Source organism: Crinia signifera, chromosome 5 (genome assembly GCF_055691185.1).
Source record: "Crinia signifera chromosome 5, ASM5569118v1, whole genome shotgun sequence".
Classification (NCBI taxonomy): Eukaryota; Metazoa; Chordata; class Amphibia; order Anura; family Myobatrachidae; genus Crinia; species Crinia signifera.
This window is the reverse complement of record NC_139221.1, coordinates 235,066,285-235,210,463: the sequence shown is the minus strand read 5'-3', so window position 1 is coordinate 235,210,463 and position 144,179 is coordinate 235,066,285. Positions and strand designations below refer to the sequence as shown.

Below are 144,179 nucleotides of genomic sequence, written 5' to 3'. Positions count from 1 at the left end.
ACCTGCTGAACATGCGGGTCATAGGCTATATGGCCAAAGATGACCTGTATGTTCAGGTGAAGGGGCAGGAGGGTGGTCGTTAAGGATGCGCGGGAGCACACATCATTAACTATATTGAGTATAATTACTACAGATTTGTTTTAAAGAAAAGAGATCGCTCAAAAATGCCATTCTGAGCGATAACTTTTCTTTTTGAGTAGCGTTTATGGGGCTTTAGAAAAATGAGAGGGATCCCTCACCTCTTTATCCATGCCTCTACTTTATGAACTATTCTAGCTATGATTTGTCTATTTAATTAATAATTTACCATCTATCTACCTATCCACCCAATTTATCTGTCTATCCAATGATTTACTATCCATGTGCCTACACATCCATCTATCTATCTATCTATCTACGGTTAGTGCGCTCAGTTAAAAAATATGTGGGTCCCAAAGGATAACTCCCTGCTGGCCGAGCTGCACTATTACACAAGGAGTGAGGGATCACCCAAATATATTTTTACAGCTATTGCACTTCTACCAACCACCTATCTATCAAATGATTTAACATATATCTACCCACCCATTTATCTGTCTATCTAATGATTCACTATCTATCCACCTACCCAACCACCCTCCCATTTATCTACCTACCTATCTATCTGTCTATCCACATTTAGTTTGCTCAGTGAAAAAATATGTGGGTGCCAAAGGATAACAACTCCCTGCTGGCCGAGCTGCACTATTACACAAGGAGTGAGGTATCACCCACATATTCTTTTACAGTTATTGAAATCCACCCACCAAACTATCAATCAATGTAATGATTTAACATTTATCCACCCAACCGCCCAGTTATCTGTCTATCTAATGATTCACTATCTATACACCTACCCACCCATTTGTCTACCTACCCATCTATCTATCTACAGATAATGTGCTCAGTGAAAAAATATGTGGCGCCCAAAGGATAACAACTCCCTGCTGGCTAAGCTGCACTATAACACAAGGAGTGAGGGATCACCCACATATTTTTTTACAGGTATTGCGCTTCACCCACTCACCTATCCATCTAATAGTTTACCATTTATCTACTCACCCACCCATTTATCTGTCTATCTAATGATTCACTATCTATCCGACATACCCACCCAACATCCCACCCATTTATTTACCTAAACATCTATCTATCTACAGATAATGTGCTCAGTGAAAAAATATGTGGGGCCCAAAGGATAACAACTCCCTGCTGGCTGAGCTGCACTATAACACAAGGAGTGAGGGATCCCCCACATATTTTTTTACAGGTATTGCGCTTCACCCACTCACCTATCTATCTAATGATTTACCATTTATCTACTCACCCACCAATTTATCTGTCTATCTAATGATTCACCATCTATCCGACCTACCCAACCACCCTCCCATTTATCTACCTACCTATCTATCTATCTACCGTTAGTGCGCTCAGTGAAAAAAATATGTGGGGCCCAAAGGATAACAACTCCCTGCTGGCTGAGCTGCACTATAACACAAGGAGTGAGGGATCACCCACATATTTTTTTACAGGTATTGAGATTCCCCCACCCAACTATCTATCTAATGATTTACCATTTATCCACCCACCCGCCCATTTATCTGTCTATCTAATGATTCACTATCTATACACCTACCCACCCAACATCCCACCCATTTATTTACCTAAACATCTATCTATCTATCCATATATCTATCTATCAATCTACAGTTAATGCGCTCAGTGAAAAAATATGTGGGGCCTAAAGGATATCAACTCCCTGCTGGCTATGCTGCACTATAACACAAGGAGTGAGGGATCACCCGCATATTTTTTTACAGGTATTGAGCTTCAGCCACCCAACTATCTATCTATCTAATGATTTACCATTTATCCACCCACCCGCCCATTTATCTGTCTATCTAATGATTCACTATCTATACACCTACCCACCCAACATCCCACCGTTTTATTTACCTAAACATCTATCTATCTATCCATATATCTATCTATCTATCAATCTACAGTTAATGCGCTCAGTGAAAAAATATGTGGGGCCCAAAGGATAACAACTCCCTGCTGGCTATGCTGCACTATAACACAAGGAGTGAGGGATCACCCACATATTTTTTTACAGGTATTGAGCTTCACCCACCCAACTATCTATCTATCTAATGATTTACCATTTATCCACCCACCCGCCCATTTATCTGTCTATCTAATGATTCACTATCTATACACCTACCCACTTAACAACCCACCCATTTGTCTACCTACCCATCTATCTATCTACAGATAATGTGCTCAGTGAAAAAATATGTGGGGCCCAAAGGATAACAACTCCCTGCTGGCTGAGCTGCACTATAACACAAGGAGTGAGGGATCCCCCACATATTTTTTTACAGGTATTGCGCTTCACCCACTCACCTATCTATCTAATGATTTACCATTTATCTACTCACCCACCCATTTATCTTTCTGTCTATCTAATGATTCACTATCTATCCAAACTACCCAACCACCCTCCCATTTATCTACCTACCTATCTATCTATCTACAGTTAGTGCGCTCAGTGAAAAAATATGTGGGGCCCAAAGGATAACAACTCCTTGCTGGCTGAGCTGCACTATAACACAAGGAGTGAGGGATCCCCCACATATTTTTTTACAGGTATTGCGCTTCACCCACTCACCTATCTATCTAATGATTTACCATTTATTTACTCGCCCACCAATTTATCTGTCTATCTAATGATTCACTAGCTATACACCTACCCACCCAACATCCCACCCATTTATCTACCTAACCATCTATCTATCCATATATCTATTTATCTATCTACAGTTAATGTGCTCAGTGAAAAAATATGAGGGGCCCAAAGGATAACAACTCCCTGCTGGCTGAGCTGCACTATAACACAAGAAGTGAGGGATCACCCACATATTTTTTTACAGGTATTGCGCTTCACCCACTCACCTATCTATCTATCTAATGATTTACCATTTATCTACTCACCCACACATTTATCTGTCTGTCTATCTAATGATTCACTATCTATCCAACCTACCCAACCACCCTCCCATTTATCTACCTATCTATCTATCTACAGTTAGTGCGCTCAGTGAAAAAATATGTGGGGCCCAAAGGATAACAACTCCCTGCTGGCTGAGCTGCACTATAACACAAGGAGTGAGGGATCACCCACATATTTTTTTACAGGTATTGAGATTCACCCACCCAACTATCTATCTAATGATTTACCATTTATCCACCCACCTGCCCATTTATCTGTCTATCTAATGATTCACTAGCTATACACCTACCCACCCAACATCCCACCCATTTATCTAAATAACCATCTATTTATCCATATATCTATTTATCTATCTACAGTTAATGCGCTCAGTGAAAAAATACGAGGGGCCCAAAGGATAATAACTCCCTGCTGGCTGATCTGCACTATAACACAAGAAGTGAGGGATCACCCACATATTTTTTTACAGGTATTGCACTTCACCCACTCACCTATCTATCTAATGATTTACCATTTATCTACTCACCCACCCATTTATCTGTCTGTCTATCTAATGATTCACTATCTATCCAACCTACCCAACCACCCTCCCATTTATCTACCTACCTTTCTATCTATCTACAGTTAGTGCGCTCAGTGAAAAAATATGTGGGGCCCAAAGGATAACAACTCCTTGCTGGCTGAGCTGCACTATAACACAAGGACTGAGGGATCCCCCACATATTTTTTTACAGGTATTGCGCTTCACCCACTCACCTATCTATCTAATGATTTACCATTTATCTACTCGCCCACCAATTTATCTGTCTGTCTATCTAATGATTCACTATCTATCCAACCTACCCAACCACCCTCCCATTTATCTACCTACCTATCTATCTACAGTTAGTGTGCTCAGTGAAAAAATATGTGGGGCCCAAAGGATAACAACTCCCTGCTGGCTGAGCTGCACTATAACACAAGGAGTGAGGGATCACCTAAATATTTTTTTACAGGTATTGAGATTCACCCACCCAACTATCTATGTAATGATTTACCATTTATCCACCCACCCGCCCATTTATCTGTCTATCTAATGATTCACTAGCTATACACCTACCCACCCAACATCCCACCCATTTATCTACCTAACCATCTATCTATCTATCCATATATCTATTTATCTATCTACAGTTAATGCGCTCAGTGAAAAAATATGTGGGGCCCAAAGGATAACAACTCCCTGCTGGCTGAGCTGCACTATAACACAAGGAGTGAGGGATCCCCCACATATTTTTTTACAGGTATTGCGCTTCACCCACTCACCTATCTATCTAATGATTTACCATTTATCTACTCACCCACCAATTTATCTGTCTTTCTAATGATTCACTATCTATACACCTACCCACCCAACATCCCACCCATTTATTTACCTAAACAGCTATCTATCTATCTATCTATCTATCTATGCTGGCCGAGCTGTACTTTTACACAAGGAGTGAGGGATCACCCACATATCTTTTACAGATATTGCACTTCAACCACCTAGCCATTTTCTATTTCATGATTTACTATCTACCTACCTACCCAGTTAAGGATCCCACCCTCCCTGCTGGTCAAGCTGCAAAATTACAAAGGGAAGAAAGTTGCTGACTGAAAAAAAGTGGGTTACTGACTTCCCTCCCACCCCCATGTCCGTTAAGCTGCCTTAGCGGACAGTGGAGGAAGGTATCAGTTTATCTTTTACTCTTTCTATTTATCTCTACCTATCTCTATCTATTTAACTGTACACTAAGTAATCACAAAGTACAATAATAGAAGAGTTCATAGCTAGAAGTCCTATTTGTGAAGACCAAATGTATACCAAAAACATATTATCAGTAATTAATTTTCATTAATTACCTGACTTCGGTCTCCTGTTGCTGTGCTTAATCTTTGTTTTTTGACTTGAGGAGGATTCTGCAGTCCAGGTCACTTCGCAGTAGTCAGCTGTTATGACCTCATCATATGTTTTATGGAGAATTCTCACCTAAAAAAATGGAAATAGGCATGATAATATGTTCTCAGTATACATTGACCCTAAAGCCCTGTACACACTGGGAGTCTAGGGGCACCATCTATATAGTCAACTATATCTGTGGTTCCACTATTCACACTGAAAGAAATCTGTTACCGATATCATTCAATGATGTCCCAGTGACCTGCTGAACATGCGGGTCATAGGCTATATGGCCAAAGATGACCTGTATGTTCAGGTGAAGAGGTTGGAGGGTGGTCGTTAAGGATGTGCGGGAGCACACATCATTAACTATATTGAGTATACATATTACAGATTTGTTTTAAAGAAAAAGGATCGCTCAAAAATGCCCTTCTGAGCGATAACTTTTCTTTTTGAGTAGCGTTTATGGGGCTTTAAAAATTAGAGGGATCCCTCACCTCTTTATCCAAGCCTCTAGTTTATGAACTATTCTAGCTATGATTTGTCTATTTAATTAATAATTTACCATCTATCTACCTATCCACCCATCTATCTGTCTATTTAATGATTTACTATCCATATACCTACACATCTATCTATCTATCTATCTATCTATCTACGGTTACTGCGCTCAGATAAAAAAATATGTGGGTCTCAAAGGATAGCAACTCCCTGCTGGCCGTGCTGCACTATTACACAAGGAGTGAGGGATTGGTATTGAGATTCACCCACCCAACTATCTATCTATCTATCTAATGATTTACCATTTATCAACCCACCCGCCCATTTATCTGTCTATCTAATGATTCACTATCTATACACCTACCCACCCAACATCCCACCCATTTATCTACCTAACCATCTATCTATCTATCTATCCATATATCTATCTATCTATCTACAGTTAATGCGCTCAGTAAAAAAATGTGGGGCCCAAAGGATAACAACTCCTTGCTGGCCGAGCTGCACTATTACACAAGGAGTGAGGGATCACCCACATATTTTTTTTACAATTATTGAAATCCACCCACCCATCTATCAATCTAATGATTTAACATTTATCCACCCAACCGCCCATTTATCTGTCTATCTAATGATTCACTATCTATACACCTACCCATCCAACAACCCACCTATTTGTCTACCTACCCATCTAACTTTCTATAGATAATGTGCTCAGTGAAAAAATATGTGGGGCCCAAAGGATAACAACTCCCTGCTGGCTGAGCTGCACTATAACACAAGGAGTGATGGACCACCACATATTTATTTACAGGTATTGCGCTTCACCCACTCACCTATCTATCTAATGATTTACCATTTATCTACTCACCCAACCATTTATCTGTTTATCTAATGATTCACTATCTATCCACCTACCCAACCACTCTCCCATTTATCTACCTACCTATCTATCTGTCTATCCACATTTAGTTCGCTCAGTGAAAAAATATGTGGGGCCCAAAGGATAACAACTCCCTGCTGGCTGAGCTGCACTATAACACAAGGAGTCACAAGGAGTAGTGTCACACTACCTGGTGCTTCCAGTCTTTGGATGTCTTATGTCTTGACAAAGGTCCCTGTCGTGGACCGAAGCGTCGACTGACTACAGTTATGATCTGAATAAATCTTTTCAACTTGGATATTTGCCTGTGGTGAGTGCCTGCTTCAACTATCTCTTCTACATTTGGGACTTTGATTCCTCTAAAGTTGAGCACCACTCCACCTAGCTCCACTATTATACAAGGAGTCAGGAAACACCCACATATATTTTTACAGGTATTGCGCTTCACCCACCCACCTATCTATCTAATAATTTACCATTTATCTACTTACCCACCCATTTATCTGTCTATCTAATGATTCACTATCTATCTGACCTATCCAACCACCCACCCATTTATCTACCTACCTACCTATCTATCTGTCTTTCCACATTTAGGGCCTGATTCAGATCCGTTCGGTACTGCGTGCATTCGCACGCTGTACCGATGTCGTGCGTCTGCGCATGCGCAGGCGGGTATCTGCGCACGTGCAGGCGTATGGTGCGTGCACCCACAGCGACCTTTCGGGTCGCCGGGTGCACGCACCCATGCCGCGTGGGGGGGGGGCGGAGATGGGCGGGGGGCCCCGGGCTGCCCCATTACCATATGGGAACGCTGGGCGTTCTCATGGAAATGAGACAGTGAGGCGGGTGTGGGGGGCGGGTGGCTGACATCACCGGATGTCAGCTGCCCGGCCGTATCCACGCCAGCGTGCACGCATATATACGCAACTGAAAAGGCACATTACACAGAGCAGATCAGATTGACAGATTACAGTGGCCTCCAGTTCAAATTAGGCCACATTACACTTAGGGATGGCCATCGACCATCGATGATTCGAAATCATTGATGGTTCATGGCCGATGTCGAATACTTTTGCCATCGATGTGGGAGAACCAGATGGTTTCCCTCCATCGATGGAACAGCAAAATTATGTTGTTTTTTTTTAAAGTGCCGTGACACGGAGCATAGCCCCGCCCCCGTCTTTTGATTGGCCCAAACGCCAATCAATCAAACACAATGGATGACCATCGATATTCCATAGTTAAGCACTATCGATGGCCAGTTGCCAATTTGCCATCGATGACAAACATCGATGGCAATGGCAACGATGGCCATCCCTAATTACACTTCCCCCTTACCATTTCATACCCTCCAACATTTGAAGGGCAAAAATTAGTACACATACGGAAAGGGGCGTGGCCATTGGCAAGGGGGCGTGGTCACACCCCCTTTCCGAATGTGTACTGGGCATTTTTTTAATGCGTGATGTGAAGTTAAATTCCTATAATATACTAATATACATATATTCAGAGCCAGATTAAGGTCTAAATGGGCCTGGAGCTGAAAATGATCAAGGGCCTATTATGCGCAATAATAGGGGTTGTGGCAAGCACCTAATAATGTGGGGGGCGTGACCAGTGTTCTGGTTGGGTGGTCTGCTTATGGGTGTGTCTCTATTTGTGTAAATACTTTCAACTAATTATATATGCCTGGAAAAGGCAGGGGGCTGAAATAGGAAAAATGCAGGGAGATATCCAAAGGTGCACCCGCAGGATGCCGATGTCCTAAGATACTTGCGGGGTGAGGCGGCACTCCAGTCAGAATAAAATAGTGTGCCGAGCGTAGCAAGGCACCGTGCCCTCTGCTTGGCGAGTGCAGTGAACCCAAAAGGGGGAGCGATCCACAGCCCCTCTTTTCGGCATTGCGGCGGTCGGGAGTCTGGCGTCGGTATTTAGACCGCCAGCATATCATACCGGACCCTATATATCCCTTAGACAAATCATGCAACACAATAGTAACCCCTTTATACTGTACACACCCCTTTATACTCTTACACAATATGCCACATGGAATGAGAAAAAAATTCACACTGACTGAGCCAAAATTCACATTCTGCCACATGGATTGAGGCAAAATACACACTATACCAAACAGATTGAGCAATAATGCACAATATGATTCATAAACGGGCATTGCGCGCCAAAGGTGTGCATTAAAAATTACACCATAATATCCATTACATGTTAAGCCACACACCATAATGTCTATTACGTATTAAGCCAAACACCATAATGCCTATTAAAAATTATGCTACATAAGTGCTGCTTACCTATATGCTCATTGCCAGGGGTTCCCTGCTCATTGCCAGAGTTTCCATGCTCATTGCCATGTGGGATTACATGCTCATTGCCAAGGGGGGAATACATGCTTGTGGTAACTGAGGGACAGCCGCCGCCAGGTAGAAATGACAGCCATTGACAGCCGGACAGAGAGCAGGGGGCTGCCCGGCTGTATTTAGAGCAATGTAGGTCCCAGCTATTTGATATAATACCCCTTTCACACCAGAAAATGCAGGGATTTACCCAGTAATATTGACCCAGGATCATGCAGGGACATTCCCGGATTGGCCCCTTTTACACCAGCCTAGTTCCTGCATTTTCTGGTGTGAGGAGGAGAGAAAACTACCCTCCCCCCTTTAAACAACCAGCTATATCTTCGGAACCAACCAACCCATTTACACGAGGGATTCAAAAAATTTTCAAATGAATTTGGTCCTGTGAAACTGGGCCATTTGGTTTCAGAGAAATCTGTCCTGTCCTCAAACAACATGAACAACCATGAAATTACATTTCAAAAATGAAAAAATAAATAAATAAAAAAATCGGTTTATATGAAATATCTCTAGAACCAATGAACCCATATGGACCAACCTGGTATCAGATTGAAGGCCTAGCAATTTGGGTTAGACTGAGATCAACCTTGAGCTTCTGTGATGCCGTTGGAACCAGGTGGGAGTCAGAATTTGTGGGTCTCATGTTATCCTATGGAGAAAATGTTCCAGCTTTGCCTGGCAGTATCTCCGGTTCCCGGGGGGCTAGAGACGCGGGGCTGGGATCGTTGGAAAGCCCCGACCCTCAGCTACGAAATGGGCCTATTTAGAGAGTGGGCCTGGAGCTGTAGCTCCATCAGGCCCATTGTTAATCCGGCTCTGCATATATTATATACCTGTGTGTGTGTGTGTGTGTGTGTAAATATATCTATATATCTATATATATATATATATATATATATATATATGCGTAGAAAGAATATATATACTATGTGTATGCCCACTCACTGTGTGCCGCTGAACCATGCTCTCCTCTCACTGTGTCCCACCAGCCGCCACAGGTACTCCATAGTAGGGATGGCCATCGACCATCAATGATTTGAAATCATCGATGGTTCATGGCCGATGTCGAATACTTTTGCCATAGCTCCACCCTTGACACCCACGAAGCTCCACCCCCTGTTTTGATTGGCCCACAGGCCAATCACTCAAATACAAAGGATGACCATCGATATGTAAAAATATCGATGGTCATCCATTGCATAGTTAAGCACTATTGATGGCCAGTTGCAGAATTGCAATCGATGGCAACCATTGATGGCAATGGCAACGATGTCCATCCCTACTCCAGAGTCCTCCTGCTCCATGGCGCCTTGTAAGAGCATGCGCCGATGGAGGAGTGCTGGAGGGTACGTGCCGGAGCCTCGTGACGTCAGCGTGATGCATGCTGGCTGGGGCCCGCAAAGCACCACTGGGAACGGGTGCTAGTGTTTACTACCCGCGGCATGGGCCGATCGAGGGAAGAAGGAAGACCTTCTGAAACCAGGCTTAAATCGGTACATCGGTACACTTTGTTTTTTGCCGGTACAGACTCAATTGCATACCTCCCAACTTTTCGTCATGCTGAGGAGAGACAAATGCAAGCGCTGAAAGTGCATGGCTGGAATTAGGGGAGGGGTCCGGTCTATAATCGCGTCGCCCCGCGAGGCCACGCCCCCCACTTTTGACGATGTGGGGGCATGGCCATGCACTCCAGCCCCTCTGGCTGCCGGGGATAGACGCTATGCGCATTTACCGCTGGACAGCAACTAACAGGGAGGACTTCAACCAACAGGGGGAACTCCCAACTGCCCCCCCCCTCCTCCGACACGGGACACTGCCGGACGTGGGAGGAAAGCGGGAACGTCAACCAAAAACCGGGACGATCCCACGGTAATAGGGACGGTTGGGAGGTATGCAATTGTTTACCATAAAAATCTTGGAAATTGGTATGCAACTTTATCATAACCGGGATCCTCTAGGCCCCTTACCAATGGCACCCTTGCACCCCAGCAACAGTGAATGGTGGTATTATAAAATATACATTCAGCTCTGGGTTACAACCCTAGATTCTATTTTCAGAATAATTAAACTGTAACGTTGGAATTTTTTTTATAACCTTCTCTGGCTGTGATAATCTCTTACCTACACAACATACTAACTGACACTCACATAGATGCTGTGTACAGCTTGGCAGTCCATGAGATGCTGCCTCTATTGTCTGACGGTTGGCTTGTGTTGTACAGTATATTAAAGACTGTGTATACTTGTACAGTATACCGCATATTTAGTTCCGCTCATGCACGCCTAGTAGTACATACGGCTGTATGTCCACAATTAAGCAGTGAACACAATTTATTCGTAGGTGAAGCCACCACGGTCACCGTCGACGACGACGACGCCGCGTGAATAGTTACCATAGCGACGTGCCAACTGCCAACAACACAGAATGAGTTTGAAGAAACTCAGGGAGCCCGAGGTGTGCTCCCACCACCACCAGTGCTGTGCCTAAACACGTGCAAAGGGGGCAGCCGTACGAACGTGTGGCCCTCTCCCAAAGGAGAAAGGCCCCATGGTTCCCCTAACCCCCCTCAACCATAAGGCCAAGGAAGGGAAAAAAGGGATCGGTGGGTCCTCTTCGCCGAAGCTTAGAGAGACCCGCTTTTCCTCCACCCCCGGAAGGGTTTCGGACGGTGGGTCCTCCGCAGCCCGTGCTTTGGAGAGACCCGACTTAGGCTTCCCTCCGCCTTGCGGCTCGGGGTTGCCCTCGAGGGGACCGGGACTCTCCCCAAAAGGTGAAGAGTCCCAGCCACGTTTGGGGAACGGAAGGCCCGTTAGGGACAGCCGCACTACCCAAATCAAAAAAACGTGACAAACTAACGAAAAACGTGAAGTGCTCAAAAGTGCAAATCAAAGAAATAAATAAAAGAGGCCCTAGCCAGAAGGCCGGGGTGGGGGTGTAAAAAAATTGTCCTACCCCATCCAAAAGGACGAGGTAAGGACGTGTAGCCTAACCTAGAGGGAAGTGCGCAGTGTGTGTGCCATAAAGTGCATGGTGCTGGACACCAGTGCAGATCAGGCACCCCCGAGTTTCCCCGGGGGCACAGTGCAGCCTCGGGCTCCAGGCAGCCGACCCTTCAGCGTCCGACCAAGCTTTTCTCCGTCTCACCAGCAGGCATTTTCCAGCCCCTGGCATGGGAATGGGTACTCCACTGGGCCTTTCGAAAGACTCCCTTAGGGGCTGCACCCCCTCCGGAAGAGCAATCTACTCAGTCCCAGTGTTTCTCCGCTCCCAGGGTTAAGGTACTAAGCTGGGCCTTTCGCGGTCTCCCCATCAGAGGCTACGAACCTCTGGAACAGGAGCCATCTACTCAGTCCCAACCTTTCTCCGCTCCCTGGGATTGGATACTAGACTGAGCCTTTCGCTGACTCATCCTTCGGGGGCTACAAACCCCGTCAAGAGAGTCAAACTACTAGGCCCAGTGTTTCTCCCCCCCTCTTACCAGTGGATTTACGGAAACAACACCTCCTACCAAAGGCAGAGGTGAAGATACTCAGTGAGACTTTTCACTACTCCCGGGAAAAAACAGAGGGGTCCCACACCCTCCGCCCATCAGAGCAGCTACTCAGTCTCACCTTTCTCTATTCTCTGCCAGAGGCCAGTCCATACCCAACTGATAAGAACAGATACTACACTTGATCTTAGCCAAAAGGCCGAGAATGTGTTACGTAACAGTACTGCCCTAGTCGCGCCCCTCAGTTGACGCGAGACTCACGTGCTCAAATGGGCAGCCAATGGTCGGGTCCCGCGAGGAGACGTGGGAAGGTGGAGCGTGCGCAATATGGGTGGGTGAATGAATGATATATTAGCAGCGGTGGATGATGAATGATAGCAGCGGAAGCCAGCTGAAGGGGACAGAGTCAGACATGTGGCCGTGCGTGCGGGTAGCAGAGTGGTGGAGACCGGGGGTAGCCGCTGCATTGCTTTAGGGGGCTGGGGAGAGACTTTCGACAGTATGTGGTGATGCATGACATGACAAGTCAGGTTGCAGCTGCGATGACAGATGGACGGAGGCGGTGGCGTCTGTCCGTGTGTCTGTGGCTGTGCTGCTCTCTTTCCTCACTGGTGGTAACACAGGGGGAGAGGTGCTTACTGACACAGGGTCCGTAGTGTCACCAGTACAGCTTACTAACCATTTCTTATAGTGTCATCTCCACGTTAACAGTGCGCCTCACATAGGTAGTCATATCATCTGTAGTGTCACTGCAACATTGCCAACATCACGAAATCCCAGCACAAATCACAGCCACGCACCTCTCTCCCTCCATCTGCCACCCCAGCAGTCTGCACAGCAGCATTAGGATGTGGGATTGGGCTTTTAGAGCATATTGGAAGCCCCATAGACAATGTAGCACAGAAGGGGACTTGTTAGTTACTGTCTGTGTTGGTCTACCTTTCTATGGTATTCAAAGATGACAAAAATGCACCTCTGTGACTCCTTCCCGGGTGACCACTACACAACTCTCCCTCTCCACAAACTAATTGTCAGAGGAGCAGACTCTCAGTCCCTGGCATGGCAAGGGTTAATTCATCTACTTGAGAAGTGCATTCAACTGTATATACACAGACTGGCTGAGCTGGCACTGACTGTATGTGCACAGTGTAGACTATCTGCCTGCTGGTCAGTGGGAAGGATGGATTCCACCATTGAAGGGTTAATTTAGTGTAATTTGACACCGTTAAATAAACAGATAGTAAACATTGTTTTTCTGCAGACATAGTACTGGCCCTGATAATTAAACTGAACCCTATACATTAATGTTAGAATTTTGTTATATACAAAATTCCAGGCCAATTAATGTGTAAAGACAGCCAGTAACAGCATTTTATTTGTGCCCTATTCACTTACCAAGTCCCAGCGCCTCTTCAAAAAAAACACAATAATGTAGAACGACGAAGGCTACATATATGGTACGATGTATTGTCAATTTAATAGACCGGGGGTTGTTTAATCTGTATCTTTTAATAATTTTATTACATGAAAAAGGAGGAATAATAGATTTTCCCTATAAATTGGCCAGGCAATGCAGCAGACACCCCATCTCACCATCACCCTTGTCACTGGTTTGTTTACTAGTTTATTTAAATTAAAATAAACCGGCTTCTGCTGAATGCACATCATTATCTCTGAGACCATAATTAGGCAGCAAATCCCATATCTGAATCAGCCCTGCCTTTCCTTGTGCATGTCATTAAAAATGCTTGCTCGTTGCCAAGGGGGGTGAAATTGCTCGTTGCCAAAGGGCAGGGCCATCTTAAGATCATTAGGGCCCCCGGGCAAAGCAGTGCAGTGGGGCATATAATATATATATTAATATACTCCAAGTCTGCCGGCACTCAGTGAAAACATCCAAGCAACGGGCCTCGGTGCCCAAATGATAGTCGATACACACACTCCAAAAGAAGGCCCCGCCGGAGGCAGAAAAAGTTGAGGACACAAAAACTTGTATTGAAACAAGCTTTCGGGGTTTGATCCCCTTCGTCAGTGTATCCTGACGAAGGGGATCAAACCCCGAAAGCTTGTTTCAATACACGTTTTTATGTGCTGAACTTTTTCTGCCTCTGGAGTGCCATTCTTTTGGAGTGTGTATATATATATATATATATTCCACTTCTGTTCTATAAAAATACTGAGGGGGAAGAGGGGGGTCCTTGCAGCTGCTAAGGGGTGTGGGGGGAGTACCTGTCAGCCTGAGGGGGGAGTCGGAGGGGATGATGTCCACCGCTGCCACTGCTGTACCTCCCCCCTGCAGCTGCGAGGTACCTGTGGCGAATGGGCAGTCAGCGGCGGGGGTCTCTCCGGCACATGGAAACTAGTACTAGTTCCCATGTGCCGGAGGGACCGCCGATGCTGACTGTCCATTCGCTGCAGTGACCGGCTGCCAGGGGGAGGTACAGCAGAGGCGGCAGACAGCATCCCCTCCGACTACCCCCTCAGGCTGACATGTACTCCCCCCCCCTCAGCAGCCGCAGGGACGACCCTCCTCCCGCAGCAATTTTGTATTGGTGTAATGTGTATTCTAGTTATTCTGCCAGCTATAAGTCCATTCATGTGTTTCCATGTCGAAATGTTATTTATTTATTTAAACCAACAAATTGATAAACCAGATGTGTTAACCCTTACAAAGCATAACATAAAGGGTTAAAGTGCTCCGACATCCCGAGTCTGTAACTGCACCCAGAGTTAACAGATGTGTGTTGGTGCTGATGATTCAATGTAAATGTATCTATCTCTCATTTCTTTTTTCCCCAAAAAGGTAACAGTGTAATGTGGGCTAGGTGACATGAGGGAGATTGCTAGACTAATGAGGGAGATTACTGCTATGTCAGGGAGTCTCCTGCAGAATGCAGGAGGGGAGGTAAGTATAATGTAACAGTGTAATGTGGGCTAGGTGACATGAGGGAGATTGGTGGACTTATGAGGGAGAGAGGGAGATTGCTGCTATTTCAGGGAGTCTCCTGCAGAATGGGAGGGAAGGCAATGATGGTTAAATGGCATGTGATTCATCACATGCAATACTTGGCACACCAAGTTCCAAATCGTGCGAGAGCCCTCCCGCATAGTTGAAAAGTCCTTCGATGGTTACTTTCTTATTCACACAGCTAAAAGGGAGGCCAGGACTTAATTTTCGGCTGCACAGTTTTCTCCAAATTGGAGAGGGGGGTGCGCCTCCGGGACCCCTGCAACGCTGTAACACCCCCCGCCCCCATGTCTTCTGTTTATATGTGGGGCTCTGCCCCCTGACCGGGACTTAGGCCCGCCCACCAACCAATCATGGTCTGGCATCGGGAAATCCCAGACCATGATTGACTGGTGGGCGGGCCTAACTACCGGTCGGGGGATGGAGCCCCAGAAGTAAACGGAAGACCAGAACTTGGTTACAGCAGTGCAGGGGTCCCGGAGAAGCGCTGAAGACTGCTGGTGAGTATGTTTTCTATCCACAGGTACCCACATGGATACAACTGGACAAGGGGACCGATGCTCCATGCAATATAAGTGAGTATTGGATGAATGGGCTCCGTGTGTAATAAAGTTTTACTGTCAGTGTGTGTGTGTGTGTGTGTATTTATTTAACTATTTGTACTACTGTGGGACTACAGGTCCCAGCGGTGCAGGCTTGCTGGGACTCCTAGTTCCACAGCAATATGCAACAGGATTCTTGCTATTTTTTACACCATTTTATCACCTCGATGACCAACGACTTTGGCCGGGGGGACTTGTATAAAAAGTCTCTCCGCGGCTGTGGCATTAACCTGCTGGCTGGTTGGGCCCGGTGCTGGTTCTTGAAATACGGGGGACCCCTAGTCATTTTGTCCCACCGTATTTTGGGAACAAGGACTGGCCCTTGAGCCTGGTGCTGGTTTTGTAAAATCAAGGGAACCCCAACTTGTTTGTCCCTGTGATTTTATGAAACCAGGACCGGCTCATTACATATGCAAATTTGTGGCAAAAAAGGTGCGACTTGGTGCGATTTTTAAACATGACCAAAAATCGCCACCTATTACATTTCGCCCTTATTTAGTAATTAAGTGAAGGAGTGATACTCAGTTTTAGACATATCTTATGCTTTTATGTAATAGACTAGTTGAAACCAGTTGAATGTATTTAATGTTATTTATGATTGCACTTTCTTTGACATCAAGAATAGTAAACTGAATTTTGATACCATTCCTCATAACTAGCATGCGTGTGACTCCCTGATTGTCAGGAAGATCCTGTGGCATTGTAGCAATCTCCCTGATGAGTCTACACATATCACTGATTGCACCTTAATCCCATTATCTTGCTGCTATAGTCTTGGGGGGGGGAATAATTGATTTAAATAAAGATTATACCGATGTTATAACAACAACAGGCTTGCCGTGGTATTTCATTTTCTCAGATTGGCAGTCACTGGCATTTACAAATTTTTCTTTAAAACACTTTTAATAGTGTAACATGCAGGGGCTAGTTGTGGGGAAGTTTGTGTGTGTGTGGGGGGGGGGGGGGTTTAGCAGAGGATATGCCCAAATGTCTCTCACTACCCTCTCCCTCTATACAGTATGTCTTACATCACCCTCTCCCTCCATATGTCTCTCACTACCCTCTCCGCCATGTATCTCACTACCCTCTTCCTTCATATGTCTCTCACTACCCTCTCCTCCATGTATCCCACTACCCTCTTCCTCCATATATCTCTCACTACCCTCTCCTTCCATGTATCTCACTACCCTCTCCTCCATGTCTCTCACTACCCTCTTCCTTCATATATCTCTCACTACCCTCTTCTTCCATGTATCACACTACCCTCTTCCTTCATATATCTCTCCCTACCCTCTCCGCCATGTATCTCACTACCCTCTTCCTTCATATGTCTCTCACTACCCTCTTCTTCCATGTATCTCACTACCCTCTTCCTTCACATGTCTCTCACTACCCTCTCCTCCATGTATCTCACTACCCTCTTCCTCCATATATCTCTCACTACCCTCTCCTCCATGTATCCCACTACCCTCTTCCTCCATATGTCTCTCACTACCCTCTCCTTCCATGTATCTCACTACCCTGGTCTACAGCATGATGGTCGACAAGCATTGGGTCGACACCATTAGGTCAACATGAAGATAAGTCGACATGGGTCAATGTCAACATAATTTTAGGTTGACAGGTTGTGAGGGTACGAGTTCCTCAATCACTCAGACACCGAGCAGATGAAACCAGAAGAATGGTTTATTTTCCACAGCACGCACAAATAGACAATAAACAGTGGCAAAGGTAAATTGCAGAGTAGAAAGATATTCAGGTAGCAGGCCCAAACAGACAGTCCTTGTATAGTCACAGTCCCAGATCAGTTCCACAGGGCAAACTATCACTTAATCCCCACAGCAGTGATAGCATATAAGTCCACACGATACCTAGACAGAGCATAACCTCTTAGTCCAGGACAGTCCATCAATTCCCCCCTCCTGGCTTGTGTGCGAGTCATTTTAAAAACTTCCAATTCCCACGCTTCTCCATACCATCAGTGGGCTCGCACTCAATCCCTATTGGTGGATTCAAGTCAGGTTTATCCCCCCTCCCAGGTACTGCTGCTGCCCATCTGCTTCTGCCCCCTGCTGGGGTCGGTTCCAGAAAGTCTGGAAGTGGCCAAGATATGCATAGCAGAGTCAACCCAAGATATAAAACACAGTCTGATTACATTATGTGGTGGTCACCCCCTGTGGACAACCCTCCTGTTGATAGTAGGGGAATTTGATCACCCCCTGTGGTGATTGTCCTTCAGCTATCCCCCTCATGTAAACAGCAGGAACAATAATCGGCTGATTACATTATGGGCTGATCACCCCCTGTGGTGGCCGGTTCCACAAAGTCTGCTAGAGCCCAGAGGTTTGCAAAGAATTGTAAACCCCCCTGTGGAGATTGCCCCTCAGCTTCCACCCTCCTGTGATAGCAGGAACAAAAGTATGGTAATGGGACATAACCTTTTGGTGACTTATTTCCTGGGTATTTCCTGGCAGACCATATTAGGGCGAGAGCGATCTGATCTGGAACTACACACACATATAGGGAGTATATAGACATATATGGAGAACAAGAGGGTACCGACGGACTAAAATAGTACATTAATTACTACACCTAATAAAATATAGTAATTACAGATTTACAGTGAATCTGATAACCTCACATTCCTTCCCCTACTATTGTAGTCCCGGTACCCAGCTGTTCAGGAACCAATAACAACCTGGAATAGCGGGATGCAGAGCCGAGAATCTGGGGTTTGGATATACCACCTGAGTCCCACAGGGTGACATCATACCAAACCCATCTTGTAAAAGGCGGCTGGTTTGCAGAACCAGCAAGGGCATGATTACAGTCTAAGTCATACATTGGAACTAACAAGGGCTGTAGCAATTCCTCTTCTTCGGATTCTGGGTACCCCCCCTCTGCAACATTGTAACCTACTAATACTTTTGCCTCGGGCACAATGGGGCAGGGACCACTTTCCACCTCCCCCTCTTGCCCAAGGAACAGGGGCCAAACAGCAGGCCAATATAGGGGCTCTGGCCCTGGCACTTCCACCACCCCGTCATGTCCTTCCTCCCCCAAACCCAAACTAGGGGCATGGCACATTTCAGTCCAGCATTTGGTCTCAATGTCCAGGGCTGAGGAGGGACCCTCCATCACAAACAATTCCGCTGGTGGCTGCAGGACAGGCTGTGTCAGCTCTGTCCCCTTAAAAGCCAGATGCTCACCTGCAGCTACTTCTGCGCACACCTCCTTCTCCGCGATAGCCTCCTTCCCCAGCTGAGTATGCTGGGCAGCCCCAAACACGACGTCATCTGTGACTGGTGGGCTGGTGGCCTGGATGTTGTCGGATACTCCTCTAACCACGGCGATCTCTTCTTGGACGCAGTCCTCATAGATCCCCTGGCAGCAGGATAATAGCTCTGCATCTCCCACCTCAGCAAAAGGGAAGCAGTAGTGCAGCTCCTCCCTAGGATGGGGGAGAAGCAATTGCAAACGGTGCCTTTCATCACACCCCCTGCGACACTGATCTTGCCATGCTGGGGTATCCAGGAGCCCCCGATCAATCGCCTCTTCCTCTGCCACCACGAAGCACTCCTCCAGACACTGCAATTGTTCCCACACACTCAGCTGGGCACCGAAATGGAGGATCCAGGCTCGATAATCAGCAAATGCATTTGTAGGATCTCCCTGATCGTGAAGGATCTGCTGAAGGATTTCCCCGCGAGTGCAGGATTGGATGGGTATACCTCGCAGCTGACCTTCTGCTATCAGCTCCTCCATACTCATTTCTTCAAGGGCAGTTAGGGGCCCCCCTGACAACGACCCTTCTCTTGCGGTAACAATTAATTCTGTGGCAGACCCCTCGGTTGTCTGCCCAGATTGCAGTAGCCCCCTTCTAGACCTTTCCTCTGGTTCTATCTGGGGCATCAATTTATTCTGGACTTGTCCTTCAGCCTCAGAATATTGTCCTCTTTGTAGCATCTGGGTAACTGTAGCAATCACTTCCTCTGTAAATTCTACAAACTCTGGCTCTCCTAGCAGATTCCAAGAAGTGGCCTCACCTTTACAGTGCAGGAATGCATCCCCCAGGTAACACACTTTATCCTGTATGCTGGATACTCTCCACCCGCTGACCATCTGCTGAGCGTCTTCCCAGTACTTCCAGATATACTGCATTTTCCTGACAATAAATAACAGATCCGGCTTCCCAGCCTGCCGATACACTGAAGAACCTCCATCCCTGAGCTCCTCTGCTACAGGGGTCTTGAGGCATCGATTTTCTTTCCTTGGAAACATTTTCCCTTTCACAGGACTGACACCTGCTCACTTGCTGAACATCACCTTATTGCATTTTCCGTTTCCTTACATATGGTCTGATCCTCTGTTCTCTGTGCTTTCTGTGCTCGATGGTTGGTGTCTGAATGATCCCACTGTCGCTGCCGCCAAATGTGAGGGTACGAGTTCCTCAATCACTCAGACACCGAGCAGATGAAACCAGAAGAATGGTTTATTTTCCACAGCACGCACAAATAGACAATAAACAGTGGCAAAGGTAAATTGCAGAGTAGAAAGATATTCAGGTAGCAGGCCCAAACAGACAGTCCTTGTATAGTCACAGTCCCAGATCAGTTCCACAGGGCAAACTATCACTTAATCCCCACAGCAGTGATAGCATATAAGTCCACACGATACCTAGACAGAGCATAACCTCTTAGTCCAGGACAGTCCATCAATTCCCCCCTCCTGGCTTGTGTGCGAGTCATTTTAAAAACTTCCAATTCCCACGCTTCTCCATACCATCAGTGGGCTCGCACTCAATCCCTATTGGTGGATTCAAGTCAGGTTTATCCCCCCTCCCAGGTACTGCTGCTGCCCATCTGCTTCTGCCCCCTGCTGGGGTCGGTTCCAGAAAGTCTGGAAGTGGCCAAGATATGCATAGCAGAGTCAACCCAAGATATAAAACACAGTCTGATTACATTATGTGGTGGTCACCCCCTGTGGACAACCCTCCTGTTGATAGTAGGGGAATTTGATCACCCCCTGTGGTGATTGTCCTTCAGCTATCCCCCTCATGTAAACAGCAGGAACAATAATCGGCTGATTACATTATGGGCTGATCACCCCCTGTGGTGGCCGGTTCCACAAAGTCTGCTAGAGCCCAGAGGTTTGCAAAGAATTGTAAACCCCCCTGTGGAGATTGCCCCTCAGCTTCCACCCTCCTGTGATAGCAGGAACAAAAGTATGGTAATGGGACATAACCTTTTGGTGACTTATTTCCTGGGTATTTCCTGGCAGACCATATTAGGGCGAGAGCGATCTGATCTGGAACTACACACACATATAGGGAGTATATAGACATATATGGAGAACAAGAGGGTACCGACGGACTAAAATAGTACATTAATTACTACACCTAATAAAATATAGTAATTACAGATTTACAGTGAATCTGATAACCTCACACAGGTCATTAGGTCAACACAAGCATTAGGTCGACATGGTCTGGGTCGACAGTCAAATGGTCAACATGGGGTTTTTCACTGTTTTTTGAACCAACATGTGCAGACAGGTGGTATTTCATGCCCTACCATCCACTAGGACGTGGTGGGAGAATAAAATAGTGTGCCGAGTGCAGCGAGACACCGTGCCTGAAGCATAGCGAGCGATGCGAGGGGATGCGGTGCACTTCCAACTCTGTCGACATTCGGGTACAAAAAAAAAAGTGAAAAACCCCATGTCGACCTTTTGACTATCGACCTAGACCATCTTGACCTAATGCTTGTGTCGACCTAATGACCTGTTGACCTAAAGCCATGTCGACCTTTCCCCATGTCATCCTAATGGTGTTGACCTAATGCTTTTTGATCAACAAGCTGTAGACCAAATGATCCTAACCCCCTCAATATGTCTCTAAATACCTTCTCCCTTCATGTCTCCAACTACCCTATCCCTCCATATGTCTCTTACTACCCTCTTCATCTATACAGTATGTCTCTCATTGCCCTCTCCCTCCATATGTCTCTCACTATCCTCTCCCTCTATACAGTAAGTCTCTCATTGCCCTCTCCCTCCATATATCTTGCACTACCCTCTCCTTCATATGTCTCTCACTACCCTTTCCCACCATATGTGTCTCATTACCCTCTCCCTCCATATGTCTCTTACTACCCTGGCCTCTCCCAACATATATCTCTCACTACCTTCTTCCTCCATATGTCTCTCACTACCCTATTCCTCTATACCAGGGGTGGCCAACCGGTCCGAGGTAAAGAGCCGAAAAATACTTATACATCTACCCCCTTGGAACCAATGGGGTGCTTTTTCATAAAAAGTGCACTCGGCAATCAAGCCAAAGAGCCGACATCATGCGCACGGCAAAAAGGGGTGTGGTCAAGTGAGTGGTCATATGACACAAGGGGGAGTGGCTACATGACAAAACTTTATGCCCCTCACAGTGCTAGGTATGCCCCCAGTGCCAGATATGCCCCCCACAGTGCTAGGTATGCCCCCAGTTCCACACATATATGCCCCCACAGTGCCACACATATATGCCCCCACAGTGCTAGTTATGCCCTATGCCACACATATGCCCCCACAGTGCTAGTTATGTGCCCAGTGCCAGATATGCCCTCACAGTGCCACACATATGCCCCCACAGTGCTAATTATGTGCCCAGTGCCAGATATGTCCCCACAATGCCACATATATGCCCCCACAGTGCTAGTTATGCGCCCAGTGCCATATATACCCCCACAATGCCACACATATGCCCCCACAGTGGGTATGGGGGGTGCGCTCTGGTGCTGCGTGTGAGTGTGTGGGGGGGGATGGATGCACTGGTGCTGGGTGTGTGTGTGGGGGGGTGCTCTGCCGCCACGTGGGTGGGTGTGTGTGGGGCGGGGGATATACGGCAGCTGGGTATGGGGGAGGGTGCGCTCTGGTGCTGGGTGTGAGTGTGTGAGGGGGATGGAGTGCACTGCTGCTGGGTGTGTGTGTGTTGGGATATACTGCCGCTAGGTGTGGGGTGGTGCAGTCAGGTGCTTCATGGGGGTGGTGTGCACTGGTGCTGGGTTTGTGTGTGTGTGAGGAGCGCAAGAGCACTCTCTTCCTCCACCAGACCACTCTCCCCCAACCCCCCCAAGAGAGCACTATTCCCCGCACAACTCCCTCTTCTAAACCCAGTGGCAGTACCCCCGGGGCCAGAGCACCCCTCCCCAATACCCAGCAGTGACATGAAAACCGGGGCCGGTGCACTCTCTCCCCCTCCACCCATCTAACGCATCAGTGACATAGATGGAGGGAAGAGTGTAAGTGTGTGGTGCTCCAAGTATGAGTACCTGATGCCGCCGTACACTTTCTTGCGCCAGGAAAATTGTGCTGTGCGCTCAGGCAGCAGGCTGCGTGCTGACACCTCCCCCTGATGACGACCGCAGTCACATGGAAGTGACGTCATCGAAGATCCTTTCCATGAAGTGTAACTAGCCGCTACCATTCGGGAACCAGCAGCGGTTGAAGGGGGACGGACGGTGGGCGACGCCGCGTCGGGCAGCAGTGCGAGCAGGAGCCGCACTTTAGAAGTGGGAGAGCCGCATGCTGCTCGAGAGCCGCGGGTTGGCCACCTCTGCTCTATACAGTATGTCTTTCATTCAGTATGTCTTTCATGGTCTCCCTCCATATGTCTCTCACTTCCCTCTCCCTACATGTCTCTCACTACCTTATCCTGTCATATGTCTCGCACTACCCTCTCCCGCCATATGTCTCCCACTTCCCTCTCCCTCCATATGTCTCTCACTACCCTCTCCCTCCATATGTCTCTCACTACCCTCTCCCCCCATACGTCTCTAACTACCTTCTCCCTTCATATGTCTCGCACTGCCCTCTTCCTCCACTTGCTCCTGAGGAAGCCGGAGGTCATAAATTATCAGGGAAACACTTTGAGATTTTTAATATATTGCTATACTGGTACTCTACCTTCTGCCATTGAACTATACTGCATTTATCTTCATTGGACACCTGAAAAACTAGAGCACCATCTGTCACACTGGTCTGACAGACATTTGGGATACCTAGCCCGATCCCTAAGGACCCATTCCAGAGGACAAGTGGCTGCCATCAGGATATTTCTACATACAGAGATATTGAGTAAGATCAACTCCCTGCTGGCCGAGCTGCACTATTACACAAGGAGTGAGGGATTACCCACATATTTATTTACAGGTATTACGCTTCACCCATCCACAAATCTAATGATTTACCATTCATCTATCCACCAAACCATTTATCGGTCTATCTAATGAGTCACTTTGTATACACCTATCCACACTCTCTCCCATACTTCTACCTACCCACCTATTTATCTATCTATCTATCTACAGTTAGTGTGCTCAGTGAAAAAATATGTGGGGCCCAAAGAATAACAACGCCCTGCTGGCCGAGCTGCACAATTACACAAGCAGTGAGGGATCACCCAAATATTTTTTTTTACAGCTATTGCACTTCTACCACCCACCTATCTAATGATTTACCATTTATCTACCCACCCACCGATTTATATGTCTATCTAGTGATTCACTATCTATCCACCTACCCAACAACCCTCCCATTTATCTACCTACCTATCTATCCATATATATATCTATCTATCTAGAGTTAATTCGCTCATTGAAAAAAATATGTGGGTGCCAAAGGATAGCAACTCCCTGCTGGCCGAGCTGCACTATTACACAAGGAGTGAGGGATCACCCACATATTTTTTTTTACAGGTATTGAGATTCACCCAACTATCTATCTATCTAATGATTTACCATTTATCCACCCACCCGCCCATTTATCTATCTAATGATTCACTATCTATACACCTACCCACCCAACAGCCCACCCATTTATCTACCTAACCATCTATCCATCTATCTATCTATCTACAGTTAATGCGATCAGTGAAAAAATATGTGGGGCCCAAAGGATAACAACTCCCTGCTGGCTGAGCTGCACTATAACACAAGGAGTGAGGGATCACCCACATATTTTTTTACAGGTATTGAGATTCACCCACTCACCAAACTATCTAATGATTTATCATTTATCTACCCACCCACCCATATATCTATCTAATTATTCACTATATATCCACCCACCCATTTTTTTAACTAACCATCTATCTATCTATCCATCTACAGTTAATGTGCTCAGTAAAAAAAAAAAAAAAAAATGGGTCCCAAAGGATAAAAATTCCCTGCTGGCCGAGCTGTACTTTTACACAAGGAATGAGGGATCATCCACATATCTTTTACAGATATTGCGCTTCAACCACCTAGCCATTTTCTATTTCATGATTCACCATCTACTTATCTACCCAATTAAGGATCCCACCCTCCCTGCTGGTCAAGCTGCACTATTACAAAGGGAAGAAAGTTGCTGACTGGAAAAAAAAAGTGGGTTACTGACTTCCCTCCCACCCCCATGTCCGTTAAGCTACCTTAGCGGACAGTGGAGGAAGGTATCAGTTTATCTTTTACTTTTTCTATTTATCTCTACCTATCTCTATCTATTTAACTGTACACTAAGTTATCACAATGTACAATAATAGAAGAGTCCATAGCTAGAAGTCCTATTTGTGAAGACCAAATGTATACCAAAAACATATTATCAGTAATTAATTTTCATTAATTACCTGACTTCGGTCTCCTGTTGCTGTGCTTAATCTTTGTTTGAATTGAGGAGGATTCTGCAGTCCAGGTCACTTCGCAGTAGTCAGCTGTTATGACCTCATCATGTGTTTTATGGAGAATTCTCACCTAAAAAATAAAAATAGGCATGATAATATGTTCTCAGTATACATTGACCCTAAAGCCCAGTACACACTAGGAGTCTAGGGGCACCATCCATATAGTCAACTATATCAGTGGTTCCACTATTCACACTGAAAGAAATCAGTTACCGATATCATTCAGTGATGTCCCAGTGACCTGCTGAACATGCGGGTCATAGGCTATATGGCCAAAGATTACCTGTATGTTCAGGTGAAGGGGCAGGAGGGTGGTCGTTAAGGATGCGCGGGAGCACACATCATTAACAATATTGAGAATACATACTACAGATTTGTTTTAAAGAAAAGAGATCGCTCAAAAATGCCCTTCTGAGCGATAACTTTCTTTTTGAGTAGCGTTTATGGGGCTTTAGAAAAATGAGAGGGATCACTCACCTCTTTATCCATGTCTCTACTTTATAAACTATTCTAGCTATGATTTGGCTATTTAATTAATAATTTACAATCTATCTGTCTATCCAATTATTTACTATCCATGTACCTACACATCTATCTATCTATCTACGGTTAGTGCGCTCAGTTAAAAAATATGTGGGTCCCAAAGGATAACAACTCCCTGCTGGCCGAGCTGCACTATTATACAAGGAGTGAGGGATCACCCAAATATAGTTTTACAGCTATTGCACTTCTACCACCCACCTATCTATCTAATGATTTAACATATATCTACCCACCCACCTATTTACAGTATCTGTCTATCTAATGATTCGCTATCTATTCGCCTACCCAACCACCCTCCCATTTATCTACTTACCTATCTATCATCTATCTATCTACAGTTAGTGCGCTCAGTGAAAAAATATGTGGGGCCCAAATGATAACAACTCCCTGCTGTCCGAGCTGCACTATTACACAAGGAGTGAGGGATCACCCACATTTTTTTTTTTACAGGTATTGAGATTCACCCACCCAACTATCTATCTATCTATCTATCTAATGATTTACCATTTATCCACCCTCCCGCCCAATTATCTGTCTATCTAATGATTCACTATACACCTACCCACCCAACAGCCCACCCATTTATCTACCAAACCATCTATCCATCCATCCATCTATCTATCTATATTTCTATCTATATATATATATATATATATATATATATATATATATATAAAAGAATTTTTAGGAACCGCACTCAATTTACTCTCGAGGCAGCTTAGCGGTGCTCCACTTTAGAGGAATTAAAGTCCCAAATGTAGAAGAGATGGTTGAAGCAGGCACTCACTACAGGCAAATATCCAAGTTGAAAAGATTTATTCAGATCATAACTGTAGTCAGTCGAAGTTTCGGTCCACGACAGGGACCTTTGTCAAGACATAAGACATCCAAAGACTGGAAGCACCAGGTAGTGCTCCCTTTCACTTTTCTCTCCTGTTACCCACTTTCACTCCCTTTGAACGTCTACGCCGCAAGCTACCTCCCCATGTCATCACCCACTTCCTCCCCCCCTATCATCCAATCCCCTTACATTATCCATTGCCTCCCTGTCACCCATTCCCTGGTGAGGATGCGGTCATTTGGTCTACAGCATGATGGTAGACAGTTATTAGGTCGACACCGTTAGTACGACATGGGAGAAGGTCGACATGGGTCTAGGTCGACATAGGAAAAGGTCGACATGGTTCTAGGTCGACAGGTCATTAGATCGACAGGCCATTAGTTCAACAGTGTCTAGGTTGACAGTCAAAAGGTCGACATAAGGTTTTTCACTTTTTTTTGAGCCGGCATGCGGTATTTCATGCCATTCACTAGGGCGTGTAATGGGAGAATAAAATAGTGTGCTGAGCGTACCGAGGCACCATGCCTGACGCATTGAGAGTGCAGCGAATGATGCGAGGGGATGCGGTGCACTTTAAACTCTGTCCATGTAGACTGTGCTTACATTCAGGTTAAAAAAAACAGTGAAAAACCCCATGTCGACCTTTTCACTGTCGACCTAGACATTGTCGAACTAACGACCTGTCAAACTAATGACCCTTCGACCTAGAACCATTTCGACCTAGAACCTTGTTGACCTAGACCCATGCCGACCTTTTCCCATGTCAACCTAATGGTGTCAACCTAATGACTGTCGACCATCATGCTGTAGACCAAATGATCCCAACCCCCCTGGTGTTACCCAATGCTATCACTTTCACTCTTTGCCTCTCTGTCTTCCACTAATTCTCCCTATCACCTACTGCGTCACTATCAACCACTCTCCTTTCTATAAACCTCTGTCTCTCCTTCTCCCCACCACCTTTTTCCGGTCACCTACTACCTATCCCAGGGGCGGGCAACAGATGGCCCGCGAGCCACATGCGGCCCGCGAATAGCTCCTGATTGGCCCGCCACTTGGCGCTGCTATATGTGTGCTCGATGTATGTGCACTTGGTGAAGTCCTGTGTAGCCGACACTCAGCCTGTGCCTAGCATGTGCCAGGCGCAGCCCGGCACTTTCGCAAAAGGCCGCAGGACTACACCGTGCATGCACACAGCTGCCATTGGACACACATAAAGCAGCGCCGTGCCACCCTCCCCCCACATGTCACTACAGCCGCAGCGCCGCCACTGAGGATGGGTGAGTCGCCGTGACTGCATGGGACTGCAATCAGCGCAATTTTACAAGGCTGGCACGCAGGTGTTTGGCATTTCTAAAGAGGGGCAGGTGTGTGGAATAACTAAGGGGGAGCTGGTGTGTGGAATTATTAATGGGGGCAGGTGTGTGGCATTACTAATGGGGGAAGGTGTGTGGAATAACTAAGGGGGAGCTGGTGTGTGGAAATATGAGGAACGTGGAATAATGTGAATTTTTAGTATTTCAGTGTGTAATTTTACTCATTCCGTATGGCATAACGTGACTTTTGGCTCAATCTGTGCGGCATAATATGTAAGGGGCAAGTATAAGGGGCCTACTATTGTGTTGCATGATGTGTAAAAGCAGGGGAGTAACTAACTATTTTGTGACCCCCCCCCCCCCCCCCCCCCGCCGCACGTTTTTTCGGCCCCCCCCCCCCCACCCCCACACACACCTAACCTGCCCCCCCCCCCCCCCTCCTTCTTACTCGTACCTGCACCAGCAGTCTGCGTCTCGCCCGGCTCTCTGCCTGACCGCGGTCCCGGCCTGCTGCTACAATGAAAACTGACTCTTAGAAAATGGCTGCCCCCATACTGCAGACAGAAAACTGTCTGCAGTATGGGGGCAGCCATTTTCTAATTGTCAGTTTTCATTGCAGCAGGAGCCGGCCGGGACCGCGACGGTCAGGCAGGTCCCGGCAGAGAGCCGGGCGAGACGCAGACCGGGGGTAACTTTAGCCCCGCAGCCCCCCCCAATTTCTCTGCGCCCCCCCCCCCCCCCCCCCCCGCCACTGCGGGTGCTGCGGAGCTTACGCCACTGTGTAAAAGTGTATATGGTATTCTATAATACATTCAAAGACACACCCCCTCTTGAGTAACCACACCCCCTATTTCTGGAGTGCGGCCCTCCAATATCTGCTGGAAATATTAAGTGGCCCCCCCAGCTGAAATAACTGTCCACCCCTGGCCTATCCCCGTCATGTTCTCCCTCTCACCCACAGCCTTTTTCCATCATCCTTTCCTGTCACCTACTGTGTCTCCATCTCACTCCCTCTAATGCTCCTTATCACCTTTCTCTCCTATCACAATCTAAATGTCGCACGCTACCTCTGCCCATCATCCTCTACGTCGCTCACTGCCTACCCCTAGCATAACCCACTTCCTTCCCATCATTCATCATTTGAGATCACACCCATTGTTATGAGGCCACATCTATTACCCCAAGTAAACACTTCCTCTCCTTCCCCTGACATTCAGTTCAGGGTCCACCCTGTCTGTAAATACCATTCTAGTGCCTTAGTTAATATTATGCCCCATAGTAGTGCCCTAGTATATTTTATGAACCATCGTAGAGCCCTAGTTTATATTAGGACACACTGCAGTTCTGCCAATACACATTATACTACACAGCATCCCCAATTCCTATTGTCATAGTATCTCCAGTTCATCTTATGCCATATTATACTGTGCCTCACTGCAGTGTCTTCCAGTACAAATTATGCTATGTCATAGTGCATCTATTTCATATTGTACCATATTACAGTGCCTTAGTTCTTATTAGTTCTTATTATGTGATATTATAGTGTCATGCACATTACACAGAGCAGATCAGATTGACAGATTACAGTGGCCTCCAGTTCAAATTAGGCCACATTACACTTAGGGATGGCCATCGACCATCGATGATTCGAAATCATCAATGGTTCATGGCCCATGTCGAATACTTTTGCCATCGATGTGGGAGAACCAGATGGTTTCCCTCCATCGATGGAACAGCAAAATTATGTTGTTTTTTTTTTAAAGTGCCGTGACACGGAGCATAGCCCCGCCCCCGACACCCATGAAGCCCAGCCCCCATGTTTTGATTGGCCCAAACGTCAATCAATCAAACACAATGGATGACCATCGATATGTAAAAATATCGATGGTCATCCATTGCATAGTTAAGCACTATTGATGGCCAGTTGCCGATTTGCCATCGATGACAAACATCGATGGCAATGGCAACGATGGCCATCCCTAATTACACTTCCCCCTTACCATTTCATACCCTCCAACATTTGAAGGGCAAAAATTGGTACACATACTGAAAGCGGGCGTGGCCATTGGCAACGGGGGCGTGGTCACACCCCCTTTCCGAATGTGTACTGGCCACTTTTTTTAATGCATGATGTGAAGTTAAATTCCTATAATATACTAATATACATATATTATATACCTGTGTGTGTATGTGTGTGTGTGTGTGTATATATGTGTGTATATATATATATATATCTATATCTATATATTATATAGATATATATATCTATCTATATATATATATAGATAGATATATATATAATCTCACAATGATGGGTGTCACTCCGGGACTTGGTGAAAAACAGGTGAAGTTTAGTCCTTCTTTACGGTCTACGCCGTTTCGGGATGAACCCTTCGTCAGGACCAGAAGTTTTTAACAGTGCAACAACAGTGTAATAAAGAAAAATGAACTTACATATAGGGGACCCGCCGTGTAGCGTCCTCCTCCGTCTGGGACTCCTGATGGCGACTTCCGGGTACTCCCGGAAGTGACCCATCCGTCCTGGCAGCGGAGGAGGCCACATTGTGGGAAAAGTGAACAGTGCCAATAGTTTAGTATTTGTTGTAAAGTGCTTTGTGCTCACATATAATAGTATACAGTGCTAATATGCTTATATAAAAATCACGAAACACCATATACAGTATTACAATTCATACATTTAAAAAAAGATGCACTTTTCCCGGACCTGTTCAAGGCCGGCCACTAGATGGCTCTGTGGCGCAACAAATTCCATGCTTTATATCTACGGGTATAATCTCTTATCATTTATCCATATTTTTCAGCTATACCTTCCGCATATTCTTAATGCTATATTAAAGGGAACTAATGCATCCTTAATGCCTGCATGAACTCCCTATGTGTAACTGCAGAGAGCTCTCCTGCTCCTCACTGGATCCTATCTTTCTAGTAAAATTCTCTAATTCTACACAAAAACCTATAGGACTCATAAGAAACTGCCCAAATTCATAGTCTCATTGAGACCCCCTGGCTTCAGGGTCCCCAAGGTGTGGATCCACCTACTCTCGATTTGTAAGAGGTGTTTACCTCTATCTCCCCCTCTTAAGGACTCTGGTGCCTGGTCAATCAGTTGGAATCTAAGATTGGCCACCCCATGCCTGGCCTCCAAAAAATGTCTGGCCACAGTCTGTTCGCTGTGGCCCTTCTCAATTGCCGCACGGATGGCAGTCCTGTGATTTGCCATCCACTCTTTGATGGTACCAATTGTCTTCCCGACATAATTTAACCCACACGGGCACGTCAACAAATAGACAACATATTTGGACATACAGGTCAAGACTGGTTTGATGTTAAAACTTTTGCCCATGTGGGGGTGACGGAAAGATGTCCCCGAGCTCATGTAGCTACAGGTGACACAACTGGTGCACCTGTAGCTGCCCCCTTTGCGGGAAAGGAAAGGTTTGGCCTGAGTTTGTATTTTTAGAGATATCTGTTTTTACAACTCTATCCCCTATGCTCTTGCCTCTTATAAAGCCTGTTTGTAGTCTGGTGTTCTTCAGGCTTGGTATATGGGGATCAGGCCTGAAGAACACCAGATGCATTAGTCCCCTTTAATATAGCATTAAGAATATGTGGAAGGTATAGCTGAAAAATATGGATAAAATATGGATAAATGATAAGAGATTATAGCCATAGATATAAAGCATGGAATTTGTTGCGCCACAGAGCCATCTAGTGGCCGGCCGGGAACAGGTCCAGGAAAAGTGCATCTTTTTTTAAATGTATGAATTGTAATATATGTTGTTTCGTGATTTTTATATATGCATATTAGCACTGTATACTATTATATGTGAGCACAAAGCACTTTACAACAAATACTAAACTATTGGCACTGTTCACTTTTCCCACAGTGTGGCCTCCTCCGCTGCCAGGACGGACGGGTCACTTCCGGGAGTACCCGGAAGTCGCCATCAGGAGTCCCAGACGGAGGAGGACGCTACACGGCGGGTCCCCTATATGTAAGTTCATTTTTCTTTATTACACTGTTGTTGCACTGTTAAAAACTTCTGGTCCTGACGAAGGGTTCATCCCTAAACGGCGTAGACCGTAAAGAAGGAATAAACTTCACCTGTTTTTCACCAAGTCCCGGAGTGACGCCCATCATTGTGAGATTGTATTGGTGGTGAGCATGCCCCAAAGGAAGGCACCCGGGCACATTATATGATCAGCAAGCGGGGAGTGCCGGACATTCCAAGGCTATATATATATAGATATATCTATATATATATATATTTATATATTTATATATATATATATATGCGTAGAAAGAATATATATTTACTATGTGTATGCCCACTCACTGTGTGCCACTGAACCATGCTCTCCTCTCAATGTGTCCCACCAGCCGCCGCAGGTACTCCAGAGTAGGGATGGCCATCGACCATCGATGATTTGAAATCATCGATGGTTCATGGCCGATGTCAAATAATTTTGCCATAGCTCCACCCCTGACACCCACGAAGCCCCACCCCCTGTTTTGATTGGCCCACAGGCCAATCAATCAAATACAATGGATGACCATCGATATCTAAAAATATAGATGGTCATCCATTGCATAGTTAAGCACTATTGAAGGCCAGTTGCAGAATTGCCATCGATGGCAACCATTGATGGCAATGATGGCCATCCCTACTCCAGAGTCCTCCTGCTCCATGGCGCCTTGTAAGAGCATGCGCCGATGGAGGAGGTTGGGAGGGTACGTGCCGGAGCCTCGTGACGTCAGCGCGATACACGCTGGCCGGGGCCCGCAAAGCACCACTGGGAACGGGTGCTAGTGTTTACTACCCGCGGCTGGGGCCGATCGAGGGAAGACCTCCTGAAACCAGGCTGAAAATCTGTACATCGGTACACTTTGTTTTTTGCCGGTACAGACTCAATTGCATACCTCCCAACTTTTCGTCATACTGAGGAGGGACAAACGCAAGCGCTGAAAGTGCATGGCTGGAATTAGGGGAGGGGCCCGGCCTATAATCCCACTTTTGAGGATGTGGGGGCATGGCCATGCACTCCAGCCCCTATGGCTGCGGGGATAGACGCTATGCGCAGCAACTAACAGGGAGGACTTCAACCAACAGGGGGAACTCCCAACTGCCCCCCCCCCTCCTCCGCCACGGGACACTGCCGGACGTGGGAGGAAAGCGGGAACGTCAACCAAAAAACGGGACGGTCCCATGGTAATCGGGACGGTTGGGAGGTATGCAATTGTTTACCATGAAAATCTTGGAAATTGGTATGCAACTTTATCATAACCGGGATCCTCTAGGCCCCTTACCAGGGACGTGCAGTCAGGGGAGGCAGGGGAGGCAGAGCCTCCCCTGTCATTTATGTTTAATATAATAATACAATACAAAGAAAATACTTATGACACATATTTTGTGTCATAAGTATATGCTTTGTATTATTAGAATCATTTTTACTTTTTTTATCAGCTAAGGAGGCACCAAGAGCGGTGCCTCCCGCTGTCCATATTAAAGTAAAAGACACAGGGGCGGGCGGTGGGCAGGGCTGACAACTGAGCTGTAAAAGCTCATTCAAAAAGTGTGTATAGGCGGCACCTATAGCGGTGCCTCGGTGACAGGGATGTGCTTTTCTGCCTATATGAAAGCACGCCCCTGTCACTGAGGCAGAAGTGATTGGGCACAGTGTCGCTGTCTCAGTGACAGGGGCGTGCTTTCATAAAGGCAGAAAGCGCGTCCCTGAACGATGGCACTTCTATAGGTAAGGTGCCGCTTATAGCCATAGGACAGTTTAGTTTTTAATGTTGGACGAGCCGTGCACCCGCTGCACAGCTCGTCTGCTGTCAGCTCGTCTGCTGACTTGAATTGCTGGGTGTGGGGGGGCGGAGCTGTGCCGCGCCGTTCAGCCGTCTGCTCCCCTTACTGTCCGGGTCTGTATTATGCTTCCTGCCCGGCGCTATTGCTCCATGTCGACGGGGACGCTGCGGTCACTGCTGCCAGGCTGCCTGCTGTTAACTGGCCAACAGGCACCGGCACCGGCTGCTCCCCTTACTGTCTGGGGTCTGTATTATGCTTCCTGCCCGGCGCTATTGCTCCATGTCGACGGGGACGCTGCGGTCACTGCTGCCAGGCTGCCTGCTGCCTCGACATCCATGTTAGCGGTGCCTGGGCTAAAAGGTAATTTGTGGAGGGTGGGGGCATATTGTAGGTGTTTATTTATGTTAAGGGACAGACGGGCATGTATGTTTGTATTGTTGTGACAGACAGGCATGTGTGTTTGTGTTAAGGGACAGACAGACATGTGTGTTTGTGTTGTTGTGACAGAGGTGTGTATCTGTATTTGTGTAAAGTGACAGGTGTGTGTTTGTGTAATGTGACAGGTCTGTGTGTTTTTTTTAAATTAAGTATATTGGCCCAATGTACTGGCCTCTGAGTTCACTGGCTGTGTGTGGTGCTGGCTGAACTCAGAGGTTCTTTTAAAGAGGCAGACATTTACAAGGCAAAACCATGCATTTTAAATGATTGCCCTTTTAAAAAAAAACCTCAGAGTTTGTCCGTCACCCCACACAGCCACTGAACTCAGAGGTTAGTACATTGGGCCAATACTGTATACTTCATTTAAAAATATACTTATTTTACACAAACACACAGAAACCGTACACACCTCTGTCACTTTACACAAATACACACCTCTGTCACAACACAAATACACAATTCTGTCCCTAAGAGGCTAGTTAGTACATTTGGCTGCATGTGGTTTTTTTTTTTTAAGTGAAGAGGTATGTGGACAGACCCCATGGTGGCTTAGTGGAGCCAGCAACGATGGGTCTGTGGCAAGCGCTGGGTCCAGGTTGCTTCTGCGCCGACAGGCAGAATCTGCTCTGGCAGGTCTCCGCTGCTTATGCAGGGGGCAGTTACCGCACCGGCCTGTCAGCGCAGAAACATCCCGAACCCAATGCTTCCCACAGAGCCTGGCGGCACTGGCTCCACCAAGCCTGTGCCTCACCAACCACATATCTCACCGCACGTCACTGCCCCTTACCAATGGCACCCTTGCACCCCAGCAACAGTGAATGGTAGTATTATAAAATATACATTCAGCTCTGGGTTACAACCCTAGATTCTATTTTCAGAATAATTAAACTGTAACGTTGGAATTTTTTTTATAACCTTCTCTGGCTGTGATAATCTCTTACCTACACAACATACTAACTGACACTCACATAGATGCTGTGTACAGCTTGGCAGTCCCTGAGATGCTGCCTCTATTGTCTGACGGTTGGCTTGTGTTGTGCAGTATATTAAAGACCGTGTATACTTGTACAGTATACCGCATATTTAGTTCCGCTCATGCACACCTAGTAGTACATATGGCTGTATGTCCACAATTAAGCAGTGAACACAATTTATTCGTAGGTGAAGCCACCACGGTCACCGTCGTCGACGACGCCGCCGCGTGAATAGTTACCATAGCGACGTGCCAACTGCCAACACAGAATATGTGTTACGTAACAGTACTGCCCTAGTCGCGCCCCTCAGATGACGTGCTCAAATGGGCAGCCAATGGTCGGGTCCCGCGAGGAGACGTGGGAAGGTGGAGCGTGCGCAATATGGGTGAATGAATGAAGAAGGGGACAGTCAGACGTGTGGCCGTGCGTGCGGGCAGCAGAGTGGTGGAGACCGGGGGTAGCCGCTGCATTGCTTTAGGGGGCAGGGGAGAGACTTTCGCCAGTATGTGGTGATGCATGACATGACAAGTCAGGTTGCAGCAGCGATGACAGATGGACGGAGGCGGTGGCGTCTGTCCGTGTGTCTGTGATCGTGTGTCTGTGGCTGTGCTGCTCTCTTTCCTCACTGGGGGTAACACAGGGGGAGAGGTGCTTACTGTCCGTTAGGTACAACATTGTGCCCCCCGTGTGGGAAAATACAGATTAGGAGTTAGTGATTTTCAGGTTATCAATAAAATTCACAAACATTCACTAATATCAACTATTGCAAACAAATATAGAAGGGGGATCAGGGGATACTCCTGACAAACTCCCATATCTCAAAATGTGACTATTAGTTCAAGAGAGAACAAAAAAAGAAAAAAGAAAACTCTGTTTGGGGGCACCCTTGCGTCCCAAATTATTCTATGTACTGTGACTATTCTTTAATATTTAACTTTTATTCATAGTTGCCGACCCTCCCGCATTTAGCGGGAGTATCCCGCCTTTTGATCCTTTCTCCCGGTCTCCCGGGAATATATCGGATCCTCCCGCTTTAGCCTGCCTGTCAAAGAAAAAAAAAAAAAAACAGTGACTGCGCATGCGCAAGTCACAAAGTTCAGGGTCTGACAGACGGTGACCTCGCGGCATCTTATTAGATGCCGGCCGGGGTTCTGTAGGACCGGACTTGGTCACCGTCATAGCCCTGGCAGCAGAGCACACTAGCACAGCAAGGGCCAGCCGCAGAAGTAGCAGAGTGATCGGCACAAGCAACAGAGAGCAGTGCCGCAGACATGGTAAGCTAGCGGCTGGCTGCTTCCCTCCTGCTTTTCTCCCTCTGCTCCCCGCTGTTCTCTTTAATAGGGCTCAGGCTGTCTTCCCCTCCCAGGCTGTCTCTCTCCCCCGACTCACTGCAGACCCCCACGCTCGTGCTGCCGCTTCAGCAGCAGCGCAGCTTCATAAAAATCGTTCCCCTCCCCACTGCCTTTTTTTTGAATGGAAGATGTAATGCATTATAACGGTCTGTAGTCAGTTCTGATATTGCTCATTGTAAATACTGTGTCAAATACTTTGAAATCCTCTCTCAATCCTTAAAAATGTTCATATCCAATGGACCGCCGATTCCTGCGGCCAATGAAATAAGCCACAATCACTAGTATTACAAGGACTCCCAACGCAGCACCCATGACTATTGGTACAGTGAAATTCTGATCAGCAAAGCAATCTTCCGCTGTATTATACGTTCCATTCTTTACACTGAATGGCTGAACTCTTACGTCAAATGTATTCATGTACAGGTCTCCCCACTGCCTTTTAACATTTTATGAGGGTGCAGGTCAAAGGAGGAGAGGAACAGCTCATTTTATAAAGCTGCAGCAGCGTGGAGGGAGCGTGGGAAGAAGGAAGGTTTGCAAATTTGATAAATGTAGCTCTAAAGTACACGCTGAAATGTACTTTGGATAGCTCCGCCCATGTCCCCGCCCCATTTACATGTCGTAAATGGGGCGGGGCCATGGGCGGAGCTATCCAAATTATGCTTGTGAGCTCCCCACGCCCCCTATTTCCTATAACAAACTGCTCTCTCCCGCAAAGCCCCGCTGAGAAGTCGGCAAGTATGCTTTTATTTCATTTGTTAAAATTATGGACCACCTCTCATCAGTTATCACACACCGTGAAAATTATGAATATTTTTAAAACTATCCATGTTTAAATTGCAAATCAGTACCTTCATCAATATGAAAATTTGAAAAATATCTCAAAAAATGTAAAAAATGACCATCATATATCCAGCCACTTTTTACCCATTAACTTGGGTTGGTTGCGTGGTTAAATCATTGGTCATCAATCTTATACCATCTTGTTTACGCAAGAACCCTATTCCACTGCGTATTATTTTCTCAGAAATTATGACCAAAAGGAGAAAAAATATGTAATCCGCCCTCTCAGACTTATATCACTTCTGCTGTTCACCCTTCATGCCACCGGCGGCAGAGGAAAGGGAATGAGAGAGTTTATTGTCTCGGGGTTTAGGATTGAAATAGATAAGATAGCCAACCATTATACCGATATGGTTATCCTTGGCAACCCTGTTGCCATGTGAGGCATTGCAAGGTACTACCTATGGATCCCAGTCGGCTTTTGGTTCGCTATGAAAAAAAGGGGGGAGAGTATTTTGCAGGTAATAGTGGTCACCCCTGCCAGCAAGACTCCACCTCTGCTTTTCTCCCTCTTGTGGCCCACAGAGGAGGGAAAATGAGAGAGTGGTGTCCACCCGGGTTTTGACCTAAATAGTCAGATGACCAATTACAGTGCCGGCAGATCCTGCAAGCTGCTCCTGATACTATATGAGCATTGCAGGATGCTATTCTTGCTGGAGGTCGGCTCTCATATTGGTCATGAAACAAAGAGAAAGGTGCAGTATAATTTTAGAACATACAAATAATTATAGGTCTCATCTCCTTACTGCCTCTTTTGTATATTGTACTCTCTTATATATTCAGTAATTAATTACCTCTCTGTACCACCTTAATTATTTTATTCTTATCTAGTAGTTTAATAACCTCTTAATCTCCCATTATTGTCTACATTTCTATTAAAGATGAAAGTGGAATTAAATAAGGTATGCGTTAATTTTTATCAATATTTAAAACATGTGCTGTCACATAATAATCATATAATAATTTATGAGGAATTGTAACCAGTATTTTTTGCCTCTGGATAGTATCAATCAATTTCTGAATACTAAATTGCCAATATTCATTCAGTACCAGACAACATCAATTAATTCCTAAAGGGGCAGTCACCAGCGTTGATCCTGTCTCCACAGGATACAAATACATTGGACTCCCAAATGGATCAATTGTTCTTACCCTAGACAGCCAGCCACGTATCTATATATAGTTTAGGCGCAGTTCCTGAGACAATAAACAGTGAAATACTTCATCTCTAATGTCAGAGAATTACATAGCACTATTGCAGCCCATCAAATACGATATATTCTAAGATATGCTGATAATTGCAATTGTGCTGTTTCTCACATCAAATATACAGCACGGTTGCAATGTCTGTTTGTCAATTCTCCTGTAACAATCAACTTGGTGCAAACAATTCAAAGGATATAGTTCCTAACACCATATATCAGTGCTATCTCCTTAGGTAGTAACTATGTATCCCACCTATTGTCTGGCAGCCTGTCTCTGTATGAGCGTATTAACGTTGGTAGATCCCCAGCGTCCGCACACTCCAATAGTGCATGACAGCTGGGTGTCCCAATGCCACCCGTTAGTTATACCGCTCCCCCCTAAGGGTAAACTCTATATCACTCCGGCTTCTATTGGCGGGTCGCCAGTATGTACTCGCACTGACGCGAGATACTCCTGGCGTCCCCCCGTTACCTCTCCCGCCGGCAGGAACAATTGACCCGGCTGCGTCTCTCTGCTGCATCTCGATGCTGCGTCTGGCTCTGTGGGAGGCTTCCCTGGACTGATTAGGATTTCGATTCCTGCGGTCACATGTGTGCACCACGTGACCTCTCAACCTTCTGACGTACGTTTCGCCTAAGCTTTGTCAAAGTAGATTGTGTGTGTCCTGTCCATTTCCCCTCACTGCGCTTTTATCAGCGCTTCTATCCAATGGGGAAGTGACTACACCTAATTAGCGCAAAATCGGCTTTTCACACTGCTTTCTTTATTATAGTGATTTAGATTTCTAATTCCTTCAAAGTGTTAGCGTTATCTGCCTTTGAAAAAATGTATCTATTCCCTTGCGACAGGGAAATAGAATAAGAGTTTTTTATTATTAGAAGAATCTTTTAATCGATGGAGTTTAATCATTGAAAGGAATATTTGGCTTCTCGGCCCCTGAAAATTACTGTTACTTTTGTTCACAGGGGTCGCTATAGAAAACTCTGCCACTGGCTGCATGTATATCATTTAATTTTTGTTTTAGTTTAATTTTTACACCTACCTCCATTGCCTTTATTATTCATCTATATTGAAGATTTTTTCTTGTATATTGGGATTATCCTGAAATTTCATTTTTATTGTACAGTAATTAATAATATCTAATTTATTTTTTATATATATTTTTTATATTTTAAATTTTAAATAATTGGCTTTCTATTATTTTCCCATATATTAATATAGTTTGTTATTATTGTGCTAAGTGATAATGTGCTGATATAAGTGATCAGATTATTTTATTCCCTCCCAGAAGTGATAGATGTGAAACCTCTAGTGAATATGATTTTATATTTTATTACCTCCACAGTTATATCGGATAATATAAAAATAATAAAACTAATAAGTGTAAATTTAATAGATCGTGTCTGCTCCCATACAAATACACATATGTATGCATAGGACCTCTAAATCGTGCAAACGTGTACGTATACATGTATCCATCTGTGCACATGTGTTTATGTACTTTTATAGTATAAGAAACTTTAGTGAAAAGCAAAACAAAACAAAACAAAAATAAATATAAAAATAAGTGACAACAGTTATTTTAAAATGTGATATTGTGAAGTATTAAACTATATAGGGGCTATTTATTATCTTGTATGTTAGTTTTAATAACTTATTATGTATTGTAATATCTATTACCAAAGGCACTTGGACATCCGGAAGAGGGTTTCATGTATCGCAATTATAGTATTTAGTTGAGGAAGGCACCATAGTTTATATATTCGTTTAGTCCATGCGGATTCATGGCATTAAGGCAGAAGGTCCATTCACTTTCCTTCTTTAGGAGGGCGTTCGTCAAATCACCTCCCCTAATTCCTAAAGTGATCTTCTCAAGACCACACACCTTCAATTCCTGCCACTTACTATTATGGTACTTATGGAAGTGACGTGCCACGGACGTCAGTTTTTTCATTTTTCCCAAGTCAGATGCAGCATTGCGTATAGTTCCTACATGCTCCAAGACCCGTTGTTTTAATTGTCTAGTGGTCATGCCCACATATCTTTTTTGACATTTGCATGTGAGGCAGTATACTACCCCCTTAGTATTGCAGTTGAAAAAACCTTGGATTCTGCGTGTCTTACCAAATCGATCTTCTATTGTCTTGGTTGTTGTCATGTACTCACATGCTTTACAGCTTCCACAGGGATACGTTCCCACTGTCCCTGCTTCCTTTTTGGTTGTCCTAATGTAGTGGCTGGAGACTAGACGGTCCTTAAGGTTTCTCGCCCTCCTCCAGCTCATGGACACTTTATCATCCAGGTTTCCTGCTAATACTGGGTCTGACCAATGTTTCTGCACTGCTTGTTGAACCTCCTTCCATTCCTGGCAATAATTGCCAACAAATCTGATCTTATTTTCTTGTTTCTTTTTCTTAGTACCAAAAATAAGATGTTCCCTATCCTTGGACTCAGCTGTCCTGATTGCCTTCTTAATAGCTGTATTGCTGTATCCTCTTTCCTTCAGTCTACATGATAGATCTTTGCTCATATTTTTAAATTCCAGATCGTCCGAGCAATTTCGCCTTAGGCGAAGAAATTCGCCCTTCGGAATATTTTCCACAGTTGGAGGAAAATGTGAGCTTGTTTGGTGGAGGAGTGTGTTAGTCGCAGTCTTCTTTCGGTAGAGTTTCGTCGCCACTCTCCCTTCCTCAGTCCGATGTATCAGGAGATCCAAAAATGGAATCTCTTTCTGACTGATTGTATACGTCAGGCGCAAATTAAGGTCATTGGAATTAAGAATCCCTATGAAAGAGAGTAGTTCCTCCTTGTCACCCTCCCATATCATAAAAATATCGTCGATATAACGATTCCACATAATTACATTCTTGGTCAGATGTGCATTCTGTTCGTTAAAAACTAATTCACGCTCCCACCAGCCTAAGTAGATGTTAGCATAGGTGGGGGCACAGGCCGCCCCCATAGCTGTGCCCCTCACCTGTAAATAGAACCGGTCATTGAACGTGAAAAAGTTATGATAAAGCACAAATTTCAGTAATTCCATGAGAAAATCATGAAATTCATCATAGCCACTAGTTCGAAGAAAATACTGTACTGCTTGTAGTCCTCTCTCATGCCCTATTGAGGTGTACAGCGCCTCGACATCTAAGGACACCATATACTGGTTATCCTCCAGGGTGATATCATGTAATTTTCTGAGGATATCTGCTGTGTCCTGGGTAAAGGAGGGTAACTCCAGGACATATTTTCTCAAATGTAAATCAAGAAAATTACTTGCCCTTTCGGTCAGGCTTCCTATCCCCGAGACTATCGGGCGTCCCGGGGGGTTGGTCAAATTCTTATGCACTTTCGGTAGTGCATAAAAAGTGGCTATTTTTGGATTGTCAGTTTTCAAATATCCATATTCATTTTTTGTAATTATGCCATTCTTGAACGTTGTGTCGATGATTCGATCATATAACCTTTTATAGTTCTCCAAGGGATTGAACAATATATGTTGATAGCATCTGGAGTCATTTAACTGGCGGTTAACCTCTTTGAGATATTTTTCCTCTGACCAGAGGACAACATTGCCCCCCTTGTCAGAGGATTTAATGATGACCCCCTTCCAAACTCCCATATCTACAGACCCTCCAACATCTGGAGGACCAAATTCGGTACACACGGAGAAAGGGGCGTGGCCATACGTAAAGGGGGCGTGACCATGCGTATAGGGGGCGTGGTCACCCACTTTCCGGGCATTTCAAATTAAAAGAAAGTGCTTATAATATAAATATTTAAATATTACATCTCCACACTTCTCTTGACTCTTATCCATCGTGATGCACCGGCTGCAGCTCATGTCACTTGGTGGCTGCTGGCATATTAAAATAATTATATTTAATATACTTATTTAACATACCAGCAGCCACCAAGTGACATGAGCTGCAGGCGGTGCGTCACGATGGATAAGAGTCAAGAGAAGTGTGAATATGTAATATTTAAAGTCCTAGTACAGCCAGGCCTGAGTTGCTGCCGTGCACTTACAGTGTGCTGTGGCAGGCTCCTCCGATGTGCTATCCCAGCCCAGTCAGTGTCACACGTGCCGGGGCTCCAAGTCCTGGCTGGCCACCGCAAGCAGTGGTGAACACTGGGCGATAATTGGCGCCAAGAGGGAGACTGAAAAGGACGAGTCCTACTCCTCCCATGATTGGTGCTCGGTGCCGGCGCGTGACGTAATCACGCACGGCACCGGCCGCAGCAGTGCAAACTGCAAAGTACTCTTGGGAACGCCGGGGGGGGAAGCCGGCGGCGCAGCACAGGGGCCCGGGAGCCAGGAGGAGGATGTGGCGCACATAGGAGTGAGGCTGACGCCAGCTGAAATAAGAAAAATAAAGAAATCGGTACATTCGGTACAATCATAATTTGCCGGTACAGACTGTTAAAAAACGGTACAGTACCGGCAAATTCGGTACAGTTGGAGGGTATGTATCTACTGAGAAGGCAGACCCTACCCAAGCATTCGGACTTTATGGGGTGTATTCAAGGCCGATTGGGTGAGCTATGACGGCGAGTAGTGCCTATTGCCAGGGGCGAATTTAGGGGTCAGGCCGCCCCTAGGCACAACATTTTTGGGCGCCCCCCCTCCCATATGTATGTATACGTGCACCTGCGTATAATATATACATGCCATAATAAATAAAAAACACCAGTACTCAATACTGGTGTTGGAAACACAATAATTAGCTCTGGTAAGAGAGGCACACACTTTTAACAGGCCAATTTAGTAGCACTTACTGTTAATAGAAGGGATGCAAACAGTTAAAGCAGGGGTGTCAAACTCAAATTCATCGGGGGCCGCATCAGCAGTTTGGTCACCCTTAAAGTGCCGGTTGTATCTGTAGGTCCCCCTGTATAATTATAATGCCATGACACCACAGGCTGCTCCCCCTGTAAAATATAAAATGAATGCCATGACACCACAGGCTGCTCCCCCTGTATAATAATAATGCCATGACACCACAGACTGCTCCCCTGTATAATAATAATACCATGACACCACAGACTGCTCCCCCTGTATAATATAATAAAAGTAATGCCATGACACATAAATGATTATACAGGAGGAGCAGCCTGTGGTGTCATGGCATTATTATTATTATTATTATACACCGGGACACCTCAGGAAACAGCAGATATATATATATTTTTTTATTGTGAGTGTGATCCTCATCCTCACTTACTGTTTCTCCGTCTGTCCTGCAGCTGCTGCGGCTTCCAGCTTTTCTTCACTGCTTGCTGCGGCCACACTGTCCCCGACTCCCAGTCCAGCTTCCCTGCCTGCTCCTACTTCTCTACCATACCTCCCAACTTTGGCCGGTTAGCAGGCGGGACGTGGCCTATACTCGCGGCTCCCCCCCGCGAGGCCACGCCCCATTTTGCCGCTATGGGGGCATGACCCAGAGGCTCTGTGAGCCTCTAGCCATGCCCCCAGCCCCCTGGCTGCGGGAATAGACGCTGTGTGCATGCGCACAGCGTTTATTCCCCGCTGCTTAGCAGCTGACAGGGGGGACTCCCAACAGCCCCCCCACACCGCGGGACACTGCCGCCCGCGGGTGGGACAGTGGGACAGGCCCTGACAATCGGGACTGTCCCGATAAAATCGGGACTGTTGGGAGGTATGCTCTACAGACGCATGGGCGGGCGGCGTCATCGTCATGACATCCCCACCCAGTGTCTGTCACTGCCGGGCATCAGAGGGAACAGGCGGCAGGGCCCTCCTCCACGTAGCCGCGGAGGCCGGTGGCCATGTTTCTGTAGCCGCATACATTTGTGCCTACAGGAACATGGCCGCCGACAGTGGAGGAACAGGTAAGGCGGCCGCGGCCCGCAGCACTCCTGTTTTAGACACACTGCCCCTGCGTGCTATCTCCTCGCGCGGGCCACATGATGAGGTCCGGTGGGCCGGATTTGGCCCGCGGGCCTTGTGTTTGACACCCGTGAGTTAAAGCGTCTGCTCCCGACAGAGAGGAGGGAGGGCTCCGTAACCTGCACTGCAGGGAGAATACACACAGAAGATCACAGTTTTTCACAGCCTGGGTGGACAGACTCCTCCGGAGTTTCAGGCTGTCAGCACATGGTCATGCACTGCTTAGAACGAGGGAGGGACGGGACTGTAGTTGCAGCCGGCAGCCGACAGCAGCAGCAGCACTGCCACTGAGCACACAGGCAGTGCAGGAACCACTGTGGGAATACAGAGAGCACCTCCCTGCAAGTGTCAGTGTCAGACTGACAAACTGTATGACAGCAGGTGCCTGGCGGCTGCCGCCCATGGCAGGTGCCGCCCCTAGGCCCGTGCCTCACGGGCCTAGTGACAAATCCGGCCCTGCCTATTGCTCACCGTCATAGCCAACCCTTAGTATTCAACTGAACCCCTGCACTCACCGTTTCCACCTCGCTATTTCTAAAAGCCGAGGTGAAAATGGTGAGTGCGGACGCAAAATGGCGAGGCTCATGGTTATAGGCAGCAGGCTCCCTGCATTAGCCACGAACCACGCCATTTGGGGGAATCCTCGCCATCCTCTGATGGTGAGGATTCCCCCGGAACATAGAATAGGGCAAGCGGCCGGGAGGGTTAAACGGGTTAAACGGCGAGGTTGGGGAAAATAAGCAATCATCTCCATAAAAAAAACCCTCACTGGCCGCAATGAATACACCCTTATGTATAGCATTATTAGCCAATTCACCACCTTTTTGGGAAGACATAGCTTTCCAGCAGAGTCCACAGGTACTCATGGTAGCAGGGGCGGGCTGGGCCGGGGGGCAGGGTGCCATGTGCCCCCCGGGCCGCTTTATAAATCAGTACTGAGGGCCTCCTGGTGTATTGGCCACGTCCTCTGGTGATTAGCACTGTCCGGGCTTTAAGAAAATGGCCGCCGACCTCCTGCACTGGGGACATGTTTAGAGAGTGCAGGTGGCCGCTAGGGGGCAGAGCTGTGGGTGCAACAAGCAGCCTGCCTGTGTCGAACATCACTCGGCACCCTTCTTCCAGCGGCCGGCCTGTGCATCCAGCCGTCCACCTTCCCCTGCTAGTGCTGCAGCAGATACTGAGGAGAAGCCTGTGGTGTCTGCCCGGCGGCAGTGAAGATCTCAGCCTCACTGCCTCAGGTAACCTCATCTGTACAGGGGGAGTAGCCTGTGATGTTGTGTTATTATGCAGGGGGAGCAGTCTGTGGTGTCATTATTATGCAGGGGGAGCAGTCTGTGGTGTCATTATTATGCAGGGGGAGCAGTCTGTGGTGTCATTATTATGCAGGGGGAGCAGTCTGTGGTGTCATTATTATGCAGGGGAAGCAGTCTGTGGTGTCATTATTATGCAGAGGGAGCAGCCTGTGGTGACATTATTATGCAGTGGGAGCAGCCTGTGGTGTCCAGTTATTATGCAGTGGGAGCAGCCTGTGGTGTCGTTATGATACAGGAGGAGCAGCATGTGGTGTTGTGTTATTATGCAGGAGCAGCAGCCTGTGGTGTCCTGTTATTATGCAGGAGCAGCAGCCTGTGGTGTCCTGTTATTATGCAGGGGGAGCAGCCTGTGGTGTCCTGTTATTATGCAGGGGGAGCAGCCTGCGGTGTTGTGTTATTATGCAGGGGGAGCAGCCTGTGGTGTTATATTATTTAAGGGGAGCAGCCTGTGGTGTCCAGTTATTATGTAGTGGGAGCAGCCTGTGGTGTCCAGTTATTATGCAGTGGGAGCAGCCTGTGGTGTCGTTATGATGTAGGAGGAGCAGCCTGTGGTGTCGTTATTATGCAGTGAGAGCAGCCTGTGGTGTCCAGTTATTATGCAGGGGGAGCAGCCTGTGGTGTCCAGTTATTATGCAGGGGGAGCAGCTTGTGGTGTCCTCCGGTTACTATGCAGGGGGAGCAGCCTGTGGTGTCCTATTCTTTTTATGCAGGGGGAGCAGAATGTGGTGTCCTAGTTTATTATTATAGTAGAGGAGCAGCCTGCAGGGTCTTGCTGCTGCTGCTGCTGTTGTTGTTGTTGTTGTGGGATTGGTATGAAATCCTGGCGTTCAAAATCCCGGCGCCGGAATCCTGACCGCCGAATTCCCGACACTAATTTATTCTCCCTCTGTGGGTGACGTGGACACCCACGGAGGGAGAAAGTGTTGGGAGTTGTTGTTGTTGTTGTTGTACAGGGAGAGCAGGGGGTTTTCTCAGCCAAACGCTGTTACTCATGGGCCAGTGCTCTGGACTTGTCCCCCAGGCCTAAAGTTGCCAGCCAGCCCCTGCATGGTAGTACCAGTCAAAAGCCTTCAATTGATTCAAAGCCAGCAGGACTTTCTCCAACCCCTCAGCCCTGCACCGCTCTATGGCCTCCCAGACACCTAGCACAGCACTAAGGGAGTGATTCAGCAGTGATTGGATGGGGCCGAATTCGTCCCTGTTCCAATGGTGGGGGGGTCTGCGCATACGCATATTTGCACATGTTGCAACCCCCTGTGCGAACTCCTTTGGCGAGTATCACACAAAAGTCCACGTTTTTCAGGTCACCCAGCAGGTGCACAGGTGCACTCATTATTCACTGACACATTTTAAAAGATCACAGGCGGAGCTAATTATTTCACCTGTGATTCTGTGAAGAGACCTGCAAAACGCCAACTGTTGTGGGTACTTGAGGACCAAGGTTGAGAACCACTGTTCTAGAGGATAATAGCAAGCATCTGATCGGTTGCTATGAGCAACAACTTTCGCTTCCAAAAACTCCAACTTTAGCAAATTCACTCTGCAGTGCTCATGTGCTGGTGATTGAAGCTACCCTGGAAACCATGCACCGTATCTGAGTGCTACAGTAAATAACAATATTAGCTGGTACAATCTATGTCTCCCATCTACAACTTTGGTTTAATAACAAACTGCATGACGAGAAGCCGATCGAGGTTCGTCGTCCCTCAGTAGCCGCACGCAGATGTCCCCTGCTTGCTGTATGTATGCTCTATGTAAGGTGCTGTAACAGTCACTGTAATGCAGTGACAGCTGAGAGTAACGCCTCATCTCCTCCTCACTCTGATTGGTTGGGTAAAGTGGGCGAGAGCGTGACGCCATGCTCATTATTCTCAGAGGAAAATGACTAGCTCAGCGATTGATTGGTTGAGACTGGACTCGTCAGGCCGATGACTCGGTGTTCGCGACCTCTGCAGACAGGTAAGAGAGTGTCATTAGTGGCCGACAGTCTGTGGTTATTCTACAGCACCCTTCTATTAGCTACGTCACGGCAGTGTTACCGTGGCAACAGCTTGATGTGATAACACGCGCACAGTCCAGTCAGCAGGGCTTCCATGGTGGCGGGGTCGGAGAGTCATTTGCACTGCCCAGAAGCGGCAGGTTATTTGTGACGACCCTGCATTGTTTCGTCTGTGGTATATGGCTCATTAACAGCAGCGAGGCTGCAGAGTTTGCACCTGCATTCATAAGCAGTGGTTTCTATAGCAAGGGGTGTGGATTAATAGATCTTCAATTTATAGGTAGGCATTTATTAGGTTGACCGATGAAAAGTCAAATGTGGAAAAAGTTGAGAGGTTCAAAAGGTCGACACACAAGGGGCACAATTCAAACCCAATTATAGAATAAAAGAGAATTGTGCCTGCGCTGGCTGCTTCCAAATAATTGTATCTGACGTTTCTCAAAAAATATATAAACAATTTATTAAAACATTCACATAAATAAAATCACACATAATCTATATTGACTGAGAGTCCTTTGTTGAAGGTATTATCTCACTGGGATAGCGATATAGCAAGTACTAGCTGAGAATAATAATAAAGTGCTGTAAAATTTGTATTACCATCCTGGTCGGTCTGGGAGATGTTTGTATACCAGAATTGGGATCACAGTCCTGAATTAGGCCCAATAGGGGTGTATTGGCTATTGTGCTGCTGAGACCTGGTGCCTGATACCCCATATTCCCCTAAATGGGACGCATCCACAATTTGGTCGTTTGAAAATCCATTGTTGCTTAAAGGGACACAGCCATTCACCATCTTCAGAAGTCCTCCTTGGAAATAACTGGAGTTCCAGCTTTTGGGATATCTGCATGATCCCTAATCCCAGTCTCCAAAGGACATCACCATCTGAGGGGAGTGTCATACCCCCGCCCGTCATAGGGCCTAATTCAGGACTGTGATCCCAATTCTGGTATACAAACATCTCCCAGACCGACCAGGATGGTAATACAAATTTTACAGCACTTTATTATTATTCTCAGCTAGTACTTGCTATATCGCTATCCCAGTGAGATAATACCTTCAACAAAGGACTCTCAGTCAATATAGATTATGTGTGATTTTATTTATGTGAATGTTTTAATAAATTGTTTATATATTTTTTGAGAAACGTCAGATACAATTATTTGGAAGCAGCCAGCGCAGGCACAATTCTCTTTTATTCTCTTCTTGTACCTTTAGGGCCTGACCGCCCTGTGCCAGCCGCTGTTGATTTGCGCACCACACATTTTTTCCATTTTTCAAACCCAATTATGTTTTGCGACCTTTATCAGTACAAATGTATAAACTCGTGGTCTTGCTTCGATCCACACACTTTGGGCATGGCGGCTCATTTCGATTGTAACAGTTTCTATTCCCAATAGATGCCCATGTGAATAATCAAGCAAATGTTGAGAAAATATTGATGGAAATTCTTCAAAAACTGTCGAACATTTATGTGTCAACCATTGTTATGAAATGAGTATTAAAAACAATATTTTTTAACTACATTTTTATTAATTACTATTAAAAAGTTCCTAATTTTAAGCCATTCTTTTTTGAGATATTGGAGGTGATAGAATAGAGGTTAGGGTACTTGTTTCCTAGCACGGCCACAACGATCATAATCGCGGTCATCGGGGGTAAAATCGGGGCCATCGCGGCCGCTAAAAAATCGGGTGCGATGGGCCAGACGCGATGCCCGCGATTTCCCCATAGAGAACAATGTTAAATGCCTCAATTTACCCGCGATGACCACGATTTCCCATAGGAAACAATGTGAAATGGCTCAATTTAGCCAAATTATCATAGGAACAATAGTAAATGGGCCAAAAACACCCCTAAACATTGAAATGTCCCACCAAAAGTAGTTGACGCCACCCCGCCATCAACGTGAACCCGAAGCGTGGCGAGCGCAGCGAGCCCGCGAGGGGCGGCGGTACGCATCCTCCGACCTTTTCATGCCCTACTATCCACTAGGGCGTGGATTGAGAATAGAATAGTGTGGCGAGCGCAGCGAGGCGAGGGGACGCGGATACCTTCACAGTTATATGCGTCCCCTCGCGGGCTTCCCAGGTGTCCATGGCGACGCGGACACCTGGGAAGCCCGCGAAGGGACGCGTTTACCTGTGAAGGTATCCGCGTCCCCTCGCGGGGCTCGCTGCGCTCGCCACGCTTCGGGCTCGGTGGCTCACTGCGCTCGCCACACTATTCTATTCTCACTCCATGCCCTAGTGGATAGTAGGGCATGAAAAGGTCGGAGGACGCATACCGCCGCCCCTCGCGGGCTCGCTGCGCTTGCCACGCTTCGGATTCACGTTGATGGCGGGGTGGCGTCAACTACTTTTGGGGGGACATTTCAATGTTCAGGGGTGTTTTTGGCCCATTTACTATTGTTCCTATGCTGATTTGGGTAAATTCATCCATTTAACATTGTTTCCTATGGGAAATCGTGGTCATCGCGGGTAAATTGAGGCATTTAACATTGTTCCCTATGGGGAAATCGGGGGCATCGCGTCTGGACCATTTAAGCATTTTTAGGTGCACACGACGCGACCGACCCGATATTTAAATGGAAAAATCGGGGGCATCGCGTCGGTCGCGTCGCAGGCCACTCAAATTACCCCCGATGGCCAAGATTTGTGGCCGTGCTAGGAAACAAGTACCGAGGTTAGTAGTGAAGTATATGGGTTAAAAATAATAGCAATAGAAAAGACAAACCTGCAAATAGTGCTCGGAAAATACAAAAGGTGTTTTGTTTTTTTTTAAATAAAAAAATATGGTTTGCGTGTCCGCTTGTGATTAATATTGCTTAAGTAATTGCTGTCAGTGCTATTAGGTACCTGACATTTTCCTTAATGGAATAATGCAATTAAATAATATCAGGAACTGGCCTATCTGAGGGGGAAATTTACTAATTCTGCCTATCATATACAATACCGTGTATTGATGGGTGTGACCGGGATTGGCATGAAAATATGGCCAATGGTGAAGTCAATCTAACTTGTGCCCCCCACGGTTTTAACCAGCCGTTATTACACACTCCATCCATACATACCTATTTTGATCCTGTAGGTTCAGTCCTCTTCTCTAAATGTGTACCTGTGGAAAAAAAATTATGTTCACCACCTCTCCGGCATAGATCACGTCCTCTTTGGTCCAAGTAGGAATCAAGGGGGTTAAAAAAATGCATTACCAGAACCAACTGGACTGAGGAGCTGCAAGTGTGTTTAGACTTGCAGCTCCTCCCCGAGAATGAGGGAATCGTCACTAGGACTTCCCTCAGCCTATCAGGAGTGCGCTGTGCTGTGCACGGCTCCATAGATATGTATGTTATAAATGTAACATGTGCTTCGATGGTGGGTACCAGCAATTCAGGCTGACCGCAAAGTCAATTGGGGTCAAGTTTGTGGTTGACCCGAATTGACTTTACAATCAGCCTGATTTGCCGGACTGACATCACTGGGACATCCCTCATTCTTGGGGAAGTGTTTACACTTGCAGCTCCTCAGTCTGGTTGGTTTGGGTTTTGCATTTTTTTTAACCCCTTGGAAGCCTACTTGGACCAAATAGGATGCAATCTACGCCTGAGGGGTGGTGAGTATAATTTTTTTCACAGGTACCCATTTGGCATTCTACTGGAGAAGAGGACTGAACCTATGGGATCAAAAGGATGTGGATGGAGTATGTAACAAATTTATACTTTAGTGTGTGTGTGTGTGAGTCATTTCTCTGGGTATTGCTTCTATTGTGACTATAAGTCCCAGTGAGCCCATTAATGCCCGCATGGTGGGATTTGTGGTTCTCCAAGTTCCAGCATGCCAGGCAGGCTTTCTGACACTTGTAGTTCTACTATAAAACCCAATACCTTATGTGTAAGGTGCCCTGAAGGGGGAGACCCCTTTATTGGGGGTACCCACTCCCCTAGGGACCCGACCAGGACCGAGTATCCAGGGTGTTTATGCTTTGGTTGGGAGAACATATGTAAAAAGTTTCCCCCGGCTGTGGCATGACACCGCTGGTTGTTGGAGCCCAGTGCTGGTTATAAAATGATGGGGGGACCCCTTTTCTTTTTGTGCCCCGTATATTTGTAACCAGGACCGGTCCAAGAGCCCACTGCTGGTTATAGAAATACAGGGAGACCAAAGTTTTTTTTTGTTCCCCTGTATTTCTCAACCAGCACTGAGCCGGTGAGCCGAAGAGGCTTCAGCAAATACGGATGGAAAATGTAGTGTATTTTACATTTGTATTTTCGATTCATACAAAATTTCCATTCGCATTTTCTGCTAAATTCACGGATGAATTGAGCAGTATGAATGATAATACATTTTGTCATCAGATACTGTAGAACTCTATGACCATATACAGCCCAGTCTTAGCAATGGTGTACTCATTCCTATACCCGATCTTAGTAAATTTCTGCCTTAGAGTATGTTCAGTCAGAAGGCATTGATTTATAAATCAGTTGATAGTTTGGCAGTGATTGTATACCTAAAACTATACTATAGGTTAATTAACTTTATTTGTGGATATATTAACTTGTTAATTCATCGGTGGCCATGTCCTCTATGTGTGTCTCATACAGTGGGACCTGCGGCACTAGAGATTAATTCCTGAGCTGTTTTTGAACATACTTGATAGAATAACCAATTTCCACACCTGAGCAGGAATGTATCAATTTCTTCATGCAGCCCAAGTGGGGACAGAGTGAAACAGTTCAATGTTAAGGTAAGTACAGGGTTGCCTTCCCTTCCGGAATGGCCGGGAGGCTTCCGAAAATCGGGTCCCGGAATGGTGGGCGACCTTCCAGGATGCCCCCCCCTCCCTGCATCTCCCCTGCGGCAGCGTTCATTTCCAGCGATTTACGACTTTTCGGGATGGGACTAAATATGAAAATTGTCATTTAGCCCCGCCCCCTCCTCGAAACCCCGCAAATTGCGGGATTTGCAGTACGGTGGCGGGGCTTTGTCTACATCAGGCACCACACATATTTAATTTGTATGACACTCTGGGAATCTGAGTACAAAAGACCTTTAAAAAGAACACTTTTTTTTTTTTTTCAAGCACTATATACATGTGGGTTTGCCTTTTCTGTTGATATCATTTTTAACCCATATATTTCGGTACTAGCCTCTATTCTCTCACCTCCAATGGGGAAATTTCTGGGAGTTCTATTTCACATGGGATGTTGCCACGGGCAACCACTCAGATACTATATATTATCTTCTAGAACATGGGTCTTCAACCTGTGGCCCTCCAGATGTTGTGAAACTACATGTTCCAACATGCATTGCCACATTTTTTCCTATAAGAGCATGCCAAAACAATCAGGGCATTATGGGACATGTAGTTCCACAACATCTGGAGGGCCACAGGTTGAAGACCTGTGTTCTAGAAGGTGCTAAATAAATAAGAAGTAGATTCTGATTGGTTGCCCATAGCAACATCCCATGTGAAATAGAATTCCCGTCTTAGTAAATTGTGGCCCAATATGTTGAAAATAATCACTTAAAAGGAGGAATTTTTTTGGTACTTGTGTAGTTTCACGGCGCCCGATATATCGGATGCGATATTGGCCGATATATCAGATGTGATATCGTCTGATATATCGATGCGATCCGAATCGATTTTTGACCTGTTCATAACCCCACTATCCACTACGCATGGAGTAGATTTTATATAGTGTGGCGAGTGCAGCGAGCCACCAAGCCCGAAGCGTGGCATAGTGAGCCCTGCGAGGGGACGCGGATTACTGCGCCCGCCACACTATATAAACTCCATGCGTAGTGGATAGTGGGGTTATGAACAGGTCAAAAAAACGCTTCGGATCGCATCGATATATCGGCCGATATCACAACCGATATATCACATCTGATATATCGGCCGATATATCACATCTGATATATCGACCGATATATCACATTTGATATATCGGCTGACATCGCATCTGATATATCGGGCGCCGTGAAACTACACAAGTACCACTTTTTAATAGTAATTAATAGAATATATACATTTTTAATACATTGTGCACCACCATATGCAACCCCCGTCTCTGTTTGTTCTGTACCATGCTTCTGGTTGTGAAAAGCAGCACCCCCGTAACACAACAATAATAGTAATAACTAATAATGGGGTCTCCACACGTTTAAATATATATATGGGGGACATTTAATAGGATGAGAGATTCAGAAAGTGAGAGATTTGGTAAGAAATCTCCAGGGTTTTTTTGTTTTGTTTTTAAAGCGGCAATCCTTTACATGGTAAAGGATTGCCGCTTTAACAAAACCTGTAGATTTCTCACAAAATCTCTCACTTTTTCAATCTCTTATCCTATTAAATTTCACCCATCTTTTTATTGCATATTATTGTGTGCACATACATTCTCACCTACCATCTTCATGTTTACCTTTTGTACCTGTTGACTTAATGCATGCTGACCATATGATAGCAACGTATTGACTGTAGACCGATACATTGTTAATCTGTCATGTGGATCGTTGATAAATTCCCTTGTCTCACAAACATGTCTTGTTTTCAAATCCAGTGTAATATTATGCGCTTTGTGTGTTTTTGTAAATTTGTGGAAACTTTGTGCTATGTATAACAGTGACTTGTTATTATACACAAAATGCATAGGATGGAGGGTTGCTTGCATGCAATCAGTAGAGACCCGCTCACTGCCATTTTTTTATTTTAATGTATTTGTTTGCTATACATTTTGTCAGTTTTCTTATGTGCAAGTATACTATGGACACTTGGAACAATTCATTTAAATGTCACATCCGTCTACATGTTAAATGCATATTTGGGTCTGGTATGGCAGTTGATTGAATGTTAAAATGTTGACAAGCAGAATTCTGCTCAATGTCACTCTGTAGGAGCTGTGGATTTCTGTGATTCTGCGCTCAATTGATAGGTATGGTTAATTATGTAAATAACAAATCCTATTTATCGAGTGGTACCTGTAAGGGAATTAAATGGTTAATAACAATAACAATGTTTACACTCTTTTGGGGAAAAAGTGATTTTTTTTTTTTTTTAGTGTACAGTTTTTGTGACGGTATTGCTTTCCCTGTCTTACCCTAACTTGTCCCGTACTGGAAGCCTCCGGGTACCACTATGAGTCACATGTAACGTTCTCCTTGCGGTGCCAGTTGTTATTCGGAGTTAGGAGATCTTCTTAGCACAGAGACTGGCTGGACCACGTTGCAGGTGGCAGCTGCTACGCCGATGCTTTGTCTGAGGCACCTGAAGGTGTTAGAAACAGGCACAGGGGGCAGTGTGCCGTGTTGTCTTGAGCGTCCAACATGTTTCATGCTACTAGCACACTTTTTCAAGGATGGTATTCCTATGGACAGGAACTGTTTTTATAGACATAAAACTTTATTAGTAAAAACGGAAGAGATGTTCTGGAAATTATAAAAAAAATGTGGGAAACACGTGTTTTAGATCCCAAAGTGGGTAATCATGTTTCAACAGACTTAGTCTTAGCTTAAAATATTTGAACTTATAAATATTTTAAAATATTTTATAGGAAGGTGTTTAATTCGATTTCTATATTTAGACCTTTTGGTTCTAATGTCCTCATATTATAAATCCATTTAGTCCTCTGTTCTCTTCAATTCTGTCACCGGGTTGCCTCCCCACCAATTCTCTTTTACTTTTTGAATTGCTATACATTTCAAACCTTTTGGATTTTTATTATGCTTTTCTAGAAAATAGTTGGAGACACTGTCCCATAGTTAGATAGATAGATAGATAGATAGATAGATAGATAGATAGACCGAGCAGTGAGGTAGCCCTTACAGCAATATTATTTATTTGTTTAGCTGGCTTTGGTGCAGAAGCTCCTAAGAGTTCACTGCTGTGTCCTTAGTGTATCCGTCCACTCACAGACTGGCAGCTGAACTGATTGACTACATCTCCCTTCATATGTGAATTGATGATGCCAGTGCCGCAGGTACTGCAAGGTTAGGCTGCGAGAGTGGAGGTTAGGGGATAAGTTAGGGTAAGTCTGTAGGAGGGCAGGTTAGGGTTAGTGGAGATGTTAGGGTAAGGCTGCCGGAGGGGGTAAGATATCATTTCAGTTTGGCATTCCTAAAAAGCTGAATGTTCCTGCTTACGGGCAACTGGACTTTCCCGCCACATCACCTCTGAATGTTGCCCGCGTACGGGCAGCTGGATTTTCCCGCCACATCACCTACCTAATGACAGATACACTATATAGACAAACATATTTCGCCATAAATGTTAATTTTTGAATTCAGGCTTTCAATCAGACCTATTGCCAAAGGTGTATATAATCAAGCACCTAGCCATGCAGCCTCCATTTACAAACATTTGTTATACAAAATGGGTCATTCTGAAAAGCTCATTGACTTCTAGCATGGTGTTTTGATAGGATGCCACCTTTGCAATAAGATAGTTTCATCCCAGCAGGATATTTGAAAGTCAATTGTAAGTGATATTATTAAGAAGTTTAAGCATTTATGAACAACAGCAACACAACCAGGAAGCAGTTGAGTTGCTGGAAAAGACCATGTAAAATTACAGAGAGTGGTCATCAACTGCAGAGGTGCATGTTGCGTAAAATTTGCCAATACTTTGCTGGTTCCATAACTCAAGAGTTTCAAAATTTCACTGGCATTAATGTAAGCACAAAAACTGTGCGACTGGAGCTTCATGGAATGGGTTTCCACTGCAGAGTCCTGTGCCAAGCATCTGATGGAGTGGTGTAAAACACACGGATATTATACTGTGGTGCAGTGAAAACGTGTTCTGTGGAGTGATGACTTACACTTCTCTATTTGGCAGTCAGATGGACTAGTCTACATTTGGCTGATGCCGGTAGAACTTTACTTGCCTGTCTGCATTATGACAACTGTAAAGTTTGGTGGAGGAGGGATAATCATATGGGGCTGTGTTTCAGGGTTTGGGCTCTAGTGAAGGCCAATCTTGTGGAAAGCCTTCCAAAAAAAGTGAAAGCTGTCCTATCTGCAAAAGGGGGACCAACTCCAGATTAAAGTATATATTTTAGAATACAATAACATTACAGTCCCTGTTGGTGTAATAGTCAGGCGTTCTGGTTGCATGTGCGGTCGCATTGCAATTAGCCATGTCCACGTGCAACCCATTCTAAGAAGCATACACAGCCATTTAATCTTATGGATCACCGTGCAGTCTTTACAGCAGTGGTTTTCAACCTTTTTACCTTGCGGCACACTAAATACGATTTTAAAATTGCCGAGGCACACCATGAGATCCACACAGGGCAAAACACAATGGCCCCACAGAAAAAGAAAACAAACCTATTGGCCCCCATATAAAAAAACACTGGTCCCCACAGGTAACAAAAATAAAATACATTGGCCCTTTACATGAAAAGAACAGACCAGTAAAAACAGTTGGACTGGTGGTGGTGGCTGTAAACTGGTTTGGGCATCTCCAGATCTGGGGGCACACTTTAGAAAAGCTCAAGGCACACTAGTGTGCCACGGCACACTGGTTGAAAAACACTGCTTTACAGGGTACATTTTCAGATGAACTCATTTGGAAATGTAGGGAGGTCAGGGGTGCTGTGAGGTAAGGTTGTGGGAGGACAAAGTCGAGTACAATTGGTGGAAGGGGAAAGAAATGAGGACCATATGAAGTGAGAGGTGAGAGATGCAGGACTGGTCCCAGAGGAAGGGTCAGCCCACAGCAACTAGCCACACACTGTAGGGGCTGAAACTGAGTGAAAGTGGGCAGAGGGCCCTGGAGGCAGATAAGTGCTATGGGAAAGGGATGAGGTGGAACAGCCCAGAAAGGGTATTACCACCCTCTTGACATTGCCCATATCAACTGTAGACGGCAGCCTCGCTGTGCCCCTTGATCCAGAACTTTGACTGGCACCACTTAAATATCTGGGTGACACCACAGCCTTGCATACCCAGAGCTGGCCTTCGCTAATTTGATGCCCTTATTCACATCTCACCACTCCATATTGCTCTTTATTCGCGTTACACCACACTATATTACACCTGATTCACACGGTACCCTAGAGTAGTGCCTTTTCTACACATTATGCCGCACATTGCACAAATCAATATTGACGGCCACCGGGTAGGCCTGTGTGTACACCCCATTAGTATTGGAAACATTTTTTTATGTTTAGACTGTATTTGACTTCTATTCATTTGTTTTGTGTAAGGTTTTCTTCTGATTTCTGGATGCGGATATGTTTGCCTGCTGTAGAATCACAAAAAGGTAAGATAACGAAGCTGACCAGCTCAATCATTCATGTTTCATACAGTCTTGTCTTGAAAATCACATTGAATGATGCACTTCTGATCTAAAGTTATGCATGAATAATTCAATAAAGGAATAAAATCTATGGTCAGATATCAGTGTTCTCTTCATTTTTGTTCATTTTTAATCTTCTTTATTTTTGGGCAGAAAGCATTTATTATACACTTCCTTGAATATAATTACTGATTGTATTAAGAGCTATACTATAAAATATGTTTTCATGTTGAGGAGCACCTCAAATCGCAAAACTACAACTGCTTTCTGTAGCGAGGGGGGAAGGGGGGGGGGGGGTTGCCGTACAGGGTGGTATATTTTACCAACATTTTCCACAGGTTAAAAAATCTCCACTGAACCAAAGCAGCCAATACTCTGTTAATGTTTATCTGTATAAAGGTACCCATACACGGTCCGTTAAACGGATCCGTTCGGGTCTTAATTAGCACGCTTCGCATCGGATCGCATGCCTAGTGCATGCGGTGTGCATGCAATGCGATCCGATGCGAAGTTTAGCTAGTACAAAAAGTATGTGCAGCACATACTTTTTGTACCGTACTATGTGATGCGTGGGAGCGAGCATCGCATAGTACAAAACGGACGGTCCGGGAATGGACCGTCTATGGGTACCTTTATACAGATTAGATATTGACAATTTTGTCGTTAGGGATTTAGTGAAACTTTGAGCAGTATTAGTAAGTAGTAAATACATATTCTGTCCAGCAGAAACATATCTCACTATGTTATTGATTATTATTTCTTCCCTGTACATTATTGCCAGTAATTATGATAAGTTCACCTGTGGGGTTGCCTGTGGGAAGAGTGCTGAAAACAGTAATTTCAATGATGGCTGCAGCACCTGCAGTTCAAGGAGGTTCTGCCATACCCCGTCGTACAGCCCCAACTTTGCGCACTGCGGCTTTCACCTCTTCCCAAAGATGAAAGAGCACCTTAAGGATTAACACTTCAACTCTGACGATGAGCTGAAATCTGCCATTCGGTCTTGGTGTCGACAACAAACAGCTTTCTTCTCTGACGGGTTTGCCTAACTCATCAAGCGTTGGTGCACATGCGTGAAAACAGATTGGGGCTATGGTAAAAAGTGAATAGTGCATTACACAGAGGATAAACTGAGTTATCATGTACAAAAAAAGTGTTCAAATGTGTTCACAAATAAAAAAGACTTATAGCCATGGAGGCATTACTTTTTAATCCAGCCTTGTGTGTATATGTATGTGCGTTTGTGATATATATATATATATATCTCACAATCTAGTGTCTGTGTGTCGCCAATACACTGCCATCTGTTGGCAGCAGGTGAAACTACATCTCTTTCTCTCATATAAGCTACCTTACCTTATATAATATTGTGGCAGAGTCAGCATTCCTCCACATGAAAGTAATGTGGAGGATCCAGACCAGGTTTTGGTAGCAGTAGCAGAATCCCAGGTGTAATCAGCAGCACCTGGGATCTCCTGATATAAGGGTTTTCAGGGCAGAGGCACCTTGCTCTCAATGGTGGAATATCTACCTGAGTGATAGGCCAGGGGTGTTATAGCATAGGGACCATTGGAGCCTTTCAAGAGTCTGCTATGCTGAGACTGCCTGTAATACAGACTGCATATGAATAGACAACAAAATTGTCCTCTACCCTGTGTTTGTGATCCTTGTCACAATTGGTGGAGAATGCAAGCAAGGATCCATCTCAGAAGGGCACGGTGTACATCATGAGCCGTGGGTGAGATATCCGTGTTTAAACTGCAAATTTTTTCTCTTCTCTAGTTATGCATTGTGCTTGTAGCCTTAAAGGGCCATTGCATTATAAACCTTGTTTTGTGGTAAATAGCCAGCAAAGCAGTTGGGTGTCCGCTTGGTTCCGTTTGATAAGCCTGTCACATTATATTAAGCCTCCTAGGTTTGCTCTTACAGGGGATGAGCAGGGAAATATGGAGGAAATAGCCGTCTAAGGCAGTTTGCAACACTAGAAAGGGCACAACAACAACATCAGAAACAAAGGGTCCAGTTATAGCAAAGATCTGGCATATCCAATCGATGGAGTACATTACCAGTATTCTGAAATGCTCTTCCAAAAAGTTTATCAAGATATGGGAACCATGGACCACATACTTTATTGTGCCTCAAGCCTTCCTATAAGAACAAGGATTTTGACCCTTTAGCACCCAATCTGACTTCCAGTAAGCTAATCAATACCAGTCGGGTGGGACACCTCCCTCACCACCCTTCCACCCCCTTGCCCCTTTTTTCCTCATCGGTCCTGTTCTCTGTCTCTTTTCCACTCTTTTCCCTCCTCCACCCTTCCACTAACTCTCTATCTTTCTTTCTTTTTAAGGTTTTTGTTAGCTGCGAGCTTCCATAAAAAAAAAAAGTCTTTATTTTTCTTGGCCTTTTTCACGCTATCGTTCTATTATTTTTGAGTATATTATTATTTCTAAAAATAAGAGATGTCTCTGTATTATGTTGTTTATGCATACTTTAACCCGTCTATGAACCTCTGTGAAGGTTTTTCATTTTGTCTTTCACCCATGTTTTCATGACATCTCGTTAATAAAATTTATATAAAAAATAAATAAAAAAAAAAAAAGGGGTCCAACAGGATGATAGAAGGATGGAGGTACAAATCTACCATGTACACCTGTTAAAGCCCTGGAAGGAAACTGTCAGTAAGCCCTCTTTGGTAGCTAAAAAGGTTCCAGAATGCCAGGTGCCCATTGAAGTCACGCTTACTCCTGGATAGAAACGGGAAATGGTAAACTTGGTAAGGCGCTACCAAGACGTGTTTTCTGCCATTCCGGGAAAGACACAGATCACCCAACATGATGTTGTGACTCCACCCGGGGTGGTAATTAAACAAAGGCCATATCGCATACCTGAAGCAAAGCGTGCAGCAGTAAAGCAAGAGGTAGAAGAGATGTTATGCCTAAGGGTTATAGAGGAATCCACCAGTGAGTGGAATAATCTAATTGTCTTAGTACCTAAGCCTTCCGGTGCTTTAAGATTCTGCAATGACTTCCTTAAACTAAAACAAGTGTCCCAGTTTGATTCTTACCCTATGCCCCGGGTGGATGAGTTGGTAGAAAATTTAGTCAATAGTCTGTATCTCACTACACTTGATTTGACAAAAGGTTATGGCAGTTTCCATTAACAGAAGCTGCTAAGGAAAAAAACAGCCTTCTCTACCCCAGAGGGCTTATTTCAGTATAAAGTACTCCCATTTGGTTTACATGGTGCCCCAGTAACCTTCCAGAGAGCTATGAATAAGTTGCTGCGGCCCCGCAGGGAATATGCAGCTGCTTATTTAGATTACATTGTTATTTTCAGCTCTGACTGGGAGTCACACCTACCAAAGGTGGAACCCATTTTGCAGTCTCTACGGGCACACGGGTTTATCTCCAACCCTGAGAAATGTGCCATTGGTATGGTTGAGGCCATGTATTTGGGGTACAACGAGGGTAGAGGACAGGTTAAACCTCAGCCTAGTAAGGTAGAAGCAGTCCTCACCTGGTCTTACTAAGTAAGTGTAAGGCACAACTTAGGACATTTCTTGGATATTATCGCAGGTTCAATAGCGATTTCGCATCCCCGAGCGGCTCCACTAACCGAATATCTTAAAAAATCCCCAGATAACGTTCTCTAGACCAGTAAAAACTGCTTGGCAGGATTTAAGACGAGCTTTGTGTACCAAGCCGGTCTTGCAAGTTCCTGACTTTAAAAAACAATTTGTGTTACAGAAGGTTGCTTCTGGGACAGGATTAGGAGCAGTCCTCTCCCAAGAGGAGAAGCCCATCCTCTACCTTAGCCATAAATTATTGCTGAGAGCGCAAGTACTCAACTGTTGAGCAGGAGTGCTTGGCCATTAAGTGGGCAGTTGAGTCATTAAGGTATTATTTATTGGTGTGTTTTTGTTGGTCACAGACCATGCACCTGTACAGTGAATGCTCATGTGACCCTTTGGTTTTTGGACTTGCAGCCATCTAAGTTTGAGATGTGGCATCATCTGGGGAAACAGCACCTCAATGCCGAAGCCCTTTCCAGGAGGTTTGTAGGTCCTGATCCTCCAAGCAACCATATGGTAAAGCTAGGGGAGGAGGAAGAAGGCAAGGTCGGCGACCCCTGGAAGGTGGAGGGCTATGTACCCAGGCGGATGACACAAGTAGGGGTGGGTGAGGCTGAAAGCTCACATGAAAATTGTGTAGCTTCATCAGGGTGTTTGAAGTTAAGCGGAAGCAGTAGCAGAATCCCAGATGTAATCAGCAGCACCTGTGATGTCCTGATATACGGGTTTCCAGGGCAGAGTTACCATGCTTCCAGGGAAGAGACACGATGGTGGAATATATACCAACGTGATAGGCCGGGGGTGTTATAGCATAGGGATCATTGGAGCCTTTCAAGAGTCTGCTATGCTGAGACTGCCTGTATGCTACGGCCTGTAACACGACTGCATATGAATTTAACCTGCTATGCTGTAACCTGCCTTTTGTCAATGTTGACCTTTTTTCCATGTAGGTCTTGTGCCTGTCAACCTAGGCACTGTCAAACTATCAATGGTAACATATCAATATGTTTACTGCATGTTTTTTAATCTTCTCCAGGCTGTGCTGGGGAGAGGTGATTTATAGGCATCTGCTCCAAGCCAGGGCGCTCTCAGGGGCAGACGCTGTGAATGCTTTAAGGCCTTTCTATTTTGCTGTGCACCCAGATTTCTTTGGTCAACACCCTAGAGAAAGGGTAAGTAACTTTTTTAGAGCTAAACTTTTTTTTGCCAAATTGAAACTACAATATTACATGACTGCAATCACACAAATACATATAAAAATAATAAGTGGAAAATGAAACTATTGTCAAAAGACCTAAACATCACACTTAGTAATTCAATGTTGACTAGACATCCTGGCACATACACTCTAACGGTAACTATACAGATGGAGCTGCTCTCATCAGGGGTGGGATGCTTTAAACCCCCCATTATCAGGGTTTTTACTGCATTTCTGTATTCTCTATTGCCCCTCCGCAGTGTTGTGGAGGGAATCGCCAGCAAAAGCTGTTGATTCTCTGCAGAAGCCTATGGGCTTTTTACCGCAGCGCTGTGTGAGGGATCTGTCACGGATCCCTCCCAGCATGGCCGGTGCCGGACTCTGCGCATGCGCAGACGGACTCTCGTGTCTTAGACCCGCAAGAGCTGTCCCTTGTGTTAGAGCATGCGGTACCCAGCAAAGGGGTGGCGATATATTTTAGAGCATCCCGCCCCAGAGCGGTTCCTGGCACGCCGACCGCCAATTGACGAATGGGGCGCGTGCTTGTTGAGAAGCTTGCGCGCCCCATTCTCATAGAACGGCCCTATCTGTACTCTACTGTTTGAGGCCCAAAGATGACCTTTGGTCAGTACCAAAAATTTATGTAGACAGAGTGGTTTGTTAGTTCTCTTGAGCTATATAATATAAGAAAATAGAACATGTAATAAGTTCTTTATGTAGCATATGTGCAGGGCAAGTTCTTCCATTAGAATACTTTAGGCAGCTGCTTAAGTGACATCCTTTATCATGCTTTGTGCTGGGTACATCCGTATCTGCAACTGCACCAGCTATTTGTTTTTACCTGTTTTAGCCTGCTTCCCTGTCCATCAGTGTTATCTGCCGAGTACAGCAGGTAGGCCTCAGCTGGGCATCACATGCCCATATCATTCCTCCCATTCCCTCTTACACAGCCAATTATGCAACTATCGCCTTTTAGAATATTCATATAAAAATTACTTTGAAGAAGTGCATTTGGAAATGGGGGGGGGGGGGGATGGTAATGTGAAGTTTTGACTTGGGTGCCTAGAAACCTTGCACCAGCCCTACATATTTAGAGACATTGCACCAGCGCTACATATCTAGAAACCTTGCACCAGCCCTACATATTTAGAGACATTGCACCAGCGCTACATATCTAGAAACCTTGCACCAGCCCTACATATTTAGAGACATTGCACCAGCCCTGCATATCTAGAAGCCTTGCACCAGTGCTACATATCTAGAAGCCTTGCACCAGCCCTACATATCTAGAAACCTTGGGTGAGATTTAATAGGATGAGAGATTCAGAAAGTGAGAGATTTGTTGAGAAATCTCCAGTTTTTTAAAGCGGCAATCATTTACACTGCAAAACCAGTTTGGTTTTGCAGTGTAAATGATTGCCGCTTTAAAAAAAACCTGGAGATTTTGCATCAAATCTCTAACTTTCTGCATCTCTCATCCTATTGAATCTCACCCCTTGCACCAGTTCTACATAGGTAGGCAGCACAGAGAAGGGTTTGTCTAGACATTATTAATAAAAACTCCAGATATATTTCTCTAGCTTGTGTTGTCTTTAGAAGATGCTTTGTTCATTGTGTGGTGTGTGTATTTTCTTAGTGTTTGCATGGCTTACCTCCAAGTGATCTCCCACAATACAAAAACATACTCATAGGTTCTTTTACAATATAAATTAAACTTATGGGCCAAATGTAATAGAGTGAGAGAATAATAAAGTGAGAGATTTTGGGAGAGTCTTCTTCTTCTCCTTCTCCTTCTCCTTCTCCTCCTCCTCTTCCCCTTCTTCTTCCCCTTCTTCTTCCCCTTCTTCTTCTTCTTCTTCTTCTTCCTCTTCTTCTTCTTCTTCTTCTTCTTCTTCTTCTTCTTCTTCTTCTTCTTCTTCTTCTTCCTCTTCCCCCTCTTCTTCTTCTTCTTCTTCTTCTTCTTCTTCTTCCTCTTCCCCCTCTTCTTCTTCTTCTTCCTCTTCCCCTTCTTCTTCTTCTTCTTCTTCTTCCCCTTCTTCTTCTTCTTCTTCTTCTTCTTCTTCTTCTTCTTCTTCCTCTTGCCCCTCTTCTTCTTCTTCTTCTTCTTCTTCTTCTTCTTCCTCTTCCCCCTCTTCTTCTTCTTCTTCTTCTTCTTCTTCCTCCTCTTCCCCCTCTTCTTCTTCTTCTTCCTCTTCCCCCTCTTCTTCTTCCCCCTCTTCCCCCAGGTTTTTCAGTGTAAATGATTACTGCTTTAGAAAAAATGGAAAAACTCTCCCAAAATGTATCACTTTTTGATTCTCACACCCTATTACATTTGGCCCTATGTGTACATGTGTACTATGTGGTTAGCATCCTACTGTCCATTATTAAAATTTATGTTTTCAGGAAATTAATGAAAACTCTCTCAAAAGATTAAATGGATACCTAGAAAGTCTTCAGAAGCCCGGACTTCGATCTCACAAACCTGCTAAACTCACGTTTTATGTGCGAGAAACTGAGCCAATTTCGGAGACTGAGCAAGAATACACCAAGGAATCGGGTAGAGGCTTATATACAATTACTTATGTGTCAGAACCTACACATACATCTCATATTTTCCCATGGAAATCATTCCGTTTAAAAAAAAGATCTGTATTTGTAGCAGGAGTAATACTTATATATGATGCCCCTCTTCGCAGGATCTGCCAGGTCCCTTAAATCCTTCAAAGAGTTTTTCTAAATACTACTGCAGTTCACACAAGGTAGCATTGATAGCGCTTCACTTTATGCTCCGTTCCTGCTGACTGGGCAGATCTAGTGTTAAGGCAATGTGTGACCAATGACGGCTTTGTAGAATGGGTGGATCCTTTGACACATCTGTATCATTTATTGCATTTCACAGGATTTCGATCAGTCAGCTTTACTTTAAATACCAGGGACCTTCTGAGCACAGTCTTGGGCATTCTCAATTCCTGCAGCTTATCTACTGACCATGTCCAAAGTTTAGCTGAAGTTATGGAATCTTCAAAGAGAACAACCTCAACGTTTTACAGGCCGATTAAGTGGGACAAGACCTATTACTCCTTCACTGGCTTCAAAGACCCAGAAGAGGAACTGGAACAAGCGCAGAAAACAGAAATAACCATTGCGTAAGTTTCTTACAAAAGTCATGATGCACAGCAGTCAGTGCCAGATTAAGCCTTCGGGGGGGCCCGGGGCACTTTAGACAAGGGGGGCCCCTTGCACTTGTCATTATTGGCTGCAAATGGCATGGAAGAATATTACACCGTCGAAACACAGAGTAAAGGCAGTATAAACTGGTGAATGGGTAACTACAAGGGGTGTGTGTCTGTGTGTGTGTGTGAGCTCAGCACAAACGTCCTAGCCTCTGCCCTCTGGTGCAAAGTGTCATGGAACTTACTCAACTCCTAGTAATGCACTGCACACTTGTGTAACCGATGCTCGGCACCATTAATCATTGTCACATTGGCAGATAGGTGAAGCTGCAGCACTACCCCACTCCCATGCACAAAACCTTTAGCTAAAAATATATATATATAAAAAAAAATACATGCCAACCACAGCCCTAGCTAGAGGGGGGCCAAGGGGTACTGACCCCCTTTGTCCCCCCTTTAATCCGGCCCTGACACCAGTTGCATGAAAAAAAAAAAAGAAACCTATAAAATGCTGTGCCATTGATGGGGAGAAACCATCTGGTTCTCCCCCATCGACGGCAAAATTATTCAACGTAAAGTAGCATTAGTCTGTTAGACTAAGGCAACAGGGTAGTAACCTTTTTCCTGAAAGTAGTTATGTAAGCTTTAAGATAAATGTTATTGCTCTAAACAAATGATAAAAAAACAACAATCTGGGGATGGTTTTTAAATGCAAATTGTCAGTTGATTGGATAAAATTGCTTACATCATTGTGTTTGGGGTTTTTGTGTGTGTGCTCTGTAGTTCATGGATAGAGAGTAATCAAGAGGTTGCTCAGAAGAAGCTTCATGATAGTATTCCGCTGAGGAAAGAACTCGAACGTTTGAAGACTGAATTGTCCAACCAGCTTCAGCTGTCTGATGTCAGGTAAGATGTGACATAATAATCAAATGACAGTATCCTGTAAATATCTGTACAAATGGAGAATTCTCTTGTTGTCACTTTAATTGGTGAGTTCTGAGGTTGATAAATATATATTTTTGCTAAATGTTGCTTAGGTAGTATATCCATGTGAAGACATATCAGTGGGTCAAGAAAGAAAAGTGTCAGAAATCCACTGAAGTGAAGCTTAAGCAAAGGATTGCATAGTATAAGGGGAGGCGGATGGGTCAAGGAGGATGCAAAAGGATAAGTTGAGGGGGAATCAGTTGTAACATGTAAGTGGTATGGAATGAGTAGGTATTCTGTCCAGTGAAGTTTTATTTTGGAAGTAGAGGTGTGTAGTTGTGCAGGTGGCCATAGAAGAGGACAGAAGGTTGCAAAGAGGTGTCAGGGGTTGATTGGATATTAGGGAAATAGTTTTGCTTGGCATTTAACATTTCATTGTTGTAATTCGTGTCAGACTGGCTATTAGGAGTACAGGTGAAACCCCCATGGTTCCTACTGCTTAGGGCGCCACCTCCTCCTCTGGGGATAAGGTTCCAGACTTGTGCATTTAAATTTTACGTTATACATATGTTACTTTAAACTACACAGTATGATTCTGCAGTTATTCCAGTACATTATCTTGCATAGCAACGTTGCCCAGACGATGCACCTCTGTGGTCGCTAGCCACATCCCCTCAGGAGACTGGTCACACCCCTGAACATGGGCCCCTATCACTGCATTGTCCTGGTTGGCCCTTCATGCTGCAGTCCAACACTGGTTGCATGAATGGATGGGTTTAAGGTGGGGGAATGCTCAGCCACTGGAGGATGTTGCAGAGAACTAGTCTGTTTAGTGTGTTATGCTTGAGTTTGTATCACAGCCAGACCATATATGGTGGCAAGAGTAAAGTGAATGTGCTGTTATAGACAAAGCCAACCAGATCAAGGCAATGACAAGGTATGTCTAGGAAAGACTAAAGGTCGAATTATGTTTCAGGGCTCAAATTATTTTATAAATGTTGTTAAATGTGTATTTTAGCTCCTTAATCAGAATATTGATTAAGATCAATTTTCATCAATATAAAATAGATGGAAATTGACCTTTGGTAAATACATCCCTAGTAGTTTTAATGAAGATAATAGGTGGATTGTGTTCAGTGGCGTAACTAATAATTCTGCGGTCTGAATTATTATTAGTTACGCCACTGAACACAATCCACCTGAAAACTAGGCACCCCCCTAGGGTAAACAAATCTCCCCCGCCACCCCCATGTGGCCGTTACCTCAGCCGCGATTGTGCTGGCAGTGTAGGGGAGCGCGGAGGGGAGCCGGGGTGCGGGGGGTGTGCGGCGGAAGGGGTGGGTTACCTCCTGCCGCATCCGACCGTCTGCGCCTGGTCCCGGTTCTCCCGGCTGTTGCTGCTACTGAGAAGTGACACTTGAAAAATGGCTGCCCCCATACAGCAGACGAAAAACTGTCTGCAGTATGGGGGCAGCCATTTTCCAAGTGTCTCTTTTTGTATTAGCAGCGCTGCAGCAGTAGCCGAGAGAGCTGGGACCCGGCACAGGCAGAAGGCAGTGAGTAACTAATAATAGTCCCGCAGCCCCCCCCCCCCCCCCGGCGCCCACAAACCCTCAGCGCCTCCCCGCCACCGCGGGGGCTGCAGGGCTATAGTTACGCCACTGATTGTGTTGCTGTGCTGATTTACGGCAAGTAGTAGAGAACATGTGGTAAGGTGTGGTCGAAGGAAAGTATCTAGTTTAGTAATGTTTAACAGCAGGTAATTATTTTAGCTTTGTCCTCATTGAGGTATTCTGTTAGTATACTTTTTATTTTTATGGTAATGTCTCTTCTATAAATAAATTACAATTTATGGAATTGCCAATAAAAAAAATTCTGCATACTGCAAGTGCACATTCTTTGAGATTGGACCTGATTCATTAAGCATTGAATTTTTTTCCGATCCATTACAATGTCACGGTTTTGCAATTCCCCACTGGCTGCTCCTCTCTGCCGCTGCCGGAAGGGGGAGTTGTTGGATTCGTAGATAAGCAGTGATCTGCTTTACGGCAGGCAGCGGTGGCAGGAAGTGATCAAAATATTCTTAACATTCCTATTGGAGCCATTCATAGCACCCTTGTTATTGGCTGGCTGAGTTTCTGATAAGGTCTAGTATCTCCAATTCCAAAGTTTCTTTGAAACCATTATTTTCTACAGGAAACACCCTTATAAAAAGTAAATGCTTAAGGAAATATTAATCCTGTGTCATCGGTATAGTGGGCATCTTGAAGTTACCCATCTTGGATGCAACTCCAATTTTTTTAATTTAGAAGATAGTCATGTGACGTCAAATAGATTTCATGAGAAACACAATGGTATTCTTTGTTTTAACGTAACTTTATTAATTTTCTTTAGCATGTAGTGACATTAATGGCAAAGTCACTAACACAAACAGAACATGTTGAGATTGTCTTCATATCTGGAGAAAAAAGTACACGTGCCATTGCAAATGATTTCAAACTTCACCCAAATAGGCCATTAAATAAACAAAAAATTTCAAAATAGCAATATGGCTTACCCCATATTTATGAGCATAGGCGTGCGCAGCATATTTTATTAGGGGGTGCATCTTCAAAGAGGTGTGCCTAACACCACATATTGGGCATGTGAAACACCATCAATCAGGCATGTCTACCATCATTTATTGGCACTCGCTACAACATAAAGCATCTCTCAGCCACACGATAATCTCCTGAATATTCTAGTTTTTTACTCTGTGTAACAGTACATGCAAATAAAGTCAAAAATATATATGGATGACGCAGGTATGTAGTGATATGACAATGGTCTAGTACAATTATCAATGCAAAACACACATAAATGATTGATGGGCGATTCTTTTAATGGAATACAGTTCTAAAAATCTAAATTCTTTGGTAAAAGGTATTGCTGGCGGCAGGGAGGTGTTAATAAAGGGGGCACAGCATTAGGGAGTGCCTGTGCACCCCTAACACTCAATGTGCGCACACCTATGTTTGAGACAGACGACAAGTGCTGCACTTTGAAAATGATACCAGCACAGCAATTGTTGCTTCATCTAGATTCCTTTTTTTTGTAGTAAGTTTTTGGTTTATCTGCAACTGATCTGGCAAAGAGATTGGCAACTGCACCGTGAGTAATGAGCCACCAATTTGGGTGAGATTGATTCATACTTGCCTACCTGACCCTCTCCATGTGGGAGAAAATGCTTTTTTTCTGGACTTCCCTGGTAATGTATGATTACCATCACCTGTGGGGAGCTAGGTAAAGGTGTTTCAGCACAGGTGATGGCAATCATACATTACCAGGGAAGTCCAGGAACAGAGCATTTTCTCCCGCATGGGTCAGGTAGGCAAGTATGCATTGATTGTTATGAAGTTGAGCACATAGGCTGGTATCCAATTAGCTTTGGCAATTTATCGCAGCTAATGGATGCCTATTATCCAGGATATGCAGCACTTATTGGGGATTACTGTAGGCTTCAGGTGCTGCAGTTACCCAAAGCATAATATGCAAGAGCAGCCCTTTGAGCCACAGTAACACATGGGATCAGGAACTTATGCGGGATCCCATGTATTATCGCATGATAACTGGACACTTTTCTCCTGGAAACAAAACAGGCTATAATTGGATAGTGTGATAATGCGGGGCTAAATGGATACTGCCCTAATTGTTAGTCCAATTGGGTAGAGAAGCAGAAGGCAGTCTCCATCCCTTTGTTCTCAGATTGTCTAGTCCGCTTGGATGATTAGAGTCAGCCAGTGTCTCATAAGGGTGAACAAAGATCTCTACAAGAACAGGACTTGATTAAGTAACATCTTGTCAGTTGAGAAGACTAGTACCTTTCTTTTCTTCAGTTAATTCTGTCAGTCTCCTTGTTCTCTACAGCAGAAGGCTTCTCTAATCAAAGGGCAGATTCACATATATATATATAGAGGCCTTTTCACAGATATATACACACTGATTTATCAGGGCAACTCTTTAGTGAGAGTAATCAGACACAGTTGATGAGTGATATATATCATGATATTACTTCCTGCTACTATGGGGGTATTGAATCCTACACAATATCCTGGACGGTTTTTTTTCATTGTTGGAAGCGGACGCTAAATTGTTCAATTAGTGGCTGTTTAAATAAAAAATGTGTGAATTTGCGGAATGTTAATTCAACCTATTATAGGCAAAAACTGACGATATTTCCACTTGATGAACAAGGATTGAATACCCCCTTATAACTTGCTCTTCCCTGTACTGCAGTTGTAGCTTTAATTCCATGTGACTGTATTGACATTACAATGGATAGATAAATCTGGTCAAAAAGTGTTATATTCTCTTTACCCAGGTGGCAGAGAAGTTGGGGTATTGCTCATCGTTGTGGACAATTGCACAGCTTAAGTCGACTAACACAGCAAAGTTGTGATATGCTGAAGATGGCAAAAGGTAACTATGCCATCTATACTGTCTCCTCATAGTACTGTCACTATTTTATGGTCTGTCACTTTGTTTTTCCTCAGGATATAGTTAGTTTGCATGTTCTGCTGTAGTCATAGAAGTTGTTATATAGGAGATATTCACAAAAGGAAGGAAAAGCAGTACTGTTCTGTGTATTCATAGATTGTACAGCAACTCTGCCTACAGGGTTAGGGGATCTGTAGCGCCTTTTGAAACCCCCCACTATCCACAGCAGCCCGAAGCGTGGTGAGCACACGCATTACGCATCCTCCCAACGTTTTCATACCTCCACTATCCACGTTGGCGTGGAGTTGATTTTATATAGTGTGGCAAGCGCAGCTAGCCACTGAGACCGAAGAGTGGCGAGGGGACGCGGATTACCTTACATGTAATCCGCATCTCAATGCCAAGCTTCAGGCTCCATGGCTCGCTGCGCTTGCCACACTATATAAGATCAACTCCACGCCGTCGTGGATAGTGGGGGTATGAAAAGGTTGGGTGGACGCTTAATGCGGGGCTTGCTGCACTCGCCACGCTTCGGGATGCCGTGGATAGTGGGGGTTTGAAAAGGCACTACATAACACCTAACCCTGTCTGGTACTCGGATGCAGGAGCGTGTCATTGCTGGAGCGTCTGAGACGCTCCTGCGTGTCAAACAGATTGAGCGCCTCTCTGCCGGCACCAGCATGATCCCCTCTCCGCCAATTAGAGGGGATCATGCTGGCTCCGGCAGTGTGAGAGAGGCGCTGAGTAGGCTTGCCGGGGACAGAGATTCAGTTCCCGGCAACAGTACTGTAGTTACTTGTGCAGTTTAACGGCGGCAGCCTATGCAGATAATGTAGCTTAGGCTGCCGCCGTGAAACTACACAAGTAAGGCAGCCGTTGGGCTACGCTGATAACGTAGCTTAGGCTGCCGCCATGAAACTACACAAGTAAGGCAGCCTTGGGCTACGCTAATAGCGTAGATTCAAACGTAGCGTAAGCTGCCGCCGTGAAACTACACAAGTACCCTTTTTTTTTTATTTCGAGATTTTAGTTTTGTGAGCAATAATGTGTAAAAATAAAATTAAAAAAAAATTCAAATTATGCATGCAAAAATATTTTTAGAGTGACAACAATTTTGTGCCTTTAACATACTATATAAATCATGTGATTCTTAGTTAAAATTCTTGGGTGACATTTAATGGGATGCGATTTCTAGTAAGGTTCTGACATCATACACTATCGCATTTTCTGAAATCAGGATTTTTTGGGAAAAATTGCTAATTTTTGGTTGAAAAGTTCGATACGATGCAATTTTTATTCATCAAAATGTGCGAATTTTAGTCACGAAAATGTGTGCATTTGTGAACATGCGCAATTTTGGAGACATGGTAATGTTCGTTTTTTTTTTTAGCATAACCAGCCCCAGGCTCAAAGAGCCGGTCGTGGTTTAACAAAATCACGGGGCAAATCAAATGGGGTCCCCCTTGATTTTTTAAAACCAGCACCAGGCTCAAGGGCCGGTCCTGGTTCCCAAAATATGGGGGACAAAACGAGTAGGGGTCCCCTCATATTTTAAAAACCAGCACCTGGCCCAACCAGCCAGCAGGTTAATGCCACAGCCGGGGGGAGATTTTTTATACGGCCAAAGCATTTACCCCCTGACCGGTCAGCCGGGCTGGGGGTCCTGTGTAAGTTGGGACCCCCCCAAATCCTGTGGAAGTTGGGACCCCCCCTCCAGAATTTACCTGCCCAAGCTGAAGCCTGGGGCTGTCCCCTATGTCCCTTGGGCAGTGGGTATTGGGCTGATAAATGTTGAAAAATAGAACAAACTATTGTGTATTGTTGTGGAACTATAAGTCCCAGCAAGCCTGCACCAGCATTCGGGGCACTGGGACTTGTAGTTCCACAACAGTACAAATAGTGAAAAAAAACACACACACACACATACAACCAGTAAAACTGTATTACATACTACAATCATCCACACATACATTACCCATGGGTCCACCGATGGCCTGTCCTCTTGTCCATGTAGAATCCCAACGAGTACCTGTTGACAGAATCCATGTGAGAGCAGTCCGAATGTTTGTTTACATTTGCGGCTCCTCCCACATGCTGGGGGTTAATTCCACCCACAAGCCAATGGCTGATTCTTATTGGCTGGTGGACGGGGCTACCCACTACCCCCCCCCCCCCCCCGGCATGTGGGAGGAGCCGCAAATTTTAAAACAAACATTCGGGCTGCTCTCACAGGGGTCCAGGACCGGCCCTTGAACCTGGTGCTGGTTTTAAAAAATCAAGGGGGACCCTATTTGATTTGCCGGGATATCGTATGCCATTAAATGTCACCCAACATCTCTCCAGTATTTATCTTATATATAGAATAAATATATATCAAGTTTCATGTTGTGTAATATATATAGGGCTATATGTAGTCTGTTAGAACCAGATATGGGTATTGCAGGATTCCATGCAAGCCTGGCCAGATTTTTAATTCAGCAATCACTTATATGGCAAAACCAACCAATATACACCAACACCAAACATATATATATATATATATATATATATATATATATATATATATATATATATATATATATGTGTATATATATATATATATATACATACATATATACAGTATATGTGTGTGTGTGTGTGTATACTGTATATATGTGTGTCTTTAGTTGTACTATATTTTGTATTTTTTTATTGCAAATCCAGTTGCATTTATTTATTTACCATTCTTTGCTGCCTAGGGCACACAGTGATATTTACAGACCGAACAGGCGTGAGTGCAGCTGGACATGTAATGCTTGGGACCATGGACGTTCATCACCACTGGACCAAGGTAATCTGCACTGATCTGGAATACAATCCCCTCCCCATCATGATACCGTTCAGTACTGTATAATACGGTTAAGTACTAGATTGCCATGGAATGTCATAAAAATGTTTAAAAAAAACCGATGAATGAAAAGTTGGAGCTGCTCCTCTCAATATGTCGAAATTGTTGCCGCACTAGGGAACGGGGGGCACACCTGCACACTGGGGATCTATTGATTCAGTTAAAGAAAGAGACCCCAAATGTTATCAGTCAGTAGTGGGGGTGCTTTTCCCAACAGACTCAAAACTTTCTATGGTTTAAAAGTTGGTTTTGAGAAGGCGTTCCATTTATCTTATTATACTATCTTATTTCCACTGGACTTTTTACACCACTTTGCTCTAGTGGAGCTAATTAGTATACACCCTTATGCAGATTGTTAAAACAATGTAACTCCATAGTACATATTGACATGCATTTAAAATTACATTTAACAATAAAATACAGAACAACACATCTGAGTGTTTGGCGTTTTTGTCAAATAAGGACAATCCTTTGTTTGTCACAAGTGGGTTTTCACTTTTGGGGTGACATTCTATGCTCTGCGCTAAATGCGCATGTTTAATTCGCACACTATATCGCCGCAAATCGCCTATTTTCAAATCGCATTTTTCAGCCTAAATGCGCATATTTATTGTGATGCGCATTGGAGGCTGAAAAGTGCGAATAGGGGCGATTTGCGGCGATGTGGTGCGCTGTTTTTAGTCCTGAAAATGTGCAATTTTCATGTGTGAAAATCGCACATTTGCAGGACAGCGCAAGGTGTAAAAAAAAGAACCGAGCGCGGGGTCCCCCGCCCGAGTGTAACCAGCCCCGGGCTCACTGAGCCGGTGCTGGTGACATAAAATCAGGGTCCCCGACAAATAGGGGTCCCCTTGATTTTATGAAACCAGCACCAGACTCAAGGTCCGGCGCTGGTTCCCAAAATACGGGGGACAAAGTGACTAGGGGTCCCCCGTATTTTAGGAACCAGCACCGGACACAACCAGCCAGCAGGGTAATGCCACAGCCGGGGGGAGACTTTTTATACAAGTCCCCCCGGCCAAAGCATTAACCCCCTGGCTGGTCAGCATGGGCAGGGGTCCTGGGGAAGTGGGGACCCCCCCAATGAAGGGGTCCCCCCCCTCCAGGACTTACCAGCCCATGCTGATAGTCCGGGGCTGTCCTCCATGCCCCTGGGCTGTGGGCATGGAGCTGATGCTTTGTGTAAAAAAAAGAATGTAAACTATTGTTTTACACTGACAAACTATCAGTCCCAGCAAGCCTACCCCGCATGCTGGGACTTGGGGAACCACAAGTCCCAGCATGCGGGGCATTAAAGTGCCCGCTGGCACTTGTAGTTCTGCAGTGTAAAAAATAGTGCACAAAATCACACTGACACCCTGTGAAATAAAACTTTAATACACACAAAACACACTGATACTTACCTACCTTGAGCCCGTAGGTCGGTCCCTGGATCCTGGATTCGTCCTCCGGGGCTCCAGGGCAGAACAGTCCGGTTCCGGGGCCTTGGTCCTGGTTCCGGGGCTGGTCCTGGGGTTCCGGGGCTCCTGGCGTGAAGAATCCGGGGTCCGGGATCCGTGGTAGTCCAGAGGGGTACCTAAGGAGGAAAATCCTACTCACCTGCTCCCCGGCGGCGACCTCCGGTGACAGCGCTGCTCCCGAATGGTACCCGGCTTCAAGGAGTTGGTCCGGCGCGGAGATGTTTCCTCTTCGCCGTCTCTGAACAGAATGATTTCTCGGCCAATCAGGAGCCGAGAAAGTCGGCTCCTGATTGGCCAAAAATCATTCTGAATATAGACGCCGACGGAGTAACATCTCTGCTCTGGATGCGCTGAGATGTTACTCCGTCGGCGTCTATTGTCAGAATGATTTCTGGCCAATCAGGAGCCGACTTTCTCGGCTCCTGATTGGCCGAGAAATCATTCTGTTCAGAGACGGCGAAGAGGAAACATCTCAGCGCCGGACCAACTCCTTGAAGCCGGGTACCATTCGGGAGCAGCGCTGTCACCGGAGGTCGCCGCCGGGGAGCAGGTGAGTAGGATTTTCCTCCTTAGGTACCCCTCTGGACTACCACGGATCCCGGACCCCGGATTCTTCACGCCAGGAGCCCCGGAACCCCAGGACCAGCCCCGGAACCAGGACCAAGGCCCCGGAACCGGACTCTTCTGCCCTGGAGCCCCGGAGGACGAATCCAGGATCCAGGGACCGACCTACGGGCTCAAGGTAGGCAAGTATCAGTGTGTTTTGTGTGTATTAAAGTTTTATTTCACAGGGTGTCAGTGTGATTTTGTGCACTATTTTTTACACTGCAGAACTACAAGTGCCAGCGGGCACTTTAATGCCCCGCATGCTGGGACTTGTGGTTCCCCAAGTCCCAGCATGCGGGGTAGGCTTGCTGGGACTGATAGTTCGCCAGTGTAAAACAATAGTTTACATTCTTTTTTTTACACAAAGCATCAGCTCCATGCCCACAGCCCAGGGGCATGGAGGACAGCCCCGGACTATCAGCATGGGCTGGTAAGTCCTGGAGGGGGGGGACCCCTTCATTGGGGGGGTCCCCACTTCCCCAGGACCCCTGCCCATGCTGACCAGCCAGGGGGTTAATGCTTTGGCCGGGGGGACTTGTATAAAAAGTCTCCCCCCGGCTGTGGCATTACCCTGCTGGCTGGTTGTGTCCGGTGCTGGTTCCTAAAATACGGGGGACCCCTAGTCACTTTGTCCCCCGTATTTTGGGAACCAGCGCCAGACCTTGAGTCTGGTGCTGGTTTCATAAAATCAAGGGGACCCCTATTTGTCGGGGACCCTGATTTTATGTCACCAGCACCGGCTCAGTGAGCCCGGGGCTGGTTACACTCGGGCGGGGGACCCCGCGCTCGTTTTTTTTTTTATTTAACCATTTATTTTACTTTTTAAAGCAGAATCCTGCACAGAACATTGCGATCTGTGCAGGGTTCTGCCTAATTCGCCTAACAGACCTAGGTCTGAAATAAGTGCGATAATTAGTCACTTAAATAATGCGATGTGCAAATGCGCATAGCATTAAATAAGCGACTTGTATACTTTTCTGTGCGCAAACATCTGGATGCGATAAAAATGCGAATTAATCTCGCATTTTTATTCACCAGACCTTTACGCACAAAATATGCGATTTCAGCCCCTGTGCGCATCCCATTAAATCGGCGATTTAATGGGAAAATGCGATAGCGCCATTTTGTGGTCTAATTACCGCAAAATCGCGCTAATCGCAGAGCATAGAATGTCACCCTTGGTTTCTCAGTTTGGTTTCTGTTTTGATACCCTATGCATTTCAAATATATTACCCTCACTTCCCAGTCACCCTCACTGGTATCTTCATTTATAGAACAGGTGCTTAGCAAACTTAACAGTAAGTAAATAATATTGAACAGTTTTCAATAAAACCTATACAAATTATATTGATTTGACTTCACTATGCAGAATATATTATTCCTCTTGCATTTATTAATTATGTACATCCTTTCCCATCCCTCACTTCACTAGTTAATCAAAATCGCCTGGAAGGTTACCCAAAATCACACGGTGTTAAAAATACAGCGATCCCAATGCGCTGCCCCGCTGAGTCAGTATTGCAAAGCAAAATAGACTGTGCAGGCAAGTCTATATCGTCCACTAGCAAAAATCGCACTGCATGGACACCCCTTTAGTTGAAAAACATTGATAAAAGTTCTAAAAAAAATAATTATTATGGAAATTCACTGTTGTGCTGTAGGAAGGACGATAAAGATGCCAACACTAAACATAAATTGAGACTGACAGATGGTATAATATGATCTACAAAATGTTCAATTTAAGGAATAAAAGTTATGTTTTAACCAGGGTTGCCTACCCTCCCGGAATGGCCGGGAGGGTCCTGGAAATCGGGTCCCCCTCCCGGCCGCCCAGAAAGGGGGGCAACCCTCCCGCAATTCCCTTCATCTCACGCGAACCCCCCTCCCGGTGGAGGGCTCCGCGGGTCAAATGACGCGATTGTGTAATTTTAGCCCTGCCCCCCGCAGTGCAATGCCTGAAATACAGGCATTGCACTGTGGGGGCGGGGCTATAATGACGCGCTCGCACTAGACACACTGATCATGCAGCCTGTCCATGGCTCCGCCCTCGGACCGCCCATTTCCCCCACCCGGTGATGGCACCGCCCCCCTGCTTCTGTGAGGCGTGAGCTTGCTGCCCTCTCCCTGGTCTCCCACAAAGGGGAGATGAGAAGTCGTCAAGTATGGTTTTAACAGAACTTGATTACTATTATATATCAGGGTTGCCGACTTTCTTATTCTCCTCTCCGGGAGCAGCCCGGAGAGGAGAGTTTCAGTAGCCGATTAGGGGGCAGGGCTTAAGCATGCCATCACTAAGCCCCGCCCCCATGCGGTTAAACCAGCGAATTCAGGGATCTCCGTGGAGGGGGCGGGGCTAAAATGACGCAATTGTGTCATTTTAGCTCCGCCCCCTCCTCTGAGACCCGAGGATTGCGGCATTTTAATGCCGTGATCCGGTGGACAGCGGGGGTCCCCCCTGAATCCGGGAGGGTTGCCCACCCTTCCGGTGGCAACCCTGTTATATATAAAAGAGTGCCCACAAAGGAATCACCTTCTATGTTTGAACTTTCAATCCACACCCCTTTTAAGAATGATTTATAACCCAGAGCGCCAATACCTGCAGGACCTATGTGTGTTTTCCATTATACATGGTAAACATGAACAACCTCTAAAAGCGACCACAAACAATGCTATTTACTGCTTGCCTGCCCAGCCTTACCTTTTACCACCCCTGATTCAGTGCAGCATACCTTCTGTGTGTTCCGATAGTCACTGAATAATCCATTTAATGACTTCCTGTGCAGGATGAAAGGAAAACTGCTTCAAATAGCTCTTGAGCAAAGAAAGCTAACAGCGTAGAAAACGGATGTTTGTGATGTGCTGCTGAAATGTTTTAATGTTTGATTTATACGCGTATTGTGGGAAAGAGCTTAGTTTTATTACATACAGGAGACTAGCAATAATGTTCAGTCTGTGCTGGGATATTTAATATTGACGTGGTTCACCTTCAAAGTATATTCATTATGCTTTAATTTCACCGGATGCTCTGGGAAAATAATCTGTTTGTCCTATGAGTCAACCAAATTGAATTGTTTTCTTCTGTTGTTGCATAGAGAAATCTGTGCATTCTGTAACCTGCAAGTCAATTTTTACAAATAGGACAAGATATGGTACTTGTTTAGTTTCAAGGCGGCAGCATGGCCGCGCGCTACTTCCGGGTCTGTGTCCCCTTGCGGGGCTCGCTGCGCTCGCCCACGCTGCTGGCTCGGTGGCTCGCTACGCTCGCCACAGTATCTAAAGTCAACTCTGTGCCAATGTGGATAGTGAGGTTATGAACTATCCACGTTGGCATGGAGTTTCTTTTAGAAAGTGTGGCGAGCGCAACCCGGAAGTAGCGTGCGGCCATGCTGCCGCCGTGAAACTAAACAAGGGTACTTATATGTTAGTTGGGCGCCCACTATAGTTCGTACGCTCATACCCCCACTATCCATGTCGGCATGGAGTTGATTTTATATAGTGTGGCAAGCGCAGCGAGCCACCGAGCCCGAAGCGTGGAGGGCATAGCGAGCTTAGTGGGTACCCAACTAACATATAAGTTCCTAAACAAGTTCAGAAGGTATTACTGGTCAGTGTCTCTAGTAGATATGTCATTTAGTTTTCTGTGATCTTATCTATCTGTTTGTAGCACACTAACATACAGTATTATGGTAGGAGGTATTTATGGACATAAATGGTGAAGAGTGCAGAAACTGCAAATTTAGGAGGAGAACTAGAATGAAAAGCATGAGTAATAAGGGCATGCTTGGAGGCTGGGAAGTTGGATGAAGGTCCAATATTGCAAGGAAGGGCATTCCGGGGGTTATGAGCCGCTAGGGCAGAGGTGGGCAACAGGCGATGCTCATGGCCAGCCCTCCGCACTGACCTCTATTATTATAACAAGTGGCCCGACTAGCATTAGCCGCTTGTCATTAAACTGGCAGCTGCAGGAGTACAAGAAGTGTACCGAGTGATGCTGTGCCAATGCCCTACTGCCGCGCACAGCATCACTCGGAGTGTGGGAGGGGATGCGGTGATGCGGCGGCCGCCTCCCCGCCATTGGTTGGTGCAGCCGCTGCGTCACCGCGTCCCCTCCCACACTCCCAGTAATGCTGTGCAGAGTGCGCAGTCAGCTTTCGGCGGGCATGTATGAGGCGGCAAATGGCTACCAGTAAGCAGGCAGCTAAAATACCTCTCTCTCCTGGCTTCCCCTCTCTCAGGTACCACATCCCTGAAAAATAGCACTAAATAAAAGTAGGGAGCTGACAGTCAATTATATTATGTGCATATGTTTTATATATATATATATATATATATATATATATATATATATATATATATATATATATATATATATATACACAACCACACATCTATAATCTATAGCTGTGTGTGTATGTATATGTATGTGTATATATATATATATATATATATATATATACATATGTGTGTGTGTGCATGTTTAACACTATGGGTGACATTCTATGGGATGAGATTTCTGTTTTTTGGCGTTAATTAGTAAACAAAATGGCGATATCGCATTTTTCCGTCAAATCGCCTATTTAATAGGATGTGCTAAGGGACTGAAATCGCATATTATGTGCGTTAAGGCATGCGGACCAAAAGTGCAAGATAAAATCGCATTTATATCGCATCCAGATGTTTTCGTACAGAAAAGTATACAAATCGCTTATTTAATGCAATGCGTTTTCCCAAATCGCACTTTTAAGGTGTCTAATAATCGCACTTATTTCAGACCAGGTTCTGTTTGGCGATTTGGCCCAGAACTCACTTTGGTCAAGTGCACACATGGTTAATTTCACCACAGGTGCCCTCATTTTCACTCAAACACCCCTACATAAACCCCAACATCATTAAGGACACCTGTGAGGGTTTGAGACATGGAGATTTTGCAGAGTGGTTTGGAGTTGCTTATCTGTGATGTGGCCCATTTGGAGGAGCTGCGCAGGAGGGAGGAAGCTGCACGCCAGATCCAGGTAGCCCCCCGACTACTGCGTACCCCATGTATGTATTGTGCTCGGCTGTACCTGGACTCCCTCTCGGATCAACAGGTTGTGGGGATGTTTAGGCTGAACCGCATTAACCTGTTGGACTTATTTGAGCAGGTGAGAGATGATTTGGACCCTTTTGAGGGAGGCAACTATGCAGTGTCTGGGCTGCACAAATTAATGTGTGCCCTCTACTATTTGGCCACAGGCTCCACTCAGTCTGTGACCTCATGGTCCTTGGGGGTATCACAGGCCACTTTCTCTAAGCATTTTACTCAAGTGTTACTTGCTTTAAAGAAGTTGTGGCGGACATACATCAGATTCCCCAGTTCTGAGTTGGAGTGGCAGGACCACAAGTTGGCTTTCTATAGACTCTCAGCATTCCCTCACGTCTTGGGAGCTATAGACTGCACACACATTGGGATTAGGGCACCGCACGTGCGGGGCCACGTCTACGTCAATAAGCGTTTGCGGCCTATCGGTATCCGCCACGTGCATGCCAGGCAGGACCTCAGGGGGTATGATGCGCTTAAACTTCACCTCATAGGATGTGTAGCACACAGTAGTGGGGCTTCCTCCGCCAGTCTTGGTGGGGCTTCCTCCGCCAGTCTTGGTGGCCTCCTCCAACTCCATGGCCATTTTACTTTTCAGCTGCCTTTTGATGTCTTTGAATCTCTTCTTGACATTTCTGACCAGGCGCTTGTGCTGACTTACAGCGTTCACCGCCTGGGTGATGTCCTTCCACATAGCCCTTTTGCGCTGTGCAGTGGTCTTGTGGTGAGTTTTCCCAAGTAACCAGTCAAACACAGGCATGATAGCCCGGACAAGCGCAGCATTTTCCTCGTAGGAGAATCTGACCTTTCGGCCACTTTTTGTGCGGCCAGCTTCTACCTTCTCCTCCTCCTCATTTTCTACTCCAGCCATGTACCCCTCCTCCTCCATGCCAGTGTCTTCCTCCTCCACACCTCCATCTTCCTCCACCTCTGACATGTGGCCCTCCTGCAGCTGCTGTGGGGTATGGTCAAGGTCTTGGCTATAGGATGGGGATGCCAGCGGATCCTCCACCTCCTCCTGCTGGGGCTGGACGCCCAGGGCCTGGTCTGGGGCTGGCCTTGCTGTGGCCATGCTGCCTGCCACACTGCTGGCTCTCCCACTTGGCTGGCTGCTGCCACTTCTCCCTCTGCCACTGCTTCCTCTGCCACTTCTCACTCTGCCACTGCTCCCTCTGCCACTCCTCACTCTGCCACCAACACCTCTTCCTCTACTCACACTGCCACTGCTCCTCTCCATGCTCCTTACTTCCTATCAAAGAGTGAAATGGCGCCAGTGCCCCTTTATATAGGGGGTGTGATGCATAATGGAGGGGACAGAGGTGGGCCAATAGGTTGGGGGGTTCTTAGTCATGCAGAGACAGTTTTGTAAATCGCACTCCGGTTGGTCCAAAACTCGCACATGACCGGCGGAAGAAATCGCACTTTTTTGTGACTTAAATTCGCACCAATTCGCCGCAAATCGCACCACTTCGCACTTTTCAGCCTCCAAAGCGCATCCCATTAAATATGCGAATTATTACAAAAAAATGCGATTTTAAAAAGGGCGAATAGCGGCGATGTGGTGCGAAAAAAAACCATGCACATTTATCTCAATTCATAGAATGTCACCCTATGTGTGTGTATAAAAATATATATATATATATATATATATATATATATATATATATATATATATATATATACACAGTCGAAATGAATAGGCGTCACTCAGAGACTTGATAATCAGGAAAAAGTGTATTCAGTACACAAGAGTGGATCTACGTTTCGGGGACGTGCTCCCCTTCGTCAGGATACAAATAACGTGTACAATAAGCATTTAAATAGTGTCTTACCTGTCAGGGACAGATCACCTCCCCGCCCCACGGCAACGCCGCCCGCGGCTCCGTCTCGTCTCTCCGCTTCCGCTTCCGGTCCTGGGTGACGTCGGTGACCCCGGCGGCGCTGTCATGGCAACTAGGGACGAATCACCTACCCCGATTAGTTGTTGTGTAAACAAAACAAGTGCATAACAAGAGGGAACTCTAAAACGATAGAGATCGCGTGCACACAAGTGAAAAGCGTAACAAAACAAATCAACTAATGTTCCGGACTTAAATGTTGGTGAACAATATTGCGTGCATACATAAAATTAGCCAAAGCTGGCTATACGTAAAAAATGATTAAAAGCACCAGATGGCACTCTGCTGGCAGAGGGCCAGGTAGCAGCATAATGTACATATGTGCACACCAACATTTTAGTGTGCTAACATGGCTATTTAGCCTTCATACAACAATGCAGCGCAGAAATACACAGGTAAATCAAGACATGAGCGATAAACTGAATGGCAGAATCATAAAAAATGTATGAGACCAGATGAATCATTTAACCCTTTCGGGCGCAGGGTGTCCAGACGGAAAATCCATCTGGACTCGAGTTGTAATAATTTTTTAGAGCGATCCCCGCCCCTAGCTGATGCGGGTACATGGTCTATTATTTTATGTTTAAGGGTGGCCATCCCATGCCTAGCTTCGGAGAAATGCCTGGCTACAGGTTGATCTCCTGTGCCATTCTGTAACGCCGTTCTAATGGCCAAGCGATGTTGCGCCATGCGGGTCTTAAAAGCACAGTCCGTTTTGCCTTTGTAATAAAGCCCACAAGGGCAAATTATTGCATAGACGACGTACTTAGTGCTACATGTGAGGGGCCATTTAATGGGGAATTTTTTCCCAGATGCTGGGTGACAAATAAAGTCCCCTGTGGCCATGTAGTTACATGTAGTGCAGCCCAGACATTTAAAACAACCATTTTTCTTAGATAGAAAATTCCTGGTGTTAGGCTTTGTTTCACTGATGGTGGTTTTAACTAAGTAATCCCGAATACTTTTGCCCCTGGTGTAGCTGGGCATAAGTCGGGCATGCTTAAGGGTTTTCAGGTCTGGGTCACTGGTGATGATGGGCCAAAGCTCTTTGGCCTTTTTGGTGGTAAAATTGGTGTTGGGATTATGGGCATTAACCCATGGAAAAATCTGTTCAGTTGGTTCTTTAGTGGGCCTGTCTTGTAACAGAACATCCCCAGGCACAGCTTCTGCCCGTCTTCTAGCTGAGGCTAGTGCCTGGGTGGGGTACCCTCTGTTTACAAATTTTTGGGTCATAAGGTCCAGCTGTACATTTCTTTCTGCAATTTCACTGTTGGACCTGCATACTCTAAGGTACTGGGAGTAAGGCAGTCCCCTGGTTGTGGAAACCGGGTGGAAACTGTTGTACCTAAGCATAGTGTTTCTGTCTGTAGGTTTGGAATACAGGCATGTGGTAATTTTGCCAGCCTTTAGAATGATTCGTAGATCCAAAAAACAGACCTCAGAAACACTATGTGTGAGTGTGAGTTTAACAGGGTGGTCTGACTGGTTTTGTGCGTTGACTATATCAACCAAAATTTCACTGCCCTTTGACCAAATGAGGAATAGGTCGTCTATATAGCGAACATATTGTGTAATCCCTTCTGCAACTGTAGGGTCCTGAAAGAAAATTTCCCTCTCAACTTGCCACATATATGAGTTCGCCAGGGACGGCGCCACTGGGGAACCCATGGCACAGCCGATGAGCTGTAAATAAAACCGGCCGTTAAACAAGAAATAATTATTTTTGAGGGTAAATTCTAGCAAAGTAAGAAAAAATGTAATATCTGGGCCCACGTATGCAGTATTGCCTACCAACAATTGTTTAACCGCCTCTAGTCCAGCTGTATGGGGGATGCATGTATAAAGATTAGATACATCTAGAGTGGCCAACACAGCATTATTCCCAACAGGGGGGCTTACTGCAAACTTTTGCAGGAGCACCCTAGAATCTTTCAGATGGGTGGCAGTTCTTTGGATGCAGGGCTGCAAAAAAGAGTCCAGGTAGACAGCGACCGGTTCACACAGAGACCCCCTGGCTGAGATGATAGGCCGGCCAGGAGGCCTCTGCGTGTCTTTATGTATCTTGGGGATACTGTAAAACACCGGTACAACCGGGTGTTCAACCAGTAGAGCCCTGTGAGTTTCTGCTGAGATGATTTGATCATCAACTGCTTGCTGGAGTATACGGTTTAGTATCCGCTGGTATTCCCCGGTGGGGTCCTGTGTCAAGCAGCGATATGTGGCAGAGTCACTCAGTAGACGGTCGCACTCACGGATGTAATCTGTGATATTTAGCACCACCACGGCACCTCCTTTGTCCGCACTGCGGATCGTGATGTCATCTCTTTTTGCAAGGGATTGAAGAGCCAGAAACTCAGGTCTAGATAAATTGTGCCTGATGGTGGGCTGTTTTTCATGTCCCGCTTTCTCCAACATGCGAGTAAATGTTTTAATTGATGCATTTGAAGAAATAGGGTCAAACCGTGATTTTTTCTTTAGTTGCTTGGGCAAAGGTGCGGAGTCAGTGATTTTCACGGGTACTGGGTGTTTATCAAAGTGTTCTTTAATTTTTAGGCCTCGGTTCAATTTAAATAAATCAATTTTCCATTGGAACAGATCGGCTCCATGGGTGGGGATGAACGATAGGCCCTTGTTCAAAACCCTGGTCTCATCGGGTGACAATGGGGTAGAGGATAAATTATAAATTAAGTCCTCCTGTTCCTGGGGGGTCTGCCGACCCTTTTGCCTCTGGGCTTGTCGCCCTCGCCTCGTACGTTTCTGCCGCGGCCCGATGTAGTGGCCCGCGTCATAGCCCCTAAAGGGGTCGGTTGGCTGTATGGGGTCTGAGGCCTGGTGTCATCTGCTTCACTAGCCGACGTACTGGAGCGGTATTCATTCCTAGCGCCTCCCGTAGGTCTGCGGCGGTAATGCGGAACCCGTGGCTGGGTTTTGGGCACTGGAGTGAGTAACCAGGAATAAACTGTGTGTTGAGCATAGTCTTGTTGCACACGTAGGAGTTTAGATTTCTTATACTTAAGAAGTTCAGTTTTGTATTGTTCCACTTGTTTCTTCAATTTCTCGAAAGCAGGTGTGGCTTCTGTGAAAACCTCATGGGATTTATTTTCATCTATGTAGCTCGCAATCCTCTCACGGACCATAGCATGCTCCCTGGTAGACTCCTCAATTACCAGGAGCATGAGGTCCATGGAGCATTTGTTGAGGATTGAAATCCATTTTCTACAGAAGCCAATGTTATGCCTCCCTATCGTGGGGGTGTTGTGGACTCGGAAGCCCCTGGGAATCTGCTTAGCCCTATAGTAGTCTGATAAGGTCCTACTATGGTATAAGAAATCAAGTTCTCGTTTCTTAAGTTTGAACAATTCTCTATAAACATCCTCATCCGATGCTTCCAGGTCCTGATCAAAGGCTGGCTCTTTGTTAAGGAGGCAGATTCTATCCTTAACAAAGAGCCAGCCTTTGATCAGGACCTGGAAGCATCGGATGAGGATGTTTATAGAGAATTGTTCAAACTTAAGAAACGATAACTTGATTTCTTATACCATAGTAGGACCTTATCAGACTACTATAGGGCTAAGCAGATTCCCAGGGGCTTCCGAGTCCACAACACCCCCACGATAGGGAGGCATAACATTGGCTTCTGTAGAAAATGGATTTCAATCCTCAACAAATGCTCCATGGACCTCATGCTCCTGGTAATTGAGGAGTCTACCAGGGAGCATGCTATGGTCCGTGAGAGGATTGCGAGCTACATAGATGAAAATAAATCCCATGAGGTTTTCACAGAAGCCACACCTGCTTTCGAGAAATTGAAGAAACAAGCGGAACAATACAAAACTGAACTTCTTAAGTATAAGAAATCTAAACTCCTACGTGTGCAACAAGACTATGCTCAACACACAGTTTATTCCTGGTTACTCACTCCAGTGCCCAAAACCCAGCCACGGGTTCCGCATTACCGCCGCAGACCTACGGGAGGCGCTAGGAATGAATACCGCTCCAGTACGTCGGCTAGTGAAGCAGATGACACCAGGCCTCAGACCCCATACAGCCAACCGACCCCTTTAGGGGCTATGACGCGGGCCACTACATCGGGCTGCGGCAGAAACGTACGAGGCGAGGGCGACAAGCCCAGAGGCAAAAGGGTCGGCAGACCCCCCAGGAACAGGAGGACTTAATTTATAATTTATCCTCTACCCCATTGTCACCCGATGAGACCAGGGTTTTGAACAAGGGCCTATCGTTCATCCCCACCCATGGAGCCGATCTGTTCCAATGGAAAATTGATTTATTTAAATTGAACCGAGGCCTAAAAATTAAAGAACACGGTACTCTTTACCTAGCACGGCGCCCATTGCGGGCATCGCGGGTACATTTATGTGTGCCCGCGACGCGACCGACGCGATGCTCACGATTTCCCATTGAAACCCATGTTAAACATGGAAATCGCGTCGGTCGCGTCGCGGCCGGCCATAAATGTGCACACGATGGCCGCGACGCGATGCCCACGATTTGCCATAGGAATTAATGTTAAAACACCCGATGGACACGATTTTAATGTTAAATGGCTCAATGGACACGATTTTACCATAGGAAACAATGTTAAATGGGCCTTAGAGCCCAAATACTTACCCTGAACTCAGAAATGGCCCCCCCAATTTTTTACGCCACCCCACGATCAACGTGAACCCGAAGCGTGGCGAGCGCAGCGAGGGCGGGGCGGCGGTACGCGTCCTCCGACCTTTTCATACCCCCACTATCCACGTCGGCGTGGAGTTGAGAATAGAATAGTGTGGCGAGCGTAGCGAGCCACCGAGCCCGAAGCGTGGCGAGCGCAGCGAGCCCCGCGAGGGGACGCGGATACCTTCACAGCTAGACGCGTCCCCTCGCGGGCTTCACAGGTGTCCGTGGCGACGCGGACACCTGTGAAGCCCGCGAGGGGACGCGTTTACCTGTGAAGGTATCCGCGTCCCCTCGCGGGGCACGCTGCGCTCGCCACGCTTCGGGCTCGGTGGCTCGCTGCGCTCGCCACACTATTCTATTCTCAACTCCACGCCGACGTGGATATTGGGGGTATGAAAAGGTCGGAGGACGCGTACCGCCGCCCCTCGCGGGCTCGCTGCGCTCGCCACGCTTCGGGTTCACGTTGATCGTGGGGTGGCGTACAAAATTGGGGGGGCCATTTCTGAGTTCAGGGTAATTATTTGGGCTCTAAGGCCCATTTAACATTGTTTCCTATGCTAAAATCGGGTCCATTGAGCCATTTAACATTAAAATCGTGTCCATCGGGTCTTTTAACATTAATTCCTATGGCAAATCGTGGGCATCGCGTCGCGGCCATCGTGTGCACATTTATAGCCGGCCGCGACGCGACCGACACGATGTCCATGTTTAACATGGGTTTCAATGGGAAATCGTGAGCATCGCGTCGCGTGCGGGCATGTTTAGCCCGCATACGACGCGACCGACACGATTTTTTTTACCTCACGATGCCCACGATCAAGATCGTGGGCGCCGTGCTAGGTAAAGAGTACCAAGAACACTTTGATAAACACCCAGTACCCGTGAAAATCACTGACTCCGCACCTTTGCCCAAGCAACTAAAGAAAAAATCACGGTTTGACCCTATTTCTTCAAATGCATCAATTAAAACATTTACTCGCATGTTGGAGAAAGCGGGACATGAAAAACAGCCCACCATCAGGCACAATTTATCTAGACCTGAGTTTCTGGCTCTTCAATCCCTTGCAAAAAGAGATGACATCACGATCCGCAGCGCGGACAAAGGAGGTGGCGTGGTGGTGCTAAATACCACAGATTACATCCGTGAGTGCGACCGTCTACTGAGTGACTCTGCCACATATCGCTGCTTGACACAGGACCCCACCGGGGAATACCAGCGGACACTAAACCGTATACTCCAGCAAGCAGTTGATGATCAAATCATCTCAGCAGAAACTCACAGGGCTCTACTGGTTGAACACCCGGTTGTACCGGTGTTTTACAGTATCCCCAAGATACATAAAGACACGCAGAGGCCTCCTGGCCGGCCTATCATCTCAGCCAGGGGGTCTCTGTGTGAACCGGTCGCTGTCTACCTGGACTCTTTTTTGCAGCCCTGCATCCAAAGAACTGCCACCCATCTGAAAGATTCTAGGGCGCTCCTGCAAAAGTTTGCAGTAAGCCCCCCTGTTGGGAATAATGCTGTGTTGGCCACTCTAGATGTATCTAATCTTTATACATGCATCCCCCATACAGCTGGACTAGAGGCGGTTAAACAATTGTTGGTAGGCAATACTGCATACGTGGGCCCAGATATTACATTTTTTCTTACTTTGCTAGAATTTACCCTCAAAAATAATTATTTCTTGTTTAACGGCCGGTTTTATTTACAGCTCATCGGCTGTGCCATAGGTTCCCCAGTGGCGCCGTCCCTGGCAAACTCATATATGTGGCAAGTTGAGAGGGAAATTTTCTTTCAGGACCCTACAGTTGCAGAAGGGATTACACAATATGTTCGCTATATAGACGACCTATTCCTCATTTGGTCAAAGGGCAGTGAAATTTTGGTTGATATAGTCAACGCACAAAACCAGTCAGACCACCCTGTTAAACTCACACTCACACATAGTGTTTCTGAGGTCTGTTTTTTGGATCTACGAATCATTCTAAAGGCTGGCAAAATTACCACATGCCTGTATTCCAAACCTACAGACAGAAACACTATGCTTAGGTACAACAGTTTCCACCCGGTTTCCACAACCAGGGGACTGCCTTACTCCCAGTACCTTAGAGTATGCAGGTCCAACAGTGAAATTGCAGAAAGAAATGTACAGCTGGACCTTATGACCCAAAAATTTGTAAACAGAGGGTACCCCACCCAGGCACTAGCCTCAGCTAGAAGACGGGCAGAAGCTGTGCCTGGGGATGTTCTGTTACAAGACAGGCCCACTAAAGAACCAACTGAACAGATTTTTCCATGGGTTAATGCCCATAATCCCAACACCAATTTTACCACCAAAAAGGCCAAAGAGCTTTGGCCCATCATCACCAGTGACCCAGACCTGAAAACCCTTAAGCATGTCCGACTTATGCCCAGCTACACCAGGGGCAAAAGTATTCGGGATTACTTAGTTAAAACCACCATCAGTGAAACAAAGCCTAACACCAGGAATTTTCTATCTAAGAAAAATGGTTGTTTTAAATGTCTGGGCTGCACTACATGTAACTACATGGCCACAGGGGACTTTATTTGTCACCCAGCATCTGGGAAAAAATTCCCCATTAAATGGCCCCTCACATGTAGCACTAAGTACGTCGTCTATGCAATAATTTGCCCTTGTGGGCTTTATTACATAGGCAAAACGGACTGTGCTTTTAAGACCCGCATGGCGCAACATCGCTTGGCCATTAGAACGGCGTTACAGAATGGCACAGGAGATCAACCTGTAGCCAGGCATTTCTCCGAAGCTAGGCATGGGATGGCCACCCTTAAACATAAAATAATAGACCATGTACCCGCATCAGCTAGGGGCGGGGATCGCTCTAAAAAATTATTACAACTCGAGTCCAGATGGATTTTCCGTCTGGACACCCTGCGCCCAAAAGGGTTAAATGATTCATCTGGTCTCATACATTTTTTATGATTCTGCCATTCAGTTTATCGCTCATGTCTTGATTTACCTGTGTATTTCTGCGCTGCATTGTTGTATGAAGGCTAAATAGCCATGTTAGCACACTAAAATGTTGGTGTGCACATATGTACATTATGCTGCTACCTGGCCCTCTGCCAGCAGAGTGCCGTCTGGTGCTTTTAATCATTTTTTACGTATAGCCAGCTTTGGCTAATTTTATGTATGCACGCAATATTGTTCACCAACATTTAAGTCCGGAACATTAGTTGATTTGTTTTGTTACGCTTTTCACTTGTGTGCACGCGATCTCTATCGTTTTAGAGTTCCCTCTTGTTATGCACTTGTTTTGTTTACACAACAACTAATCGGGGTATGTGATTCGTCCCTAGTTGCCATGACAGCGCCGCCGGGGTCACCGACGTCACCCAGGACCGGAAGCGGAAGCGGAGAGACGAGACGGAGCCGCGGGCGGCGTTGCCGTGGGGCGGGGAGGTGATCTGTCCCTGACAGGTAAGACACTATTTAAATGCTTATTGTACACGTTATTTGTATCCTGACGAAGGGGAGCACGTCCCCGAAACGTAGATCCACTCTTGTGTACTGAATACACTTTTTCCTGATTATCAAGTCTCTGAGTGACGCCTATTCATTTCGACTGTGCATATGGATTATTCCCATTAGGAAGGCACCAGAGCAGATTATCCCCATGGGGGTCCCAGTTGAGCCGGAGCACCACCCGCTGTATATATATATATATATATATATATATATATATATATATATATATATATATATATATATATATATACAGCGCGTATGGAGGCACTCCAATAACCAGACACTGACACAGGTCAAATAGCGTTACGTTTCGAGGTTTATTACCTCTTCATCAGACTGATGAAGAGGTAATAAACCTCGAAACGTAACGCTATTTGACCTGTGTCAGTGTCTGGTTATTGGAGTGCCTCCATACGCGCTGTGTATTGTGAGATCCCTGGCTTCAAGGATCCCTGGCAGGCACCCTTCCAAAAGTATCCTGTATTTTGCCGGCTGTGCTGCTCCCAGGAGACTGTATATATATATATATATATATATATATATATATATATATATATATATATATATATATATATATATATATATATACACACACAGTGTTACACACGCACATATATATGTGCACTTGCTAGCTGGACCTCAGAGAGCACACACACTCAGGAGAACAATAGAGAATATTTCTCAATTCCGCTTGGTTCTGCCGAATTTATACATTGAAAAGTTGGTTGGAAAATAACAAAGTGTCTATTGGGACTGTAAATATCTTTAAGTACTGGAACGGCTAAACGTTTTATTGAGTCTTCAATATACAGGTGCAGCAGCACCCAAAGACGTGTCTTTCGTCTTATTATAATAAACCAAGGTATACACCACTATAGAGGACTAAGTCTAGTCTTTTCTTCGACCAGTAGAACAACTATTTTTCAGAGCCTAATTGGGCGTTTAATGTATAGAAGAGAAAAAACCCCTGATGAAGTCTCCAAGTGAGACGAAACGTGTTGGGTTCTGTTTTAAAGCTCTGTGAAAATAAAAAAATCATTCCACAAGAAACAAGAAGCTACAAGTGTTCTTTGTTTTTATACTCATTTATTAGTTTTGATTATTGTTTATGACATCACACAGTATAGGGCGCTGAAGACACTATTGTTGGTGTTTACGCACATATATATATATATATATATATATATATATATATATATATATATATATATATATATACAGTACTTACATACATACACACACATCTGTATAAATTACATTTTTCGTGATGGGTATTGTATATACAAGATATTTTGTGTGCGGCCCTTGACTATTTACTGGAAGTGTTAAGTGGCCCCCCAGCCAAAATAGTTGAATACCCCTGCGCCAGGGGGATATCCTGAATACAAAAGTGGGAAGTGGTTATACTGTGTGTAGGCTATACTGATTATAAGGTCTAAAAAGTAACATTTCATATGATATAGAATATTTTGATAAAAAGAAGATAATTTCAGTGCAGAGAGCATATATGGTAAAACAGTCCAAATACTGTGATAGAAATGTTTGCTTAATGTCCAGGTCCGTTCCTATAATGCCTCATGGGGTGGGGGCAGGGGTTGTCCACAATAGAGATTTATGAAAGGTTCACATTTACTTTAAATTCTTTTTTTGTTTTCTGCTGAATTAGCTTTTTGAAAGATTACCCAATTATTACCTCCTGCAAAGAAAGTTATTGCTGCTGCAAGAGCGGGTCAGCCATATCCTTGGCGGCCTAGAAATAGTGCACATCGAGGAGTTGCAGCCGATGTTGACCATGGAAGAGCACTACTCTCTGCTAGACACCTTCTGTACCAAGCTGCTGAATCGGAGAGTGCCCATCCATCCACGCAGCCTGCGCGGCCTGCAGATGATTCTGGAAAGGTGAGTGACGGACAATACACTTTAATTACACATTATTTTTGGTTATCGCAAACCTCACTGGTGGTTTGTATAGATTTATATTACTTGTTTAACCAAATAATTGAGTCAAAAGAAATGAACCGTTTCTATGCAGTATATAAACATATAGGTCTGATGCCCATTACATGTTACGCCTCACACCGTAATGCCCCTTACACGTTACGCCTCACACCGTGATGCCCCTTACACGTTACGCCTCAGACTGTGATGCCCCTTACACGTTACGCCTCACACCGTGATGCCCCTTACACGTTACGCCTCGCACCGTGATGCCCCTTACACAGTACGCCTCAGACTGTGATGGCCATTACAGATTATGCCATGGGGGGAAGGGGTGTGTAATGTTCTTTGCCAGGAGTCACATGCTCCTTACCATGGGTTTCATGCTCCCTGGGAAGGGGGTGGTTAAATGCTCGTTGACAAGGGGAGTTTCATGCTCATTCCCGGTGGCACTGCACGCCAGCGCTCCCGTGAATCCGCACTTCTGGGTAGTGCTGGGTGCTCTTCTTATAAGATGCCCACCGGAGCCGCAGCCTCCTTTTCTTTTGAGCCGCTGGCCGGTTGCCGCATGCCGCACACTGAAGCTACTTTACTTGTCAGTGGCAGGCAGCATCCAGCCAGCGGCTCAAAAGGGAAGGAGGCTGCAACACACCCGGGACACATGTACCCAGGGGCAAATGTTCGCCCGCACACATAGTATACATATACACAGCCCTCTATGCATGCACACACACACACACACACATACATACAGAGCCCCACACACACACAGTATACATATGCACAGCCCCCCTTTGCGCACCCACATACACACACACATCCTGCACACATACAGATGTAGTATACACACAGAGCCCCCACACACATAGTATATATATATATATATATATATAGCCCCCCCTACAGTATGCACACAAAATATATACTTTTTATTTATATATATATATACACACACACATACTGTACACAGTATACATATACAGATATACACAGCCCACACATATATACAGACATAGTCTACATACAGCATACCTCCCAACTTCTGCCGAGCTCCTCGATGCGGGACGCAGCTGCTGCGCGCCGAAAATTTCGGGGGGAGGGGGGCTAATTTCGGGGGCGTGGCCTATACTCGCGGCTCTCCCGCGAGGCCACGCCCCCATTTTGCCGCTATGGGGGCATGACCCAGAGGCTCTGTGAGCCTCTAGCCATGCCCCCAGCCCCCTGGCTGCGGGAATAGACGCTGTGCGCATGCGCACAGCGTTTATTTCCCGCTGCTTAGCAGCCGACAGGGGGGACTCCCAACAGCCCCCCCTCACCGCGGGACACTGCCGCCCGCGGGTGGGACAGCGGGACAGGCCCTGATATCGGGACTGTTGGGAGGTATGATACAGGCACAGCATGCACACACACAATGTACTGTAGTATACACAGAGCCCCCTCCCACACACATAGTATACATATACACAGCCCCCCTATGCACACACACTGTATACTTACATAAAGCTGATAAACACACACCTTTATGATATAGCAAAAATAAGCAGCCAGCATTATTAGACCAATATTTTATAATGTTTTATACCATCCCCCTCCCCCTCTAAAACAAAGTCATAGCCTGCTCAATAACATACAAACCCCCCTGTTCCAGCTCACCTGCAGCACATTTCAAAAACCAGGAAGTCCTCACTCCTCACCCGGCCACTCGCTTCGGGCCAGCACTGTTTCAGTAATGCCTGGGAGTAGCTTTCTGTGCACTTCAGCTCCCCCTACAGGCAGCCAGGGTCCTAACTACGATGTAGTGTATCCTAATGCTATTCTGTGATGTCGGACCTTGCTGCAATCGTGCGAGGAATGCCTGTCATTAGGAGGTGCCTGTGCACCCCTGGCACCCCCTGTGCGCACGCCTATACTCACCAGCCTGAACAGCAGAACCCACAGTGTTGGTAGGTGTCAGTCCACACCTAACCAGGCTTATTTATTACCAGGAAAATAACAGGAAGGAGAATAACACAGGGTTAACATCATTTTATTTATTAACAGTTTCTTATACAGCCCTCACATATTCCGCTGCGCTTCACTGAGAATATGTGAACATTCACATCAGTCCCTGCCCCAGTGGAGCTTACAGCTCATCTTGCCGGGGCGATGGAATCTCCTCCCCTTCCGACGGAGCTCCCCAGTCGCTGCCCACACCCCCCTAACCCTAGTGGAGACGGGCAGGGTTTCCGCTCCCCGCTGCCAAATGACTGGGCACTCCATCCCAGTCAGATCTGCCGATTCATGGTGCTGCATCTGTACAATCTATATTCCTTACCACATGTGTACACACACACACACACACAGACATACTAAGGTTAGAAACCAAATAACCTACCAGTATATTTTTGGATTGTGGGAGGTAACCGGAGTACCCGGAGTAAACCCACGCAAGCACGGGGAGACTATAGCAAACTTGTGGCAAGGCATGATGGGACTTGTAGTTTCACAACAGCTGGAGGGCCATAGTTTCATAGATGGTGTAGAACACCTATATATAGCGGAAGTGGATCCTTTCTTGGAATCGGTGGCAACATAATGGGGTTTGTTGTGCCTGCACTGTGTAGCACAGTCTCTGGTATATATATATGCTCAGGGGTTATTCCTTAGCAGGACAGACATAGAAGATGTGGATAGATGTCGCACATGCACAGAAGCACACTTGTGATCTGGGTCAGAGGTTGCGGGTGTGGTATGGGACTCCGACAGTCGGGATCCCGACAGTTATTATCCCGACATCGGGATCCCGACTGCCCGGAGTCAGACAGCATGGCGAGCGCAAAAAAGCCCCTTGCGGGGTGGACCCCCACGAGGGAAAATAGCGGGTGGCCGTCGGGCACCCGGCTGTCGGCATTTTGACAGTCGGGATCCCGACGTTGGGTAAACGACTGTCGGGAACCCATCCGGCACCCAGAGGTTGCAGCATGTGGTTCCCAACATATACACAGAAGGGAGACAGAGTGGAGCGCTCCCCTTCCAACAAGTCAGAGGTTCTCCTGCATTACTAAGCGGGTACCTTCACCAATATGTACGTATTTTTTGCAGATGGACTGCCCATAGTTTGTTAACCATCATCAGGGCACACCTGGAACAAATACCCAATATATGCTCTGTAGAAAGGCATACTTTTCGTTCTACTTCTGCCCATTAAATGTTACATATTTCTGCACCTTTACTTGCTAAATTTAACAAATAAAATGTGACCACTGCAAATAGGACATACAAACATGTAGACACCACACCTGGGGCCCGATTCAGACCTGATTGCTGCTGAGCAAATTAGCAACAGCCAGCTAAAAAGATAGAAGCCACCCTCTATAATGAATTAGTGAATACTGCCTGGTGAATTAGTGTTCATTGATGTATAGATGTGTACAGCTAGCGAAAACTTCGCAGTCGAGTGAAAATGTCAAAATCCATTAGACGCTCACCATCAAATGACTTTTCCACTGGCAACCACTCATCGCAGGCTCAGAGTACTCAAGGACTTACTTAATGGCTGCGATGATTTCAGGCTGATCGAGGCTGGAGCCTAAAACATGCCTGCGTTATCCTAAGCATGCCTTCATTTTTTTGGGCACTCCCATTAAACAGCCAGTTACCAGCCCCAGACGCCGACTTCCATCAATCACCTTGTAAATGGCTAGTGCAGGAAAAAAGCAGGTGTTCCACACTCACATTGTGGCCCTTATGCATGTGCTGTGTATCGATAAACAGCTGCTCTACGAATTTGCACAGCAGCGATCATGTCCGGCCTCTTATTAGTGTACTACAGCGGTTCTCAAACTGTGGGTCCTGACCTTCTTATCATGGGGTCGCGACTCCATGTTGCTGACCATCAGGCTGATGACTTTTCTAATCTCAGTCAGTGATTCAAGGAGTCTGAGAAATCTGTTGCATTGTCTGTTATTTTAGACTCATGCCATCATTTTGTTCTCCCACAATGCTGCCATGTATGTGCTGTCTGCTGACTACACATGTGATGTGATAACCTTCTGCAGTAACTTGCTGGGGTCCTGTCACTATTTTTATTGTCTAATGGGGTCCCAGAGCAAAATGGTTTGAGGACTCCTGGTCTACTACATAACACCTCCTTTGACATATGGAGCCCCTCTCTTCCTTAGGTTGTGGCTCACCATGGCTAGCCATGGCTATCCTATTGTTCTCAGCAGCAATACAATACATAGCACAATACAGTAGGGCAGGGGTCCTCAAACTTTTTAAATCGGGGGCCAATTCACTGTCCCTGAGACTGTTGGAGGGCCGGACTTGGGTGTGTATGGCCATTTTTTTTAAACAGAAAGGCGAACGCAGGAGGGTTGTATCGAATCAATAATATATATATATATATATATATATATATATATATATATATGTACACTGCGCAGCATGCACTGTACATCCCCCGCCCCTGTCTGTTGTGGTGGCTGCCGTTACTGTGTACAATTGTACACAGTAACGGCAGCCACCACAACAGACAGGGGAGGGGGATGTACAGTGCATGCTGAGTGGTGTACATATATATATATATATATATATATATATATATATATACACACATGTATATACATATATATATATATATATATATCATTTTAAATATGTTAGTATAAAAAAAAACGCACCTCTAACAATAAGAACACAGTCAAGAGTAGACTGTGTGCGGACTGGGACACAGTCAGTGTCTGCTCAGTCAGTGCCACTGCTCCCTCCCTGCTGGCTTCTCGTCCGGCTCCTCTCTCCGGATTCTGTAAGCTACTCTCCTCTCTGCAGCCGCAGCGTGTGACGTGATGACGTCACACACATAGGAGAAGCTTATGCAGGGAGACAGGACGGACCAGCAGACACTGCTGCTTCCCCTGACGTCCCAGGCCACTCCCCCGCCCGTCCATTTGCCAGCCAGCCTGCCCGGCGTCCATCCTCCCAACAAGTAAGGCAAGTGAGAGTGATTGCCGCTTGAGCAGCGACAAACCAGGCGGGCCGGATAAAAGTCCTCAGCGGGCCGTATCTGGCCCGCGGGCCGTAGTTTGAGGACCCCTGCAGTAGGGGATTAGCAGAGTAATCCTATTAAAGGGCTAGATGAGGATGGATCTATCTGTACTCTAATGGCCCCCATACATACAAGTCGCCCCTGACTTCCCCCTGAGCTTCCCCGGCTGCTCCCCGGGGGAGCTTGATTAGATTGGCATGTCTCGTCTCGATTTATCACATGTAAAAAACACGGGGAGCAGGGGGGGGGGGGCTACAGAGCAGGGCTGCTGGTGGGAGCAGGGGGGGCTGGGGACGCTGCGGGGGACACAGGCGGCATAGAGGGAGCCGGGAGCTGCCAGTGCTAGAAAAAAAAGCCTATGCAATGAATGGGCAGCCTGTGATTGGCTGAGCGCTCTCTCAGCCAATTGCTGACTGGCTGAGAGCACTCAGCCAATCACAGGCCGCCCATTCATTGTATGGGCTTTTTTTTTTTATTCAGTACTGACAGCTCCCGGCTCCCCCTGCCCGGCTCTATGCCGCCTGTGTCCCCCGCAGCCCCCCCAGCCCCCCTGCTCCCTCCACCGCCGCACCGCCCCACTAGGTCCCAAGTCGGGTGGTCGGACGTGCAGCAGGTCCGACCACCCGACGCAGATCGGATCTGAGGGGACATCAAAACTAGCCGATTTTGGTCCGATTTCGGCCAGATCCGACTGATCTGGCCGAAATCTGACCAAAATCGGCTAGTGTATGGGGGCCTTAATACCCCTTTTACACCAGAGGTTGGACCCGGGATATTGCCGCTCCAGTCTGGGGCAGGGCATGGTGTAAATGGGCTGAAAAAATATAACACGGGTACTGTTCCCCGGGAATCTGACCCGGCAAATGTTCAGGGTCGGACACGGGCTTATCCGGGGCTCAGGGTGGTGTAAATGGTAATTATCCGGGTTATTTGGTGGGTAGAGGGGCGCGAAGAGCTGATTGGTGCTTCTGCGGCTCTGGCAGATGATGTCATCTGCTGGAGACCCGCACAGGGCGCATGTAGCAGCACAGCAGCAGCGTTACCACGCTCTAGACCTCTATCTAGATCTATCTATCGAGATCTAGACCTCTCAGCCAAGAATTGTGCTCTCCTCCTCCAAGTGTGAAGCAAGTAGCACAGGGTGAGAAGCTGCTTCAAACTCTCAATTGCTGAAAAGTACAGCACAAACTGCTACACAGCTACTCCGTCTGCCATCTTTGCTGCAATGCTGGGAGCAGAACCCACCCCTCCCTTTTCCCTTTCTTGTGACCTCATCTCAAACAGCCCAAAGGTCCATTTTTAATGACACCAGCAAGGAAAGACAGGGCTGATCCATTTTCAGTGTGAAAGGGCCTTACCCGGGAATAACCCGGATTGAATTGCAGTGTAAATGGGGTCTGAGGCAGGGCATGCCCTGGCAATTTCCCGTGTTCGATTTCCCGGGTCCTACCCGGTATTCTGGTGTAAAAGTGGTATAAAACTCCGCAGAATTGTATTTTCATTATAAGCACTGACTCCCCTCTTCTACTACAGCCAATGTTTGCACAAGGTCTGCAGACATATAATAGCACAGCAAACATGAGAGAGTGGAGTGCAAATAATGGCCAACATATAGTGTTGTTTACACAGTGTACTCTTGCAGAATGAATAGCTTTGTTGCATGGACCCTATAAAGTCTATATAAGTAACATAACTTCATTTAAAAATGAAAGCTAATCCCATGTAGCATATGAAGTAGGAGAGCTACAAAGGGCTATTTCTATATGGTGAGGGATGATCATTAATGATAGACAAATACATTTGTGCCTAATTCATCACTAGATAAGAATAGTGGGGATTCTAGTACGGCATAATGTTGGTTGAATAGGACATGTGTCAGGATAAAAAGAAACATTCCTCTAGGCATAAAATGTGACAGTCCCCATTGGTCGTCATTTACTCTTATTTGTGGTTGGTTCCAATCTTGTTTTATAATCACCAGTGGTGCAAGTAGTGAAAAATGGGCATGGCCACACAGCACAAGTGTTTTGGTCATACGTAACAAGGGGGCATGGCCACTCAAAACAGGATCACCCTGTCGCCCCAGAACTCCTTCCTCCTGCCTCCTCCTCGCTCTGTGTCTGTCTGCCTCCCCTTTATTCTGTGTCTCTCAGTCCCTATCCCTCCTCACTCTGTCTCTCTCTCTTGCCCCCCTCACTCTGTGTCTCTCAGCCTCCATCGTCTTGAGGTGCAATATTCTTAACCATTTTTTGTATTTCGGGCTAATTGATGGTTTAGATCTGGTTGGGTTATATTTGAACAAAATTGAACTCTCTCTGCACAAGTCACATCTGCCCCACCTGCAGTGCATTATGGTATTGCCCAGTTGCATGAATTATAGCTTTATTTACAAACATGAATCAGGTCATATATGCTTCAACTAAGTTTGCTGCAACCATTTTTATCTATCTCTTACAAGTTTATTTTCCAGATAGGAAATGTGTAATAGAATAAAACCAATGACATACATTGGCAAAAGCCTGTAACTTTGCTTATAGTATGCACATTAATAGATAATATTATATTTTATATATTCGCCTACAGTTCAATGCAATGTTTAAATCTCTGTGTCAACTAAAGCTATTGTAACACAACCTATAAATGTACGTATTTCTGAAATTTTAATACATGGTTCTCTGTAACACCTCCTATGGTGGATATCACACTTGATCCATGCAGATCACTTCTGCCTCAGAATTAAGTTTAGGCTTTGTTTAATGCATTTAATTTTTGAGGGGGATGCGGTTAACATCCCAGCTGTTGGGATTCAGGCAGTCCGAATACTGACCCCTGAACCCCAACTCACAGGCAGAAGACTGTCACTGGAATCCCAACATTGATGAAGATGGCAATGCCAGAATCCTGACTACCAGCATCCCAATCGTAAGTATGTGGGGTAGGTTAGCTGAGGGGTGGGGGATAGGTTTAGGCACTAGTGGGGGACTTAGAAGTAGGCTGCAGGGTGAGGGTTAGGCAGGGCCACAACTGGGGGTGGTGGGGGGGGGGGTGTCAAATAGGTTGCATGCCCGAGGTGGTGGATGGGGTACTCCTACAAGACAGGGGTGTGGGTGAGACAGAGTGGAGACAAATTACTGCCTTACCCCAGGTGATTAAAATCCTAGTTTCATCTCTCTGTTAGGTTTAGGCTGCAGGTATGGAGGAAAGGTAAGGATATAATTCAAGCGCTGTCTGTATGTGTTCTCTTCACTTCTCCTGTTCTCATAGGTCGATATGTGAAAATAAAGAAAAAGAACAAAATGTGTGGGACTGTATTTTTCGTTTCAGAACATGCAAAGGGAATAGAAGTGGAACGTACCACACTCACAAAAAGAGTGTGTATTTAAAACTCATAAAGGTATCTTTTTTTGGTGATTAAATAGCCTTCACCAAAATCCACCCGGGTGTCCAATAGGATTAGATTAGGCGTACATTTTCACTCACACGATCAAAATGTTGCAATACATAATGGTTTCTTTTAAAAGCAAGCGTACCGATAACTCACAATTGGCAGGAATTTTCAAAGCACATCTGGGTTTCTTTAGCTTGAAAAAATTATTTTTATTGCCAAACAAAAAAATTATTAAAAATACACTCTGACCATAGGTACACTGGAGAAAAAAATCCAAAGGTGGGTGATTGATGTTTGATAGAACATACACTAAATATACATCAAAAACTCTCCGGATAAGTTTAAAGATGTCGGTGAGTAAACTCCCAGTACCTTTGTTTCAATGTCCAGCATAAACACAAGATGGTCCAAAAGTTAAAAGGGGTTGTGCAGATCCAGAAAGCCAGCCAACGCGTTTCGATTACAAATCTTTTTCAAGAGCCTTGAAAAAGATTTGTAATCGAAACGCGTTGGCTGGCTTTCTGGACACCCGGGTGGATTTTGGTGAAGGCTATTTAATCACCAAAAAAGATACCTTTATGAGTTTTAAATACACACTCTTTTTGTGAGTGTGGTACGTTCCACTTCTATTCCCTTTGCATGTTCTGAAACGAAAAATACAGTCCCACACATTTTGTTCTTTTTCTTTATTTTCACATATCGACCTATGAGAACGGGAGAAGTGAAGAGAACACATACAGACAGCGCTTGAATTATATCCTTACCTTTCCTGTATTTTATTGTCTTACTTGTTTTGGTTGAACAAGTTTTTTGGTTATATTGAGCTGCTCTTCTGTTTTTTTCTGCGCCTTGGAAACCTCCAGTATTTTATATTTTATATTCCCTGCAGGTATGGAGGGTTAGGAAGCAGAGAATGAGGGTTGGGGGGGGGGGGGGGGGGCGGCAAGTGGAATGTACTGGACCGCTATCGTTATTCCCTTTATCAGGATGATGGGGTCAGTAATCTGACCGCCAGCATCCTGTCCACTGGTCACCGTATGTATTTCATTTGAGATCCTCACAGATTTTTTAATAAGATTCAAGATTGGGGACAGAGCCTTAAAATGTCTTTTGTCTTGACTTCAAGTTTCCTTTTACATTCTCTTAAGTCTTAGCAATGTTTGTTTTACACTGAAAAAGCCAAGTTGGAAGTATTTACATGTTCTAGCCTTCCCCTGCTTCTTAACAGCCAGTTATAAAATGTTTATAGGAGCCCATGGATAGTAGGAGTGTTTATTAACATTTATTTATGTAGCCCGCACCTACCAATCATGCTTTTTAGTCCTTCACATCCAATCCTATTCCCTCAGTCTATTTTCCCTACAACAAACCCACCAGGTATAATTGTAGGTTTTTGGAGTGCGGATAGAAAATGGAGCCCCAGGAGCAAACTCAGGCAAACACAGGGAGAGCATGATACCGGTGATTTCAGTGCTGTAAGGCAGTAATACTAACCACTACACACATAGGCATAGCATCCTGATAGGCAGAGGATTTATCTAACACTATTCACCTTTCCTATTGAAACAATCAAGTTTCAATGCCTGTTGTTATATTGTATGTGTTTTATTTACTGAGATATTAAGGGACCCATTTATCAAACAATTTAGTGAATTCACAATCTGGTCAATTTTATAGAATGACTGACTGCAGGTGCGCAGCATTTGCATTCTGCATACAGGTATGCATAAAGCGAATAAATATTCGCATAGCAGTTGCAGTTTGATTGACAGGAAGCCAGCATGGCGTTTACTGGGTGTGTTTGTGAAAATGCAGATGTGTCCAGGTGTTTTTTGGGTAGTTCCCTGACACCAGCGATGACCAGTTCTAGTCTGGTTTCTTAGCAGATTAGGAGAAGCAGATGGAAAAAAAACCCTTTAAAGTTTTGAGGATTGTTAATGGATCTCAAGTGCATTGCTAGTTACAATGCATTCCCAATTTTGCAATGTTATTGCAGTTATTCTTTCTTTCTAGGCGGTGACTTTTTTGATTGCAGGCAACTGCTTTTTCTCTAATTAGCAAGCCGTACTGAATTAGGCCCAATTTTTGTAGCTATTTCCCTGAAAACCTGGGGGTTAGCTATAAATGTTACGGTACCTACGAAAGACCTAATGGAGCCCACACACGCACCGATTCCGGCGTGCGTTGTGGGCTTAACTAGCACACATAGCATCGCATCGTATGCCTTGTGCATACGATGTGCATGCGATGCGATGCTGTGCTAGAAAAGGCTAGTACAAAAAGTATGTGCAGCACATACTTTTTGTACTGTACGATGAGGTGCCGCGGGAGCGCGCACCCCATCGTACAGCATCGCACCGCCGGGATCGGTGCGTGTGTGGGCACCTTAAAGTATCCCTGAATATATGAAGGAGGGAAGGTAGTAGGCATCTCCAATACCTGCTGTGAGATGCGTCCTGTGATCTCTCCATCCCCATTGGCAGCCACATCCCTAATATGTCTTTATAGGGGATGTGATGCTGCCACATTTATCAATACCCAAAATGCAAAGCATTCCTGATATCGGTCCCATTAGCTACCACAATGTTCCGATTGAGGTAGCCTAAGGACTACAGATAGGGGATATAGGGGCAGATGTATTAAGCCTGGTGAGGAGATAAACTGGAGATAAAGTGGAAGGAGATAACGCACCAGCCAATCAGATCCCAACTGTCATATTTCAAACACAGCTGATTGGCTGGTGTGTTATCTCCTTCCACTTTATCTCCAGTTTATCTCTTCGCCTGGCTTAATACATCTGCCCCATAGTTCCCAGGAGCCCTCTGCTGGAAATGGTCCATGCAAATCACATTGATGGACTCCATTCAGAGCCGCTGTCCCTGCCTATGCAGGGTGTTGCATTCACCCAGTTTAACCGCATTCTGCAATGCCATCGCTAATATCACAGCCAGATCTTTTTGCAAAGACAATCATTGATAAATGGGCCTCAAAGTCATTCCATGTTTGTTACATTTACTTCTACCAAAAAGTTCTTGTTGGCAATTGCGCACACTCTTATGGCTTCAGCCAGTGGAAACACAAACATGCCTTCACCATTAACTTAATAATACATTTAGGAACAAACAGTTGTGTACCACATTGGCGATGCCAATAGGAAATCCAACCACCTCTATCCCTATTGGAACATTACTTTCCTCAAAAGAGTCTTGTCTATAGAATTGGCCTTCTCTCTAGAAGAAGTGGTCCAGTTAAATAATGGGGAATAAGCTTATTTCACTCTTTCACTGGACCACTTTGATCCCTGAAAGTTGGCAGAGCAGATAGTAGAAAGTTCACGCGACTGGATACTTCTGCTACTTATTTCTCCAACATCGGCATCTGAGAGAGAGTGCGGTATTCACGTGTACAGTACTTACTAGTGTATCTTTTCACCCTCTATGTTTTCACCTGAGCTAGACCCAGTGGCGGATTCAGGGGGGGGGGGGCACCTGGGCACGTGCCCCCCCTGTCATTCATTTTGTAGATGAGGACCAGAGCTTTCCAACGAGCCCAGCCCCATGTCTCTAGCCCCCCGGGAACCAGAGATATCGCCTGGCAAAGCTGTAACATTTTTTCCCCATAGGATAATATGGGACCCGTCAATTCCGACCCCCACCCGGTTCCGACGGTTGCCAGTTCCCCCCCTGGCATCACAGGAGCTTGTGATTGAAGTCATTCAATTCCAAATCGCTGGGCCTTCAATATGATACCAGGAGGGTCCATATCGGTCAATCGGTTCCAGAGATATAGCATGTAAATCGATTTTTTTTTTATTTTTGAAATGTAATTTCATGGCTGTTCATGTTCTTTGAAGGCAGATTACTCTGGAACCAAACGTTCCAGTTTTACTGGACCAAAATCATTCAAAGCCCACTCAAAAGTTCTTCAATATGATACTTGTCTCATGTAAATGGGTCAGTTAGTTCCGAAGATATAGCCGGTTAAATTAGATAACTGGTTAAAGGGGGGGAGGGGTGGTTTTCTCTCCCCCTCACACCAGAAAATGCAGGGACTAGGCTGGTGTAAAAGGGGCCAACCTGGGAACGCATTTTCTGGTGTGAAATGGGTATTATTTCAAATAGCTGGGACCTGCAGTGCTCGGAATACAGCCAGGATCTGCCGCTGTCAGTGGCTATCACTTCTGCCTGGCGGCGAGTATGTATTCCCCCTAGGCAATGAGCATGTAATCCCACATGGCAACAAACATGGAACCTCTGGCAATGTGCATGGAACCCTTGGCAATGAGCATGTAGATAAGCAGCACTTACTGTATATAGCATAATTTTTAATAGGCATTATGGTGATTGGCATAATACATAATGGACATCATGCCGTGTAACTTAACGTGTAATGGACATTATGGTGTAAATGTTTAATGCGCGCCTTTGGTGGACAATGTCCCTGTTTATGAAGCGTATTGTGAATTTTGTCTTAATCTGTGTGGCATTATGTGAATTCTGGCTCAATCCGTGTGACATTATGTGAATTTTGTCTCAATCCGTGTGGCATTATGTGAATTTTGGCTCAATCCATGTGGCATTATGTGATTTTTGGCTAAATCCATATGGCATCTTATGAATTTGACTCAATCTGTGTGGCATTATGTGAACTTTGACACAATCCATTTGGCATTATGTGAATTTTGGCTCAATCCGTGTGTTATTATGTAAATTTTGGCTCAATCCATTTGGCATCATGTGTAAGGGGCACGTTACATTTATAACGCGATCTATAACGGGACTCTAGGCGCGATTCATGCGCGATTTGCATAGCGCACGTTATGCGCAACGCAGCCACGATGTACTTGGCCACATCTGTATAATGGGGTCTAGTATTTTGTTGCATATTGTGTAAAAAGTTGTATATGGTGTTGTACACTACACTCAAGGACATGCCCCCTGTTGAGTGGCCACACCCCCTTTTGCAGAGCGCGCCTTCGGCGAGCGCACAACTACATCCTGCACTTTTGTTGCCATGGTTTGCCTGCGTACTTTAAATGCCAGGGCCTATTTTTAATCCCATTGCCACCCTCTCTCTGCCGCTCTCTTAGCATGTACACTGGCACCACTAACACTGGCCCTCCCCCACCTAAACCCTCTTTTATCATGGTGCCCCCCCTGTAATTTTAACCTGGATCCGCCCCTGGCTAGACCTACAGTATTTAACATTAGAACATATTTGAAAGTATTGCTCCTTTAATGTTTGGTGTTATTATAAATATGTTTCCCTGTTGCCTCTGAATACAGTGATCATTTTGTGCCACGATTACATGAAATGGGACATTTCAGCATTTCGGCTGTGTGTGACCCAGCATCCCTCCAATGGTTTCTCGTGACTCATGCACAGAAAGCAAGAGAGAAATTGAAAAGAAAAGCTGAGTAAGTGGTGTTTAGCTGAATTGTTCAGGTGTGGATTATAGGGTCGCCAGTTATTAGGTCGACATAGACAAAATGTCAGAATGGAAATGGTCACCCCATAAAAATGGTTGCTGTGAATTTTTTTTTTTTTAGGTTTATTTTTTTTGTTTGGTGTCAATTTGTAGATGTCAGCACATGTACCCCAACTGAGTGTGCTGCTTCCCCTCAAATGGCTCTATTACCTCGCCATGCTTTACCGTTCCCTATTGGAGTCTACATGGATGTTAAAGTATGAACAAAAAAAATATTTTTACCACTGCCATGTGGACCATTTTACCATGTAAACCTATTGATTGACACTGATGACTTATCAATTGGATCCCATTCCCGAATTGTTTAACTCATTTTTAAATGGACAAATTTTGCATGATCTAGTTTTAAAATATATTTTCATGGCCTTAACTAGTAATATACAATCGGTGCCATTACACAGAGTACAGGGCACTGATGGGGCACCAACTCCCCCTCTAGTGATCCACCCTTGAGCACACAGCATATCAGCTAAGCACTGGTGCTCTGTGTCTTCCTCCCTGGCCAGCTGCACAAGATCTCACTACTCCCTTGAGATCTCCAGTGCAGCACAGGACAGCGCTGTCCCTGCTGTGGGGATATGGCAATGACACCTGCAGCTGTCGAAATCGATAGCTACAGGTGTCGGAACAGTCCTACACTGCCCTGCAGCGTAGATGTAGACAGTGGCACCAAGGATCTTGGAACACAAATAATTCACAGTGGGCCGTGTCTGGACTGTAATGCGGATGACCAAACTCCTGGATGCATACCTCATCCAGAAAGCCCACCACCTTCCTGGACTTATAGGCAGGTGCATTGTTGTTATGGGGAAGGGCACCACGAGCGTGCAAGTCCTTGATGCCTGGAAATGGCTTTCAGCAGCACCTGCTGCAGGCATCAGTTGCCATACCAGTCAGCAATGGTGTGCTGCTGCATGAGTGCTATAGCAACTATATGACCAGTCTTGCCCACAAGAATAGCTGCCATCTAATTGGCCATGCTGTGTTCTGTGGCAGTTGGCCAACGGGGGTCCACTGGATCAACTGTTTGGTCTTGGGGTGAAAACTGTATATCCAATATTCATCACCACTGATAATCTCCCAACAAAATTTGAGCAACTAGCTTTTAACCTGGCCAGCATGTTGTGTCATCGAGTCACCCAAGCCTCCTTCTGCTCTTGAGTCAGCTGATAGGGCACCTAGAGTGAGAAACCTTGCTCAGGCCAAGCTTTTCTTGGAGTATCAAGTGGATAGATCCCAATGAGAGGACTATCTCCTTTTCTAACTGGGCCCACAAAGCAGCCATGTTGTCCTTGTTTATGGACAAAGGTCAACCACAGTGCTCCTCATCTTCCAGGGACCATCTCCTATTCCAAAATTCTACAAACCACTCAAATATAGTGGTTCGGGGTGGTTCATCCTCCACAAAAGCAGCTTGCAGGTAGTCATAGAAGGTAATGGCTCTTCAGTGGCCTCTGTTGAGCTCCATAACGAGTTTATGATGGAAGTGGACACTGTGTATTGTGCTGCTTATATACGGTTCTGTGCCTTGCCTTTTCACAAGAACATGTCCGAGATTATAGTTCGCATTGGAAGATGGTACTTATTCTCGTATGTCAGGCTGTAAAAAGAGTAGAGAAGTTGCCCATAGAAGCCAGTAAGCTCGATTTGTCATTTTATTTAATGTACATGATAAATGAGACCTTAAGGCTGATTGGTTGGTATGTGCAACTTCTCCACTGGTCCTTTTTTCCCACTCTTAGCACAGCTTGGTATATCAACCCCTTATTATGGTAATTGCTCTATTAGAGATGAGTTAAATATTTTAAACCAAAACTGAAATGATTTATCTCCACTGTTAACAGGTTACAAGTAGTAGAACAAGAGCTGACCAAAGCATGCAAGGACAGAGCATCCCTGAACAGGTTATATAAGGAGCCCAGTGTTTCAAGCAAACGGATGATTGACTGCTGCCGACGACTGATTGAAGAGCCATTGCCTTACATGGAGGGCATGCACATGTGTGTCTCTCATTACTACTCTGTGCTGCAGGATGGAGACTTGTGTATCCCCTGGAATTGGAAAAGCTGATTGGCAATATATTTTATCCTTAACTGCGGCGATGGACAATCAACCAGATCTATATTATCCAGACCTCAAGATTATCATTTTCTACACAATCCGTAAATCAGAGCACTTAGCATGATCAATAACACGTAGAGTACACTGGAAATAACGGTCATTGGAACATCAGGCGGGAGATCTGCTGCCCGCACTACAGCTTACCTGCCGGTATGTTCTTGGGCATACTTCAATGACATCTACTCAATCTATAATTGATAGCATTGCAGGGGAAGCTGCTTGGAATGCCGGCAAAGGTCATTAATATTCTTCAAAGCCCAGTGACTATTTCTGGCTATATATCTCATTCTAACACTATGATGACTCCAGCAGTGCAAATCAGTAAGATTTTATATGGAATAGGTAAGTTGCTGTTCATAGAAAGTGTAGTGGCACAGAGAGAGGTTATGGTCATTAGCTCTGTCTCTATAGGGGCTTGGAAGATGCAACAAGGATCCCCTGTGATGCCATGATCATACCACAAAGCGGTGGCGTGTGGTCAGGGGAGGCAGTGTCTCGTCTGTTTGCATTATAAAAATATTTAGTATAATACAAAGATGATGTTTAGAAATTACAAATATAATTTATATTATTCATATCATATTTGTATTGTTCTAATACATATTTATAGTGTAAACTCATCCCCATATCATATACAGTATGTGTTTGTGTGTGTATAGCTGGCTCTGATGCCAAGTGCCTCCCCAGCCATTAACGTCACTGCCACAAAATCTCACTGGCCCTGAGATAGGGGTAAGCATTTGCATTGTCCATATAATAGGTTCATGATGTGACTCGAGCACCCCCGGACTGGACAGCAGTGATGACCTCATTTTGTTATTTATTATGCAAAACCTGAGTACAAGGCTCCCAGGTCCAGTCCCCAGGACTTTCTAAAAATTCTTGTAGAATACCTTATTGTAATTTAATACCGCACACAAGTAGGGCATGACACTTTCCTCACAGCCAGTTTGAGGACCAGATTTCTAAGCTTCAAAAGTGATAAAATGGAGAGTGATAAACAGCCAGCCAATCAGCTCCTACCTGCCATGTCACAGGCTGTGTTTGAAAAATGTCAGACAGGAGCTGATTGGCTGGCTGTTTATTATTCTCCATTTTATCACTTTTGAAGCTTATCGAATCTGGCCCTTAATGCTTTAAATATTTCTTCTTATTTGAAGAAAACTATTTTTGGGGACCACAGCAGACGTTTTCGTTATTTGCTGCCATCATTTAATGTTTTAACGACCGCTTCAGCCCCATAGATGCTGTCAGATTTACCAAGTTCTGGAATGCAAAGCATTCCCGAGCTTGGCTTCCATATTTAACACCACGTTACCATGTTGCAGCATATGGGCTACATATCACAATCTTAGCCTGCAGAGGTCCCTCCCGCACCCTCCCAAGCAATGGGCGCTGCACTTGCGTAGGAGTCCCGTGATGGAGTCCCAATAACTTGCAGGGGCGGGCTGCTTTTCGGTGTCCATGTGCCTGCAGGTGTTCAGTCTTATATACCAATGGAATAATTACATACTGCAAGGCAATTCTGGGTGCTAATATTGCACCCACATGGCATTGAGTATGTGATTATTGATAAATAGACCCCCTAAGTGACAGCTTATTAGTGGATGTAGCCACGTTCATCATGGCTGTGACTCATTTATCACGGCATGTCTCCACGCCGGCGTGCACGTGCGTATATTCACACTCCGTATGTTTCTATGGAGAGGGTGCCAATAGTTGCTGCTCAGCATACGAAGTCTCACCCGAGGCATGTGTGGCCATGTCGCATCCATGATGGACTTGGCTATATCTGTGTGTACTTGGTTCCACAATTAAAATACATTATTGTCAAAGATTAGATGATTCCAAATGTTTTTAGTAAAGTCTATTTTCAAGGACTGATGAATGAGAAGTCTTGTCAATGATCCAGTAACAATAGGGAAAGGCAGATGGAATTGTTTAGCCATACAGCCACACTGATAGCTGCGCAAAGAAAAATAGACCTCTATCAAAGTTTTGTTTTCTGCCAATGTTATTTCAGATTTCTTAGAAAATTTGCATAATACTTGGGGAAAAAAAAGAATTAAATAACATACTTAGTACAGCAATAAGCATTCAAATATGCTTACGGCAAAGTCCAATTCTGAAAATTTGCCATATAAATAATAATAGCTCTCAATTGTCCTAATTTTAGTGGGACAACTCCATTTTTGGGCACTGGAAGGCCATAGTGTCATGCATTGTGGGCGGGGCTTAGCAGAGCAAGTGGTGAAGGGATGTTGTACGCATCTGTTCACTTGGGAGAGAGAGTGCACTGGAAACTGTGTCCATGTCGACTGTGTCGACATTCGGGTAAAAAAAAAAAACAGTGAAAAACCCCATGTCGACCTTTTGACTGTTAACATAATGATTGTGTTGACCTATTGACCTGTCCACTTAGAACCATGTTGACCTTGTCCCATGTCGACCTTGAACCATGTTGACCTTTCCCCATATCGACCTAACGGTATCGACCTAATGCTTGTCAACCAACATGCTGTAAACCAAACGATCCTAACCCCAAGAAAGTTGGGAGGAATGCCTTTATAAATGTTGTCTCTCTTAACCCTTTGCAGTCCAAATTTGTTTTTGCAATTCAAACAGTCTGGTTTAAATGTTTAAATTATATTTTTTAATTTATTTTTTATTAAAAAATGGTCTACATTGAATGCTGAACGATTATTTTAAAGTGGCTCACCATTGGATCTGCTATTAACGCTAGGGCTGTTGAGCCTGATTAGATGTTGGACTTGAAAGGGTTAAAGATGTAGTTCTATTTTGTAATAATCCCCCAAAAAATGTCAGCATAATAATTTATTTGTATTACTAATGATTGGCAATAGTGATACCCTTTTCACACCGCAACTATAACACGGTATATTGCCGATTTTTAAGCGTGTCAACCCCATTCTAGGTGCAATGAGAAAGCTCTATAGACAAAATACTGGGTCAAAAAACCCCGCAAAAAGAAGGATCCTACACGGTTCAAAGCCAATCCATTTTGCAGTGTGAAAGCCTCAGACCCGGTATTTTGAACACATGACTGTGCCATAGAAGGTGATAGGCTGTCTCCTGGCCTGATCGCACAATCCTGAATCGGGAAACCAGAGAAATAACATTGAAAGTAGCGGAGAAGCATTGCTGGCATATGTCTACACCAGAGAGCATACAGTTATGGCAGCATGGACTGATGAGGAGGGGAGGGGGTTGCTTAGAATAGGAGGGGAGGCAGACATTGGCAGGCAAATCACTGGCACTGTAAAGGATTCTCTAATATATAACTAAAGACATTTGTAATTGGTACAGTACATAAACATCAACAAACAGGTTTATTTTTAGGTATAATACAAAAATATGAGCCATGAAAGTCCATTACAAATGACATTATACGGTTTTCTATGGGTGAACCTTTCAGTGTGAAAGGCACCAACCCAGTAATAAACTGTCTCCACGTTGAGCTTGCTCAGACCCATTTCAGAAACATTTTCAAATACCGGTTTAGAGCAGAGTTTGCGATGTGAAAGCAGTATTAGAGTAGAGCTTCCAGAGTTTCTGCTGAGTGTCCACATATAATAATTACATGTGTGATACAGTCCTGGCAGATATTCCAGTTGTACATTTGATCATGATAGAGTTTTCTGCATTTTAAATGCTCCTCATTAAATATTAACTTAGAAAACCCAGGGACTAAAGCTCCATACACACTAGCCAATATGCTCAGCCTCGATCAGCAATACTTCCCTCCGAACTCCTGGGTAAATGATATCGTCCAGTAACATCAACAGGACCCGCTAAATATCATTAACGATATTACTTGAACCCTTTTTTAAAAAAGATCTAACTCAGCAGGGCAATATCTTTTACATTATTATCTAATGTGTGTGGGGCTTAAGAGATAGATGGTGAACTTACATCTAACATGCCAGACTATTTTTCGATTTACTGTATATCTTATCTCAAGACGTATAAACTGGGATATTTCCATAAAAAAAAAAAAAGAGATGGGTGACTGATACCTATGTTTTGTTTTTGTTTTATGGTATCATTTATTTAAACAATTATTATTCCTAATAGTTCTGATTTTTGTTCAAAGTTACATGTCTGTTTTACAGTCCCATTTTGTAGGTTACCCCTGAAATAGTGTTCTATTTTATTTATTTATTTTTTTAAAAAGGTGCTTTATGAGGCGACACAGGAACAGGGATGTTACAAATGTGCCAATCCAGAGGTTACTTATGTTAATGTCATTTTTTATGTGAAAGTATTGAAATAAAATCAAACAATTATTATTTTGTTGTTTTCTTTTTGTGACTAGGTCTTTATGTTTATATATATATATATATATATATATATATATATATATATATATATTGTGACAAGAAATCAATTACACTGGATCAAGCTGAAGTCCTGGTCTTTATTTTTGAAGCAGGTCACACCATACCAGGTACACGGCATAGGCAAGAATAGGTACATCATACAGGTAATCAGCATAGTTCAAACTCTCCAGAATGCTCCAGTGGTCCCTGCTGTACCCCACACCCGGCCTATCACTTGGGCAGCTATTCCACCATCAAGAGCCATGACCTCCTGCGCTGGAAACACTTTTATTAGGAAGCCACAGGTGCTGCTAATAAGCCAAACCATGATCACATCAATTTTCTTGCTGCTGCTGCTGCTCTAAAACCTGGACTGGATCTTCCGCATTACTTTCATGTATAAATATGCTGTCCCTACCACAATATATATTATTCCAATTTTAATAATTAATTTTGCAAACTGTTTAAATGAAATGTACATTTAAAAACATTTCATAACTTTTGTGAAAATTAGTTTTTTCCTTGCATCTTGTAAAAAAAAAAAAAAGTTGGCCTACACTGTATAACATTACTATTGCCTGTACTGCAGTTCTTCTCTGTATTACACACAACTCAAGGCGGAATTCTCCTGTACTGATTGCAACAGCTGTAGAGTTTTAGAGCTTCTGTATGCGGGGTGTATGGACATAGTAAATGTGATGTCATGAGCGATTTATATAATATTTTATATAGTTATGGTTACAATCCTTTACCTAAGACGACAACTATTGATCTTACTTTATGAGAGAAAGATGTGAACCTCAAAACCAGTTAAAGCTGCTGTATATGGGAGTGTGTAAAGCTCCCTGTGAAATGGATAAGGCAAAAGAAAAGGTATACAGAGCTTGGGTTAGTCTGAATAATGACCAAACACAAATGTGATAATAAAAATACAAATACATTTATTACATTACACAACAATTTAGAGAATTCTCTATATATGAAAAAATGAAATGAAAATGAAAAAATTGCGGGTACTCTTTACTTAGCACGGCGCCCACGATTGTGATCGCGGTCATCGGGGGTAAAAAATCGCGGCCATCGCATGCACTAAAAAAACGGGTGCGACGCGACCGACACGATGACCGCGATTAGAATAGTGTGGCGAGCGCAGCGGATACCTGTGAAGCCCGTGAAGGTATCCGCGTCCACGCTCGGGGCTCGCTGCGCTCGCCACGCTTCGGGCTCGGTGGCTCGCTGCGCTCGCCACACTATTCTATTCTCAACTCCACGCCGACGTGGATAGTGGGGGTATGAAAAGGTCGGAGGACGCGTACCGCCGCCCCGCGCGGGCTCGCTGCGCTCGCCACGCTTCGGGTTCACGTTGATTGTGGGGTGGCGTTAACAATTGTGGGGGCCATTTCACACTTCAGGGGGACTATTTGGCCTCTGTGGCCCATTTAACATTGTTTCCTATGGAAAAATCGGGTCCATTGAGGCATTGAACAGTAAAATCGCGTCCATTGAGCCTTTTAACATTGTTCCCTATGGGAAATCGCGGCCGTCGGTCGCGTCGCACCCGATTTTTAAGTGCATTCAATGCCCGCGATGGGCGCCGTGCTAAGTAAAGAGTACCAAATTGCGCAGTGGATAAAAACGGGAATAAAAAAAAGTCAATGCATGCACATAGCTCCAGAGGGGAAGAATAGGCAGTTCATTGGGCCAAAATGTTGGGTATAATTACCACCAGTGATGGTCAGACGTCAGGGCCTCATATGGTGACCAAAGGGTAATTCCGGTCTATTTCCCAGCGTGTGGATCCAAATGACCTCAGATGAAATTGAGCAGGAATGGCTGGTGGAGTGATGGAAATGCCACCGCCGAAAGTCACTGCAATGGAGGTGTGGACCTGTGAAGGCACAAGTTGGTGGAGGCTGGTCCGGAATAGAGTTCACCGTGGTGAAGACTGGTGCAAGATGGTGTATTGGCTCTTGATTGGGACCAGATAAATGGTGGGGCTTGATCTTACTTTATGCCAGGGCTCTCAGAGCATGCTGATAATCATGATCAGCGACCTTCGGAAAGCAATGGGGTGTTCTCTTCGCTTGCTTCCTGGGATTCTGGCATTAGTAATAAGCACATGTATGTTAGGCAATGGCCACTAGATGTCTCCCAACAGCAGCAATTCATATGGTTTTTCAATTCAGATCTGATATTTCAAGATACAGATGGTCTTATTTCCCACCCATTGGACTTTCTTGATAATACTTAGCATTTCTTTTAAGTATTGCGTATAAGGCTGAGCGTATCCGTAATACTTAAAAGAAACTGCTATATGCGTTTACCACTCCATTCACATGGTGCGTGAGTTCTGCATCGGCATTCCTTCTGATTTTAAAGGAACTGCTTTATATTTGGTTGATATTGAATATTATATAAGTAAGGTACGCCCTTTTTCATTGTTCACTGTGTTATTATGTCGACCACTAATGGTCGACAGTGACTAGGCTGACACCTGAAAATGGTCGACACACAAAATGTCCACATGGGTTTTTCACGGTTTTTGGGGTCTGTGCCAACATGGACACTGTATAAGTGTACTGCGTCCCCTTGCATGACTTGCTGCGCTCAGCACACTATTGTATACTCACTTGGATAGTAAAGTATGAACCAAGTCGGTCTACTTTTTAGTGTCGACCATGTCTATGTCTACCTTAAGCTTGTGTTGACCTTCTGTTATTGCCAACCTATGATATGTCGACCATCTTTCAGGTGTCGACCTAGTCACTGTTGACCCATAGTGGTTAACCTAATGACTCTCGACCTAGAAATTGTCGACCCAGAGACTGGATAACATTGAGGTTTTGAAGTGTCTGGGCCTAATTCAGACCTGATTGCACATGACTGCGAGTTGTTAGCCACTGCCCAGACAGAGTGAAAACCCGCCCTGTGTAAAATATACTGGGCTAGATTCTCTAAGCTTCAAAAGTGATAAAATGGAGAGTGATAAACAGTCAGCCAATCAGCTCCTGTCTGACATTTTTCAAACACAGCCTGTGACATGGCAGGTAGGAGCTGATTGGCTGGCTGGCTGTGTGTGTGTGTGTGTGTGTGTGTAAAATTATAGATATTTTTCTTCAATGTACCATCCCTAGACCAGGGTTGCCGACTTTTTCTGTCTACTCTCCGGGAGAAGCCCGGAGAGGAGACTTCCAGCTGCAGTTCGGGGGGCGGGGCTTGAGCTTTACATCATTAAACCCCGCCCCCAGGATGTTAAAACCCCCAATTCACGGATCTCCGTGGAGGGGGCGGGGCTAAATGACGCAATTTTAGCTCCGCCCCCTCCTCTGAGACCCACGGATTGACAATTTCAATCCAAAAGGTATGGGGAAGACGCCGCAATTGGGGGGGGGTGGCGTGGGGGTCCCCCGGAATCCGGGAGGGTTGCCCACCTTTTCGGGGGGGCGGGAGGAGGACCCGATTTTCGGGATCCTCCCGGTAATTCCGGGAGGGTCGGCAACCCTGCCCTAGACCCAGCAGAGAGGAGGAATCCTACATTGCAGCCATTGTTGCCTCAGAAGCTCATAAACTTGTAAATGATAGAATGAGCGTTAAAATAAGAGAAGCCGGGAAGCCGGAGCCTGCTGTTCTGCAGTCTGTGCATGTTAGAGAGCTGCCATACACTGAAGTGCTATGGAACCACAAAACCACTTAGCTTGGGGTCGAGAGATGGATGCTTCATAACATGAGAGAGCCTGTAAGGCTGATAATGAAAGGACATCGGTATACTGAACGGCGGCATCCTGACCGCCAGGATGCTGACTGCATCCCAATAAAATGTGAGTGTTACTCTACACAACATATCTGCTGCCTAGGGTTTGTGCTGGAGGGTGATAAAGGAGATGCACGTAATGATGTAAATATTGTAAAGATCAGTATCTCCAATCCTAAGCATGTGTGACTTATAAAATTGCTTTGCAAGTGTAGTCCCGTTCAGGAATGCAGTACATCAGAAAGCCAGATGATGGCAGTGCTGAGCCGTAGTATTGCTGAATGAACATCCCTGCAGTAGTGAAGTATGGTTATTCAACTCCACACTCAGCTGTGCACAGACAGGATATTTTTGGGGTGATTCAGACCTGTTCCCTAGACTGCATATGTTCGCAGCCTAGTAAACAGGCAAATGCTGCACGCCTCGCGAATCCCCAAGTTTACATGCGAGTAGATGTGTGCAATACACATCCACTTGCATGCGGCGGCACAGGGATAAAATCATTCGTGATCTCTAATCAGGAATGATTTTCACACACAATTTTTTTTTCCTTTGCTGATAGATTCAGCCAGAGATGGCTGAAATTGGGGCAGGCGCTGACATTATGTGATGTCAGCTGCCGGCCCCCAGTAGGCATTGGCAAGCCCATCTAACTAAATCCGGATCAATATTTTTATAATCATCACATTCTGTTTAACCCTGTGTGTGTGTGTTCAGGGCCAATATTTGGTGTGTGTATGTATGTATATATATATATATATATATATATATATATATATATATATATATATGCCAAATAAGGAAAGCACACCCCCAGACTCCCAAGTCAACAAAACAGCCAAACACACAAACTGGTGTGCTAACATTTCGGGGTTTGATCCCCTCTATGAAAGCATAATACGTGCAACCCCAACTTGGGAGTCCGTGGGAGTGCTTTCTCTATTTGGCCTCTACATTGATTTTTCTGAGCAAGCACCCCGGCAGTTGTACCGATGACGCTGGAGTGCCGGTCCTACTACCATGATACTATATATATATATAGAGAGAGAGAGAGAGAGAGTTCCCCAACCTGTGCTCAAAGGTTATAGAGCAGCACCTATGAAGGATTCTCTGTTAGATAGAATTCAGCATTTAGATATGCAAAAGAAAAGGAGTTTCAGAGGGTGCTAAGAGATTATGCAACAACTGTATATAAAAAATGTTTAATACATTAAAAGATTATTTTCATAAAAATAATAACATAAAAATTGCCCTTTGGGCAACATGAAAAGCAAGTACAATTCACATTCACATATATAAGTAATGGGTATTCCAATGTCTTTTGGTAGATTGATATTGGATGTTAATCGGTTGATGTAAGGAGCCCAACGCATTTCGTCATTGTCATGACTTCCTCAGGGGCAAAGATAAACTGATAGACTTTATCTGTATTGTAAATGATAAAACAAAAATTCTAGATGAGTGGGCAAAAAAAATGGAAGATGAGGTTCAATGTAGATAAATGTAAGGTTATGCACCTTGGGCACCCTAGGAAATCTGTCAGCCCGACCCCCCCCCCCCCCCCCCCCCCCTTCAGGTGAAAAAGTGTGAATACGGCATCTTGCTGAGGGTGTGTGGGGGCCATAAATATAAATATTGGGGCCTAGTACACTAATACCTGTAGAGCCCCCCAACATTCCAACATAGCCATATCAAAGGGTACTTTGACAGGTATACACACACTATATGTGTATGTATATATATATATATATATATATGTACATATATATATATATATATATACATACATACATACATGCACACAGTATGTAGAGGGAGAAACAAGACAGAAAGACAGAAACAAGACAGAAAGACAGAAACAAGACACATTATATACACACACATATATACAGTAAGATATATATAGATAATATACATACATACATACATACATACATACACATATACACACACACACACATGCATACAGTGTGCACATATATGACTGCAAAATTGACACAGTCACAATGGGTGCCAGGACCCAGGAGGGACTCACCTCAGCCGGGGTGTATTAGTTGTCTAGAGGGGCTGCATGCGGCCACTCTGTGGAAATCCCCCCTGGTCCATTGCAAACTTGTTCCTCAGCACTGGTGGGAGGCTGTCGGCAAACAGCCACCTGATGGACAGGCTCATGGCTGCTGCTCTGTGCTCCCGTGTCAGCAGCAGCGACCAACAGCAGGAAGGGTCGCGCAGTGAGGGGGGGGGGGTGCGCAATCGCGGGAATATGCGGAGGAGAGGGGGGTGATCAATTGCAGGAATCTGCCGGGTGCTGGGGGTGGGGGCGGATTGGAGGGTGAGGAGAGGAAGACAGTGGGCGGATGATGTGCGGGTGAATCGCGGAAGGTGCACAGGCTGCACGGGGGAATCCAGGCATAGAGGGGAGCACACAGCGCTGGTAACTTGGCTGCCGCTGGCAGCTTATAATAACACTAAGGCGGCCAGTACATCTCTGCTCCTTCTCTGTAAAGAACAGAGGATCTCAATAGAAATGGCATTATTCACCAGCAGCGTGTGGTGCTGCCCTCCAGGGCCCGGCACCCTAGGCAACTGCCTAAAGCTGCCTAGTGGTGGCGCCGGCCCTGACCTTGGGAGACACAACCAGTGTGCAAGTTACAACCTTAGCGGGGAGGAACTGGGTAATTCCATACTTGAAAAGGATCTAGGAGTCCAAATAGACAGCAAACTGGGATGTAGTGCCCATTGTAATGTAGCTACAAAAAAGGCCAACAAAATTCTGGCATGTATTAAGAGGGGAATGGAAACTAGGACTCAAGGGTAATTATTCCACTGTATAAAGCATTGGTGAGACCTCACCTCGAGTACGGAGTGCAGTTCTGGACCCCACACTATAAAAAGGACATCATAGAATTAGAAAAAGTCCAAAGGCGAGCAACAAAGCATATTAGGGGAATGGAGAATTTAAGCTACGGGGAGAGATTAAGCAATTTGGGACTATTTACATTGGAAAAGAGACGTTTAAGGGGGGACATGCTCAACATGTACAAGTATATCAAGGGCAAAATTTAAGGAACTGTCACACACCCTATTTTCTACTAGAAAGGAATCTAGGACACGAGGGCATGAGTATAGATTAGAAGAAAAAAAATTTCATTCAGCTAGTAGAAAGAATTTCGGTACATGTGTATTATAGCGGCGCCCATCGCATCGTATACCATAAGGCATACGATGGTATGCGATGCGATGCGATATCGCGCGATGTTGTACAATGACATACAATTTTCAAATTGTATGACATTGTATTTGGCATACAATGCGATGGGATGCAATTATAAAATGTATAAGCACCCTAATGGGTGCTTACAATGTTAAATACACCCTAATGGGTGCTTACAATGTTAAATGCACCCCCACGCCACCCCCCACTATAAACGTGAACCCGAAGCGTGGCGAGCGGCGGCAGTACGTGTCCTACGACCTTTTCATACCCCCACTATCCACGTCGGCGTGGAGTTGATTATATAAAGTGTGGCGAGCGCAGCGAGCCACTGAGCCCGAAGCGTGGCGAGCGCATAACTTCACAGGTATACGCGGCCCCTCGCCATGCTTCGGGCTCGGTGGCTCGCTGTGCTCGCCACACTATATAAAGTCAACTCCACACCGTTGTGGATAGTGGGGGTATGAAAAGGTCGTAGGACGCGTACCGCCGCCCCTCGCGGGCTTGCTGCGCTCGCCACGCTTCGGGTTCACGTTTATAGTGGGGGGTGGCGTGGGGGTGCATTTTACATTGTAAGCACCCATTAGGGTGCTTAAAATCACCCATTAGGGTGCTTGTACAATTTTTAATCGAATACTGGTGTAAAATTACGTTGAATCGAATGCCATCGGTTGTATGGCATGTGATGCGATAAAAACATCGTACGACCAATATCGGGGGCGCCGCTATAATACACAAGTACCAGAACAGTCAAACTCTGGAACTCTCTTCCCAGAGAGGTGGTAACGGCTGGCTCATTAAATGCGTTCAAGGCAAAGTTGGACAAACATTTACTGGAGAAAAACATCCATGGGTACAAATAAGAAATATAATCTGCCTGTAAAATATCAGAACCTACCAAATCAGCAATGGATATCTATACCAGGTTGAACTAGATGGACGCAAGTCTTTTTTTCGGCCTTACCTACTATGTATGTAAATCCAACGTGTAAACAAGAAGAGGAAGAAGATGCTGCCTGTAGAGCACAGGCAGGGAAAATTTCTGGTGTCCAATAGATATATATGGAGTCAACCGTTGATGAAAATCCTTCAGGGAAAAAGGTATATGCTCAAATGAGCTGAGGGTCTGGACCTTATACACAGCCAACTGCCATATATTAGTCTAAGTGGGGAGTGTGTGCAGCTTGGATCCAGAACAAGGATATATATATATATCTATATTTATAGATATACATACCTCCAAACTTTTGAAGGAGGTGGGTCGGGACGCTCGTGGCCTCGAGGAAAGGGGGCGTGGTCTCACAGGATGACACAAACTCCGGCCACGCCCCCCGTTTTCGCCGCTCGTCGGCGCTTAATAGACGCTGTGCGCATGCGCACAGCGTCTATTGTTGGCAGGCTGGGGGGCTCCCAACCATCTCGGGAAGCCGGGACTGCGGTAAGCAGTACCGGGACGACGGGACATCGGGCGTAAATCGTGAATGTCCCGCCGAATCCGGGACGGTTGGGAGGTATGGATATATATATATATAATATCGCATGGGAACCTGGGGTCAGTGTCTACACAGTATTGCATGCAGTCTGGCGATCCTCATGGAGTACTGTTGAAAATGTCCCTGCCAAAATGGACAAACCCTCAGAAAAGACAGTTCTGAAGGATGCCATAGGGAATTCTGCCGTGACTGTGGTCCACCTCGCATTTGGCACCCGCAGTCCCTTCAGTTACTGACAGTGAGCAAGAAGTTTTCAGTGACCCTAGGGCATAACTGTGGGTTATAATAAGGTGTATTGGCCAGGGATGCCAGATGACTGCCCAACAATCGGGATCCCAACAGTCAGTATACCGACATCTGAATCCCGACTGCCAGTGCTCTGACAGGAGGGATCCCGACTGACAGGGGCTATTCTCCCTTCTGGGGGTCCACAACACCCATAGAGGGAGAATAGAACCTGTAGCGAGTGAAGCGCTCACCCCCGTGTAGGGGCACTGGCAGTCGGAATTCTGATGTTGGTATACTGACTGTCAGGATCCCGATCATACCACACCCATTGGCCAGTGCTGTATGCGGCATAATTAGACAGGGACATTGCTGTGCATGGCTTGAATATGGCCAAGGGGCATTACTATGTGGGGCATAATATGCTGCAATTGGCACTACTCTGTATGGCTAAATATATTGCAGTGAGAATTACTGTGTAGGGCATAATACAGTGTGGGGCATTGATGTGTGGTGCATAATATTTTGCAAGGGACAGGTGTATAGGCTCTGGTGCGCAGGGTAAGGAAGCAATTTTGTGCCTCCCTGCCCAAAAAAATCTGGCATTACCCCCATATACATTTATTAGAATTTTTTTTACCTAAATCAGGCATGTCCAAACTATGGCCCTCCAGATGTTGTGAAACTACATATCCCAGCATGCCTTTTCATGGTTTTAGCATTCCATAATAGCAAAACTGTGGCAAGGCATGATGGGACTTACAGTTTCATAACAGTTGGAGGGCCATAGTTAGGACATGCCTGACCTAAATGCGCATCACAAGGAGTTTAAGGCTCATTGGCAGGAGTGACATGCTCATTTCCAGGGGTTACATGATCATTGCCAGAGGTTTCGTGCTCATAAGCTCCCTCTTAAATGTTTGTTCCATTTTTTTTTAAAAATATTTCTTTAAATGCCACAGCGTGGGGTCCCGGAGCCGGTCTCCTGTGCACTGCAGAGAGAGAGAGAGACCTCTGACCCAGACGGAAGCAGTGCTAGAAGTGGGGCAGGGCATATTGACACTACCCACCCGCTCCCCACTTTAAACACAGCAGCAGGGCACTGGGACCCGGCTGCAATATTCACCCTCCCTGATTCTGCTGTAGTGACGGCTCTACCGCTTACAGCCAATGGGAGACACACAAGGAGTGGAGCCGCAGGAGCCGCAATCTGAGACCCCCGTTGCCTGGTGCTGGACAGCTGCAGCAGGTCAGACTGGGAATGGATCTTCAGCAGTAGATGTCTGATACCTGGACCTGCAGTGATCGCTGTGTGTGTGTGTGTGTGTGTGTGTGTGTGTGTGCGCGCATATGTGTATGACAGTGGAGGCATTCTGTGTGTGACAGTTAGTAATTTCTATGTGTAACAGTGTGTGTGACTGACAATGGTTGCATGCTGTGTGTGTGACACTGGGTGTTTGTACATTGTATAGCATAGTGTGTGTCTGTACTGGCACTGCACCACAATTCAAGATAAAGAGCTGCAGTCAGCAGTGGGTGAAAACCCCACCACAGGACTTGGGGTAGTAGGGGGTGGAGGGTGGCCATAAGCAGTGCAAAGCGCAGGGGTTGCCACCTGCCACCCCATCCTGTAATGTAGCCAGGCAGCGCCTCTCCTGCTCGCACCCTCTCGCTGATGTTGTCAATCTTCCTCTGACACTGAATGTCTCCCTCCCTATGCCTGTACACATTATATCCCCTTGACACCCTCACTTTCAATCGGTCTGTTCCTCTTTCTCTCCCTAACACTCTCTTGTACCCCTCTTTCTTTCTTTCTCTCATCTTCTCTGACACTAACTCCCGCCCATACCCCTCCCTCTCTTTTGCACTGTAGTGACAATAGCAGGGGGGCCCTTTCTAGATTTTGCTATGGGGCCCAGAAAGGTCTAGTTACGCCCCTGATTAAGGGCCAGATGTATCAAGCTTCAAAAAGTGATTTAATAGAGCCAATCAGCTCGTACCTGTCATGTCAAAGGCTGGGTTTAAAAAATGTCAGTAAGGAGCTGATTGGCTGGCTGTTTATCACTCTCCATGTTATCACTTTTTGAAGCTTGATACCTCTGGCCCAGAGGCACATTACTTGTAATAGTTACACTGTTAGTAATCTTATATATTAATAAGTGAGAAAAAGATTGCTTCGGAAACTCTGTATTGTATAAAAGTGATATTTTCAAACAGTATTGTAATCAATTTACACAATCAAATATAATTTTGCTTATTATTATTAACTATAATCAACAGAAAATGTAAATAAAAGGGTTTTGTACATCTAAAATAAACTCACTAAATGTATTGTGTTTGCATTAAAATGAATGTAGTTGGCCAGTTCCAAAGAAGTTGTGTCTCATGTCAGAGTTTTAATGCAGTAATTCAATCAGTAGCAGATGACGTGGGTCTCCTTTGTGTAATGACTGTATAGCATGCAATATAATGATACTGTAATGTGCTGCAGTCTCTTCTTCCGGGTCTGTAGGCAGGCAAAGCATGGAGGGTCATTTACTATTTGTTAACAGCTAATAATTAACCTTTAGAAAATAAGACCATTTTACAGTGATTATTATTTGACAGAAGATCAAACAATGACATATTTATAAATGGAATTAGGAATATTATAACAATCTGGCTGTTGTCAGCATTATCCCTTACTATTGTACATTCTTAGCTACTGCTGATAATAATCTGTTTTCTCTGCTTAATATTAAAATAACTCCGTTTGTTGGAAGTTATTCACCCTTAAATAAATATGGTGAGGAGTGCTAGGGTTGGGACTGCAGGCATTGTGGGGATAAAGCTATACAGAGAACAAGAATAACATAGGATTCAACAGATGTGTCTATCCAGAACTCCATCCTAGCACTTGTACTCACAGCTGATTGCCCGGGGTGATAATCTGCCTTTAAACATCAAACAACTGTATAACTACTAATATTCGTGACCTAACATTGATGTTATTAACTTCCGACAACAAAATCCATATTTATAACCTGTTCTAGAGCAATCGTTTATGTAAATCTATAGATGAATGCAAGATAAGAAAAGCTGGAAAACGGGTTTCTACAAATTAAGAAAAAATTTAACTATTTTCATTCACAGAAATCTACTTTAAAACAAATAATATGCGCAATACTTTTTTTTTTAAACTAAAGTTATAATAGATTCAGTCATAAGCCCCATAGACCCTTGATGAGATAGTTTATATGGGGTTGTAAACCTGGGGAATTTGCCATTCCAAAGCTTGGCCCAGACAGCATAATGCCATCTACAGATGGCTTTACCCTTTATTAGGCTGCACTCTGCTAATGCACAATTTTTGTACAAAAATTTTCATTTTCACATCCACATTAAAAATGGAGATTGTGAAAAATACAGTATATCTACCTACTTTCTGAATTGTTCTAGAAATGGAAATACTCATAAATTGCTCTATGCACAAAAGTTTTCTAAATTATTATTATGGATGAACATATCTAAGGCCAGATGTACTAAGCTTGAAAAGTGATAAAATCGAGAGTGACAAACAACCAACCAGCTCCTAACTGCCATGTCACAGGCTGTATTTGAAAAATGACAGGTAGGGGCTGATTGTTTTAAGGTTTATCAATCTCCATTTAATCACTTTTCAAGGTTTAATATATCTGACCCCAAGTCCTTAACATATTATCCTTTTTTGTACAATAGTAAGCAATCGGCAATTCTTTGCCAAGGGATTATATTTCCCATTGTACAAATATGCAAAGGACGTTCCACGCACGCACTCCATGTGCACTGCATGGGGGGGCGGGCAGATGTAACATGTACAAAGATAGTTAGATTTGGGTGGGGTTTGTGCTTCAAACTGATATCTGTATTGCAGTGTAAAAATAAAGCAGTCAGTATTTACCCTGCACAGAAACAAAATAACACCCACATCTAAAGGCCCCCATACACTGGGGCGATTTTGGCCGATTCCGACACAACAGGCCATCAAATTGGGTCAGTTTGACGTCCCCTCAGTTCTGATACTCGGCCCCGTGCACATCCGACCTGAGTCATTGGTCGTCCTGCTCCGCATCTCAGCCCCGCCAGAATAGTAGTCAAGCCTCTCAGAATCCAGGCAGTCTCACGCTCCCCCCCCCCCCCCATGTCTGTGTGAGGGAATGACACGGTTTGCGTCTCTGTAGCCCCGCCCCTGCTGAGCAACCCCTCCTCCCCCAACATCGGGACCCCACAAGTGGAGGCTCACACCCACCCAACTCCGTCAAATACTGTTGGATTAAAATTTCAAGTGATGGTTTCTTCCCAAGAGGCAATATAGGAACGGAATTGGACAAAACAAGCAGTCTCCTAATACGGTACTGTATAGACTTTTTGCTTTCCGGTTACTCCCCTCCAGGCAAAACCTGTTCTTTTTTAAATAGCTCTTTTGGAATCATTAGCAATCTTTTTATGAAATATCATGATTTTTTTTTTTTTATTAAACTTGATTGTACTTATTTATCAATTGTCATCTAATATTTGCATTGTATAAAACTGATACTTATTCAATACAGCGCAGATATATACTGCCTATACTCTCTCTGCCCCCCATGCAGTGCACATGTTTTTTTTTTAGAGAGAGAGAATTTGCTTCTGACCAAAATCAGGCCCATAATGTAGTTGAATGCAGAAGGCTTGTTGCCTCTCACAGATAACTCTGCCTATTATAGTCATGTGGTATGCTTAAAGGGTTTAAATCTTACTACATCTGATCACTACAACATGGTGTATAGAAGTAAATATACTGACCGGTCTAACTGTAAATGTAAAGCCAGGAAGGAAGGAAAATTTGTACCAATGCCCTGGCGGCTTGTTGTGTGCTAACAGCAATTAAGTAACATGCATTCTTTCATAAACTTTTATCAGTCTGAATCCCCTGCCTACACATTAAAGGGCATAGTCATGCCTGCTGAATTGCTGTTTTTAATTACGCAGGTTTAAAACACTTACGGTAAAATGCAAAAGCTATTCCCGTCCAGATTTATGGCAATTCTCAAAGGCTTGTCATATACCCATCAATCAATTTGATGCCTCGGTTTTCAATATGTAACCAGAAGCAAAGAGAACACAAAGCAGATGGAAGTCACAAAGTGACACATAATAAGAGCAGCGTCTACATTTACAATGTGATTGTTGATATTTCCAGGTAGCAGGCTGATAGTCTTTCCTCGGTGCTGATTCACATGCTCCTGGCCTGAGTGACTCATGGTGACTCATTACATGTACTGGAATCCCAGCTCTCAGGCATTGTCTCCTTCCTGCTTCTGAAGATGTTGGTGTGGGGCTGTCCTGTTGCTTATCGAGAGGATGTCATCTTCAGCTAATCAGCCTAATGAGGGTTGAGCTTTAATTAGTTATCTCACTACCCCATCTAACATTAATGCAGTACCACTAGCTGATCTGTCTCAGCGGGGTTATGGTTACAAAAGAATGATTCACCTTGAATAGATCCCTGTAAAATGTGACCATTGAATGCTGTCGATTCTGGGAATTCAGAAAAGTGAACAATTTACTGGCCGAGTCCTGATCTTATTACATGAGTCTCGCAGATTCAGTATGACAGCTTGCCCATTAATATTAAAAGGATTAGTCAGTTGTTAAGAGCGCAAACAGACCACAATTTCTTCCTGTGACTTTCTTTGTCCTAGTAACACAAATTATATTGCTAGATCTGTTGCTACCTGAATACAATTACAGCCAAGGCTTTATTTATTATTGACTTATACAGTAGGTGCTGCTTCAGAGCAAATCCAAACACAGGAACATGTTACTCCTGGAACAAACAATGCTGTACTGCAGGTCAGAGGCAGAGTTAGACCTTACGGGGTCCTAAGCAAGACCCAATTTGCCCCCACCTTCCTCAAACAATTGTATCCCTGATTTATTCCCCTTACACTAATTGTAGTAATGCTACCAGTCCCCCAACCCCCCCCCCCTTCCCCCCCATCCATCATTATACAATGAATACAGAATATTAATATATTACCATTCCACCATGTCTCCCTGGACTGGAATCTACAGAGACAGACACACACACACACACACACACACACATATAGAGACAGGCACACACACACACACACACACACACACACATATATAGAGGTCTATTTATAAACATTCTTTTTACTAATAATTATTATTATTTTACTATCACCTGAATGTAGTTAAGGGTTTGTGTTGAGGGGAGTAAGGAATAGTGGGTAGGGTATTGAACTGAGTGAGTAAGAAGAGCGATTGTGTAGGTAGAGTGAGGGGGCCATGTATTGGGAATATGAGTGAAGAAGAAGGCTGTGAATTAGGGACAGTGTGAAGAGAGGGGCTTTGTATTGAGGGGAGTGATTGAAGTGGAGATAGTTTGAGTGAAGTGAGGTATCCATATTATATATTGGGAGAGGCAGTGAAGAAGGGGACTGTGTAATGGGGAGGGTGAGTGTTGTGCTCAGCTATGCATTGGGCAAAGTGAGAGATATGGATGTCTGTATATTAGGGAGAGTTATATGGGTAGTTGTGTTCTGAGAAGAGTGAGTGATGTGAGCATAGTCTGTTCGAGTGAGAATTGAAAAAAGGGTCTGTGTCCTGGGAAGAGTAAGTGAAGTGAGGGGGCTATGTATTGGGAAGAGTAAGTGAAGTGAGGGGGATATGTATTGGGAAGAGCAAGTGAAGTGAGTTGGCTATGTATTGGGAAGAGTAAGTGAAGTGAGGGGGCTATGTATTGGGAAGAGTAAGTGAAGTGAGTTGGCTATGTATTGGGAAGAGTAAGTGAAGTGAGGGGGCTATGTATTGGGAAGAGTAAGTGAAGTGAGTTGGCTATGTATTGGGAAGAGTAAGTGAAGTGAGGGGGCTATGTATTGGGAAGAGTAAGTGAAGTGAGTTGGCTATGTATTGGGAAGAGTAAGTGAAGAGTGAGTTGGCTATGTATTGGGAAGAGTGAGTGAAGTGAGGGGGCTATGTATTGGGAAGAGTGAGTGAAGTGAGTTGGCTATGTATTGGGAAGAGTGAGTGAAGTGAGTTGGCTATGTATTGGGAAGAGTAAGTGAAGTGAGGGGGCTATGTCTTGGGAAGAGTAAGTAAAGTGAGGGGGCTATATATTGGGAAGAGTGGGTGAAGTGAGGGAGGCTGTGTTATAGGGAGATTAAGTGAAGAAGGCAGCTATGTATTGGGTGCAGTCAGTGATGTGTCACATCCACCATGGCTGCCACCCTGTCTCCCTGTGCTGTGCCTAGTCCTGGGCCCTGCAGCAGCGTGTCTCCTACCCTAGCGCTCACCTCCGCTCCTGGTCCTTGTGCTGGTGGTGTACAGATGTCCGCATTGTCACCGCGTGGTGACAGTGGTGCGCTGTGCTCCGGTGCCACGCAGGACATGGGTGGTGTGAGATGTGAGGCGCCATGTGTGTCCGTTCCTGGATAGGCCTCAGGCTGGAAACGCCGGCAGACTGCGCAGCTGCGCACACTCAATGCTGGCTGGGTTCTGTCTCCTCCGCAGGCGGCCGCCATCTTTTTGGTTTCTGCAACCTGTACTGTGCGGCTACACCCCCCCTGTCAAGTGGCTGTCCAATAGCCGCACAGTCCACTCCTTAAGTACTGACTGGCCGGACAGACCAGCAGTCAGTACAATGATGTCTATGCCTTAACATCATTGCTCACTCCTGGCTGTCTGTGGTGAATACTACAGTTCCTGCGCCTCTGGTGAAGTTCTACTCTCCTCCTGCCGATCGTCTACTGCATACCTTTATACCACAGAACCTGCTGCCATCAATACGGACTGGACAAGGTTAGCCCCCCAAAGGGGTATTATCTTCATCCTTATTCCTGACGGTTATTCTCCACGGTTACTTCTGGTTCTGCAGCCACGATCATATTCAGCAAGGACTCTCAGGCTTCATCATCCAATCTTCATCCAATCTTATAATTGTTCTTCCAATCTTCCAATCCTTCACCCAAGCATCCAATCCGCATCCAATCATTCAATTGCTCATCCAATCATCCAATCCTTCATCCAATCATCCAATCCTTCATCCAATCATCCAATCCCTCATTCAATCATCTAATCCTCATTCAATCATTCAACCTGTTATTCAATCATCCAATTCTTCATCCAATCATCCAACCTTGAAACCAATCATCCAATTCTTCAACCAATCCTCCAATACTTCTTTCTATTATCAAGCATCGTCATCTTCTTCAATAGAGAATTGTATTATTGACTTTTATCATTTCACAAATTTTCAGTATATTATCGTGCCATCATTTTCAACCTGTATTACAGTACCTTTAATAAATAAGGTTTATTTTACATCATTGTTTCCATCACTTCTGTCGTTAATGCAACATCCCTATATTAAAGCACCTAGCCTCCGTTATACTTCAGCTGGTGCCTCACGAAACATGACATGATGTAGGTAAGGTGTATATTGGGGAGAGTAAGTGATATATACTGGTTGTGTATAGGGAGGAGTTGGTGATATGTGGAAGTATATTGGGGAGAATGTGCGAAGAAAGTGGTCTGTGTATTTAAATTAATTGCAAAATTGTGCATTGGTGATATAATAAGTGATGTCATATAAAGTGGTATAAGTGATATAAAACAGGTTAATTTAGGGGGAAATTTATGAAAGCTTGAAGATAGATAACATATGTGTTAAAGTACCTACCAATCAGCTATTAACTGTCCTTTTCATTTGTCATTAAAGTTACGTGAACTTTGTCTCTTCCTGTGATATTAGTTCCAGGAAGGTGGATTATGGTTTGGGATTCCATATAATTTGGCTTTGAGAGAGGTATAACACAGCCACTGTCATAGAGTTTAGCATTAAAACTATAAAAAGAAAGAAAGAGTTGTAGAATATCTCAAAACCAGAAATTTACAGGATCCAAAACAGCATGGGTTTACTGGGGGAAGATCATGTCAAACAAATCTTATTGACTTTTTTGACTGGGTGACTAAAGTAATAGATCAAGGTGGGGCTGTAGATGTAGCTTATCTAGACTTTAGTAAAGGCCCCCATACACTATGCGATTTTCGGCCGATTTCACCCGATGTTGGCACTTTGGGCCGATAAATCGGGTGAAATCTGCCAAAAATCGCATGTGTTTGACATCTGATCTGATCTGATGCGCGGTCCCGTGCCCATCGGATCAGATCAGGTGGTCGGACCTGCAGAACATAAGATATATCTGCATCTGACCCATCATGGGCACATCGTGGGTGCTTTTGCACCCATGATGTATCAGATCCGATATATCATATGTTTGGACCCTCCTCCCACCCCCACGCGTACATCACCGGAAGCCGGAAGACAGAAGCTGCTGCAGCGTTTGGTCAGGCTGTCAGTCACAAATGAAGGGACTGGGAGCGCTGAACGCAGTGAGCGGCAAAAGAAGAAGTGGTGCGTCGCCTCTGTGCTGAGCTCCGGCAGAGTACGACACCACCTGATTGCCTGCGCGGCTCTCTGTAAGAATTTAACACAGGAGTCCACAGAGAGCCGCACAGACACCGTACGCTGCTGCAGCTCAGCCCGGAGGTCTCAGCAGGGAGATGGGAGAGAGGAACCACCGCTGCTGCACTGTCCTGAGCAGAAAGTGAGTTCTCTATGTATACATTACACTGACATCAGGCTTGAGCTCCGGCGGAGTATGGCGCCTGATTGCTTATGCGGCTCTCCATAGACTGTGTTTACATTTTAATAACGCAGGCAATCAGGCGCCGTACTCCACCGGAGCTCAAGCCTGATGTCAGTGTACCGATGTTACCTGCACAGGAGTCCATGGACAGCCGCAGAACCAATCATGAATGTGGCAGGATCCCACCACAGCCAGTTTGCCTCCATGTGTCTTGGAATGTCGAAAAGCCATAATTGGTCTATTCAGTGGGTAGCAAACTGATCCTGTGGACAAAATAGCCACTGCTGGCTTCATAACATTAAGAGTGGCACCAAATGGGTAAACAAATGTCAAGCCCTGTGAATGGTTTCCTCCGCTCTCTTCATCCATTACTGCAGACACGTTCTTCCCAGCCGCTCTACTGACTTCTCGGTTTAACACTCCATTGGAGATAAGAGCCTCCTTGGGGTGGAAATATTTGTAGTAAACATTTCTTACAACGGAATCTGTGTTTACCATAATGCCATACTCCTAAGAAAAAAGTTGATATTGGTATCATATTTGGCCTCTCCTCCCTCCCCTAGCATCACCAGAATGTCACCACCTTTCTCCAGGAACTGCTTCAGTACTTCCAACTCAACCACTGGAAAAGGGGGCGTGGCCAACACTCCTGGAGACCGGTGTGCACTGCTGTAGCATATACAGAGAGCGCACAGTCAGTGACAGGTGAATTCGTATTTTAAAATACGGTACATCCAATTTGCATCAGATAAATCACATGAGATTCATCTGATGCAAATTGGATGTAAAAAATGGCACATCAGGTGTCAAATTGGATGTAGCCTTCCTGGGAAGCTGCCGGGGAAGTTCAAGGGAAATCAGATGCAATTTATAGGTCAGACAAATCTTTCTAGTGTATGGGGGCCTTAAGGCTTTTGACACTGTCCCACATCGCAGACTGTTAAATAAACTTGAAAGTTTGGGATTGGATTCTAAGATAGTTAAATGGATAAGAGCATGGTTGCAGGACAGAAAACAGAGAGTTGTAGTAAACGGAGTAAAGTCAAAGGAGGGAAAGGTTACAAGTGGAGTACCACAGGGATCTGTACTTGGACCAGTGCTTTTTAATATCTTTATTGGTGATATTGCAAATGGAATTGAGGGTAAAATGTGCCTTTTTGCAGATGACACAAAGGTATGCAACAGGGTAGACACACCAGGAGGGGTAAAACAAATGATTGATGATCTAGGTAGATTAGAGGAATGGTCAAGAGCATGGCAACTACAGTTTAATGCCAAAAAATGCAAAATCATGCACTTGGGTTGCAAAAATCCAAAGACTAAATATAGTATAAATGGCACTATAATGGAAACTACAGAGGAAGAGAGGGATCTAGGTGTCACTATTTCAGGGGACTTAAAAGCAGGTAGGCAATGTAACAAAGCAATGAAGAAGGCAAGTCAGATGCTTGGTTGCATAGGGAGAGGTATCAGCAGTAGAAAGAAAGAAGTAATAATGCCACTGTATAGGTCATTGGTACGACCTCATCTAGAGTATTGTGTTCAGTTCTGGAGGCCATATCTCCAGAAGGATATAAATACATTAGAGACTGTACAAAGAAGGGCAACTAAAATGGTGCATGGCCTACATCACAAAACGTACCAGGAAAGACTAAGAGATCTTAATATGTATACTTTAGAGCAGAGAAGGGAAAGGGGGGACATGATAGAAACTTTCAAATATATCAAGGGTTTTAACAAGGTACAGGTGGGAGACATTCTTCACAGGAAGAGGAGCAGCAGAACACGAGGACATGCACTGAAACTAGAGGGAGGAAGATTCAGGGGAAATTTGAGGAAGAATTACTTCACAGAAAGAGTAGTAGATAAGTGGAATAGCCTCCCATCAGAGGTGGTAGAGGCAAATACAGTAGTACAATTTAAACATGCTTGGGATAGGCATATTGATATCCTTACAAAAAAATAAGGATCAAATATGGTTTGAGGTAACATGTTTAAAAAAGGGGCAGACTAGATGGGCCAAGTGGTTCTTATCTGCCGTCAAATTCTATGTTTCTATCTATTACAGAGTAAGGCAAACATCTTCTCAAACAAGTATTTGCAAATTGAGGGAAATTCCCGTATTAATTGGGAGTTTATAATATAAAATACTACAAAGTTTCTTGCAATACAATATGCCACTAGTCAATTTCTATTGCGACTTTATAATTAAGGATTTGTTCTATGAAATTTTTATTTGAGTAGGTCTATTAAGTTTTTTTGGTACTTGTTTCCTAGCAGGGTGCCCACTAAGCAAATTGCTTAGTGGGCTATTCTGCGTAGGAAAATCGCATCGCATCGTATGGGCCATTTTAGTGCCGTGCGATGCGATGCAATTTTTAATGTCATTTATTCACTGCTCTGTATGCCCAAGGGGATCGCATCGCATCGCACCTCCCACAAAATTTTTGTCTATTTATGGTTATTCATAACTCTAGGGAGCACCACCAACAAATTGATGAACGATATTTATCCACATATATGCAAAAGTTGGTTACAAAATTTATTGGCATTTTCTAGTCAGTGCAAGCCAAAAAGTTTCCTTCTTGAATCATCCTGCAACAGCCAATCAGTTACAGGCTCCGCCTATATATACCCTGAGATTGGAGTCAGAAACCAGTCAGTACAATGATGTCCTGAGGAGTAGCAGCTTCCACAACTCTCCAGTGCTTCTGCTAATTCAGCACCTGCAATATTCCCTCCAGTGTCCAGTCGGGGACATTGCATCCACTACTAGTATATCAGTTTCTCAGTTTGCCTTCTACACCTGCTGTTCAGTCTGCCTGCTGTTGCCATTATCATCATCGGTGACCCTCTCCTGTGATGACCATAGTGATACCCACCACATACGGTACTCTTTACCTAGAACGGCGCCCGCGATTGGAATCGCGGGCGTCGGGGGTAAAAAATCGTGGCCATCGCGGGCATCGTGGGTAAATCGCGGGTACATAAAAAACGGGTGCGACGCGATGCCCGCGATTTTCCCATAGGGAACAATGTTAAAACGGTGATTGACCGCGATTTTACTGTTAAATGCCTCAATGCCCGCCATTTGGCCATAGGAAACAATGTTAAATGGGCCACAGAGCCCTAATAGTGCCCTTTAACTCTGAAATGGCCCCCACAATTGTTAACGCGACCCCACGATCAACGTCAACCCGAAGCGTGGCGAGCGCAGCGAGCCCGCGCGGGGCGGCGGTACGCGTCCTTCGACCTTTCCATGCCCCACTATCCAAGTCGGCGTGGAGTTGAGAATAGAATAGTGTGGCGAGCGCAGCGAGCCACCGAGGCCCGAAGCTTGGCGAGCGCAGCGAGCCCCGCGAGGGGACGCGGATACCTTCACAGGTAAACGTGTCCCTTCGCGGGCTTCACAGGTGTCCGCGTCGCCACGGACACCTGTGAAGCCCGCGAGGGGACGCGTATAACTGTGAAGGTATCCGCGGCCCCTCACGGGGCTCGCTGCGCTCGCCACGCTTCGGGCCTCGGTGGCTCGCTGCGCTCGCCACACTATTCTATTCTCAACTCCACGCCGACGTGGATAGTGGGGCATGAAAAGGTCGGAGGACGCGTACCGCCGCCCCTCGCGGGCTCGCTGCGCTCGCCACGCTTCGGGTTGACGTTGATCGTGGGGTGGCGTTAACAATTGTGGGGGCCATTTCAGAGTTCACGGTGACTATTTGGGCTCTGTGGCCCATTTAACATTGTTTCCTATGTAAAAATCGCGGGCATTGAGGCATTGAACACTAAAATCGGGTCCAATCTCATTTTTAACATTGGTCCCTATGGGAAATCGCGGGCATCGCATCGCACCCGATTTTTAGTGCATTCGATGGTCGCGATGGTCGCGATGGGCGCCGTTCTAGGTAAAGAGTACCCCACATACTTATCTGCAGTGACTTCATCCAGCTGTCTTCTTCATTGCCCTTGCAAGCCTGAGCCTAATCTCACTTACCAGTTGCTTATAGCCTCATCCTATCATTCAGAGACCCCATCGTCCCCTGTGTGGGGTTCCTCTACAGACTCCTGTTACTCTCTATGCAGTCTAAGTTCATTAAGGAACCGAGCTTCCGCTACACTCCAGCTCCAGACCAGAATCACCCCTCAGACGTGACAAGTAGTTTGCGAGCACTGTAGAAATCATTAGATTGTCCGTGACCATCATATAATTTCACCCCTTAGCATGCGAGGGGGGCGGACGGACATGCTAGCAGAGTTTAGTTGACCCGCAAAGCTGCAAATTTCGCTGCTTTGCGAGTCAAACAAAATCACCCCCAAAATGCTATGGGCATCATCCCATCTTTCATACAACTCCCATCCTAGTAAATGTACCCACTAGTGTCAGGTACTATTACTGCACATTTTTATTTGGGATTTATATAATTCCTATAACCTGAACTCATCTGTATTATTCTCCAATGGCAAATGATTATTTAAGATCATGTTGCAGAGGGACTGCTCCCCATGGAGACAGCCTGCTATAGTCATTCACTGGTAAGTTGGCCACAGATATATATGAATACATAAGTCTACATATGTAGGAAAGGGCAAAGTTTTTTTCTCCTCATGTATTCATGCTATCTAGAAAGTATAAGTAAGAGCCTCTAAATAAATTATAACAACATACAAAATAAATGTAGCATATTCTTAATTGCATAAAATATTTATAATTTCCTGAGAATTTGCTGTCTTGGGGATTGTGCATGACATGGAATTATTAACCAGCCTACAGAAGGATTATCTGTTTCAAAATTCTCTTTCCGACAGTCACCGTGTTGAAGGGCAGAGCTTTCTGTACAAATTGTACTGGGCACCAACATTTTCGTTGGCAGGTCTGGTGGCACACACAGTTTATCATTTAGATGAATAAAAGGGACATATCATTTAATTGGTCATGATATAATATTCCTATGTATAACTCATGTACAGACAACCGTTTTATTTATTACGGGTACTTTTTTTTTTTTTTTTACACTGGTAGTCGCCAGTGGCACAGTTTGAAAGGAGAGTGTGTTGCACATATACAAATAGGTCATGTGGCACAGGACGGCAGCAAAATACCTTCTGCTGTTTGGAGGGCAGGGAGGGAGCACCTCCATTGATCATTGTTGTGGTGGAGGGAACAGGCCTCTTTCCTGGCTCCTTGAGACCCCTCGGATATTCATACCTTCCAACTGTCCCGATTTTCTCAGGATAGTCATATTTTTTTGTGACTGTCCCACATCCCACCCATGGGCAGCAGTGTCCCGTGGTGGGGGGAGGGGTAGTTGGGAGTCCCACTGTCACTCGCTGAGCAGTGGTGAATAGATGCTGTGCACACGTTAACTCTCATTACTAAAAACGCGCACATTCCCATTACTAAAAAAACGAACTTGTCTAAAAAAACTGCACATCACCAGAAATCACAAGCAAATTCTAACTTTGTCTAAAAAATCGCATCCTTTTACATTTGCGAATTTCGGCTGAAATATAGTGGAATTTTTGAACTCTCCTTGGGGATTTGTGATGTCTTACAGAAATGCACAGTTGCATACCCTCCAACATTGGAAGGGCAGAAATCAGTACACATTGGGAAAGGGGCGTGGCCATGGGCAAATAGGGCGTGGTCACATCCAATTTCCGAATGTGTACTGGGTATTGGACACAAAAGGTTAACATTAATTTTAAATGTATAAATAACTTGTGTACCCCAGTTTGAGCTCAGTTGAGTCTGACACTGCTGTGCTTTATCCGGCGGCTCCGAATTCCGCCACAGGCGCGTCCCTGCTGCTGCTGCACTGTATTGCACAGCCTCTTGCTTCCGGATGATTTACTTCAATGGCGCATGCGCCGGGCGTCCTTTTCCGTGTCATGGACATAGACAGCCCTGCAGGAGCAGGTCCCAATAACGTGGCTCCAAGCGCGCTGGCTGCCGGGAGATGCAAGGCACCACTGGGAATGGGAGCTGCCCAGAATTTCCTCTTTACACTGCCACGGGGCCTGATCCGACCAGCGCAGCCACCGCAAATTGATGGAGTGGTTGCCGGAATCGTCAATAGCACAAATTTGCTCCGTGTGTACACCCCTTTAAGGTACACCCCTTTGCATGCAGTCAAAATCTAGTCAAATTGCTTAGCAAGAGACTGCAAATCTCTCTGTGTGTACAGAATGAGAGATACTGATCGCAATCTCTCATTCTGAACCACTACCCGGCCTTTTTTTGCTTAAGCAAAATTGCTTAGCAAAATTGCTTAGCACAAATCTCTGCATGTGTATGTGCTCTCCATGGGAGATCTTGACACCAGCAAAATTGCTTAGAAAAATTGCTTTGCAAAATTGCTTAGCACAGATCTCTACATGTGTATGCCCCTTTAGTCTTATTGTTTTTGTCTTTGGTGCTCCTTCACGATTTGAACTTTTGCAGTACATTAAGTCTGCACATTGGAAAAATAATATTCCATCCATTCCAGATTTCCAACATCAGGAGCAAGGGACATGAGGCTATATAGATTTAGATAATTTATATATTGTTGTCAGTGGCGTAACTAGAGGGTGCAGGGGATGCAACTGCTATGGGGCCCGGAGGCTTGGGGGGCTCCAGCAGAATTTCCCTTGCACCTTCTCTTGAAGTTTAGCTGTGGTCACCTGTGCATGTGAGCAGGAGATATCCTCCATCCACACCCCTCCACCACTGCATCGTCACCAGACTCCCTAATGCCCCTGGTCTGTCCCCAATCCACTGCTCTGCTTCCTCTTGGCATAAGCACTGATGGTAAGACCCCCTTGGCGGCTTCTCCCTCTACCCTGGAGCCAGCCTCAGCCGTGGATCCAGCCCTCAACATGAGACCAATGGGGGATAACTTGGCGGCTCCCACCATGCACTGATCCTTGCCCGGCTCCAGTGCAGAATGTGGCCAAGTGAATGACTTTGCTGGTCCCGCCCGACACTGGCGCCAGTTCTGAAATTAAATCCAGCAGGGATAATGAATTGGTGGCCCCGGCTCCAGCGCTGCATGTGAAACCAACCTTGGGAATGACTTTACAGCTGCCTCCCGGCAACTTGCCCCAGCCCCGACTCCAGGGCTGATGGTGAGACCAGTGGTAAGAATGACTTTGCGGTTCCCCCCTTCCCCTGTTGCCAGCACTAATCATGAGCTGGACCTGACTGGGAGCTTCAAGTAGCAGCAGGAGCCGAACCTGAAGAACGTGCGTGGATCCTTCAAGCAATCCCCAGGTCAGTGCTCCCATATCCCCCATCCCCTGCTTAGTGCCCCCCAATCTAACCATCTCCAGCCCAGTGCCCCTGCATCTAACCAAACACCCCCTGTCCTCAGCCCAGTTCCACCCATCTAACCAACCATACCCAGCCCAGTGCCCCATCTAACCAACCATCCCCCAGTGGCCCCCACCATCCCAGTGTCTGTCACCCTGCTCCCCTTCCATCCCTGTCAGCTAACTCCCCAACCATAACCACAACTTTAACCCTCCACCACACGTAGCTCCTGTCTGGACCTATTATGACCCCAAAGTACTGGGGGGCCCTTTAAAAAAAATTCTATGAGGCCCAGGCAAGTCTAGTTACACCGATGGTTGTTGGTTTATGTGATTACGATGTTACCCTTCTCTTTATATGCTACTGTATGTTGTTTGAGACATGGTGGCAGCTTAGGAGTTTCAACTAGTCCCAGGCTGCATTGCACCAACAGAGTTTGATTCCTATGCTTCCATAATTCCCTTATGACATCCATGCCAATATAGATACCAATATAGATATATTTTACTTGGGTTTACTTTAAATTAGCAAAAATAAATGAATCGCTAAAAGGACACAGGAACTTCACAAATCAAAGAGGGGATCATGCATTTCGGACCCACTTCTGCTATACAAAGTCAAGATTTCCAGCATTTGAGTAAGTAGTTAGTAAGTTTAATTTATTTAGCGCATTTTAAAGCCTGGAGCCTGCAAATCACTTCATTGAGCTGCCGTGGCCATCTAACACCTAATTCTGGTTATTCACGGAGAGCAGATTAGTTGTCCTATGTATGAGACATGTTTTTTTTCAGAATAGTGCTATGTAGGTATTATCATGATTTTCCAGGGGCAGTGTTCCATATAAAGTTGCTCACACGTGGGCAGGGCTGGGCTATTACTTTGGACTAAAACGGCTCAGCATCGCTCTATGTGTGCATCCAGAAACTGTCCTACTCAAAATGTGATTAGAATCAATAAAGAGTTTGCAAACCATGATGATCAATGGCCGATTGTGGAGTCATTGCTTCGCTTGTACTATTATGGTGTTTAATCCCACTGTTTTACATTCTAGTTTCAAATATTAAGCTTTTCATAAAATCACAAGCCAGGGCTCTGTTATCATTACAAACCTTTAACTCCCGCAACTTATTTTCCAATAACTCCAACTTTATAAACCCCAAGAACATGAACTAGTTTCTATCTGCTTTACTATTTGGCACCCAGAAGAAAGTATGCAGTGGCTCTTGGCCCCTGAACAAATTTGAGGTCAGCGGTGTGCAATTTTGCAAACAATACACTTTTTATCATTAACATTGCTGTGTGCACCTCATACTTGTGTGGCCTTGAGGACTATGCAATGACCTGCTGTTTCTAAAGGGCAGATGGTCATGAAAGGATCAATATATGTAAAATATTCATCAACTTTATATAGTTCCTGTTTGCAAGAACGAACCATATAAATTCATTTTCAAGTTTGCTGTTTGCATTACTGCTCTCTCCCTGCCCATCGTATAGGATTTTTGTTTCATGTGAACCTGTAGAACAGATTCCAGTACAAGCTCTTTTTGGCACAAAATACTGCATAAGCTTTACTGTATGTAAAGACTATTCTCAGATGTTCTGTTTGGCAACGTCACATGCTATTCTTAGATTATGTGTGTAGCACAGACACATGAGCCCTCAGCAAATGTATGCCTATTACGGTATCTCCCTCCCTGATACCACTCACATAGTACATTCAATACCAAAGTCCAAAAATACAAAACCAGTTTGCCAACTTTCCTGCTGTGAGGTTAAATCGGCAGTAGTAGAATACATAACATACTGTAGTAACATAGGCCAAAATCTACCACATGTATCATTATACAGAAAGAATACAGACTATGGAGTTAGACGAAACGTCTAACTCCATAGTCTGTATTCTTTCTGTATAATGATGCACTTTAAAGCCACTGAAAATTAAAACAGGTTATTGAGCTCTGCCACAGCACAGTAACCTGTGTTCATGTCAATTTCAGTGGGACAGTGCCAATTTTCTCAAATGTTCATGGTGCATTAGCCAGCACTCTTTGCACCAGTTGAGCTGTTTACCATTGTGGCTACTTGCTCCCGCTATACATGTCTATTAGCACCATCTTTCTGGTGATATAATCAGAATCATGGCTCCACACAGGGAATGGAAACAGCTCTGCCACTGTGCTCATGCACTCCACCTCTCCCCCCTCCTCCTCCTCCACAACACCTTTGCATGCAAGTTATATTTAATTGACCATGGCAAGCAATGTAAGTAAGATTAAGGGGATTGTTCAATTGGGTGATGGATTTGGGTCACAAAACATTACATGGATCTTGTGACCACTTTTGAATTACCACTGGTACAGTATGCACATTATAAACAGCCAAGGGTGAGCTTGTACATACACAGTGGGATGGTTACCACAAGATACACAAGATTTTACCATGAACACTCCGTCCACTGGCTCCAGAACCGCTGAGAGTCACAGCCCCACACTGCTAACAACTCTGGGAGTCACAACATGCCAGAAACCAGGCACAGGCACGGATGAAGGAAGCCAGACAAGTAGAATTGAGCAGTAATAGGTCACAATCGAATGCGTTTCATCCCTGGACATATATATACAGCAGGGGTGGGGAACCTTTTTTGTGCCAAGGGCTGTTTGTATGGGGAAAAAATCCTTCGGGGGCCATAAGTAAAAATTTCTCTTACAAATTGTCCTGCTGCAGCAGTTCCGGCGGCTGCCACTGAATAGGACTGACAGTCTCCAGCTGCTGTTGAATAAGAGGAATCTCGTGAGAACTACCGACTTCTTGCGAGAATTCCCCTGTACTTGACTCCCGGCAAAGCCGCCGGGTGGGTGGGAGGGCCACTCAGACCGGGCCTGAGGTTCCCCACCCCTGATACAGGATTATTTCACCGGAAAGTCTGACTAAATATCAATCAATAATCAGGTAGGTTATCTTGACTCATACATTTTTAGTTTACATGTCAATTCTGTAGAAGGCGCACCAAGACAAATACTACATGCTATGATTTTGCACAATGTATATCATAGAGTTTTAGGCAATATTTTGAGGATCACTCCCAGCAATGTTGGCACTCAAAAGGTTAAATCACACAAGTTCTGGGGCTGGCTGAAGTGGAATTTGGCAGTCTGTGAAAGCCTGAGTGAAGAAGGTTTGAGGACTGAAGGTGCCAGCCTTATTCTAGATTATATTAGCCCAGATATTGCATTTAACATTTTATAATATCATCAACAAACACGAGGTGGATCTTTTAAAAACATTTCAAAATTCATCATATATTTACCAAGCTTGTATATGGACACTTCTCATTAAAGCTGTATTCTCCGGTCTCTAAGCCCATATAAGGGAATCTGTCCAGATCAACACCCGCACTCCTATGCAGTGTAAATTTTGTTTCAATTTATGTTGAGATCTTGTATGCCTCCACAGGCATATTTGATATCTATATATGGAGTGAGTAAGAGGGGAAATTATAATATAGTTTTAACCATTTGAGTGCCAACATTTCCGTGAGAGATGCACAAAATGTACACTAAAAATGTAGGCGTAGCTCACATTTGTTATATAAATTCAAATAAACAATGTTTTGTAAAAAAAAGATTATATTATATATATAAGGTAAATGTTACAGGTCATTATGATGAATAAAAATGTTTGCTTGCCAATTTTGACAAACTGGCACCTATTTTGATAAATTCCCTTGTACTCAAAGAGTTAAAGACAGGTTGAACTTGATGGACTGACGTCTTTTTTCAAACTCACAAACTATGGGCCTTATTCTAGTTCACTCTTTCTGACAAAATCCTTCTTAGATGGACAAAACCATGTGCACTGCAGGGGGACAGCTGTAAAATGTGCGGAGAGAATTAGATTTGGGTGAGTTATTTTGTTTCTGTGCAGGGTAAATACTGGCTGCAGTATAGATTCACTTTGAAGTAAAACCCCACCCAAATCTAATTCTCTCTGCATAAATTACATCTGCCCCACCTGCAGTGCACATGGTTTTGTCCATGTAAGAAGGATTTTGTCAGAAAGAGTGAACTAGACTAAGGCCCAATGTCACTAATATGACAATCAACAAGTCACAAGGACAAGCCCTCAGAGCTGCAGGCGTAGATCTTAGGACAGCTGCTTCCCCCATGGGCAGCTTTACGTGGGTGGCTCACGACTTAGTAGCCCCAAGCATCTTTTTGTGTTAATCCCTGAACGCAAAACAGCCAATATTGTTTATAAAGACATTTATATGCACAATAAATGTACAATATGCACACTAACTCTAATAGCAAAACATGTGTGGCCCACGAGCAACGGAGCATTAATCATAGTTTAAGTATTAAATGGGATTAATAATATAGTATAAATGCATAGCATAAGGAGTGAAAAATTGGAATCATGTACGGGACATAAAATAAAA

At 45.2% G+C, this 144,179-nt stretch overlaps 1 protein-coding gene and 1 pseudogene across 3 annotated transcripts; one reads left to right on the top strand and one right to left on the bottom strand.

Moving 5' to 3' along the window:
• Window positions 1-12,276: 12,276 nt before the first annotated feature.
• On the bottom strand, window positions 12,277-12,413 carry LOC146006102 (U2 spliceosomal RNA; annotated as a pseudogene).
• A 35,466-nt stretch (window positions 12,414-47,879) lies between these two features.
• TCAIM (T cell activation inhibitor, mitochondrial) lies at window positions 47,880-110,739 on the top strand. 3 transcript variants are annotated; one of them, XM_083188667.1, is made up of 11 exons: window positions 47,880-48,005; window positions 58,254-58,309; window positions 62,956-63,091; window positions 65,503-65,656; window positions 65,999-66,245; window positions 67,056-67,178; window positions 71,560-71,657; window positions 74,414-74,505; window positions 93,459-93,691; window positions 107,430-107,561; window positions 109,477-110,739. In XM_083188667.1, exons 2-11 carry the CDS (start codon window positions 58,281-58,283, stop codon window positions 109,700-109,702), a joined length of 1,470 nt encoding a protein of 489 aa, XP_083044793.1. In that variant the 5' UTR covers window positions 47,880-48,005; window positions 58,254-58,280; the 3' UTR covers window positions 109,703-110,739. The 3 variants fall into 3 exon arrangements, with proteins under 3 accessions (XP_083044793.1, XP_083044796.1, XP_083044794.1); XM_083188668.1 differs by lacking the exon at window positions 47,880-48,005 and adding an exon at window positions 48,088-48,325; XM_083188670.1 differs by lacking the exon at window positions 107,430-107,561.
• The last annotated feature ends 33,440 nt before the right edge of the window (window positions 110,740-144,179 follow it).

Coding starts and splice junctions, on each gene's coding strand:
- TCAIM (XM_083188667.1), top strand. CDS start 58,281: ATGTTTGCCTGCTGTAGAATCACAAAAAG. Junction 66,246..67,055: donor AAAACAGAAATAACCATTGC/GTAAGTTTCTTA, acceptor TGTGCTCTGTAG/TTCATGGATAGAGAGTAATC. Junction 74,506..93,458: donor TTCATCACCACTGGACCAAG/GTAATCTGCACT, acceptor CTGCTGAATTAG/CTTTTTGAAAGATTACCCAA.